General features: G+C 35.1%; 8 protein-coding genes across 17 annotated transcripts in view; 3 read left to right on the forward strand and 5 right to left on the reverse strand.

Annotated features, from left to right (window-relative positions):
* Positions 1 to 12,743: 12,743 nt before the first annotated feature.
* On the forward strand, positions 12,744 to 21,691 carry LOC104887131 (hypothetical protein). 2 transcript variants are annotated; one of them, XM_010671727.4, is made up of 8 exons: positions 12,744 to 13,405; positions 18,799 to 18,946; positions 19,057 to 19,207; positions 19,406 to 19,531; positions 19,636 to 19,716; positions 20,289 to 20,481; positions 20,570 to 20,840; positions 21,140 to 21,691. In XM_010671727.4, exons 1-8 carry the CDS (start codon positions 13,205 to 13,207, stop codon positions 21,403 to 21,405), a joined length of 1,437 nt encoding a protein of 478 aa, XP_010670029.2. In that variant the 5' UTR covers positions 12,744 to 13,204; the 3' UTR covers positions 21,406 to 21,691. The 2 variants fall into 2 exon arrangements, with proteins under 2 accessions (XP_010670029.2, XP_048494166.1); XM_048638209.2 differs by having other exon boundaries at positions 13,223 to 13,405; positions 18,777 to 18,946.
* A 5,780-nt stretch (positions 21,692 to 27,471) lies between these two features.
* On the reverse strand, positions 27,472 to 32,273 carry LOC104887130 (uncharacterized). Its single transcript, XM_010671726.4, has 2 exons — positions 30,971 to 32,273; positions 27,472 to 28,226 (listed from the first exon to the last, which is right to left on the reverse strand). Exons 1-2 carry the CDS (start codon positions 32,173 to 32,175, stop codon positions 28,115 to 28,117), a joined length of 1,317 nt encoding a protein of 438 aa, XP_010670028.2. The 5' UTR covers positions 32,176 to 32,273; the 3' UTR covers positions 27,472 to 28,114.
* Positions 32,274 to 55,258: 22,985 nt separating this feature from the next.
* On the forward strand, positions 55,259 to 60,919 carry LOC104887128 (uncharacterized). Of its 2 annotated transcripts, XM_010671725.4 has the most exons (9): positions 55,259 to 55,562; positions 55,871 to 55,982; positions 56,902 to 57,087; positions 57,164 to 57,275; positions 57,386 to 57,417; positions 57,532 to 57,684; positions 57,792 to 60,280; positions 60,417 to 60,488; positions 60,573 to 60,919. In XM_010671725.4, exons 2-9 carry the CDS (start codon positions 55,915 to 55,917, stop codon positions 60,617 to 60,619), a joined length of 3,159 nt encoding a protein of 1,052 aa, XP_010670027.2. In that variant the 5' UTR covers positions 55,259 to 55,562; positions 55,871 to 55,914; the 3' UTR covers positions 60,620 to 60,919. The 2 variants fall into 2 exon arrangements, with proteins under 2 accessions (XP_010670027.2, XP_048494167.1); XM_048638210.2 differs by lacking the exons at positions 55,259 to 55,562; positions 55,871 to 55,982 and having other exon boundaries at positions 56,947 to 57,087; positions 57,513 to 57,684.
* A 270-nt stretch (positions 60,920 to 61,189) lies between these two features.
* On the reverse strand, positions 61,190 to 78,985 carry LOC104887127 (histone-lysine N-methyltransferase ASHR1). Of its 4 annotated transcripts, XM_048638211.2 has the most exons (17): positions 78,718 to 78,979; positions 78,505 to 78,639; positions 77,561 to 77,644; positions 76,700 to 76,771; positions 75,001 to 75,199; positions 73,376 to 73,494; positions 71,447 to 71,818; positions 71,208 to 71,342; positions 69,620 to 69,757; positions 68,829 to 68,984; positions 68,357 to 68,596; positions 66,468 to 66,634; positions 66,252 to 66,366; positions 65,696 to 65,776; positions 62,414 to 62,495; positions 62,136 to 62,350; positions 61,190 to 61,961 (listed from the first exon to the last, which is right to left on the reverse strand). In XM_048638211.2, exons 1-16 carry the CDS (start codon positions 78,844 to 78,846, stop codon positions 62,208 to 62,210), a joined length of 2,367 nt encoding a protein of 788 aa, XP_048494168.1. In that variant the 5' UTR covers positions 78,847 to 78,979; the 3' UTR covers positions 61,190 to 61,961; positions 62,136 to 62,207. The 4 variants fall into 4 exon arrangements, with proteins under 4 accessions (XP_048494168.1, XP_048494169.1, XP_057248427.1 ...); XM_048638212.2 differs by lacking the exon at positions 62,414 to 62,495 and having other exon boundaries at positions 62,136 to 62,360; positions 78,718 to 78,980; XM_057392444.1 differs by lacking the exons at positions 77,561 to 77,644; positions 78,505 to 78,639; positions 78,718 to 78,979 and having other exon boundaries at positions 75,001 to 75,188.
* A 5,760-nt stretch (positions 78,986 to 84,745) lies between these two features.
* On the reverse strand, positions 84,746 to 90,976 carry LOC104887195 (uncharacterized). Of its 2 annotated transcripts, none has more exons than XR_007270909.2 (10): positions 90,724 to 90,976; positions 88,179 to 88,233; positions 87,594 to 87,629; positions 87,464 to 87,508; positions 87,039 to 87,122; positions 86,626 to 86,691; positions 86,482 to 86,520; positions 86,256 to 86,355; positions 85,552 to 85,791; positions 84,746 to 85,300 (listed from the first exon to the last, which is right to left on the reverse strand). XR_007270909.2 is itself a non-coding variant. In XM_010671792.4 (10 exons), the coding sequence occupies exons 1-10, from the start codon at positions 90,963 to 90,965 to the stop codon at positions 85,289 to 85,291; spliced, it is 840 nt and encodes a 279-aa protein (XP_010670094.3). In that variant the 5' UTR covers positions 90,966 to 90,973; the 3' UTR covers positions 84,746 to 85,288. The 2 variants fall into 2 exon arrangements, 1 of the variants encoding a protein (XP_010670094.3); XM_010671792.4 differs by having other exon boundaries at positions 85,631 to 85,791; positions 90,724 to 90,973.
* A 4,879-nt stretch (positions 90,977 to 95,855) lies between these two features.
* Positions 95,856 to 114,918, reverse strand: LOC104887126 (mediator of RNA polymerase II transcription subunit 15a). 2 transcript variants are annotated; one of them, XM_010671722.3, is made up of 11 exons: positions 114,484 to 114,914; positions 110,701 to 110,812; positions 110,442 to 110,562; positions 106,419 to 107,870; positions 105,774 to 105,844; positions 103,092 to 103,166; positions 101,355 to 102,710; positions 100,927 to 101,271; positions 97,019 to 97,219; positions 96,837 to 96,925; positions 95,856 to 96,568 (listed from the first exon to the last, which is right to left on the reverse strand). In XM_010671722.3, exons 1-11 carry the CDS (start codon positions 114,594 to 114,596, stop codon positions 96,361 to 96,363), a joined length of 4,143 nt encoding a protein of 1,380 aa, XP_010670024.2. In that variant the 5' UTR covers positions 114,597 to 114,914; the 3' UTR covers positions 95,856 to 96,360. The 2 variants fall into 2 exon arrangements, with proteins under 2 accessions (XP_010670024.2, XP_048494171.1); XM_048638214.2 differs by lacking the exons at positions 95,856 to 96,568; positions 96,837 to 96,925 and adding an exon at positions 100,174 to 100,226 and having other exon boundaries at positions 97,079 to 97,219; positions 114,484 to 114,918.
* Positions 114,919 to 122,942: 8,024 nt separating this feature from the next.
* LOC104887125 (kinetochore protein NUF2 homolog) lies at positions 122,943 to 136,922 on the forward strand. Its single transcript, XM_010671721.4, has 11 exons — positions 122,943 to 123,210; positions 123,315 to 123,533; positions 126,321 to 126,411; positions 126,492 to 126,671; positions 127,373 to 127,462; positions 128,610 to 128,717; positions 130,735 to 130,788; positions 134,770 to 134,884; positions 134,954 to 135,111; positions 135,208 to 135,303; positions 136,629 to 136,922. Exons 1-11 carry the CDS (start codon positions 123,050 to 123,052, stop codon positions 136,704 to 136,706), a joined length of 1,350 nt encoding a protein of 449 aa, XP_010670023.2. The 5' UTR covers positions 122,943 to 123,049; the 3' UTR covers positions 136,707 to 136,922.
* Positions 136,923 to 139,492: 2,570 nt separating this feature from the next.
* The window catches only part of LOC104887124 (hypothetical protein), a 14,569-nt gene continuing 9,882 nt past the window's right edge, over positions 139,493 to 144,179 (reverse strand). For 2 of the 3 annotated variants that reach the window (XM_048638218.2, XM_048638217.2), the window contains exon 7: positions 139,493 to 140,425. In XM_048638218.2, the coding sequence (XP_048494175.1) occupies positions 139,880 to 140,425 (546 nt within the window). In that variant the 3' untranslated portion in view covers positions 139,493 to 139,879. The remainder of the gene's footprint in view (positions 140,426 to 144,179) is intronic. The other variant, XM_010671720.4, reaches the window with a different exon arrangement.

Consider the following 144,179-nt stretch of genomic DNA (forward strand, 5'->3'; position numbering starts at 1 on the left):
GAAAGCCATGACACGCTCACCATGTACTCCAACTCCTAATGTCCAACTCTAGACGTGCACTAGTTTAAAGTCTATGACTATCCAAGTTACACTTTACGTGATTTACAATTTATTACTTGTTATGACACAACACACAAGTAACACATAAATATCAAATCAAACATTCACATCTGAACTTCTCTTTTATCTTAGGATTTAATAAGTGATCACGCAACTTACAATCCAATGTTATTTTCTTTTAATTCCAATCCTTTCTTACTTTGTTGAACCTAGCTAACAATCAAACTTACCTTTTAAAGGCATAACTTGTCAACCTACCAAATAAGACCCACAGTCCTCATAGAGTAGTGAAAATAATAATATAAGGGAACACATGAATAAATATGATTCAATCTCAATAATATATTAGTTCTCCCATGTGAATTAATAAATAAAGTCCCCATACACATGCTTGCATCAATAATTCCATACAAACATGACAATCTTTAACTCGTAATAAATCTCATAATTAACATGCTTGCACACAGGCATAAAACATGTAAAACCCAATCATACTAGAAATCACATATGAACTTATAAAGTTCCTATACATGATACTACAACTTTTTCCTTCTTAAATCATGATACTATATCAAAATAGCACATATGTATGTACGTACCTTGTGTAAACTAGTTGATAGGCCACCTTTAATTCCTTCAAAGTCACCTACTGAGTATTCTCCGCCTAAAATAATCAGTATAAACTAAAATCAATATTCTAAATAAAATACAGCAACTTTAAAATATTTAAAATCCCCTTTAAACATATTCAAAAGTTGTTTTTAACTATCAAAACTTCAATTACTTTTAATTCCTAGTATAGTACCACCATACTAGTAATTAAGATTCTTAAAACTCCATTAATAAAGCCTTTTCTAAAATTCCAACAACTTTTAAAATTATAAAACTCTCGTTAAACATTTATAAACATGATTAAATTTATAATTTAAAACAATCTCATAGTTCATAACACTAGTAGAATAAATATTATTTGCTGCGCTGATATTGCTGCGGTTTTACCTATACGCAGCAATATAACAAGCCAAAAAAATAAAAAAAAATTGAAAAGGACAATATTGTTGCGGTTCCCGCCAAAAACCGCAGCAATATTGTTCAACGGGTCAATTTTGAAAAGCATGTGGGGCCACAGCGACTAATATTGCTGCGGTTTCCACGTAGGACCGCAGCAATATAATAAAAAAAATATTTTTTTAATATATTGTTGCGGTCCTACGTGGCAACCGCAGCAATATTAGCTGGCAGCCAAAAAAAAAAAGGGGGGAGGGTTTTAATTTTACGACTCTCACAGCAGTTCTCTCCCTCACTCACAGTACTCGCTCTCTCACACTCTCGACTCTCTCTCCTCCGGCGAATTCGTTCTTCCGGCGACTTCTGCAACAACTTTCCGGCGATTCGCTCCGCTTCTCTCCTTCGTTTTCCGGCGATTATCTGTTTTTCGGCGAGTTCGGTTTGCTCCGCTTCTCTCCTTCGTTGCTCCAAGAATTCGATCCTCCACTTCTATTCACCGGCGCCACTTCAAATTTCCGGCGCTTCTCCTCTGAATTTCCGGTGCTTCTCCCTCAATTTCTGGTGTTCCTCGCCGTTTTGTCATCTTAGGTTAGTTTTTTTGTAAATTTTTCTTAATTAGTGTTTTAATAGATGTTTGACTTAAATTGTAGTTTAAAATGATTATTATAAAGTATATATATGCTTAGTTATATGATATGATACTATGATTTTCTAATAATTAACACCCTAAAAATCCATGATTTCATGATTAAAACTTCAATAATCTAAAAATAATAAACAAATCTGAAATTTTATTCTTTTAATATATAATATATATGAATCAATATTATTCATTAAAACAGTAAATTAAAGTCAATAATCATGATTAGTATTAAATTAAAGCATAAAAACATAGTCTTTAATGGAAACTTGAGGAAGAAGAAAAGAAATCAACCAACAATCAAAGAATTCAAGAAGAAGGACGAAAGGCGCCGAAAATCAGGAGCACACAGCAGCAAATCGACGCACAAGATTTGTGGTTTTGAAGGTTTTGTGACGTTTCTTATCAAAGAAGAAACATTACTTGAAGAAGAAGAAAGAATTTGAAATATAGAGAAAGAAAACCGTGAGGAGAAAGAGAATAAAGAGGGCCGAAATTCTTGATGAGTGTGAGGAGAGAGAAAATAAATCTTTGTGCAGGGTAAAATAATTGGGTATTAAGATATTTATAAGGAGGCTTCCTTTTGGGCTTAGAAAAAGGAAATTGGGCTCCATTAAAGTTTGATGATGAATAAGATAAATGAATTAGAACTCCTAATATTAATATAACTCCTTTTTCCTCATCTATTTAGGATTTTGGGTTCCTCAAGCCCAGTTAGACTTCTTTTCCAAATCAAATTGGTATTTCAAACATTTATCAAAGCATGCCTAAATAAAATATTTTTAACTTTCTTAAATCCTTAAAATAATTTCTTTTGACTTTTAAAATAGTCACCCTTCTTTAAATAATTCGACCGTTTAAAACTAAATTATGTTTGAATATAAATATATAAATACTAAAATATATTTATAAAATCCTTTAAAATTATATATGGGGGATTACAAGGATAGCAAGTCACCTTATAGTGCGCAACTTTTTTTTTCTTTTACAAAATAAACTGACACAATGTATAGTATTATACTTGTATTATTGAATATTATTTTATTATTCGTATTACTATTAACAAGACTATTAGATATATTAGTGGTGAAAGTTGTGTATAGACAAGTATTATAAATAATATATTTTATTTGTTAGATTGTTTATCATAAGAGATAATTAATAATTTATTTTTTTAAATGACATATTTTAATAATTATTATTGCATAATAGATTTTGAGGGGTAGTATTTACGTTAGGGGTAATATGTATGTTATAGCTCATCAATTTTTTTCTAATTAATAATGTCAAATAAGTTTCGATTAGGTCCGAATTCCGATAAGGCATAATAAGTTTCAATCAGGTCCAATAAGGTCTAATAAGTTTCAATCAAGTCCAATAAGGTCTAATAAGTTTCAATCCGGTCCAATAAGGTCTAATAAGTTCCAATCAGATCAAATAAGTTGAATCAAGTCGAATCAGGTCTAATAAGTTCAGTTTAGGTCCAATAAGTTCAATGCAGGTCTAAGAAGTTCAGTTCAGATGAGTTCAGGGTTATTCGTGTGAAGGGAACGCACCCCTAATTGGAACTCATTGGACCTGATTAGACCTAGGGTGCGTTGCTTTCACCTTATTGGACTTGAACTTATCTGAACTGAACTTATTGGACCTCAACTGAACTTATTAGACCTGATTGGACCTAATTCAACTTATTGGACCTAATTGAACCTTAATGAAACTTATTGGACCTGATTGAAACTTATTGACCTGATTGGAACTTATTAGACCTTATTGGACCTGATTGAAACTTATTAGACCTTATTGGACCTAATTGGAACTTATTTGACCTTATTAGACAAAATTATTGATGAGTTATAAGATAAATATTACCCCTAACGTAAATACTACCCCTCTAAATTTATTATGAAATAATAATTATTAAAATTGACCCTTTAAAAAATATTTATTATTAATTATCTCTTGCAATAAACAATTGAACAAAAAAAAAATACTATTTATATACTTTCCTATCTAAACTTTCACCACTAATATATCTAATAGTCTTGTTAATATATAGTAATATGAATAATAAAATAATAGACAATAATACAAGTATAATACTATACATTGTGCTACTTTAATTCAAAAAATTGAATAATAACATAATCAGCTAATAGTAATATGAATAATAAAATAACAGACAATAATACAAATATTTAATAAAATAATAGATAATAATACAATTATAATATGATGATTTAATCATTATTGTTGTACTTTAATTAAAATTCTAATAATAACATAATCAACTAATAGTGATATGAATAATAAAATAATGGACAATAATACAAATATTTATTGATCATTGACTATTTGGACCTTATTGAAACTGATTAGACCTAATTGGAACTTATTGGACCTTATTAAACCTGGTTGGAACTTATTGCACCTGATTGGAACTTATTAGACTTGATTGGAACTTATTTTATCCTGATTGGACCTGATTGAAACTTATCTGAACTTATTGGACCTGAAACTTAATTTATTAAGGTGAAGAGAACACACTCCTTATTGGAACTTATGTTATTGCACCTGATTGGACTTTATTGGAACTTATTATACCCGATTGAAATTTATTAGACCTGATTGGAACTTATTGCCCTGATTGAAACTTATCTGAACTAAACTGAACTTATTGGACCCGAAACTTAATTTATTAAGGTGAGGAGAATGCACCCTAGGTCTAATCATGTCCAATAAATTCCAATAAGGTCCAAATAGTCAATGATTAATAAACATTTATATTATTGTCTATGATTTTATTATTCATATTACTATTAGTTGATTATGTTATTATTAGAATTTTAATTAAAGTACCACAATGTATAGTATTATACTTGTATTATTGTCTATTTCTTATTATTCATATTACTATTAGCTAATTATATTATTATTTAAAAATATTATAATCTTGGTCAAATAAGGTTAACAATAATAATCATCATAATATAAGATAACATACTTGCCTATCAAAAAAAAAAAATCATCATAATTACAATATTTTGTAATTCGTCTTTAAATAACTAGAGATAACATGTTATCGTAACTAATAACAATAAAAGATATAAAATTTGTCAATTGATATATAGCTTCATTATCATCACCGAAGTATCTTTCTTCATCTTCTACATCCTCCTCTTTAATCAGCACATTTTCTTCACCAACATCCAACCATTTTTCATCTGCAATTTTTGCCCGAGTAATCTCCATATTCTTTGTTCTCGTCTTGTCAGTCAAATTTAAATCAACTCTTGGTTCCATGGTTTCAACTACTTATGAAACTGAAATACCTAAATCATTTTAACGAATAAAATTATGTAGCGTGCATGTTGCCACGATGATAGCCAACTGGTAAGCATCATCCATCTTCGCATCACTCTTAGAAACTTCCATCTATTTTTTATTACACCAAAAATTCTTTCAACAGTACCACGTAATGAAGAATGTCGATAATTAAAATGCTCCAAATTTTCCTTTGGTAGAGGACATTTTCAAATTCAGGAGTATGAACTCTCAAACCTTTCTCTTGATATGGACTCAAATACCTAGTAGAATTTGGATATCGGAGTCAACCAAATAATATTTTTCGGTTAGTGCAAAAAAAACTTAATTTATAATCGTAGTTAAATATCCGGAGTTCTACTACTTTACTCATAAAACAGAAGTGGAGTGAGAGATAAATTTTTCCGTACGTGGCAATTTCTCACTTGATAGCAATAAATGTTAATCAACTTTTGGTTTTCTACTAGTGCTTTATGAAATCAAAACAAGACTATTATATATATTAGTGGTGAAAGTTGTGTATAGGCAAGTGTATAAATAATATTTTTTTTGTTAAATTGTTTATCATAAGAGATAATTAATAATAATAATTTTTTTAAAGGACAAATTTTAATAATTATTATTTCATAATAAATTTAGAGGGGTAGTATTTACGTTAGGGGTAATATTTATGTTATAACTCATTAATTTTTTTTTTCTAATAAGGTCAAATAAGTTCCAATTAGGTCCAATAAGGTATAGTAATAAGTTTCAATCAGGTGCAATAAGGTCTAATAAGTTTCAATCAGGTGCAATAAGGTCTAATAAGTTTCAATCAGGTCTAATAAAGTCTAATAAGTTCCAATCAGGTCAATAAGTTTCAATCAGGTCTAATAAGTTCCAATAAGGTTCAAACTTCAATCAGGTCCTATAAGTTGAAACAGGTCCAATTCGGTCTAATAAGTTCAGGTCAGGTCTAATAAGTTTAGTTCAGATAAGTTCAGGGTTATACAGGTGAAGAGAACGCACCCTTAATTAAGACTGTTTGGGTTGGCTGCGTCAGGCACATCAATGTGCGCCTTCCACGTAGGATTGCGCCTCGCGCAGGGCTTGCGTGAGGCGCACACCTCTCTTCGTCTATAAATACTCCTGATAACTGAATCAAGCACGTCTTTTCATTATTATTTTACGAATACAAAAATCCTTACGGATACACTTCGACTCTCAAATACTCAAACACTCAAATACTTTCAAAACTTTCAATCATTTCTTAATCACACTGCATTCCTGATTCCACGATTCCTCCGCCAAAAGATCGTTGCGCTCTTCAATCTAAACCGCATAGGTATAATCTTGAGAATCCTTAAATAAATTAATTATTTTTATATTGAGATTACTAACTATTCCTTTCATGATGTAGATCTTTAGTATAAAATCGTCCTACTGTATATTCTAATCCTTCCTTCTTTTTTTATTTATATTTATATATTACTAGTTTTGAAGCCCGTGCGTTGCACGGGTTATTGTTTATTTTATTTATGCAATTTTTTTTTGTTAACATTGTTGATTTTTTATTTGTGCAAAATGAGATTTTTCAACACAATTGCTATATAATTTCTCCATTCTTGTTCTATTACAAAAATTACTACTTTGAGTAGTTTCATCTATTCAAATCACTTCAATTTTGGGGAAAAAACAACTATAGTTGACAACATCGCCTTTACTTTATGTTAATAAAACATCATTAGTTATTCAAATTACCTCATAAAGTTGCGTTTACTTTATTAACGATTTTACTTATCCCCTACTCTAGTTTAACCATCTAACTACCCTTTTTTATTGTCTTACAAATTAAACAATGCTGAAAATCACTGTTGCAGTAGAAAAAGACATAAAAAATATTTGTCGTTATACTTTAATCTCTAGATTTGTTATTGTGATATATAAATTTTATATTTTTAATGTTCATTTGAATATTATAGCTAAGTTTATTATTATATAGTATCCCAATAATTGGTATGACTAACAATAGCTAACATATTTTTAACATGAAAAATATTTGAGTGATACTTTAAGAAAGTAGAGGGTAAAAATTTAATAGATGCAGGACATAAAGAATAGAGAAGTAATATGAGTGTCTGTCACAATTTCAACCTTTAATTATTAGCACATAAACACTAACGCATATAGAATAAAAGATGGGAAAGCAAAAAAGAAGATCATAATGATGGTATAATGAATGAATTAAATTAAATATAAAACTAACCTCTATTAATAATCAAAAATACTATTTAAGAGAAAGAATATATTCATCAATCATGATCATATCAAGACTTATCAAACTTCCCCTTTCTTTTTCTGTGATATGCGACCTCAAATAGTGTAGAAACTCGAACCTTGATTTCCCAATAAGTTTTAGTAGAATTAAATTCATTGAGAAAAGAATAAGATCTGACATATAGATATATGAAAAATAAAAAAGCATAAATAATTATTTATACAACAAATATTCGAGGGATAAAATAATTAGTCAATTGCATAATACCTCTGTGATGTCGTTGACAAATTTTCATTTGATTCTAGAATGTTATCATGGTATGCTATAGGTCCAAAACTATATGTTTGTATTTTTTTTATCTTTATATAACTCAATTTTTAAAAGTATGATTTTGAAAAGCATAACTGCTATTGTTACATATAATACACTATTTTTATAGTTAATTTTATATGTATTTAAAATAAATAATACGTAATTGTTTATCTAAATAAATATATTTTCATAAGTTGTAAAATTATATTGTATATAAAAATTATTTCGAAACATATTTCAAACACTCTCGATGGTAAAAAAATATAATGTCGCAAATTATGTAGCAAAAGCTATATTCAATTTACATAGCTTATCTATAACACCTTATATGTATTTAAATTTCTATGTGTAACTCTATTTTTGTAAAAGAGTTCTAGTTATCCAAAACTCCTTTTATATATTTCAATATATGTAGGACTCTATTTTTAAAATAACATTAATGACATGACAATCCTACGTGGTGCTCTCTTTCATAAGTTACAAAATCATTTGTAAATGGATCTTATTTCGGAGCATATTTCGAGCACTATCCAATGAAACAAAAATTATAATATTCCGAATTACGAAGCAAAAGTTATACACAATTTACATAATATAATAATTTCGATTGTTCATGCAAAATCAAACTCTAATTTTAGCTTATCTTAATTTTAGCTTATCTAGAACTCCTTGTGTGTATTTAAATCTATGTATAATTCTATTTTTGTAAAAAAAAATAAAAATAAAATATGATGACATGGCCATCCTACGTGGCGTGCTTTATGCTCTCGAAAAGTTCCTCCTATATATATATATATATATATATATATATATATATATATATTATCATACTTGCCTGATTGTTACATGCATATTATATGATTGTCCAGCGTTATTGCTTTTATCACCCACATGTTATTTTTGCTAATCAAGACCTAAAGAATTGTTTGAGCTAATTTAGATTAATTTGGACAACCTATTAGGTTCCATGTAATATTGATGGCCTAAATAACATATCACTAAAATTAGTCTTTTATGTGTTTCCTGAACCAATATAGACTACATTATTTTTAGGGTTTATAATAATATTATATGATTATTCTTTGGCATAATATTTGTAATGAATCAATTTTCAGTAAAGGTCAACAATGGGCAATATGGTTCCTGAATGTATTGTACCCTCACCCCCGAACGCACTTTGGTTCACTTTGACCATTTATGGAGTCATCATGGAGAAATTTACATTGGATAATTTGTCCCTACGATTTTTCCAAATCCAATTAGGTTTGTGATTCTTCATAAACAAGAATTATTGGCGACTTCTTTCAAAATAATTATCAATAAAATCTTAACAATGGGTTAGTCAAATATAATACGCGCTCATCCCGCATAGGCGAAATAAAAAACACGCCTACAACTGGTATTGCCATTGCCGTTTACTATGTGTGGCAGGGGAGCAATAGTTGTTTTTTTTTTAAATTAACATTAATTCATTGATTCAAAGTCATACGACATCTACAATAAAAGTCAAAACTAAACAAATACATATCAAATGAAATAAATACAATTCTAATGTGATAAAACCACGATCGTTGAGTAGATCTAACACTTCTGAAAACCCTTGTTCTTCACATCGCTGTCTGATGCAACCTTCTGCAAGGGAGTCTGTCGATCTTTTGTAGTTTTGAAGTAGAACCGTATTCAATTCAAGTGATTGTAAACGAAGTCTTGACATCTGATGCAACTCCGCACAAATTTCGATCAACAACTCAACATCTTGAAATACACAAAAACCCAAAAACAAATTCTCTAAACTCTCACATGGAGAGAGATAAAACCCAATATATGGGTAGACATAACCCAATATATGGATAGAAAAACTCTCCATTAGAGAGAGACTGAGATTTATTGAAAACATAAACATAAAAAGCTAGTAATAAAACGAGAAAAGGGGCTTACCACCGCCCAAAAAGGTGGTGGTAGCCCCTAATAATTTGAAAATTAGGGTTTTGTGGGAGAGGAGAGAGAAGAGAGAAAAAGGAGAGAGGAGGCAGTGGTAGCAATAGTTGTTATTAGTTATAATGTATTCCTAATATACCTTATTTATATATTTATTTATTTATTGATGACAAGGACAAACAAACCCTAATATACCTTATGTTATTAAGCAAGTTAGGGAATTAGTGAGGATCATACTTGAACTGTATTGCCCAAGAAAATCACTAGAGGTGATTTAGTGATTATAATTGGATTTTGAATTTGTAAGAATGCATTTTGCACTTTAGGGTGAATACCTCCTTTGTTTGCTATGGTCCAATCTAGTTGGTTTGTAGCTGTCTTTGGATGGTTTAGGTTGTAACTTTGTTTTAAGTAATAAAATCTTGTTATTTTTAAAAAAAAAGTAACCTCAAGTTAGGAGATCAAATCTCATACCATATACATGAAGTAAACACTCAAAGTGATAGCACCATATGGCATATTTTCTTGTTTAAGAACACCTTTAAATATATTAGTAAAGATTGGGGTTCCCAATTCTAAGGGCAATAAGTTACACATATAATTTTATGTGAACATTGTTGGAAATCAGAAGTCATGGCAAAGAAATTTTAAAAAACTAAGTGTCACACAAAATAATCTATTGGAAACAACTAAATATGAAAGATATTACTAATAAAAATGAGGATGAATTATTTTTTAAGCTCCAATGAGTTGGTAGTTTCAAAACTTCACCCAAAATACAACATTGTCTTTGAGGCTATTAGGGCTTAAGAATACAACATTGTCTTTTATATGGGGCCAGAAACAACCTAAAAACAAAAGGATTTAGTGCATGCTGTAAAGTTCGGGCTTGCTTATGAGCTTTTCTTTCGTGTTCTCTGTTAGTCGAACATGATCTACAAGTAGAGCACAATCCATGTTTTGGACCGTTCTTGACGCTTCTTCTATTACTTCTTTCATTAGTTCTCTTGATCTGGCATTCTCAGCTAAGGGCTTAATGGGATAATGACCGATCGCACATCAATTTTCTTCTCCTTTGCCATGTAGTCCCTATACATTTTAGAAATTGAGCAAACATTATAAGGCAAATGTTAGATGAAATTAAATATTCTCTAAAAATGCTTCTTTAAAGCTGCATTGCATGTTTATGCATAAAATGAATATACCATACATCATTTTCAAATTATTGGCCCGAGATCGACACGAGCACGGGGGAAAATCACGCTGATATCAATTCAAAAAGCAAGAATATACAACTCAAAGAGAGCCCGTGGATACGATATGTGCATCTGGACGTGAGGAGCCCCCTCTTTTGACAATTTGGCACGAGCCGACACAAAATGATTTTTTCTTGTCCCGTTCTAAGTTCGGCCAGATGACCTTAAGACTCGCAAGCCTGACATATGGCTCGACGGACTTAACCCTACACAATTCTAGTGGCAATAATGTTGTTGGTCACACATATAATATATAGTAGTCCCTTAGAAATTGGCTTTAGAAAAATGGATGACCAAAGTGATGATAAGTTAGATGATACCCAAGCAACGACGTTGGTTTGACAACAAATACTACTTAAGGAGGTAATATAGTGGTAATATAGGGTGTTGAAATATTACTAAATTTACTTATCATTTGTAAACTATCTTTGAAGTTGTACTATGATAACTACGAAACTTTCGACAGACTCACATTATTCAAATAATATTAGTTTTTCATTTAATTTACTTTGGACATGTTCGGCAACAAGAGTTGTGGTAGTAGCTTTTAGCGGTTAAAGTAGATGGTAGCTGTTAGTGGTTGGTGTGTAGCCGTTAGCTGTCCAAGTAACGATGTAAAATATTGATGTTCGGTAAAAGAAGCTGTCAAAATAGCTGTTTACAAATAATTAATTAGAAAATCAATCAAAACTTTAACATATAATTTATGCACCACTAAGGGTGTGTTCGGCACAAGCTCTTTAAGTAGCTTTTAGTGTCTTGACTTGGTCAAAACACTAATTAGAAAAAATAAGAGTGTTTGGCAAGGTAGTGGTGTAAGTAGTTTTTAGTGGTACAAGTAGTGTTTTAGTAGTGTTTGTCAAAAGCTACAATTTGTAGCTTTTTGGTAGCACTTGATGTATAGATTATATGTTAAAGTTTTATTTGAATTTTTAACTAGTTATTGTTAAACAGCTACTTGACAGCTTTTTTTACCAAACATCAATATTTTACACTGCTACTTGAACAGCTAACAACTAACAGTTACACACCAACCACTAACAGCTACCAGCACAACTAACAGCTACCAGCACAACTAACAGCTACTCTCACAGCTAAAAGCTACCACCACAACTACTGTTGCCGAACACGCCCTTTGACAAGAGAGACATTGTTGTCACCATAACTTATCAGATTTAAACTTATTATACTTAATCAAATACAACCAATCTTTATTTCACCTTATATTTAAACTTGATAAAATGTGATATCTTCCTACTAATAAAAAAAGCCACCCAAAATATCTCTATTATATAAGCCAAGGGAGGAGGTGTGGTGTCCTCTTTTGAAGTGACTAAAATACCCTTAATGATCTAATTAATGGAATGAAAAAAATTACAAAAGCAAATCATTTAAAAATTCTCATTCCAACTTGCCATTTAAAACAAGTTTAAAATGGTATATGCATCAAATACTTCAATCAAAAATTAAATGACCAAAATATTTATACCTTATTAAAAAAGATGACATACATAACGTGCACATGAAAAGTCTGAACGTTCACTACCCTTGATACTCTTTAATTCAGTAAAACCAACTCATTATTTTTGTTCTTTCTGTTTAATATTCATTCACAAAAAATTAATGTTAACAATCACTCACAACCTTTTTATTTTTTTACAGTAGCAAATTAATGTATCTAAATTCATCTAACTGTTGAATTTTTCATATTTAAGTTTAATCATAAATAAAGTACGAATGGAGTATCTAATAGAATAACAAATTTTAAAATTAACGCACGCATCGCGTGCATACGAAGGCTAGTACTAACATAGTAATAGAGGATTACATGCAAGTTGTCTCTAAAATTTCAAAACTCACATAGAAAAAAGTTTGAAATCCCTTTGAAAACAAGCACAACACAAGGTGAAACTTTTTGGAGTAGTCAAAGAGGGAAATGTTAATGTACAACTCAATTTCACCCCCCAAAATTCAAAAACCACATCTACACTACACATCTCTCTGTAATTAACCTTACCATCATCTCTCTCTCTCTCTCCCTAAAAACTTTTCTTCTCTTCTTCCCCCACAATCCCCCACTGCTGTCTTCTTCATCGTGCAGAGAGAGAGAGGAGAGAGAAAGAAGGGGACGCAACTCTCCTTCTTCACTGCAACTCAAATACAACTTCAACAAGAGAGAGAAAGAAAAAACAGTGGGAGAGAAATTAAGCCCTAGATCCTGTTTGAAGGATTTTTACTGGGTTTTAAAAAAAACTCATTCTTTTTTTCTCTCTCTCTCTAAATCGCTTGAAAACCCTTTAAAATTGAACTCAAATGGTCTTCAATTTGATGCCCAATTTGAGTTTTTAGTTGAAAATTTGTAGATTTTGTTTGTTTGTTTTTCAAATTGTAGAGAGAGAAAGTGTAGAGAAAATGGACGGGAGGAGAATATCGGCAAGCCCTAGACCTTGTAGCGTTCGACGCGTTGTGGCGAAGAAGCGGCCCCGAGGTGGAGGCGTTGATGGGTTTGTAAACAGCGTAAGGAAGCTTCAGAGGAGAGAGATTTGCTCTAAACGTGATCGTTCTTTTAGTATGAGTGATGCTCAAGAACGATTTCGTAACATTCGATTGCAGGTTAGGGTTTTTTTTGCTGTTGTTTTCCCCCCAATTTAGGGATGGTTTGCTGTCTCATTTGTTGGTATATGTGTTTAAGCTTGTTAACATACTGAAACCCTAATTATTGTTTTGTTTAGGGTAGTTCACCTAAGTTTGCAACTAGGGTTTGAGAATACTTAATTTATTTACTGTTTTAGGGTTCGTGAAGTTGTCTTGGTTTTTTGGGTTATGGTTTTAGTGGATCAGTTGAATATCTACTCTGGGTTTTGATGTTGGGCGTTTACATTTTCAATTTGGTACTCGCAGTGTATGGTATTCTAGGAAGGAAGATAATTGTGGTTAGATGAAATGAGAAAGTGGATCGTGAATGAATTGGTAGATAGTTTCTGTTAAAGATTGCACTCGGCATTCTTCGAAGTCTTCAGCTTGTTGTCTATGATGTTGAATCCTTTAATGGGCAGGTTGATATTGTTTTGGGTTGAGCAAATATAAGATATTAGAAAGGCAATACATGTGTGCAGTTCACTTTTGTCGAAATTGCATTGTGGGTTGTTGTAGATTATGATTGAGCTGAGAAGAAGTAAATATCAGGCAGGAAACCTTGTGGTGGTTGAAATAAATCCGAAATTCAGCATTTTTCTCTTTCTTAAAAAGGATGATACTTGTGTTAATTAATGTGGACTTTTGAGAGAAAATGGCTTTTTCTTTTGATTCGGCTATGCTAGATATTCTTGTAGCAAATAGGTAAGAAAAGGAAGATTGCTGGATGGTTCACTGAATTATGTGGTGATAATTCTACTGGAGGGATCTATTTAGCCCCTTTTTCATGGATGTATTTAGCAGTATACTCTTTTGATAGCCTTTAAGAACATGAGATAAAGACATAAGGTGAGGTGGAATAGTAACTTATGGGGGTGTATCTTCGTTCATGGTAGGTTGAAAGGGCTATTGAAAAAACTGCAGTGCAAAGTGTCAAAGAGTGTGATAATTTTAAACTTAATTCTAGCAGACGACACATGTGGCAACTGGCAATAGACTCCTGATTCGATTTATTTTATCTAAAATCATCTCTGCCTTCATTTGAGTGGAGATAATCAATAATGTCTGTGAATACTTAAACATGAATTACTAGATACTTAGTAGTTTTGTGCACGTACCAATTTTACTTAATTTTAAAATCTCTGTATGATGTGGTACATATGCAGCTTAGTTTTCAAATGCGCTCTTAACGTCTCTCTCTTTTTACTTATTTTTTCTTTAAAATCTCTGTATGATGTGGTATATATCCAGCTTTAAGACAGCAAGTAGCAGAGAATAGAGTTTCCAAATGCATTCTCAATGTGTGTCTTCTTTTCCCCTCCCTTTCCTTTTCTTACCTTTCTCTATTTTGTTGGGGAATATGGCATAAGTAGCGAAGAGGGAGTAGAGTTTGGCCGTGGGGTTTGCGTATGTGAAGAATGCTAAGACGTTGTGTTGAGCGGATAGGCGATGTGGTGTGCCAATTATTTAATGTTTTCAAGCACTTCTTCATGTAGATGAAGCATTATGAAGGTGGTAACCTATAAAGCTTGGAGACATTTACCCTCAGCATTTCACCAATCAGAAAATTCACTTTCTCTAGATGCAGAAAGAGGTACAAAATGTCCCAAAAATGCTAGGCTGTGATTTATAAGTTATGGCATCTAAAACGTCAAGAAAGCTGCAGTGGGTGAGATGCTGACAACACGTCTCTCCAATAACTTTCAGATGAATTGCTTAATATTGAAAACCCTACCATCAATTGAAGTTAATGGTGATTGGAATGGGTTGTCGTCATCAAACTTTGCGATACCCCATGGCAGATTACCCAAGGTCACTTAACAGACCACTAGAATTATTAGCTGAAGCATCGATTGAGTGAAACTTAGATGATTCCTCGAGTTTTGTAATCAATGAGTTTTGTGGTGATTGATCAATCCTTTTTAATGATGATGAAGCGAGATGGTCGAAGAACATCTAGATCCCTGAGATGAAAAGGTAGGAGGTAGGATTGGGGGAGAGAGCCATGTGGACAAGGGCATAATTCATTAACTTGTGCTGTTAGTATAAATTATAAATACTAATTCATTAGTATATATATATTTTGAAATATCTTCTTTGTAAAGTAAAATTGAAAATCTATAGAAATTATATTGTAAGAAAAAAAACTTTGTTAGAATTCATCAATTTTTTTTTAAAAGAATCTAATTTTGATATCTTCTAACATTTTAAGTCACATATCCTTAGCTAGTGGGAAACTGACCTATGTATTAGGTGTACTAAAAGTAAGAAATGGATCACTTAGGGATTTGAGACTATGCTATGAGCTTCAAGATTACAACGGGATCTTGGTATCTTTACTGTTATGAGGTTATGATGAATTTACTTCGGACGTTGTACCCCGCCTATCACAAATATTTTCACATGATCTTTAACAATGTTGTTGATCATTTTATACTGAGTACTAATCAAGGAGGAGGAGCTTTGGTAACCACATTCGTCCTTATTCTTTAGTAGGTCTTCTTTTCTCTAAGCACGAAGAAAAAAAAATTCCTTTTTGGTTTACTACTTTTTAGATTTTTTTTCTTTACATTTTCTTTTCTAAATCTTGTCTCAGCTTCCTTGCTAGATAGTTGGGTCATTAAAGGTAAATGTACGGGGAGGCTATTTTGATGCAGCTAGAAACTTAACGTCATGATTTCAATTGTTTGGAGCATGGAAATATCTTTAAATGGAATGCACTATCTTAATCCTTGTTTGTGTTTAGTAAAAAAGTTGGTTTGGGAATATGGCCTTTGAACATTCAGCTTCTTAGTTGGGACTCGGGATGACATTTTTCAAGAAGTTAGAGTGCACAAAGTGCTATTGTTTGGGAAGTAAAAGGATCGCTATCAAATTTACTGAAGTGTGCAATGGTAATTAAGGGCCTGCTTGTCAAGAGTCAAGACTAACTTTTACGCTGGAGGTGATGATTAAAATTCTAGCTAATCTCTGGTGTTACACTTCTCACGCTTATTGATGATGCACTGTTGTCAGTTTCTCTGTTAAACCAATATCAGGGATGTATTAACATTAATCCATTATTGACCTTGCCTATGCTGTTATGCATATAGTTGGTGTATTTATGCACTGTCACTATTCCCGTTTGAACGCGTCACACTATCCCACTATTGATGTGGCGTGTTGCATTTGCTTTTGTGGAGCTTCTATGGTTTGTTTGAAGTGGAAGATTATTCAAGTTTATGTGCCTAGCAATTTAAGGTCTCAATTTTGTGTAAAAGAAAAATGTGTGTTTACCAAGGAGATGTAGTTCTTTTAAGATGAGGAATCAGTTGATCTATCTTTGTGTTTTTTGTCCTTGGTGCTTTCTCTCTGACACTAGACTTTAGTTAACATCTGTTTGGACGTTGCTTTAAAGTACCAAGGATGAAATATTAGGAATGTGAATCAATGAGTGTCAAAGGTTATATCTTTGGTGTTCCAGGTTGCAGCTCATATGTAATGATATGATCCAGCCCATTTTTGGGTAAAATCTTCATGTTAAGCACTTCTAAGTCTCTTGTGGAATAATTCATGTATACTTTGACTTAGGGTTTTTTTGTTGAGTGACAAAAATCTTGATTTTGTGAGAAATTAAGAATGGCTTGTTTCTTTAGATTAGAAAATACAGATATGGGATAATGCAATTGGTGAACCCACCATCTTCACCATGAGTGATATACGGAGTTGTGAACATGATCAGTTTTGTCAAGGTTCCTTTATTTCAGAGTTCAGATCTTGACTGTCAGAGTTCATTGTTCCAGTTCACATTCTCTAGCTTTCAGTTTTCTTCTGGATTTGATCTTGGCAGAGATCACATAGATTTTATTCCTGTGGATGGCTTTGGCAGATTCTGACCAGAGTCTTGTTTCACTGAGTAAAATTATACTTTGTTTGTTCTATATTAATTGCTACATTCTCCGAACTTGGAAGTTTTACATTATCTGCGACATTAGCTGATTTGCTAATGAGCTCTTTGTATCTATTTCCTCATCACATTGGTCTCTTATCTTTCTTCATCTTTCAACTCTTCACACGGCCCTTAAAGTATGTGTCATACCGATATGTTGCAATTAATATGTGTCGTACATACATGTTGCAATTAGTATGGAAAGGAAGAAGTATAAGAAAATGAGTGGAGCAAAAAAGTTGCACGCACTCTTCAACTCCTTGCTTCCAGACCAGAAACGTTTAGCTTGTTGGGTTGGCTCAGTTGGCTTACAAGATCTTCTCTATCAAATATTGTGATTCTCATTCCTCAGTTAGTGTTCCTAGTCCTTATCATTTTAGGGTTAATGGTGCCTCTGAATTAAGCAGCCAGCTGGCTGGGTCTTATGGTATTTCATTGCTTGCAAATAAAGTAGTTGCTCCTTGCATTATATGCCTTCTTCAGGGATATGGCCCTTGAGGAAGAAATTCTTTGTACTTTTGGCCAAGGCTGTGATTTCTGTTTCCTTTTGTTGTTCCTATCTGGAATCAGGGAGGAAACACCAATGCATCTTAAAAAATGGGCAATAATTCATTTTTTTTTTTTTTAAAAAAATACAAATTCTAGTCCTTTCATTTACTCTATGTTAAGCAACCAATGAGACAAAAGGTTTAGGGGTAAAAGAGTAAAAAAGACTACTAAATAATGTGAATACATTTGTTGTAACTTAAAACCAATGGGGAATTTAAGTCATAAAATTACACTATATATGGAAAGATTCAAAATAGGAACAACATATTGAAATTTTCTAGTGGAGAATACAAGAACAACAAAAGAAAACGGGCGGAGTACTTTTTTGTGAAAGTTATATACTGATGAAAAATTTGATCTTAGCTTATAAGCTAGTGCTGATATGGGACTTTGCTGCTTTCTTATGAAAGATAGGTTTGTTAGCCAATCTGAGAAGTTGGAGAATGCTTGTCTATTTTATTTTGGAAATATTTACCAATCTGTCAGTGATTATCAAACACATCTAGCTAAATTAGCATTGTTAGCTACTGTAAGTCAAGTTGAAGTGCAGTGATACAAGCTGTTATACAAGAGGATTAAATCTCAAGTTTTTAAATTTAGGGATTATCCTTGCTGAGAAATTCGTTCCTGTTCTGATTTTATGGTCAGTTTGAATTTACTGTGGAAGCCAAAATTTGGTTGATGTCTATGTTCTTGCTAGGGTATTTAAGTGTCCTTATGAACAAGTACATGTCTGTTTATATTTTACTACCTTTACTTGCATATGTGATTTATAACGTATGGCCACTAAATTACAAGTGCTTCAGCCAAGTCATGGCTTTCCCTCTCCTCTTCTCAAGATTTTTAAGTTATCAGTTTTTTTTTATATTCCAGCTTCCTTCTTTGTTTGCCACAGGAAGAGTATGATACACATGATCCGAAAGGACACTGCCCCACAATATTGCCTTTTCTCAGAAAGAGATCAAAAATTATTGAAATTGTAGCAGCGCATGACATTGTCTTTGCTCTTGCACAGTCTGGCATCTGTGCAGCATTTAGTCGAGGTGAGTGACTGGAATTATGTGGTAGTGTCTGCAGATGCAGCTAATCTAGTCATTCAATTTTATGCTTGGTGGTCAAAATGGACTCAGATATGAAGTATTTGTGGTTGCAGAAACCAATCAGAGGATATGCTTTCTGAATGTCAGCCCAGACGAAGTCATAAGAAGTTTATTCTACAACAAAAATAATGATTCTCTTATCACAGTTTCAGTATACGCTTCTGACAATTTCAGTTCCTTGAAGTGCAGAACGACAAGGATTGAGTGCGTAAACTCTGCAACTTCTTAGATCTCTTTCTGACGTTGAGGGTTTTTGTGATGAATTAAGAGTTTAGACAATATGCTTAAGAAAATAAAGTGTAGCATCATCCCCATTTCCCACTCCCTTTTTCCCTGTCAGAAGCCTGTATCAGCATGTTCTCCTGATTTCTTCATGATATATTGCTTGCTGATATTGTCTAGATACATAAAGAGAGGAAAACCAGATGCTGGATTTGCTCTTTTTGAGTCTGAGTCACTGAAGTGGCCTGGTTTTGTAGAGTTTGATGATGTAAATGGAAAGGTGCTCACGTATTCTGCTCAGGACAGGTAGTGTGTGGCAATCGGTATTTTGTAGCTGAATCTATGTGCTTTTTGTTATTGTCCTTTCGTTCATTGTGAATTATGGCCTGATACGTGTTGAACATATTCAGTGTTTACAAGGTATTCGATTTGAAGAACTACACAATGCTCTATTCCATTTCTGACAAAGATGTTCAAGAGATAAAGATCAGGTGATTGCTCTTATTCCTTTTTTTTTGCCATGCTAATATCTTATATTTGCAATTTTCTGGCCTGGTTGCCCTTCATCTTAGGACTTTGACTCTGTTTTGTAAGGTATCAGTCTGTGTTTGTCATTATTGTTAATGGACCCATCTAGTAGTCTAGTCCTTTTGTTGCTTTTCCTGACAAACTCCATATCAAATTTTGTTCCCTGGATGCTATAAAGTGTTTGTAGCTCCACTGACATGCTCACCTGATGTTGGTGAACGTGGAATGAGCTTTTTAATTAGTTTGGGTTGTGTCCATGTGGTTATGATGATGCATCGGGCGAGGGGTTATTGGGGCGCATTGACTCATATCATTTTTTTAAGCAACCAGTTTAATTTTGTTCTTTGAAGGGAAAAAATGTAATCTGCTTGAATAGCCTATTGTAAGCATGATCTCCCATGTAATTCTATATACCATGTCTATGATGTTGGATTTACTATGTTTCTAGCATGTTGGTATCATTCTGCATGTGTAGTTATGTTATGACAGTCGGTGATTTATTAGTTGATTGTCTTTTTTCTTTTCCCGTAAACAGCCCGGGGATAATGCTACTGATATATACCAAAAGTACTGGCCATGTTCCGCTGAAAATACTTTCCATTGAGGATGGTACGGTTCTGAAATCATTCCAGCATCTCATTAATCGGAGTAAAAAGGTGGACTTCATTGAACAGTTCAACGAGAAGCTTCTCGTCAAGCAAGAAAATGAAAATCTCCAGATTCTGGATGTAAAATCTCACTTTATTTTTCTTGTCAAGATTTTGTTGAATAGTTTCCATAAGACTATTGCTAATTGCATGTTACCCCAATGTACAGGTTCGCAACTCAGAGTTGACTCAAGTCAGTAAAACCGACTTTATGACCCCGTCTGCTTTTATCTTTCTCTACGAAAACCAGTTATTCTTGACTTTTAGGAACAGAACAGTGGCTGTTTGGAACTTCCGTGGTGAGCTTGTCACGTCCTTTGAGGACCACCTTTTGTGGCATCCTGACTGCAACACAAACAATATATATATTACAAGTGACCAAGATCTTATTATCTCATATTGCAAGGCAGATTCTGATGATCCGATGTCAGAAGGAATCGGTAAAATTTCTAATTTTTGATCAGTTGGTTTTGTACAGAACTTGAAATTTTTTTGTAGAATATTGCATTTTACTGTTCTATCTTGATAAACAAGCTGCGAAATGAACTTACCAGCTGCTTAACTGTTGAATGTACTTTTCGCTGGTTGCTTCACAGACACTTATGGATTGATCCACAAGTTCATATAAGTGCAGATGCTGTCCGTGGTTTCCTTAGAATAGTGCTTTAAAGTTTGTTCTTGTAATTGGAATATGTAGGTGTCTTGATATTCTCTAATGGTAGTTTTATCCATCATGCAGCTGGTTCTATAAATGTGAGTAATATCTTGACGGGAAAATGCCTCGCCAAAATAAGAGCAGATAACTGCTCAAATTTGGAAGAGGATTGCAGTTGCAGTAACAGTAACAGTAGTGGTAGTGCTTCAAAGAAGCGGGTAAAAGCTTCAAGGATTCGTAGCACGCCTGCAGAGGCTTTGGAAGATATTACAGCTCTCTTTTACGATGAAGAGCGCAATGAGATATATACTGGAAACAGGCATGGCCTTGTTCATGTATGGTCCAACTAATGGTTGTATCTTCTTTTCTTCTTCGCCTTCGAAATTGAAGGTTGTTCTTTGGGGACCCGAGTCTTGTATGTGTCAATTTAATGTTTCCCTGGACTTGTACGATTAAATGTCTGTACACCAGTGCTTTTTTTTGTTTTTGTTTTTGTTTTTGTGAGTGGTCTAGAGCTTATGCTTCTACTTTAACTCTTCCTGAAGCATGAGGTACAAAGATGTAAACCCGTCTAATGTAGTTGTAACTAATCGGTAAGTTCATTCGTATGAAGTTCCAGCACTACTTTTATGTCAATTTTATTAGTGATCGTTTAGTGAAATTGGAGCTGAGTTGTTACCGAAAGTTTCGTGTAGGATTGATAGTTGCTCTTTATTTGGTTGAATGTGGAAACATTTTGATTTTATTTTATTTTTGACTAGGTAAGAAAGATAATTTGGGAGACTCTTTATTCGAGGGGAACTCTTGCATTGGTTATAAGGATAGAAGCAAGTGAAGAATTATTAGGGGTAGCAATAAAAGATGAGGGAGGTCATGTAACTAATTGATCAACTTTAGCTATTCAATTAGTTGCATGATGTGATGCTTGAAAAATATGGGTGAGCTATCAACTATAGAACTTGTTAGGTAGAAGTTTGATATTTTTCGTGATATTAGCTATTTGCTATGGAGTAGCTCAAAGATCTTTGAATGCGCTCATGGCAAGAAGGGTATTGTCTTCAATTACGATATTTTTCCTGTTATGTTGAATGGTAAGGAGTAAGCCATGGTGAAGATTGCAAGCAGGGCCGTTCTTGAATATTATTGGGGCTGGGACAATATATGAAAAAAAGGCTCCTAACACATAATAAATTTAATAAGATATGTATATTTATAGGATAAAAACTAATTGAGAATTGACTAACTCATGTTTTATCAGCAATTGTTTCTTCAAAAAAAAAACTTTTTCATTTTATATGATTAATATATATCTAATATTCACTCCGTCCTACAAAGACATGGGTCACGTAATTTAAGGAATAAGTTCTATTGTGGTTACCAAATGTTATTTTTATTAAAAAATGGAAATTTTGTTAATAAATACTACACTTCGGGTCCTTTTTTGAAATAAATACCTAGTTGTCTTAAATTTAATATAAATACCAACTTTCTATCATTTCTTTTGGGATCACTATCACTTAATAGATTTTCGCAAAACCATTATTTTTGCCCCGTTAGTGTCATGTGAAATTACTTTCTACCTTCCATTAATCTCCTCCACCACCACCACCAAAACCCCACGAAATTCACTACCCTTGCGATCCCTTCTCTCTCCTAACCACCATTCAAGGTGGTGGTGGTTTTGTAGTTGGTTAGTATTGTGGGACGCGTCGTTTTTTTGGTGGGTGGGTGGTGGTGGTCTTCTAGTTGGTTAGGGTGGTGAGGTAGGATGATTTTTGCATGGTAAGAGGTGGTGGTGGTTTTGTAGGTGGCTATGGTTGTAGGTGGGGGTGGTGGTGGTTTTGTAGGTGGTTATGGTTGTGGGTGGGGTGGTGGTGGTAGCAACAGTGGTAAGCATGGTGTTGCATGTGGTGGTGGTGGTGGTGATGGTGGTAGGGGAACGGGAAATCGTCATTTCACGTGTCACTACTCACTAACGTAGCAAAACTAACGTATTTTTGCAATATTCTGTCAAGTGGTAGTGATTCCAAAAAAAAATTAGTCAACCACATGGTATTTATTTAAAATTTCAGACAACCTCAGTATTTATTTCAAAAAAGTGCCCTAAGTATGATATTTATTAACAAATTTTCTTTAAAAAATAGATGTGATAGGAGTTGATGGGTATTTTTTATTGAGAAAGAGAGAAATCCCATAATAATAGGGACCATGCCAAAAATAATAGTGTTTAAAACTGAAATGGAACGAACAAAAAACAAAAGCGTTCTAACTATTGTGTGATGAAGTAGCCCTTAATAAATTAGATAAACTAATAACTGACGAATAAAATCAAAATATCGAAATATAGAATATATTTTATCACCCAACGCCTATAAAGAATATTAAAAATCTAAGTATAGGCTTTAGGTTGTACACATTATTTTTAACAATTTACAATTTTAAGGTATATAAGGTATAAAATCATACTAACAGAAAAATGAAATAATATAATATAGTGGTATAAAGGAAAATCAAGAAGCAAGTTAGAGTTACTGTAAAAAGAAAAGGAAAGTAACAACTAACAGAGGAGAACAACTTTGCCAATTGTAAAAAAAAAAAAAAAAAGAAAAAAAAAACAAAAAAGAGAGAATTGCAATAACAGGTATTCGAACCCTTGAAGTCAAGCATTCTCACATTCCCAAATAAAAAACAAACAACTAAGTGTCAATCAATCAATGTCATACATTTACCTAGTGAAATGGAAATTAAGTGTCTTTGCAGGGAATATGAATAAATTCTTGTTAGGATTATGAGCTCAAATAATGGTCTTTAATGGTTTTCAGACATTTATGGAGTAGAGGAACCAAGTTCAAAAAAGCTATTGTCCCTCTACAGATTGTATCTTGAATTTCATCCCCTAATCTCCATAGTGGTTTGGTGGTCCTTGCATCTGATACTAATCTAACCTGGAAATAATGGCTAGAGTTTAGGGATGCTTTTATTTGTTAGTTTCCTCTTTATTATTAGCTTCCTAGTTCTTTTTTGTTTTCTTCATATTACAAAGATATTGTACTTGATACTAGGGAGGTGGTTTTATTTTTATGAAGTGAATTTATGATGCTGTTGTTTCTTGATTCCAGGCCACTGATTGCTTGCAATATTGCTCTTTATTTTATTTTTTGACATCAAGTGAACTTGCATAGACGAAAGACAAAGGAAGAAATAAAGAAACATAAAATTAAAGTAGTCCAGGTAGATCCATACAATGCCGTCCACACCTTCGAGCTAGCTGTTGTGCCGCAACCACCTGTGTACGCAATACCTTGATCACTTGGCATGACGTTAGTTGTTTGGCTAATGTACAAATCCGATCCATGGTCCAGTGTATGCTAATATCCATAGGTTCTTCGAAAGCAACAGTTGCACAAGTACCTGGGAATCGGTTAAAATCTTTACCTACGTAGGATATTGTTTCGTAGCCCAGGAGATCGCTCGAAGACAAGCCATTGATGTCGTATTCCAAAATGAACTTGCTATTTTCCTGGCCATTTGGTCACGGATAGGATGTTGAAGTTGAAATCTGACAAGATGATGATTTGCTCTACGCATGTACCAATTTTTTAATTCAACCTACTTCGAACCTATGTTTTGCCCCCAATCTGTAAATAAAAATTGTTTGTATTTTGTAAATGAAGATAGAGGTTGTATTTGCTTCCCACTGCGCCAAGACAAACACAATTGAGCATGATTTGGCAATCCTTCTTATTTGTCATGGAACAGGATTTCAGCTGGTGGATAATATGTGGTTAGCCTTGTGATTTATCTAGAAAGAAACTTATTTGTGTAAATTCAAATATTTGGTTATTGTTGTAATTTAAAATGGATGGAAGGGGTACATTTCGAATCCAAATGTTTGGTTCTTGGCATTTTGGCTGCTATGTGAGAAATATTATTATGCTTATTTTTATGAATAATTTATGAATTTAAATTCATTGAAAAGGTGTACAGATAAATTCTATGCAGCTCGTAGCTTGTGGAGTTGGACCTGGCAGCTGGCAGCTTGTGTTGCTGCTTGCTGCTAGCTTGTTACATTATCATATATGAGTAACAGATCCGGTCATGTGATGTCAACCGGATCAGTTTAAATCCATTGTACGAATTGACAATTAGCGCCATGTAAACTTAATGATCCGGTTTGATAAGAAAACCGGATTAGTTAGTGGTCACCTGTGCCGACCCGATCCGGACCAAAATTGGATATGTAAGCCCGAGTTTTGACCGGATCCAATGGGCTTTTCATCCACTGGTGCTTCTAAGACTTGTTTCAGTTGTCTAATAAAAGAGTCTTGCTGCAACTCCTGATACAAAGAATCCCAGTTGATGTAACAAGAAGTAGCCATGGCACTAAGCTCCATTAAAAGCTTCATCTGCTTCATTTTTTCTAGTTTTCGGATATCCGGTCCGGTCCCAAATTTCGAATGTCCGATCGGTTTCGAAATGTTCCGGAGTTCGGATCGTATCTTTTCCGACCCGAAATTTTCAAATATCCAAAATGAACACCCCTAGCAGGTAATAATGCCTCCACTTTAACACAGCCAACACAATGCCACAATGGTCATCAATACCTTCTCATAAATTGACTTCAACCTTGCTCTACTTCCCAAGACCTTGCTGAAAAAGGCAATTGGATGGCCATACTGGGTTAACACAACCCCTACTCGAAACCCAAACCCAGAGGCATCGGTCTCTACTATAAAAGAAAAGGAGAAGTCTAACATCTTCAATATTAGAGCTTGTGTCATAGCAGCCTTAAGAATCTCAAAGGCAGTGGTGGGTTCTAAGGACCATCCATAATTATCTTTCTTCAATTGCGCAGTGAGAGAGAGTGCTATCTATGCATACCCCTTAAAAAATTTCATCTAGTAACCTGTTACACCTAAAAACCCCTCAAGTCTTTGAGGTTTTTAGGCACTAGCCACTTAAGAATAGCCTCAATTTTGCTGACATCCACGGCCACACTCTTACAAGAGATGACATGGCCTAAGTGTGCCACTTCATGCTTTCCAAACTCGCACTTTTTCCAAATTAGCATACAACTAATGCTGCTTCAAGACTTCTAAAACTTGTTGTACATGGAATAGGTGTTGCTCCTTGGTTTGACTGTGAAGTGTGAACCGAGATATCATAAAAGAAAGTCAGCACGAACTTTCTTAAAAATGGTTTGAACACTTCATTCATAAGGGTTTGAAAGGTTTCAGGTGCGCTAGTGAACCCAAAGCGCATCACCAATCATTCATAATGCCCTTCATGAGTTCTAAAGGTTGTTATGGGAATATCCTACTCCTTCATTTGAATCTGATGATATCCAGATTTGAGGTCTAGCTTAGTGAACAAGGATACCACACTTGGACTTGTTTATTATAGGTTTTGGGATGTAAGGGAAATAGTGTATTTTTTTGGGGGAGTAATAGTGCATATCTAAATGCAATTTTTTGCGAGAAATAAAATTTGAAAACAATGTTGACTCATTAAAATAAAATATGTGCAGGGCACATTCCTCACATCTCTTATGTTTCAACCTCAATTCTCTCCATTTCTCGACTGTGGCCAAATATTTTCTAGCATTGACTTCATCAGTATAGATTGGATAATGAAGAGAAATGAAGTTAAAACATAATAGATGTGTGCACATGGTAGTTTTTAATGTTTCAACATTGGAAAAATATGTGTCAAGATTCCTATCAATGTCTTTTAAAGGTCTTTTTTTGCCATTCTTTTTAAAAGATGATTTATCGCAAAAACTTGTATTTATAATGTCATTTCTAACAAATTTTTTAGTAATATTTATGTAATGTTTTGGGTTGATTTTCAAGGACTTCAAAAATATAATACCCTCCTATTTTGTTCACAAAGGTCCTAGAAGTATTTTGTGTCTTCTTCCCATAATCACAATGGCTTTATAAATAGTGTTAGGTAGGGTACGTAGACCCTCCTATCTAAAATAGTGTCGTAGGGGTCCTAAACCCTCCAGCTCATGAAATTACAATCACGCTCTTATTTGGTGGAGCATTAGTTGAAATTTCCGAATTGCAGGTTGATCTAAGACCCTCCACAATTTCACTTCAAATTGCAGGTTGATCCTAGACCCTTCACAACTTCACATAAAGAGACAAAATCCTAAAACCTCCTAGCATACCATAAATCTCAAATCTCGTATAAGATCGTCTTCCCATGCTTTACAATAAGACTTTGAATAACTTGTTCTAAAGGATCACTTATGGTACAAATAACCTCTTTAAGGTGATAAATAATCTAAAAGTGACACATTTAACTCATCGAATGACCCTTTTAACTTACGAAGTAACTTAATGAACAAAGTAAATTACACTTACACTAAATTTATGGTAATGAGGTCTTGTACAAGACTTACTACAGTATATTATGTAAATTTGACAAACGAAACAACAAAACAAATATTAGAGCCAGTGTGAAGCCCAGTTTAGGCAAATGCTTCGCATGCAATTTATTTCTACACATAAATCCTGATCGTTGGAAACAGTCGGTGTCTAAGTAAGATTTGAGAGTGAGAACCATTCCAAGCTCCAAAGATTTTCAGCTTGGCAGTCAGTATCTCCAATAGATCAGAAATCAAGTACAAACAGCTTCTAATAACCTTCCGCGCTAGAAAGCCAATCAAAAAGAATCAGCAACGAGCACAAAATTCAGCAACTAAATATGGTATACTCACATTTGTGAATTGTACAATGAAAGACGATCTTGTGTTTCCCCGTAAATTATGAAGATTTATGTTGCACTTTCACAGTATCCCCAACAGATCAGAAAGTATGTAGAAACCACGTCTAAAACTTTATGCACTATAAAGCCAATCAAAAAAGAATCGGCAACGAGCACAAAATTCAGCACCTAAATACTGTATATTCACTTGTGAATTGTACAACGAAAGACGATCTTGTGTTTCCCTGTGAGTTATGAAGATTTATGTTGCACTTTCACAAATACTTCCTAAAAAGGAGGGATAACAAAAGATGACTCCTTATAAAATTTCTAGGTCAACTTGTACTACTGCTCCCAGTCCTTCAGTTTCCGGCTTCCTTTGGGTTTTGCAATTGGTTTGTTCATCCCTGCCATTTTTGCATTGTACTTTGCCCGAAGAGGATCATTGTATGTCCACCTGCACAGTAACCAATATCGACATCAACACAAAGTGCCAAAATGTTTGATATAATATCACACACATTACCACATTGCACGAAAGGGGGTCGGGTTAAAAACAGAAGTAAATCGATATATCAAACAACGCAACACCAGCAAAAACATTAAAACTATTCATCCATGTAAGAGTAACCAAGTAATAATGATGGTCCTCGCACAATAGCATTAAGGCTTTCAATAATCAAGTTAACCTGAACTCTGTTACGGTTAATCCTCACCTAAGAGAGACATGAATGATCAGATAATGGTAAATGAAAAACTAGTTTACCTTCTACCCCTCTTGATTACTTAACCTAAAAGGTCACAAGAAGAACCGAATCCATTTGCAAAATGAAGGTTTGTGAAATCAAGCTCCAAGAAGAAGGGACGGGAAAAGCTTTTCCCCAAATATTTTTTTCATCTAAAAGTGCTATGAAGAATTTACATTTTCCATGGAAGCTGAATTCATGCTAAGTGCCAACTTACCCAAAGAAGGTATGCACTTCTACCAAATTGCCTCAGAAATTACCACTCAACATTCATATGGAGCAAGATTGCAAGAACGCCAAAAATGATCAAGATAAATCTAGGCCAACCAAACAAGGTAGTGCGATAAATAAGAAGCAATATGGTGCAAGAAAATTCACTCTCAATAGTTGCAATCATCAATCAGCCCTTTCAAACTTGGGTCACGAATCACGATGACATGACCCACACACAGATGCAGGGATCAGATATGAGAGGGACTAAACAGACAAATCTCCTGAATCTCCCTTGCACATTTCAGGAACAGTAAATCTCAACTTGATATAAACAGACAGATCTCCTGAATCTTCCTTGCACATTTCAGGAACAACAAATCTCAACTTGATACAGAAATAATCATTTTCTTCCCTAGCTTTACTGTCAACAATCCCATATTTGAGCAGCAAGTACTTGGACAAACAGATTTTGCATTACCTTTCCAGCCTGATCTAGACCAGCATATAGAAATATAGCAAATAACTTATCTTTTTTCCTCCTTAACTATACTTTTGACTGCCCTAGATCTGAACATAAAGCACTTGGAAACAGATTTAGCATCATCTTTCAGTCTGATTACACTAACACGCAGGATGTATTCCCGGATCTGATCTTTTGCATTCCTTTATCCTCTGTTTGCGAAGGGAGATTTACAAAAGATAATGCAAGAAAATCTGGATTCTTGCAAGCTCTCAAGAAACCTAGATACTTTATAAAAGACTAAAACTTTGGCATCAATTTATATGTTGCTATAAATTCCAAGCTCCCTTCAAGTATGGCCTTCACTAGTTACGGAGTATATAGACAGCAAACTTTGGGAAGAAGGATAAAAAATTGTAGGATTTCTGAAAGCCTTCATATTAAGAAATCCTTCTCTCTAAATGCGTAGATAAATCACCAAATTGTACTCCTTAATGCATATCTTGCAAAGTCTAAAAGAAGCTTTTCTATCTTGGTCCTATTAAACGCTGAGGCTGCACAAATTAACTGATATCTTGTGGGCCGTGGCACATAGCTCATGCTAACTGCTAAGCACTTCACAAGTAGGTTTCTCAGAATATCTGAACTACTTATCTAGCATCTGACAGAACACATAAGAACTGTGCAGATATAGAAATAAGAAACTGGGATTAGAATATGGATTCCCTTGTAGAACTGCCATTGTTATCCAGAAATACTGGACTAGCAATATCAAAATGTTATCCAGAAATACTGTATCAAAAGTAAAATCTCATTTTGACATGCAGTAAAAAAGAAACACGCATGATGATCTAAAATACAGGTAACACTACAAGATCTGCCATATCTATATCTTAGGAAATAGCCCTAGCGCCTAAGCAAGTTCATACACAAACTCCACAGCGCACTGTAATCCATAAAGTAGCCGAAATGACAGAAAAAGTGCATATAGCTAACAGTACAAGATGTGCCCTAATCTATACCTTAGGAAATAGCCCTAAGCAAGATCATTAAGAAACTCCAGGGCCGATTATAATCCCTAAAGTAGGCAAAGTGACAGAAGTTTAGCAAGGATGGAATAGAATACAAAGTGGTATATCTATGACAGTGAAATTGTTAGTGATATAGGGCTTTATCCCGTAAATTCCAATAAAAATATTCAAAGATGGAATCGTCAATGTGATGTTAGGTTATCCTATTCCATTGAACCCAAGAAAAGGACTATATCACACACAAGCAGAAAACTCTCAACAATAGACGAGCTTTAACTTTAATGATCTACATTCTTGCCTTCACATGTCAAACAACGTTCAAGTAAGCTTACTCTCGGGCTAGGAAACAACACTTTGCCACTTACAATAAGCTCAACCAATTTAAAATGTTCTTCACCCAATTAAAAACCCTAAACAAGAGCCTTTACACTCAACCTCCAACTCTCCCCCCTCATCTCAAACAGCTATTATAGAACAAACTACAAAGCCTATCCCAAGAGTATAATTTGCCACCATTTTAACCTTGTAAATAAAGCTTGCTAATTACTATCAACAACCCAATCCCCCTCCCCCCAACACACACACAATCACACAAGACACACCTCTTCCTCCAATAACTGTTAATTCTACGGAAAACAAAAAAGACTTGAACAAGTATATCGACAAGACAATCACAAAAGAATGAAACATAAGTTATCAATTAAACAAACCAAACATGAGAAAAGAAAGCGAAAGAGAGAGAGGAACATACGGGTTGTTCCAATCAGTAGTATCTTCATTAACAAGGTGAGTCCATTTAGTCCTGCCACTCCTTCCAAAGTGTTTAACCTGCATAACCTTAGGCAAAATGGTCTTATCAAGCTTATCCTCCCCAGTGGGAGCCGAAAAATCACGCTCGAAAATGCCATCACTTCCCACAGTGCCAGCCCTATCATCAGAATCAGACTGAAAGAAAGCACCCTTATGATAATACTTCTGCATAAACCTCCACTTCTGCTTAGACGCGGCGGAGTTATTCTTAGGATTCTTCCTCTCCCACTCCCTCCTCTCTTCCTCAGTCATATTCCTAACCCTCTCAATCTCCTCCTTCTCCTTCACCATGGCATCCCTATCCTCTCTATCTCGCTTAATCCTGGCTATCTCCCTCGCCTTCCAACTCTCATACTCCTCAGCTTCATTCACCTCATCATCAGTATCAACATCAGCAACATCCGCTTCCGCTTCCAGATTCTTCTGAATCTCCTCAGCTTCTCTAATCTTCTCCACTACAATCTGCCTCGTCTCGACTTTCCGTTCCTCCAACCTCCGCTTCACTGCCTCCTCCAATGCTTGCTCCTCAGCTTCCAATCTCTCCCTCTCCGCAATCGTTTCTCTCTCTTGTTTCGGCACGAATATTGGCTTCGCCATTGCTCTACGATTCATCTCTTCCTCCTCAGAATCCGTTTCATACTCCGATTCTTCTTCCTCCTCTTCTTCATCCTCCGCTTCTTCATCTTCTTCCTCAATTGGCGCTAATTGTCTCTCCTCCTCTTGTCTCCTCTGCAACAATCTCTCTCTTATCTTCCTCCTCTTCTCCTCCAACGCATCCTCATCTTCTTCCTCCGCAGCAGCTTCTTCTGCGCGATTTTCTTCCTCTACCGTCGACACAATCTCCGCCTGCCGAATCCTCCGGTGATCGGCGCGAATTTCCTCCCGATTTTCAGCGCGATTCTCCGCCAATCGTCGAAGACGAGGATCATCGGCGCGACCAAATGAAGAATCATTATTCGACGGAAACGCTTCTTCTAGGGTTTGTCGACGAGAAGAAGTGCGAAGATCGGCGTCTTCTTCAGCTTCGTCGGCCCATTCTGGAGCTTTTCCTGGCCAGTATCGCTTGACTTTGGTTTGACCAATCTTACCTCGAAGCTTCTCTCTAATGGCGATAATGGCGTCGCTGACACCTGCGGTCACCGACATGGTTGGTGATTTGCGATGTGAGAGATAATTAGGGTTTTCTTATGATTTGACGATTGATTTGGGGGAAATTCGGTGAAGGAAAATTGGATTGACGTGTTTATGTCCATTGTACTTTGAGAGATGGACTTTTTTTTTATTTGTTTTTGTTATGGCCCAATATATTCAGTTGGTCTTTATCCCAATAATAGATATGTGCATGTGTTACTTATGGCCCAATATTACTTGTCTTGTCTTCTTTAATTTTAAGGTTCTTTTTCCAAGATTTTTTTTTCTTGAATTCAAGTAGTTCGATATATAATAATGTGTTATACAATATTACAGTTTTAGGAAAAGGTTAGACAAGAAGAAAATCTACTAAATGGCTTTGTTTGGAGAATCATTTTAGTTATCTGAAATGATAAATTGCTAACATATTTTAGGTGTTAAAATGATTAGTAGTTTTTGAGTAGTAGCTAAAATAAAATTTTAGGTGGTTAAAATGACTTAAATGGTAAGTTCAAAAATTTTACTTTTCCAATCGAGTAACTGAAATTTTGAAAAATCTTTGTAAAATTTTGATAACAACTAAATTTGTCAAAATAATTTATTATCTTAAGCAACTAATTTTGCCAAACAATTAAACTAATCAACTAACTGACCAGTTCTACCACCTTATCAATTTCAGTTAACTTATTAGTTTCATTTTATTTTCAACTAGTATTGCCAGACAATAGATGAAACTTTGGTAGGTAGAGATAGGCATGGGTCGGCCCAGCTCATTGTCTGATATGTAGGTTGTGGGCCTACCATGGTCAAGAAATTTTATTCCAAACCCGTTCCAGTACAAGCCCACCTATATGGCATGTGAGCCAGCTCGCGCGCCGAATGTCCTTTTTCTATTTTTTAGTCTAAAACTGACAAGAATACAAAAAAAAATAACATAAAACACGGGCCACCCACGACTCGCGGGTCGAACGTCCTTTTTTTTATTTTTTAGTCTAAAACTGACAAGAATCCAAAAAATAAACATAAAACACGTCCCCACCCACCATTTTTCCAAGCCCATGAACAGGTTAGGCCCATGTCTAGGTCTATTGTAAGGATGGGAGTGGCGTGTTTAAATTTGATTTTATTTTTTTTCCCTTAATGTTGTCAAAAAAAATTTGAGGTTTAATGATATATATTGTACAAGGTAGAATTACTTCAAGAAATGGTGTAAATTAAACAAGGGAATTATTTGGACAAAAAAAACTAAAACATATGGTATACTTCATTTGCTCAATTGTATTTGTAATATTTGTTCTTTTATAATATCCAGTGCATTCCTTTGTCCATTTGTTATGATTTATTCGTAAAGACAAATAATATAAGTCATGTATAATCTTGTTTGGTTTGTGTTGACATAAAATCAAAATCTCAGGTTTTTATAATTTTTAATAGATGATTGAGGATATAAGAGATCAAACTTGTTTATTGGGAAGCGTAAATTTAGATGTTGCAATCAAAATAGAATGGAGGGAGATGACATAAAATCCCTAAAACGAAAAAATGAGGATTGTTGATAGAATAAGGATACATGGCACACCATTCGTTGCCAAACACCCAACAATGATTATTTCAATTGGGTTAAGTAAAGTTATAGATGTACACATACTCACCTACTCTGCTTAGGATCCACAAATTTGTTATATACACAATGCATAATTAGGATATACACATATGTAAAAGTATCGGGGTGAGATGGACATGCTCGTGAATATGTTTGACAAGTACTCTGATTTTGCGTCTCATATCTTGTCTCATATATCAATTTTTATCTTAGATTTTATTTCGGGTTTTGGGTCTCAAATATGATCTTAGATTTTTGGCTTTGACTATTAGATTCTAGGCTTGGGGTCTCTAATTTTGGTCTTCGAGGGGAGGGTTATATCTCACTTACTAACCTAATTAACTGATTGATTAACAACAGTGGCTGAAATTAAAAACTCGTTCTCTTCTTAACAATGACAACCTCCAATTATCAGTGCCAAATGTAGAAAATGTTAACATAATAATCCTCACTGAATATTTGGCTATTATAGAATCTTAACTCTAGTGGCCAAAACTTCCAAAATTTTGGCAAACTTTTGCATGATTATGAGCAACTTCAAAGTTCTGAAACCAAAAATCTATCAAAATCACTAGCAATCAGATCTAGCTCAGAATTTGCATAATCTGTCACGTAAATCACTTTTTTTTATAGCTTCAAAGTTTACTTAAGATGTCGATTTTCGAAGAAATGAAGCTAGTCCTTTTGTACAGACACATCAACCTAAGATGATGAGTTATATATGTCCATGCTTCAATGTTGAGATATTAGGGATTCGATAAAAGGAGAAAAGAAAAGGTAAATTGCTTATTTTATCTTCGAATTTGGCTTTCGAATATAAAATATAAATTTCAGGTTTCATATTTAGATTCGACATATAAAAATACGAGCCTCACATAATACCTCCTCCAATCATATAACATATCATTTTTTATCAAATATGTAATTAAAACCTTTTTAGATATACAAAATTTATAATCACGGTATACATAAAATATGATTAGAATATGCACATAAATCAAACATCAATCTCACCAAAAGAAAAAAAAAACATAAACTAAACATCAATTTGTTTCCTAACTAAATTTTTTAAGTCTTAGAATGACCCATTTGCATGCAATGATGCAATACGATGTGAATTTTCTAATAGGTCTAGGTAATACGTCCAAGATGATGTGATTATAAATACTAATAATTGCTACATTATTTTGTGATTGCCTTGTTCTACAAGGACACGATACAGTAGTACTGACAAGTGACAATCATACATCAAATTCCTTTGAATTACTTTGGGTTTTGTTAAAGTTTGAGATGTGACAAACACCACGATGATGCATTGATATTACTAGTAGTATAACGCTCGGGGATATTGTCGGCCAGGCGACTACTCGTGTCCCTATTTTTTCAGAAAATAAAACCAATTTAGTAAAGGTTTTGAGTGTGTGTTAGTCTATTAGAAGTAACATATTATATTATAACTTATTATGTAATAATATTTTTATATATGAAAAGTAATATAACTATTTCATGTTATTATAATACTTTTTATGTCATTATTGGTGTATTTTATATTATTTTGAAACTGTTTAATGTCTTTTGCAAATCTCATCCATGTCATTATTGATATGTTTTATATCATTAGTACATTTTTATATCACTTTTCAACAAACTTGTATCATTTTCCCCACTTCGTTATTTTTTTCAACTCTTTATATACATTATCATTATTAAGAGAAATGATATCATTATCCACTTTTATGTTATCTTTCAGCACACTTGTATAATTTTCCTTATTTCATTACTTACTATTTTCCAACTATTTCATGTCATTTTTAATCTGTTTCATGTAATTTTTTAATATGTTTCATGTCACTATTAGTATGTTCTACATCATTATTTTGAGTTTTATTCCATGACATTTTAAAATCCACTTTCACACTTTCTCCTTTAACCACATGTGAACCCCAATCTCACCCCATGTTTTCTATCTCCTCCTCCATCAACAATCACTCCCACCACCCTTTACCACCAATTGACCCACCTACCCTAACACCACTTGACCCTATCACCACCTTCGCACTGTGGACCCCGCCACCTCCGCCAATAGCAAAGTCATTCTCGTTCTCCTTGGATCTTGTGAAGGCAGAAAAAATCGAATTAGTGGAAAAAAGAAAAGAAAAATTGAAGAAGCAATTGAACTTTGAGTGAAAAGTGAAAATGAAATTGACCAAAAAAAAGAGAAAAAAAAAACAATATCATGTTTCTACATGTTCAAATTTCCATTTACGATTCATCATACGATTTTTTTTGTGCATATACATTTGAAAAAAAGAACAAACGATATAAAAAGTTCAAAGAATAACAGTATTACCATAAAATAATTCCAATTTTATTAACATCCTCTTTCACTATTTCAGGCCTAGAAACCTCTCATTGAATAGACATGACACCACCATCCTTCATCTCCTTGTTGTCTCTTTCTCCTTCACCTTTTTCCCGTTCGACGGCAGCAATTAAGATGATGTCATATTCGCTCCATCCGTCATACGAGAATCCAATAAATTCTATAAGGTTTTAAATGCTCGAATTTGAATTTTTGTGAGAATTTTTTAACTACACTTATACTCCCTCCGTTTCATTTTAATAGTTACACTTTGATATTTTATACTATTCTCACTTTGACCATCATTTGTGATTTATACGCGGATGAAAATATAGTCATGTGGGATCTTGTTAGATTCATCATAACATGTATTTTATTAATATGTACTTTTTATAATTTTTACAAATACAAAACTAAAGATATATGTCCTCAAAGTTTTACATTGACTATGTAGATTAAAATGATACGGAGGAGTATGTGATCAGACTCACTATTCTCCTATATCATATTTAGGTTTCTTATTGCGAGATAGAGTATCTAACAATTCTCATCTTTAGATGATAAAAAGAATCACACACTATTCTGCACTTCTAAAACCAGAGATGGGAAATAAAATGTAAATATATACTTTATACGTACAAACTATCAATTTGATAATCCATTCATCATTGTTTGTTGTTTCACTTATTTTTGTATTCTTAAATGCATATGTTTCATTGTTAATATTTTTAGATTTTAAAAATTACACACGGGAAAATAATCATGAAAGAAAGGAAGACTTAAAATGAAAAAATGACACATAATCCTTCAATAATAACATAGAACCTCTGAAATATGACACATAATCCTTGAATAATGAGAATAAAAAGTCAAAATATGTATATAACTTTTTCTTTATAGTCAAAATACACTTAAAAGTCAAAATATATGTTCTTTAAAAAATTACAACAGTTTTATTTTCACACTTCTTAATATGCAAACTTTCTTGATTGATAATCTAATATCTTAATTATTATTAGTAAAATAATAAAATTTTGTGTTTTAAATTAACATGAAGAAATATTACTAACATTTTATAGAATATCATTTGTATTTATAATATAGTAAGTTTAATTATTTTTCTTAAAGATATGGTAAGATTGAAACAGTTACATGTGCACATAGTTAATTTAATGTATATAGTTTAAGCAAATAATTAATTAAAGGTGGTAATCGAGTAATTCAACTTAGCTTTGGTTTCTGTTTATTCGTAATATAAAGGTCATAATAAAATGTTGAATTTATTGATCGATTTATAAATTGGTTCAAGACTATTTGAGTTAGATCATATTCATATCTACTATCAATTAATCGAATAATAGTCATAATAACATTTTGTCCGATTAAGCTGACTTAATTTTGATTCGGATTTTAATTGGTCATATTTATTGTAAGAGAAATCCACATGTGAGTTTGGTTGGCTACTTCGTCTATTGCTAATGGGTTTGAGGATGGTTCTCACTAGAATTGTATATATACATGGTCATACTTTTCTCTGACAATGATTCTGCATGTAGCTAGGCTGACCTTGTTAAAATTGGTCATATTATTATTATTTATTTTTAAATTTAGATTAAGTAATTTGTATCGTATCATATTTTGCTACGATTATGAAAAAGTAACTTGATCGTTTTATCGAAAATTTGGATGAGTGGCAAAAGAATGGGTTGATATGTGTTGGTCGAAATTCTAAGACAGAGCAGCCTCGACCGGTTCGTACTTGTATGAGTTTATTAAAAAAAACTTAACCACCCTTTTACATGCATATTTTTTTTAAAAAAAATTGGTAAGAAAAACTCTTCTAGGCTACCCTCGCACAGGGCCCCCATTCATAGGCCCATTACAAGTCAGACACCCCCAATCACCTCCCCCCTTAAATTCCAAGCAAATGCTTGGGGGTAGGAATTGAACCCTAAAACCTTACTAGGAAAGATGGAAAAACTCACCACTTGAGCCAACCTCAATTCCTATCCTTTTACATTTTTTTTTGGGTAGGTAAGAAGAAGTGGTCCGAACCCCGCTCGGGTCTTAATAGGCCAACCACTTGAGAGTAAGGGTTGGTAAGGGCAATCCCTACCCTCAAAGCGTATTTAGTGGGGAACTGGGGATTGAACCCCCAACCTTAAGATTGGAAGGGTACTCTCCTTACTACTAGATCAAGTACTACTTGATATTCCTATCCTTTTACATGCAGATAGCTATAGAAATTTTGTCATGAATAGATCTTGTATGAATGCCAAAGTCTTAAATACAGTTGGCCTTGGCCATACCAAATTGTTGCACATATTCCACATTGATATCTACATATCAAAGTTTGTTGCACACTTGCATTACACCTCACTTTGGTCCCCCTTGTGACGTCTTTGTTACCAATCAAAACACAGAAAGCAATTTCAACTTAGCCAATCTATACCTTAGAAGACAGAAGACATTGATGAACAATTCCCTTTATATTTCATTCAATGGACCACTTTGAATAATTACATCTTAGACTTTAGTTTTGATATGGATGGGTGTTATATTAGCCGGTGACATGTGGGTGGTCTGCCAAAAACAGGGAAAAGTTGGAGAAAAGGAGGGTTGCTATAAAGGTATAGACTATAGAGATTAGAGGGTATATGCTTACTTGGAACTTATAAGCACAAAAGAGGACCATAGAATGAGTGGAAGAGTAACTTGCATTATTAGATTCTAAAATGTAGTGTGTTACTTAAGCTTGGAATTCACCAAAAGTTAAAAATCACATGGTTGGCGGTGGAGTGTTTATGGTAAAAATAAAGTGGCAAACAACCTTTTTTTTTGTTTCTTCTCTTTCCTTTAAAACTACTAATGTAGTAATGTATTAGTTTTTAAGATTTTGCCAATTGTTGCTTCCTTAAAGATGAAGGGTTCAACATAGTTTCTAATCATTTAGAGTGGGTCTTCTATGTAACTACAAGCCATTAGGCATTTGCCACGCATTGGTGTTTGAGGGTTTTGAATATATTGAGGTAATTTGGCCAAATATTTTTTATATCTCATGTTTAGTTAATTAGTTAAAGTGTAGTTAAATGGAATTGTTCTTTCTAATTGATGTTAGAAATTTTTAAAATCTTTTTTTGCCTCTTTTTGAATGGAGATGGAGAAACTATTATTAATAAAAGCGTCATACGACATCTATAATAATAACAACATTTTAATATAAAAGATAATCTAAACCACTAATTGATTTTAGATGACTCGACATCGTTAAAACATGATGTAACGGTAACCTGAAATCTGACCCTCATCTTGATATTCTTGATTTTAAGTCATTTAGTACAATTTTTCATATCTTTAAATCGACGCTTCACCAGTTTCACAAATATTCAAGATGAAACTTCCAAATCTATATCTATGAATCCAGACACAAAAAACAAACAAAAAAAAATAGAAATATTCCCTCCATGAAGGAGGTGAGTACAAAACCCACAATGGAAAAAAAGCCATCACACAGATGGGACTTATTGAAACTAGAAACCTAGCGAAATAAGAACAAAGAAAGAAAGAAAAAAGAAAGGAAAGAGGAAGAGGGCACGACGGCCAACAGCGAGGCAACAACTGTCAAGCCCTCCACCACTTGGGATTTTTGCTCGAGTTTTGCTTTCCTCTAGAGGAAGGTTACGTACAAAAATTTTAGAACATATAAGAATATTTTTATTTCTGATATGACATACAAGGACTTAAATTAATGATGTTATACCCTATACTCCTATAATTGGTAAATTGTAAGTTGATATACACATATTTATACTTCTTTTTAGTTGTACTAGATCAGAGAATTTGGCATGCTTAATAGTGCGTAGATATGAGCATGACTATCTTCAATCATTTATTCGTGAAAATAATAGAAGGTAAGAATTTGAAATTTTATATTGAGACGAACTTATCGAGATTCCTACATGACTATTATATTTTAGTACTTCTTCCTTTTTCATTTACTTGCAACATTATTCATTTAAAAGTTGCATATTACTTGTAAAAATATTTTTGGCAATATATCCTCTCTTATTCTCATATATCACATGTTTTTCTAAATCTATTAGTATCTTTCCTATCTCCTATATTCTTCTGGCATGCTCTAATGTTCAAAGTAATTAAAAAAAACAGTTGAAGTACAAGATAGTCAGAGTGAGACATGAATAGAATCAAAAGTCAATATATTTCCAAAAAAAACAAAGGAAGTATAGTGAATGTGAGGGTAAGTGAACCCTCAGAATCATTCATAGTATGAGATAATGCTATAGAGATATTTAAATAAAAACAAAAGCATGACAAACAAAAGAGATAAAAGAGAGTAGGCAGTTAAAAAAGGGTGAAATCGTCTAGTTAAAGTAAGGATTTATTATTATTTTTTTAACTTTTTTTCAACATTATTTCGTGCATTACCACCTTAGATTACTTAACTTGCTAAATAGACACCACTTTAAGTTGTATTCCGGTGCATTTTAAGACTTAGTAAGACCCGCTTGCTGGAAGTTTTGAGAACTCCCTTCCACCTTGCCTCTCCCCTATTTCTCTTTATAACCCAAAATCAACCCACTTTTTTTCCTAATTTATGTGATCTTTAAAATTTTCTCTTATGCAAATCTTAAATTAAAGTATGGTTCACATTTTGCATTTAGATTCGAACCTAAATAGGGAAAAGTTGTGATTTATTGGAGTTGCTAATATGTATGATTTGAGACTAGATGTTGCTAGACTAAAAGCTACTAATTGGGGTGATGGAATAGGAAATATTCTTTGATATATTTTTCTTGTGTAATTATGTAAAGATAGAATTCTATATGATTTAGGATTGTGTACCTATATATTTGTTTAATGAGAATATCCCAAGATAGGGAGAATCACATAATTTTACATGGTATCAAGAGCCTAATCTTTTCCCCTCTCTAAACCCTAAATTTTTCACCTCCTACACTCTTCATCATGGGTGATGCTGCTTTCCCCTTTGTTACCTCTGACGCCACGCCCAACACTCCTTCCCTTGCACCTTCTCCTCCTTCCTTTCACCCTGCTTTTGTTGTAACCAATATCCAGAACTCCATTCCTATGATTCTTGATCAAGAAGAGAGCCACTATGCGGCTTGGGTCGAATATTTCAAAATCCATGTTTGCGCATATAACGCCCTTGATCATCTCAATGCATCAGTTCCTCACCCACCCGAGATTGGCCTTATCACTTGGACTCGCTTGGATGCCATAGTTAAGCAATGGATCTATGATACTATTTACAAGGACCCTGCTCATACCATTATGAAGCCGGGAGCCACGATGGGCGAACTATGGCTACGCTTGGAAGAGATTTAATATGAAAACAAAAATACTAGAGCCATGTATCTAGAGGAACAGTTCACTGCCACCCGTCTTGAGAATTTCCCAACGATGTTGAGTATTGTAAGCAAATTAAACTGCTTGTCGATCAACTTGCTATTGTTGTTAATACTATTTCAGAAAAAAGATGGTCCTTCAACTCGTCTATGGCCTTCCCAAAGGTGAGTATGACACCCTAGCCACCTTGATCCTACAATTAAACCCACTCCCTTCCTTCAACCATGCCCGTTCACAACTATTACTTTAAGAAACCCGCCGAGCCAAATAAGATGAACATACCGAAACGACTTTGCTCGCCACTCAAGCTTCCTCCAATGGGGGCGGCAACACTTGGTAATTTTCCAGCCACCAACCCCATCGTGGTGGCAGTCATCAGAGGGGCGGCAAAAATCAGGGTCATGGTCGTGATGGTTAGCGCATGAGGTAAAGGTCATGGCAGGGGTAGACTGTAACACCCCAAATTACTCGCTTTTAAATAAATAATTTAGTAAATAATATTTGAGTAATTTAGGAGTATTACCGTCACGTGACTAGGACGCTTTCGGCAACCAACTACTAACTAAGCAAAATAACTTGCAGCGGAAGACTTTAACCAAAAATAATAATACTTCTTAATTAATAAAAGTAAATATTGTCTCAATACTCAAAATAAATGAAATACTCTAATCTAGGTGAAGATCCCCTTCCTAGTATGCTCCCATGCACATCCAAAATTCACCTGCAAAACTGCTTATCAAAAAGGTAAACAGGGCAAAGCCAAATAGGAAAAAGGAAATACGCGTCAGTATAAAACTGAGTACGAAATGTACTAAATAAGTAACACAATTGTTATTTCGTAACAATTCTTCGTTTCGAAAACTCCATCATCAATAATTCAAGAATAACGCTTTAAGAATTAACTATTTTCAAACACTTAATAATAATTCAATAATAACTTTTTAAGAACAAACTCTTTCCAAACACTTGAATAATAATTCAAGAATAACCTTTTAAGAACAAACTCTTTCCAAACACTTGAATAATAATTCAAGAATAACCTTTTAAGAACAAACTCTTTCCAAACACTTGAATAATAATTCAAGAATAACCTTTTAAGAACAAACTCTTTCCAAACAACTTGGATTAAAAATAATCCTGAAAACAATTCCTCTTCTTATCTCCCCTTCTATTGCTAAGTGTGCACACCCCCCAAGCTAGTCATCCCATCACGGAGCTATATCAAGGGATAACTATAATTACCAACAAGTGGACTTTGAATCTCTTGATATTAATCAAGCGGAAATAATATATATGACTTGTAAGTCATGAATAAACCTCCTTTCCCCATAAATAACTTTTTGAACATTCAAAGTTCATAAAAACCAATCAACCTTTTCTTGTAAAAGTAATTTAATTTTCCAAAAAGGATAACATAACTTCTATATAAAAATGATGATAAAATCATTCGTTTTTTTCACTTCCAAGAGTGAATAATAAAATATTATAACCATTTCAAACCAAATTTCTAAACCAATCTGTTATTTCCCTAGGAACACTACAAGAGGGGGGGTGAATTGTAAGTGTAGAAATAAACGTAACTTTCTGCGGAAATTAAAACTTAAACGAATAAACAAGCTAAAGGAACACAAGGGATTTTTACGAGGAAAAACTTCTTGGGCCCAACAAGAAGAAACAACCTCGACCACTAGGGATTTTAAACTCAACTCTTTCACTAATTAGGCCAAACAACTTTGTTACAACCTAATTCTAACTCGAGCCACACCTTGAGTTCCTAAACTCAAGTTCCTGAGCCACTGTTCCCTTAACAGTAGTTCCTCTCAACTTCACTCGAAGTTATCTCACTCATACAAGCTTCACTCAAAGCTTCTCTCTTACAGAACTTCACTCAAAGTTCCCTTACCCCAAAACCAAAATACAATTGATCGAAATAAGCTTAGTGGAATTAGAGTAAGAAAGCAAAGAACAAATGGCTATTATGAGAGAATGAAGGCACTGACACTTAATTAGTTAAACTCACTTAATTACTTAGTCAGACACACTTTGGAACTCATTTAGACTTCAATATTTATAGTGATAATCACAAAGAACGTGGGAGTAAAACTCGATTACATGTTAAGTCCATTAACCCATGATTTTCCTTCCCCTAAGGAACACGTTTCTCATCATGTCCCATGATCCCATGATCTCAATATGAACGTGGATATATTTTAGCCACAACTCCTAAGTAATAGGAGTTCCTTGAGCTTTATCCGAAAATCAGTTAGTTATAAAAACAATTTATCATTTAAAACTGAATTTTTAATCTTTAAGAAAATAATATCTTTTAAAAAATTCTTTATAAAACCGGATAATTATTTTCTTAATTTTCCGAAAAAACAAATCTTTTCCTTAAACAGATTTTCTATTTAAAACTGATTTTATCATTAAATTGATTTAATTTAGATAAAACTAATTTCCTATTATTTAGGCATGACTTACTCAACTTCATAATTGTACCGTTATACTTTTGCATGCCTAAGTCTAGTTCCTTTTATAAACCAAGTTCCTTTAACAGATTCGTTTAGTGCCACTTAGTTTGTTCCTTAGAAAGGAACAAACTCTCATTCTCAAATAAAACTGTCACTGTTCCTTAACATCAATTATTTATGCTAATGCTTGGACCTCTCCTATATTAAGCAAAACAGGTCATAAATGCTATCTTTTTCTTTGATGATTATACTCATTTTACTTGGGTTTTTTCTCTAAAATATAGATCTCAAGTGTTCTCCACTTTCCTTCAATTTCGTAGCTATGTTAAAACCCAATTTGAACGTGAAGTTAAAACTTTTCAGTGTGATAATGGTCGTGAGTTTGATAATGCTCATTTCCATAACTTTAGTGCTTAACATGGTCTCATATTTCATTTTTCTTGCCCATACACATCTTCTCAAAATGGCAAAGCCGAACGAATGATACACACCATTAAGAATATCATTCGCACTCTCATCCATGCTCATATTCCTCCATCCTTTTGGGATCATGCTCTCGATATGGCCGCCTATCTTATCAATATCCTCCCCATAGCCACTCTTCAAAATCGCACACCCATGGCAACTATATTTCTCAAGACTCCTTCTTATGATCTCATTCGAGTTTTTGGATGCCTATGCTATCCTAATCTCTCCTCCACCACCTGACACAAACTTGCTCCACGTTATACCATGTGTGTTTTGAGGTTTTCCTACTAGTCATCGTAAATAAAAATGGTATGATATCTCTTCTCACAAAATCATCATTTCTCGTCACATTATTTTTCTGGAGAACGAATTCCCTTTCCTTAATCTAGCCTCATTTCAAGAAAATGATTGCAATTTCCTCCAAGAAACTGATCCACATCCTTTTCTTCCTCAAATCCTCGCGCATGCCCCAACTGACCCGCGGCCTCTTCTCCTCAAATGGGCCAGCCCACACCTCAGCCTACCCGTGCTACTCATCTTTATTTGGGCCCAACACCTAACTCCTCCCCACGCTGCTCTCTTGTGTCGCCCAGGTCTTCCCTACAAGCCCACAACCTTCCTTTTTAGGCCCAAACGCTCCCCCTTCTCTCAGCCTTCTCCTGCCATCTGTTTTGGGCCCGACTCCCCCAGCCCAGCGACTCATTTACCATCCCTCACATATCAGCCCACCCAGCAGCGCATGGCTACTCGCGCCAGCAACATCATCTTCAAACCCAAAACCATTTTCACCCTCACTGCCCAAACCCCCTCCCTTGTCCGTATCCCCCTTCCAAAAAATCTCAAACTTGCCTTCCTAGACCTAAATTGAAATATGGTTATGACTGACGAGTATAATGCTTTTATTGCTCAATATACTTGGGATCTTGTATCGCATCATTCTGCAGGGGGTGAATATTATTCGATGTATGTGGTTATTTAAACATAAGTATAGGGAGAATGGTTCTTTGGAGCATCATAAGGCTCAGCTTATTGTTAATGGCAAGTCACAACAGGTTGGCATTGATTGTGATGAAACTTTTAGCCTGATTGTTAAACCTACCACAATTCGCACTATTCTTAGTATTAGCCGATTCATCAATTGTATGTTAAAAATGCATTTCTTCATGGGCACCTTCAAGAAACAATTTACATGCATCAACGTCCTGGTTTTGTCAATCGTGCTACTCCGGATTATGTCTGTCTTCTTCAAAAATCTCTATATGGCCTTAAACAGGCACCCCGGGCTTGGTATCAGCGATTTGCCTCTTATCTTCAGTAGATTGGTTTTATCTATTTCTTAGAGTGATAATTCTCTCTTCATCTATCGTCATGGCCCTGACACAACTTACTTATTACTCTATGTGGATGACATTGTTCTCACAGCTTTTCTATATCACCTAAATCCACTTTGATTGCACTTCTTCAGTCAGAATTCTCTACGACTGATTTGGGTAAGTTGAGTTACTTTTTTGGGGATTTCTATCACTTGCACACCTCAGAGTATGTTCTTATGTCAGAAAAAGTATGCTGAAGAAATTGTTCACAGAGCTAAGATGTCAAATTTCAATCCCATTGTTAGTCCTGTTGACTCAAAATCTAAACTTGGCGCTGATGATGGTGCTACTGTTCTTGATCCTTCATTATATTGCAGTCTTGCCAAGGAATTACAGTACCTCACATTCACCCGACCACATATTGCTTATATGATTTAACAATGTTGCTTATTTATGCATGATCCTCGCGAACCCCATTTTGATCCTATGAAGCGCATCATCCACTATGTTAAGTATACCGTTGATCACGGCCTACATCTCTATCCATCTTCACCAGACCACTTGATTACCTACACGGACGCCGATTGGGGCGGCTGCCCAGATACTCGTAAGCTTATCTCATTGTCTTCCAAAAGCCATGCTACACTATCTCGCTCTAAAGTTGAAGCTGAATATCGCGGCGTTGCTAATGTTGTCGCTGAGACATGTTGGGTTCGCAATCTTCTCACTGAGCTCCATTATCCTCTTCGTAAGGTCACTCTTGTTTATTGTGATAATGTATCTGTCATTTATCTCTCTAGCAATCCTATTCAACATCAACGCACCAAACATGTTGAGTTGGACATTCACTTTGTTCGCAAAAAGGTTGCTTTGGGTCATGTTCGAGTTCTACATATTCCTTCAGCATATCAGTATGCTGACATTTTCACAAAAGGTCTTCTGCGACAACTCTTGGACTTCAGATCCATTCTAAGCGTTCGCCCTCCTCCCGCTTCAACTGCCGGGGGGGGGGGGGGTTGAATGTGTGATAGAATAAGAAATATTTTTTGATGTATTTTTCTTGTGTAATTATGTAAAGATAGAATTCTCTATGATTTAGGATTGTATGCCTAAATATATTATTTAATGAGAATATCCCAAGATAGGGAGAATTACATAAATTCTACGTGGGGCTTATTTCATTTTTTGTTTAATTTGAAATATTAGGGATAAATTAACAAAATCACTATTATCCCGAGCTCTTTAATTGTTTTTATTGACATTTTTGTTTCACCTTTCATTCATCTACTCAAACTAATTCACCTTATATGCATGTAAATTCTGGTCATTTGTTGTTTTTGCCTAATTTGAGTTTGAAAACAACATTGGTATTTGCACAAGTCCCTACTTACTCCCTTCATTTATTTTTAATTGCTACATTGTGTTTTGCACAAGATTTTAGATAATGTCACTTTTAAACTTTTTGGAGGGTACTTTTGGGCCCATTTAATATAAAATAAGGGGAAAAAGTGAAGAAATAGTATTTTTTGGTAGAAAAAGTAAAAAAAAATATTATTACTTTTTGGTGGGCGAAGTACTCCCAACAAGAAAAGGTTAAACTATATAGCAAATAAAAATAAATAACTATTTAAGGAAAATGTAGCAATTTAAAAAAAACGATGGAATGCTGCAAAAGTTTGGCTAAAGCAAGAGACAAAATTGACACTTAAGAAAGAGATTGAGTAGGTGAATACGTGAAGTAGAGGAGCCATAGTGAGAAAATCTATGTAAATTTATGATTATGAGTAAGGGTGTTCATAAAAAATTGAAACCGAAAAATCGGTCTAAATGGGTGATACCGATAAAAAGAATATTTTAACGGTCAATGTTACCGAATCGATAAAAAGTAATGGTTAACCGGTACTAGAGATGGCAATGGATCTTGGATCCGTCCCAGATCCGTGGATCCAGATCTGTTTTGAAGGATCTTGATCTTAGCATTTTGGACCCTGCGGATCTGGGTCGGATCCGGGGCCCACAAAAAAAATACGGATCTGGATCTTATGGAGAGGATCCAGATCCGACCCGTAGATTCGTTTTTGTAGTTTGAATATTTTAATTTTTAATCAGTAACTTAAGGCTACTGTTCATCTCATTCTCATACAAGATTGAATATTTTAAATGTTGGGATGTTGTTATACTGTAGTTTGGTGAATGTTATAATAATTATATCATATAGTGATAAAATATTGGCAATTGTTTGTACAACTTTTTGGGGAAACAGTCAGATCCAGATCCAGAGCCAGATCCTAGAACCGTGGATCTAGTAGATCCGGATCTGGGTATTGCCTTTTGAGATCCGTAGGATCCGGTCCGAATCTGGGTCCAGGCTCGAAAAAGGATCCGGATCTGGCACCACCAAGAACCGATCCAGATCCGGTCTGTTGCCATCGCTAACCGGTACGGTTAAAATTATGATTTTTTAAGTGAACGGTTAACTGAAACAATGAAATTTTTTTTTCCAATTTAAATATTGTAAAACATGTCCAATTACATTAATTCTAATATTTATTACTAAGTTAAACAATTAGAGGAAGTATGTGATTATTTGGAAACTCTTATACTACTATAAACACTATAATTAGGAAATGGAGTGAATTCATAGTGTTAGTTATATTTTATAGTGGATTTATCATCCACTTGATAATGAATTTTATATTAGAGTATATATAATATTAAAATATATGCACAAGAAAAATAAAAAATATGTATGTACATTAAGTAAAATATAATAGTGTAACTTAAATACCGGTTAATGTTTAACCTGTACCAAAAATACGATTAACCGCTTAAGCGTTAACCGGTCTAGACGGTTGCGATTTGGTTAACCACCCATGAACACCCCTATTTATGAGATGATATTACATGTAGTCTTGTAGATTGGTGAAGATAAATTGAAGAGAGTGAAAATAAGACAGAAAATTAGTTAGGGAAAAGGAAAAGAGAAATCGGGGAGCGAGAAGGTTGAAAATGATGGAAACAATACATTTGAAAAGTTGGCTCTACTAGGTCTTAATATCCACCTAAAACAAGTTAAGGTGGTTTTTTTAGTAAATTAAAATAACATAAGATTATAAAATTTAAAGAATAACTCAAGAATCATTCATCTTAGAACTTTATATTTGAAGAAAGGATAGAGTAAACATGTCGAATAGGTCAGGCGGGCGGGTTTCAAGTTCAGTAAATACGAATCGGATGTATGGATCATATCAAATATGGGTTCAGTTATACGGGTTGTGAGTCGGGTTAGGGTCGAAATATAGGTCAACGTCTCCTTTATATTAACTTTTTATTTTTTCATATAAAATGATTATTTTTTATTTATATAGCTATTATTTCATTTTTAATATGGTATAACAATCATATTAGATAAATATCTATAATTTAAACCAACAAATTTGATAAAATTTAGATCAATAATAATACTATAAATGATGTTGTATCATAGCAAATCCAATTAAGATACTGAATTTGATGCGAAAGTAGACACTTGTTTCATGTGTGTGTATATATTATTAATTTTGATTATCCGTTAGTTATATTATTTAAAATAGTATGCTTCCTGCGTTTTGTTTTAAATGAAACGTTTGCTTTTTCACGCAGCCCAACGCGCTTCTTTAATCATTAATATCTTTAGTTATGAACACGTAAAAAATATAAAAAAGCTATAATTTGATAGCATGTATCGAGATGAATCTAACAAGATCCCACTTGACTATGTTTTTCTTTATATAAAGCAATAAATTGGAGTCAAAATTGATCAATGAATAGTATTATTTCACCCAATTTTTCATTAAAACAGAACATAGGAAGTATTTAAATGTAAAAATATTACTTTGTAAAATTTTGTTTAAATTTTGGATCAATCGGGTTCAACCCTAACCTTAATGTGAAATATTTGGATTAAACGAGCTCGAGTCGAAGAATCTTATTCAAAACTCAAATCGGATTATCGAATCAGGTTTTTTTTAAAAGTTTAATCAGCTACCTTTTATCATAACAATGATGATTTTGTAAAAAAAAGTTTCACATTTCAATAAAAGTTTAATTTGAAATTGAATCCGATGGTTATGTAGCTATTTAAAAGTATTGATATTCCACTATGTAAATTCACATGTGCCATCTTCGGAATGATTTATGTTTGATTTTGAACAATTAGAGTGGGAAGGCAGCATAATGAAAAGGCAAAGTGGGGGAAGAAAAACAATAAGAGCATATATGGACAAATAACAAATCAACTAGAATCACTTTTTTTTTTCTTTTTCAAAAAATGATAGTAGTATATAGTAGCTTGGTAGCTGGGAACTTTTTATTTATTATAATTTGTTTAAAGAGACGTAGATGGGAACTCTGATATGAATGTATAATGCATATGAATTATGATTAAGATTTCAAGATGCACCGACTCCTTTGTAGTCCACTCCTACCAAGTATCAACCTCTCACACAATGACAAAAAAAAACTTGTATTTTCCTATAGATTTTAGATTTGATAAGTTACATACTAAGAACATATTTTGTCTACTCCCTCCAATTGTCAACAAGTATAGCTCTTGTTAAATTGGCATGAGTTAGAAATTACTTTTATGAGTTATAAGTCTCACTTAGATTCTGTTTTGTGGATTTATTTTTAGTTGAGCTCATTTCATACACTCTCTTATGTTCAGTTCATTTTAGTTCACTTTCTTGTAGTTCAGTTCTCTAAAAGAACGAGGTGGTATGCTAAAATTAGTTTCCTTTACCTTTCTTTTTTTGATATTGGCTAAAAGAAACAAATCTAAGCAGGTGTAACTGTAGAGTAACAAATTAAGTTCTCTCAGTAAATCTTTGCCACATTATGCGCCTGAAGAGCATTAATGATTACCACATTACAAACATTACAAGATGCAACCAGTGAGAGTAGACCTTAGTGCCTAAATTTACTCGATAGTCTAGAGAACTTCAATAGATCCCTAGGTGAGCGTGAAAGAGGTAAACAAAGTGTCGATCTTAGGATAAAAAAAATCTAGAGGTTATGCAATAGTAATTGTTAGTCGAGTACAAACACTTGAGCAACTACAAGAGGGGGGTGAATTGTAGTTGGGGAGATTTTCTATTTTTTTGCGGAAATAAAAATTCTTTATCTTAGAAAGAGATAAATGCATAAACTTGAAAGAGATAATAACACGGGAATTTTTACAAGGAAAACTTCCTAGGCCCAATAGGAAGAAAAACCTTGACCACGAGGGATTTTGACTCAATTCTCTTTAATAAACTTTAGGCCAAAAGACTCTCTTTTGTACAACCTAAACTTGGACCTTCTCTGTTCCTTTAGGAACTTGTTCCCAGTCACCTTGTTCCCCCTGAACAAGTGACTTTCTCTCTTGACTTCACTAGAAGTCTTTCTTTCTCTCACTTTTCTTTCTCTTTCACTTTTTCTCGAAATGATTACAGATTTTGTCACACAACCTAATCTCTAATACAGTGTATAATAATGAAAGAAGAGATAGAACCGAAAAACACTTTCACTCAAAATATTACAATAAAATTCTGAAAGCTTAATCTTAAGTTTGTTACACACAACTATTTGTAGATAACAATTTTTCCCATGATCTTCTCCACGAACATAGTGGAGCTGAATTTCAGCCTCACTTCTTCCACGTTCTAGCTGTTGGCAAATCAGTTGGGAGCTATGCGATGGTTCCGAAACTTCAGCCATTATCACACGCCTTTGAAGTAGGCGTGCTGTTGTGGGTTGTTGTAGTTCCTAAAATCTAGGAACTACTTCAACAACCCTCCTTTTTAGGTGCTGCCAGTTTGTACCTTCGAAAGCTTCTCATCAAATAACCGTTTTAATTTGCTGCGCACAAACTAACTTCCAAGAGCATTATGGAATCACATAATTTCACAATATTTACGTCCATAATATAAATCATTTGTAACAAACACAAATAAAGTTAACAACTTAATTTTTGATTAACCTCCTAATCAATTCTCCATAAGTTATTAAACATAATATTTGTGATATTAAATAATAATAAACCTAAGAAAAAAATAACAAACCTAAATTATAATGTAAATAAAACAAAAACAACTAAACCTAATAACATGAAATAAAAGAGATAAATCTAATAACACACGAAATAAAAGAAACTAAGTTAAGCAAAGATAATCTTTTATCATCATCAAAATAGTGAAACAACAGTAATTTTTCAGGTGGATGAAAGAAGCCTAGGTGTTTGGTTACTAGCGCTTGTAAATAGGTGGTGTTTTATTAGTATTGCGAAAATTTACATTAAATAAAAACCGAAATTACAACCAAACATGAAAAAATAGGTCATGTTGTTCCTACGCTTTATCAATTTGTCGAAAAATCATAGTGGGTATTGTTAGGGGAGTTTATGGGTGGTTAACCATCCCGAAATAACATTTCACTTCGGTAATCAAAAGTTTTTCGGTTCGCTCTTTTTTGCGAACTGTAACCGTCTAGACCGGTTAACCGTTTTTTCGGTATGAGTTTTCGGTTAACCATTAACTGTTATTTAAGTTACACTATTATGTTTTACTTAATGTACATATATATTTTCAATTTTTTTGTGCATATATTTTAATACTATATATACTTTAATATAAAATGTATTATAAAGTGGATAATAAATTCATTAGAAAACATAACTAACACTAAGAATTCACCCCATTTTCTAATTATAGTGTTTATATTAGTAATAGAGTTTTCAAATAATTACATACTTCCTCTAATTGTTGTAATTTAGCAACAAATATTACAATTAATGTAATTGTTTGAAAATGTTTTACAGCAATTAAATAGAGAAAAAAATATCTTGGTATTTCGGCTAACCGTTCATTCAAATATTATAACCGTAACCATAGCGTTTAACCGTTACATTTATCGATTCGGTAACCGTTTGTTAAAACTTTTTTTGTCGGTACGGTAACCAACCATTTAGACTGATTTGTTTTGGCATTTCGGTACGATTTCTCGATTTTTATGAATACCCTTAGGTATTGTGTCAATATTTTGAAAGATAGCATTGTTATATAGTTATATGAGTTCCAAAGCCTCCAAAGTATTGCTGAAAAGTAGGTGAAATACTACCTCTGTTTTTTTTTTTTTACTTGCTACATTGTTGTGGTACTATTTTCAAGATGTTATTTAACTCTTAATATCTCTTATTTCGTTTATGTAAAAATTATAAAATTTTGATATTATGAATCTACACGTCGAGACGAATCTAACAAGAACACAAATGACTATATTTAATACTTTTACATATAAACTAATCAAAATAATCGGTAAAAGTTAGTGGCTTCGTTCCCAAAGCAACAATGTAGCAAGTAAAAAATCGGAGAGAGTAATATGTTTTTTTAATTGCTACATATCCTTAGATGGTTGTTTCTTTTAAGTGATACATTGTTTAAACCTTTCGTATTCAGGGTATTTGGTCCACCAAAAAGTAATACTATTATATTTTTTTCTCTTTTTTCACCAAAAGTACTATTTTTTCATTTTCCCCATTATTTTATATTAAATAGGTCAAAAAGTACCCTTCATAAAACCTGAAAATGACACTGCCAAAACTCTTGTGCATAATACAATGTAGCAATTATAAAGAAATAGAGGGAAAACTATTGACGCCATCCTCGATATGATAAAGGAGGTTACAATGTTGAATAGTAAAATATTTAAAAGTATTAGTGTAATATTGTATGTACACAGGATAGAAAGTAATCATATTCGTATTAGGTCTAGATTATAACCCTATGTGTGTGTGTGTGTGTGTGTGTGTGTGTGTGTGTGTGTTGTGTGTGTGTGTGTGTGTGTGTGTGTGTGTGTGTGTGTGTGTGTGTGTGAGAGTGATGACTGGGTTAACCTAATCAGGCTAGCACAGTTATTCTCCACACTTGTACATGGTATCAGAGCCTAGGTTAACCTAACTTTTTTGTTCTCCTCCATGTTTTCTTCCTTCGGCCTTCCGTCCACCACTATGGACGTTGTTGTTGCCTCGTCATCCACGTCGCAGCCCACGCGTGACTCCCTTGCTTCGACAAGTATGCTGGCCTCCATGACTTATGCTACTGGGTTCACCACCACCCAGCCCACCGTATCCGCCTCCCTCTTTGGCGCGTCTCAGCCACAGGTCACGGCGCAAGTCAGCACCCTCAACGTGTGTCACCCCGTTTTCCACCGAGTTTCCACCACCCGATTTTGCAGCCCTCTTATATGGGTGCTTCCCATAGTTTCGACCGCTACTAGTGTTTCGTCGCCGGCTTTTAGCCTCGCATAGTTGTCTGTGCCTAATTTCACTAATCTGGTAACCATTACTCTCTCTTCTCTTGAAGATTATATTTCATAGAAAACACAAATTACTTGCTTGCTTCTTTCCCATCAATTGCTTGGTATAGTCGATGACTATTTTTCGTATGTTTTAAGCCGGTTTTGCAAAGACTATATATAGGGTTTTAATAATTTCTGATTGGATCATCTTATTTTCTTCGTTTTTTTAGGTTTAAACACTTAGTTTTTCTCTCTAGTTTTTTGTTAACTCTTTGCTTGGGAAGATTATAAAGATCATCGATTTCACTTCAATTGTTCTAATCATTCGGTATTTTTTCTACTTGATCTGTTTAGATAAATTATTCTATATATTTTCATTATGTTTATTGTGTCCTTCAATATCATGAGTGAGTAGTCTTTTTCTAGGGTTTAGTGAGAAAAGTCATCTTTATACCTATTTAGTTATGGTTTAAAAGGTTTTCGATGTTTGGATTGAATTAGAGTTAGTTCTTATTATTCTGTTATAATTGTTTAATTCATGAAATTGTGTAATATAATGGGTTATAATTAATTTAGCTAATAAGAGTTAGAATTGAAATATCGTACTCATTAGAGGCTTGTTACAATTGGTAGATCTGATTATGTTGAACGATCATAAAAAGATATATCATAAAGATAACCCAAAATATTGTAAAATTGTAAAATTTCATATAAAAATGATATATGAAATGCAAAAAGAAAAAATCACAAGAATATATATTACTGCTAAATAACTAATAAAAATTGAGATTTTTTTATTTGAATATTAACTAAAATAAATTATGCAAAAAGATAACCAAGTCGGCTCAATACCCAAACCATAACCAATTTTTTATTCCTTGAATTCGATCACCAGATTAGACCGACTCAAGTTTCAGTTTGAAACTATAGGAACCGATTCCAACCAAATTCGAGACCAATTATAAATGTTTCAATCAAGTATCCAGTCCTTATCCCTAAATTCTTGCAAAATTCAAGTCCTTATTACTACATTTAACTCACTATTTATTAGTCTCACTGTTATAATTTTTTTAAAAAAACATCACTTATCCGTAAAAAAACAATAAAAAATCATTATCGTACCAAGTTTCCATGTTAATAAAACATCTACTCTCTCTCTTCACTCTCCAGTCTATACAGTGTTTGCTGGTCTGTTCGTCATCTAGCACCAATTTCAGATACCCAACTCTTCACTTTCTCTCTCCTCTCTTCCCCACCACTTTCTTTTAAAATTACTCTTTACTCTTCTCCTTTGTAAATTTTTTAAACAACCACAAAATCCAACCTTTAATTATTAAATAAACTAAAATAAAAACACTGTACTACATTTTTAGTAGTAAAACCAAACAAAACCACATGTACTTGAGCTCTCCCACAAGATCTGTACTCCCTCATCTTCTCTTAACCTTGGAGTTTTTCTGACAAACTTCTCCAGCAAAACCCAGGTTTTCTTTTTTCCTCCTTTTATATTAATGTACCCTAAAATGTTTTATCTGTTTTTTTTTATAATAAAGTTTAGTTTTTTTGGGTTCATAAATGATTTTAGCAAAATACCCTGCTTTGATTTTGAATTATTAGCAGCATTTCCTTTCTGGGTATTTGTGTTTTGCTAGATCTGGGTTTTAATTGATCTTAAATTAGGTTCTTTGAAGTTCATCTTTGAGCTGCTGTTGTTGCTAATTTTGGAGTGTTATGGGTGAAAAAAAGCAAAGTTTTTGAGAATAACTGGTTGATTACTTTATACCCATTTCAGGTTTTGAGGCGTTGAAATCTGAAGTTTTGGTGAATCATTTAAAAATGGAGTCTGAAATTGCAGCTGATGCATTACTAGATTATGTTACATTTCAAATTTTGCCAGAAAACAGGTCAGATTTTCTGCCCCCACTTCTTATGTTAATTGTTTGTTTAGTTGTTTTAAAGCTTTTGCATATGCTTAATTGGGTTTGTTTAATTAGTGTTTTTCATTTCAATATTTGTTTTTTGGGGTTGTAATGATATGGTTCAAGATTCTGGGTAGTGGGGTCATTGAGTTTTAGAATAGTTATTCTTTTGGGTCTTCTTCAAGCTTTATGATCTGGAATTCAAACTGTCAATCAAATGTTTGTCTTTGGTTTGATTTCTAAATATGGAAAAATCTGTTGTTGCACAAGAATGGTTTATGTGTCGGCAGTTGACCCTGTTCTTTTATTCAAGTGACATCTTTCTATTCTTGTGAATCTCAATCTGAATTGGGTGCAAGGGTACAAGCAAATTCTACTTGAATCTTAGCAATCTGCAAGCTAAAAAGTTCTCATTCAATGTTTCCGAACTGCGAAAGCGATTTTCAATTTCAATAGTGTAGGATGTTGTGAGTTTGATGGTACAAAGTGTGCACATGAGTCATGAGTTTTATTCATACATCTAGATCTTGTCATCTGCTTCAATGGTGAACAGGGAGGATATTTTCTACTGTTTCTTCATGCCATTTCTTCACTCTTAAGTCTTAAGTGTGATGTCATTAACTTGACACATTTTGGTGCTTTTTTTATTATCTTTTTGATCCGATGTTGACTTGCACATCTGAAATTCCGGGTCAGATGATTGACTTTTACATTTTATATTTGATATAAATGATCATAATCATGAAGTAGAATATACAATTATGTATGTCATCATCTACTTACTGTTTAGCTTTTACGGCTCGTTCAATGTAAGATGTTTGTAGCAGAGGGTTTTGCATGTTGTAAATCTAAGCTCTAACTAGAAGTATCTGAATATAAAAAAAAACCATTTCTTTCATTTCAGATATGGCGCATGCATATGTAGTGAGGAGAAAGAGGAAATGGTTGGGGATGGTCCTCTTGAGCAGCTCTTGGAACATGTACCCTACATAAAGGATCAAATCGTTAAAGGATCCTGTGATAACTTCAAATTAGAGTTACCCAATCCCACTGGTGACAACGGATGGTTCACAAAAGCCACGTTAACGAGGTCTTGATCTATGGAGTTGTTTTTTTTCTCTTACTCTTTACTGAGGGCTTTGTTTAAGTAACTTATGCGCGTGCAGGTTTCTTCATGTGATTGGTTCCCCAGATGCACTTAATAAGTCAATTGCTGTCAGTAACGAGATGTCCCAGCTGGAGGAAACGAGAAAGTTTCATCTTTCATTACATACCCAGGTATATGATATGTCACAACTCACTCCTTCAGATTTTCCCTTTTGGTATCACTTGATTCTGATACTAACTTGCTGCAAACGGCAAAATGGATGTGTGCTGGTTGGCTACAGGGCGATAGGAGTGCGTCATCAGATAACTCAAAGTAATTAGTCTCAATTTCTAGTTTCTTTTAATAATATATCTTTCCTCATTTGAGTCTTTGGACATTTCGCTTGGAGCACATTCACTGAACCATAGGTGTGAATGCAACTGCTAGGGATGAGTTAGTTCGGGCGATGGACTCCAGAATTGCAGCGTTGACAGAAGAACTGGTTTCAAATTTCAACGTAGCAGCTGGAGCTGCATTCTCCACTCGTGAGATGATTGATCTCCAAGGATTTTGTCAACACTTTGGTGATGTAGATGTCAGGTATATAGCATTAACCTATTTGTAGGTTCTATTTTTTGCCTCTACAATGTAGATTAATACAAATATCTGATTTCCTTTTTACTTTGTTTATAACCGTGTATGTTCAGAAATTTACTGTTGAAGTTGTCAGAAAGGAGTCCTAAAGGTCAGACCATTGTCTCTGAGAACAAAAAGAAGTCTCCTGTACCATTTGTGTCAAAAAGTGACTTTGTAAACAAGATTAGTGGAAATATCCATATATCGGGACAATCAAATTCACTGAAACCTGTACAATACAATGCATCGCCAGCAAAAGCTGCTGAGATTGAGAGGCAAAGCTCGGCAGGAAGTGATGACTCATCCTTCTCAAGTGAGGATGATCAGCCATCTGCTGTTGAAAGAAGCCGAACTCTTGTAAGATCCGCTTCTCCACGGCGATCTGCATCTCCAATGCGAAAGATCCAAATAGGTAGGTCGGGATCTCGTCGGACTCCTGCCCTTACTATTAAAAGCCTTCCACATTTTCCTGCCAGAGAGAGAATTTCGTCTTACAGGGATTCAGGCAATGATGGTACATCGGAAGAGCATGGGGAACCTAACAAAAAGACAGAGATCAATGTGACTAGGATGAGTGTCCAAGATGCTATCAGTCTGTTTGAAAGCAGACAGCGAGATCAAACAGTTGAGAGTCAGAAAAAGTCTGCAATGGATAATTCTACAAACACAAACAAGGCGGTGTTAAGGAGATGGAGTTCTGGGATGAGCGAGTCTCAAAAGTCCATGACTCAGAACACAATGGAGTATACAACTTCAGAGAATAATGCTGAAGAAGAGGATGCTCAAAGAAGGGAAGAAATAAATCTGGATACATTTCCTCCCGAAATTCAGGAGTTGGAGGAGACTATGAAAGTTAATATGGAATTAGAGGAAAGCAAAAGTATTGCAGTAAACCCAAGTGAAGATGAGGGTCCATTGAGTCAGACGGAGGAGACGTGTGAAAAATTAGATTCTGCTGAATGGAACAGAAAAAAAGAAGAAGAATTGAACAAGATGCTGATGAAATTTGCAGAGTATAATAACCTCAGCAATCAAAAGAACACAGAGCCCGATAACAACAAAATCCGTGTTCCTAGCTTGGGGCAAAGTGTTGGACTTAATGGTCACCGAAAGGAGAAGAAAGATGAAAAACTGACCGGGGAGAAGTCTGGAAAGAGAGTAGAAAAACAGTCTGGCATCAAAACAAAGCAAAGAGTTCCAGATAAGCCTAAGCCAGAAAATTCTTCTGCTAGGGCTACTGATATAGGAAAGAAACTCCCTGCAAGCAGAACTCCAAATATCAACAAAAATGCGCCCGTCTCTTTGAACTCCAAAAAGGAATCACCGAAACCGGTTGTGCAGAAGAAGGTCCCATCTAAATATTCTCCCCTGCCTGCCACTAGGAAATCATGGCCATCAACACCTTCCCCAAGAACCACAGGGGCTTTGCCAACTAAAAGTCCAACAGTAACACCCTCTTCAGTTACATCAGTATCTCGTCAAAAATCTCAATCTGTAACACCTCGTCAGAAACCCCAATCACCTGTGCCAGTTTCACGGCCTATCCCCAAGTTAGAAAAACCCCAGCCACAGCAGAAAGATTTTAAAAAGCAACAGCTTGATACGAAAAAGAATTTGAAGAAAGTGGATGACAGTAAAACCAGCGCGGTGCCGAAACGTGGTAAAACATCAAAGATAAAACCATCGGTGGTTCCTGAAAAGGCTGCTGCTGCTGCTGCTGTGAGTCCAGCAAAAGCAGTTGTTCGTAAGAAGGTGACAAAGAAGAGTAGTGTGGTACCACTTGAGGTGAAGTCATCTGTTCGCAAGGTCTCAGAAAAAAGCCCCGCAAGAAGTCCTGCTAGTCAAAAGAGAGAGATCCCTCAAGTGGATGAAACTTTGAGCAAATCTGAAGATCCTGTTAATGATGAAGAGAATGTTGAGACTGTTACTTCAGATACAATTCATTTGGTAATGCCTCAAGAATTGGAAACCCAGAATGATCATCTTGAACTAAAAGGAGAATCAGAAACTAAAAATCCTGAAAATGGTGATGGAACAGAGTTTTCCTTTGAAGCCCCTGCTCAAGGTGATGGTGAGAGAATATTGGAGTCGCCAGCAAAGATTCAGATTCAGCTGGCACAAGAGTCACTAATATCACCAGCTGCTTGGGTGGAAAGCGATCCGCAAGACACAACTGTTCCAATTGGTAACAGCTCCGACTCATCTTTGGCAAATCTTGATGAAGTGCCCTTACCTGGAACGAGAGTACGTCATTCACTATCGCAGATGCTACTAGAAGAAACCAGTGAACCTGATATAATTGAGTGGGGAAATGCTGAACATCCGCCTTCCATGGTTTATCAGAAAGATGCTCCGAAAGGCTTTAAGAGACTTCTGAAGTTTGCTCGAAAGAATAAAGAAACTAATGGAGCTACTTGGGCAAGCCCGTATACTTCTGAAGGAGAGGATGATGGCGATGAATATAGAAACCTTGGTAAGAGAAACTCAGACAATTTGCTGAAGGTTGCTCTTCATTCAAACTATGCAGAAGGTTTTCTGTCTGATTCTGAACCGCAATCTGGTACGTCTGCTTCTCTTCACTTAGATTATTTCCCAGTTTAAACTATAACAGCTTACGTTTGACAACATAGCCCAGCATTTTTCCGTTTCATGAAAACTTCACTGTTAGAAATGACAAATATTGTTCTTGTATGTAGCACGATCGAACGCAAGCAACAGCTCTGCTAGAAGTTCAAATAAGTTCCAAGATGGCCACGCATCTTCTAAAGGTCAGTATTATACTAAAAACAGTCGCTTCTTTCTGAAACTGCCTAACATTTTTTTAGTAATTTGTGTCTACTGTTATTTTTCAGGTGCACGATCTTTCTTCTCTCTGTCAGCATTCCGCGGCAAAAATTGAGACTGCCTTGTGAACGTCAGGGAGATGCCTAATTTTTGGGATAATAATTCATTGTGTGGTTTGCTCCCTTTTGTATGCTAAATATTTTCCTTGTGCAGTTTATTAATTTGTATCAAGCAATGCAGTGTAATGTTATTATTCAATGGCATTCTTCGGTGATCTGGATGATCCAGAATGTATATGTAAAATGTAGAGTGAGCAACAAGAGAGATCTTCTAGGACATAGAACAGGCTGTGTAGAGATTACATGTTTCCAGTTCAGAAATACTACTTACATTACATAGTTTACCCTTATTGATATTTCTAAGCTCCTCGCTGTTTGCTTTATAGCCAAATACTCTATTGCCTTGTATGCAAAGTAACATGAATATTTAACACGTGACAGGTTGTATTCTTCTGTGATAGAGAACACAATGAACCAAAAAAGGTCCCCGGCATAATATTACAGTACAATGCTAACAATAGAAAGATGAAGATTCTCAAGTGATATTATCCTTCCACAATATGAGCAAACCAAAATGTCCTGACTGTCCATCCAAACATCATAGACAGTTAAGTTTACACGATACGTAATGAAAAGTGCATTTTTTAACAGAAGATATTTTACATGTGTATTTGATATTACATCACTAAGCCACTAGATAGAATAGCTAAACATAAGTTCACTCGAGAATTAAACTGTTAATTAAAAGATACCAGAAGAACTCCTTCAGCAAATGAAGCATGGAGTACAAAACCCAAAAAGATCAATGCAAAACAGCAGGTTTGCATATTTACAAACTGAATCTGGTGAAAAAATTGTTTAAATCCTGCATCTCCAGCTATTAAATATTAAGCCAACTACTGGAGCAGCTACTCGATGCAGATCTTGTTGCAAACCAAAAGCACACCAACCGTTGCCATGAACGCTAGCATACTTGGGATATCGACTATTATAACCTCACACCAAAGATATACCAGAAGCATGATAAGCCCGACCAGATCACAACAAATTCTAATGTAAGCGAAGTTATCCCCTCTGACAGCACACCAGAAAGGCAGAAACTGAATGCCAAAGAAGCATAGGAAGTTCTCAGATCTGACATGGCCCTGCTGCAAAGCTTGAAATCATAATGCAGGTCAAGGATGTTAAGGTGTATCAGTGTATGTGGCTTTGGTGTAGCTCAACTGACCACCTAGGCAAACTGTCAACTTTTTGGGAAGTTTGGCTGTCAGACAGTGACAATCTATCATCATACCACGAGGTCCTTAGTTAACATTGATCATGTTTGTGCCCCAATGCTTGACAGTTAATAGTGGGGCTTCTGTTCACACATTCATGACAGGGCTTCCAATGTGCAGACTGTACAACAATAGAAGAAACCGGATTACATGATAGATAATGAAAAAACACTTGTGCCAAACCAATCGTATTCCACCTCCCCTCTTGAAAAATGTCCCAACGAGTCCATCCAAACATCAGACGGTTAAGTTTGCAAAACTAGTTGCTTTGTATAAAAAGGACCGGGTAGCATACCTGCATGATTTACATGAAGTAGAAGTATCATGATCTGCCTCCATCGGTGAGGTTTGCATATAAGTAGGAGTATCACGTTCTGCTTCTATCAGTGAGCTTGTGAACTTCCCTTTTGAGGTTTTGCAGATATGGAAACATTAACTCAGCATGCCTCCCATAATAGTTTGAGAATATGGTATCCATCTGATTTACAGTATCTGCAGCAGCAGCATTACCTAACGCTAGCTGAAGAGACGAAAGCTTTATGAGATTTACAGTATCTGCAGCAGCAGCATTACCTAACGCTAGCTGAAGAGACGAAAGCTTTATGAGCTCATTCCCTAGAGCAATGTGACCAGGACTGTAAAGCTTCTTAAGAATCTGCTGGCAGCAAAGCATTGAGGTTTAGGCTGTATTAAAGTCAGGAGCAGCGGTGATTGAGCAAAACTTACACAATAAGTTTGAGTTCAGAAGATCTTCAGAACAGTGGAGGGAAATGAATACTCCCTCTATTAACAAATGTGGTCCCGTTGGAACTAATTTATGTCAGTTAAAGTGTCAAACTTTGCATAGTTTGACACACAGAAGTCAAACCCAAACTACTATTTGTGGATGGAGAGCATAGTCATACACCACGAATTGTGGAGAAGAGACACAACAAAACACTTGATTTTTCGTTCGTTCCAATTCTTTTTTTTCTCCTCTATGGTCCAAGACTCAGCCTTTACTTTGCATACAATGTGGAAAAAAATTTCCTACGACACAATACTTCACGAGGCATTTGGAAAATTTTCAGTTGCTTAATTTTTTTAGTCTTAAAAATGGAAAAGACAGACATGCATTCAATCGGCAGTCGTACATAGATGACCATATAATGGAAGAATGTTGAGATATGCCATAATAAGTTTACTTTCAAGGAAAGAGTATTTGAAACTCTCTTGGTTACACTTTATTAAACCAATACCAACGTCAACATCAATTTTAGTCCTAGTCTATACCCCATGTGCAGATATGTGCTACTAGGGGTGAAAGTTCGGTGTGCGGTTTGGGTTAGGGCCTAATCCAATCCGATCCGAATAAAATTTGGATTTCATTCAATCCGAATCCAAACCAATTAGGGTTTAAATCCGATCCAATCCAATCCGAAACTTCATACTCTAGATTGGATCCGATCCGATTTTTTTAAAACTCTAGTTTTTCGATGAAATAGATTAAGCACAACAGCAGCCTAGTAGATTTAGGAAATGAAGAATTAAGTGCAGTTAGTGTTTTAGGGGAAGGATTGAAGTGCTATGTGTATTGGGCTATGGAGTAGGTTTTTTCATAATAAAAAATCAGTTAAGCACTCAAGCCCAATCCAGATACATAATACAAGGCATATTACCATTCGGTTATATTGGATTTTGGATCCAATTATCCTCAATCCGATCCGATCCGAAAATCCAATTTTTCAAAAAATCTAAATCCGAATCCAATCCGAGTTCGAATCCGATCCGAATTACTAATTCGGATTAGATTGGATTTTGGATTTTATACGAATAACTTTCACCCCTATGCGCTACCATGGCAGATTCCAAAGGAGGGGGGGAGGGAGTTAAGGTGTACATAGTTTTACCCCTGTGATGACATATTAGTTTTGATCCTTTAACACAGAAAGCAACGGCCTCAGAGGGCAAAGCCCAATTCCATTTTTGTGGGCCAAGTAGAAATGGACTTTCTGGTACTACATACAGGCTCGGCCTTAGCTTTCCAGGGGCCGGTGCACTTAATAGGACCAACCCTCCTTGCCAACTGACTTTGCAATATTTATGCTCGTCAACTTCAAGTTTATTAAAAAATGTTAGCATATCATCTCGAGGATTCAGTTAGCTACTGACTTGACCCACTTGCTAATGCTAACAAAATTAGAAATGCAAACAAGAAAGCATCCTTGATTGCAACCATGAAGAAAAGAACAAGTTCTAATTAAATGTCTGGCAAGAAACGAGAGGTAAGAAGAAAAATTCATGTTAATAAAAACAGTACGGACATTCATTTCAAACATAACTCTTTCTAATTATTGGAGAATTTAAAGAAGCCAGGCAGTCTGGCTGAAATTATTCTAAGGATGCTTTTACTCGTCCACTAATCTTAGGAGCCGCGCCAGATTCCGTCTACATCTTTTAGAGAAGAAAAACTTGTTCAATTTAGTGTTTTAGTGGGTCAACTGAGCCAGGTTCAACAGGTGGTCCAATCTACGATCAGCACTATGCAATATGCAGACATGTATCAGATGCATCATCACATTATCTCTTTGCTTGAAGTTATGCAGATGTACCTTTTATAATTAACGAGAGGATTTCCTCCCATCCCTCAAGGAAAAAAAGAAAGACAAAACACTGAGCAACTTCCATTGGGCTTTTTTGGTATTCCATGTTGTAACTGTAGTTATCCTTCCATCTATCTTCATTGACATTTGATAGTCTTCCTTTTAGATTTTATCAAAATAATTAATTTTATGCTTTGAATATTTCTTTTGACATAATTTTAAGCATAACATCAGGTATGTAAATAATTAATACATTTATTTTAATTATTGTGCTATGTGTTTTCTAATACTATGAATGCATAGTGCACATTTTTAACCTCGAGAATAATCCTTATATGAGACCATGAAAACACTTTGTTATAAACCTTTTTAACCAATATATAGTCCATTTTGGCTAAATTATAACCAATTTTTCCTAGCCGAGCCAATTTTCCAAAAGGATTATATTTTCAGGAAAAAGGATTATGATATTATGTTAAAAATGGATTAAAATTTCACTAAAATGGATTATAGTTCCCCTGTTCTCATGTGCACATATAAAAAGCGTTCTTATGTGAGATTTATTCCATATTTGGAGGACACAGAAAAACTATGATAATTTATGGTTTGAATGGGTTCCATAACGTGGGCAAGGGGAGGGCAATGAAGCATAGGAGAGGTCAATGTGAAAAGTGGGTAGAAAAAAAGGAAAGACAGATTATTCAGCAGCAAAATGTAATTTCTCCCCAAGGTTTGAAGGTACAGGTTTTTGTCAGTGAAAATAAGACCTTTTCTTCATAATGAAGGGTCGAGTTGTAATAATTCAATTTCCTGATTCAGGCATTAGAATATACCATCCATTTACATTTACTACTGGTCACACCAGGAAATGTTTTGAGAGAAACCCAAGTGGAATGAGGGTCAGACAAAGTGACATTGGATTGGAGTATTACTTCTCCGCACAAGGGAAGGGGTGAGAAGAATACATGTAATGACGTTCGTGGCATCAAATGTGCGCAACAAATTACCAAATGCCTGTCTACCAAGATATTCACAATCATTTGACAAGAATATATTCAGTTAAGTCAGAAACTGACTGGATTTGAACCATAAAAAAAAAAAAAAAAAAAAATACAGAAAACCAGATAACTATTGTCAGGCTACACATTGACCATAGATACATAGTAAAATCTGCAAGAGTATTACCTCAGACAGAAGTGGGGAATTAAGAGAAGGGAATAATGTCCAGTCAGATATGAAAAAACAGAGACATAGCATGATAAGGCAAGATTACCTCAACGGATACTGTACAGTGGTCAATTGCCTGTTGCAGCTCCCCGACTGAACAAAACGCTTCAGCTAGAATATCCTCTGCCTACATATAAATGTCATATGGATCAAGCATGACTTCAGATTCTATTCTAATTTCAGCAAGCAAAGTGCCAATTTATCAGCAAATATCCTTACTGCACAAATAAGAGTGACGGGGTGATTGGTTAAAGGGTTTCGAGAAAGGGAAAGGAAATCAAAAACCCTTGTTCCTCTTAGATGGAGTTTGGTTATTGTTTTTTTTTTTCCAATACCCTTTCCCCTTTTCCATTTTAGAATTACCCCAAACCAGTCTACTTTGGATCCCCACCCCCAAGAGTTTTCAAAAACCCCCAAACTCCTCTAGACCATTACCATTGTTGAACAACATTGACCTCCAATATAAATCACTATCCTAACCCAACCCACCAAAAGATCTACCCACCACCTCCACCGTCCCCCACCAACAAGAGTTGCCAGAAGACCCCAGCAGTGCACCCTAAACCACCGCAAGAGATGTCCCACATTAGGTTGTATCTTACCTTTGCAAGTTTCTTGTTATATGAATGAAGTGATGATTTCAGATCTTTAAGAGAACTCAAAGCATTTGAGAGGAGACCAGCATAAACCTGCTTTGAAATAACAGCTTCCTGCAAACTAAAAACTCACAACCCCAAAGATAGCAGTTCAAAAAGTGCATGTATCGTAAATTTGTTGTGTTACACACGTCATTTCCTTTTCAAATCTTAAGGTTGTACCTTCGTATATATCTATCAGATTCATCAGCAGTTACATGCAGAGACTTCAGATCATTAACGGAACCACATCTTAGGCAACATCCAGACTGAACCTCAGGGCAGTGATTACTATGTTCGAACATGAGACAAGCAATCTTCTTTATCTCATCGTTCATCAACTTATCCACCTTCAAAGAGAGGTCAAACAAAAAAAATTAGTAATTCATAGAAAAATAGTATGTAGCATGGTCCGGTAAATAGCTAATCGTAGAAAGTGATGGCAAAATTCCCTGAGAAGTGAAATTTAATATGCATTTGTAATTTCATCCATAAGATTTCAAAATTGTGTGTTCCTCTCACACATCCTTGAAAGAGGTTCCGCAAAACTGTGAACAAACTGAAACTACAGGATTTCCTACATATTTGGGCAGAATTATAAACATAATGGTTAGTTATTGGGATGATGCACAAATACTAGGTAGATCCTCTATATACCATTCTGTGTCTCACTGTATGTCATGTCCCATTATATTTGGTTGTGCCACAATGTCCACATTCGCCAAAAACATTGGCTGATTGATTTCAAGTTGGTGAACTATAAAAAGGCGAAAGGAGGTGAGACACAAGATGGAACATAGAAAGGGACATATATCCAAACTTATTTGACACTTTTTCTGTCCCCCAGTTTCCAAGAACCACCATTAGAAAGCTACAGCAAACGAATGACATCTAGAATACCAAAATTTTCGTTCCTCTTTGTATAATTAAATAGTTATCAAATGAGCAGAACAGGATATATATAGTTGAACACTGCCTCTGGTTCCTATCGAAGGATATTTTGACTCAGAGCCTGAATGGTAACAAGTTGACAATTATCCTTATTGTAATCTACAATAAAGGACACAATGAATCTGAGATAAAATATCAGATAAGTGACCTAAACTTCCATAAATCTTCAATAATACAAGATTACAGTCCATGTGCTGAGGTCATTCCTACTCCCATCCATGGTAGCATGTGTAGGTACCAATTGTAACTTGAAGCAAAAGAACATGTCCATCATAAAGCGACCACGAATTCTGACAGTCAAATTGGGTTGGTAAGTGGTACAACAACAGTGCCACATTGAGTTTTACCAAGAAGTCATAACAAGGGAGATGGTCGATCACCTCACTCCTGCAAATGGAAAACTTACATGGTAGTCCGATTCTTGAAGCTATCAACTTGTGGAAATCTGAAATACTCGACATAGAAAGACGAGTTGAAGAGCACTATAAGCTAGAAAGTACAAGCAAATCTGACATAGGTACGAGTACGACGTAGAAATCGAGGTCAGTAAGCTACAATAAATGCTGCAGTCTCTGGGGTCCTAGAGTACAACAGTCAGATGACACATAAAAGGTCCTACGTATTCCACCAAGACAGCAACTAAGTAGTACAAATCCATCTAGGGTACATTCTCGGAGGTCTAGATGCGTGCAGCCTTACCCCTAACTGATGTAGTAAAAAGTGAGGTTATTTACCCAAACATAAAGAATTTCCCGAGTTAAGATGTTTTTTAAGAAATAATAGAACAGAGAAGGATTTTTTTTCTTTTGACTAACAGAAAAAATTAGTAAATGAAAGGTTATTCCTGAGCAGACCCTAATTTCTGAGCTTGTTCCTATATTTTTTGATTAAATTCTCTCTGTCCAAATGATTGCTTTGGATATCTTTATGCAAGTCAATATGGTTCCATAACTTTAGGTTAAAATTGCAGACTATCCCAATCTGTTGCTCTTAAATCACAAACATAGCAGTAGGCGAAAACCTTTTTCTCCATTTACATGTTCTATCTCATATATATTTGTCTCATTAATTTCATTTTTCAAGAAAGGCGAAATTTAGTGTTCTACACTTTATGAACATACCTCTCGTTGATGCTTCATGCTGTGATCTTCAGCTATCACTTGTAAATTAGAGAACTTATGTTTCTCGTACTCAACCATACAGTCATCAAGAACCACACCAGAGCAATTCATTTTAGCACAGCGGAATGCATTGAAGACAAGATCTGGAAGATTAACACTATCACAACCACTACATTGACATTTAAAGGAATAATTATCTTGTAGAAATTGTTGTCGGTTTCTGTAATCCCATTGGCCCACCTGCAAACACATTAGGATGTTGCAAATGTTACAGTCAGTTATTATGAAGAGAATACTCTAAGCACAAATAAAGCAAAGAAACCCCAAGAAAGCTTCAGAGTTCAGACACAATTATTTGCAGCTAACTTCAAAAGAATCAAGAACCTTGAGTTGCTAGGACAGTCGACCAATAAACAAAGCATAATGACTACATCCAGTGTTAACATATTTCAGAGAACGAGGAATGTCGTACCTGTGGGCCATAAGACATCTCCAATGGACACCCAGTGAGCACAAATTCTGTGGCTCTTATCAGAAGTGAACGAGAAATAAAATATGCATGGATATTTGGCATGCAGGAGTGGTTAAAAAGACTGCCAGATAAGTATATTGCTTGTCCAACTCTCACCTAAGATAAAAGAACAAAAAGCAGAGCTAAATTAATATCAATTTGTCAGGTTATACATAAAATTCTACCAACTCTACAAAACAGAAGAGATGAGGGAGGACCATTATACAATAAAAATGTATATACAAAGCAGATTAATCACAGGTATTGGTTGCTCTGTTAGTCTGTTCTCTTGCCAACCTTTCCTCCTTAAGTCCCCAAATATCCCCCGTCTCCTAAATAAAGAAAAAAAAGGAAAAAGGGAATTCACAGAAAACAGTCAAATTTGCACGTGTCAAACACACTCAAGTTTGAGTATGTATTGATTAATGATCAAGACCATAAGCCTGACTTTGGACTTAGAAGCTGGAATATCTATTTTTCTGGCATGAACTCCAAGTGGAATCAAAAGATGTTGCATAAAAGAATATTTGGCACATGGAGATAAAAGGCAGGGCAATTATCTGTAGACTTGTATGCATTCCCCATCAATTACACGAACCCAAAAAAATTAATTCCTCTCCCCCCCCCCCCCTGTAATAGTTTTGGACTTGCCACAGGTATCACAAACTTTAATGTTGGAATCATATACAGAATAACATGTCTAATATAGAAGCATTATTCTCAAGACATACAAACGGGTTAAAACACCCAACCTGCTCAAGATTGCTTGTCAAAGTATCTCCAGGCAAAGACAGATTTTCTGAATGATTTACTGGATGGCACATATCAGCATATTTCATACGAACAATTGCCATGGAATTGACCTTTATTTGGGAGATAAGGATGATAACCTGCATCCACAAACAACACCAGCATTTAAAAACAGAGGTGGCACCAATTAGTATTACAAGTCTTTCTCATGGTCTGTCTGCTTTGTGATACAACTGCTACGAACTTAGACAAAGAGAAGCATGATTCAATTACAAATTGTGACCTACGTAGGTACCTACTGTTGTCTCAGTCCCATGTGAGGGCCTGACGATTCTAGAGGATTAATTTAGAGGTCACAGGTCAATAAGAAGTGCTCATGCTGTTCACAACCTGTAGACACTTCATAAATATTGCATTAGTGACTCATAGTCTTCTAACCGTTGCATCTAGCCACAACTAACTCACATTTGTCGAAACTAATGCCAAAATCAGACATTAGAAGCCCAAAAACAAGCCCAGTACTATACAACATGCTTGTAGTACACCAAATGTTAAGAGAAAGAAGATTTATGACTCGCTTATATGCATTTAGACCATTTTTGAGCTCATATGGTTCATGCATTCCATAGTTCAATTCATGCACTTTACAAAGATGGATAGCTCGTTTAGCAAGGTTTCCAAGAATATATTATGAGTTCAATTTAGATAAAAAATATGGAAGATATGAGGTTCTTTCAATTTTCAACAACTTGTGAAAAAAAGAGACACCTTATACTGTTTGGGCCATATTTCTTACTTATGCCAATTGTGCAAGGCCAATCGGATAGGAAAGTAAACATTTGGCTCTCCAGCAATATACTATAGGCCCAAACAAAGCTGTGGATCAGAAGTTATTAGTGTTCAAAGTTGACATATGAGGGTAGGCCTGATCCTTCATTTCTTTAAGGCAGCAGGCTTGAATCCTGGGATGACCATTTGTGCGACCCCTTAAACCCTTATATTCTCCTCTTTCCAAATACTATAAAGTTACCCCTCACCTCCATACCTTATACAGATCATCGTTTGTATCTCTCTGAACTCTACAATTCTCACACAAACCCTATGAAACTCTCTAAAGGCGATATATCACTTAATCTTTAATCCTTCTTTTCTTTATATATCACTTTATTTGATTATCACAGTTTGCGATATACAAGCACTTGAAAGATGTTGGCTATGTTTTTATGAGAGTTGTAAGATAAATTGGCGTCACTGTCCATTATAGTAAAAGGATGTTTCCATTTGTGAAGTCTAAAAATTTCTTCTCCACCCTTCGTTCCCTTTCCTTAACAGGAGTTAAGTCCATGAAGGTTACCTGGTGAGTGGTGATAACATGAAATTCGATAACAATACTAAAAGGTGTTAATGCTAAATTTTAGTGAGACATATATGTTTCTCATAATTCTAGCTAAATTCAAAATTAAATAACCAAGCAACCGCATGATACTTGTACAGATTTATATGCATATGCATAATTTTTTTGCAGCTTCAGTCTTTTTTTTGGCGAGGGAGAGGGGGGGGGGGGTCCTCCAAGGAAGGAAAGAGACAAACCTTTGCAAAAATAGCTCCACGCAGCTCTAATCCAGTTCTAGACGAAGAGTGAAGACAGTAAAGTAGCACGATTGAGTATACATGCAACTCCACTTTGCTTTCTGGAGGGAGATGTACATAGTTATGAGAAAGATCCTGTTCAAAAGATGAGATGCCATCACATGCCATACCCTTTCTTGTGCAAATTTAATAAGTATGAACAAAAGCCAAAGACCTATATACCCAAGTCACATACATACCAAATCTTTCGAATTCTCTTTTAGTTCCAGCAACTTCACTAAAATACGACCAGCCAATACCACTTCAGTTGGCAACACAACAGGCCAATTCACACCATGACATTCATGTCCATGTTCAGTGAAGAACTCCACGCCTGAATCCAAATGACTTTCTAAAGTCACCTTTGATAAATACTTTTGAAGTTCACCAGAAAGAATATGTTCAGTTTCTTTGTTTGATAAATAACTCCTAGAAACCTGTCCTCCAGCCTGTAGTTGGCAATGCTCAGAGCAGTACAATGATATTGAACATGATGTACAGGGAACACTGTCTTGTGGTAGTTCATTAAAACAGAAATGACAATGTGTATCGCGGAAGCTCTTTGATATGATCTGCAAAATGCTTTAGCATATTAGATAGTCCCATTATAGTACGAAAAAGCATTAGAAAATCAATTAAGAAAAACACTTTCCCCAAACCATGTACACAGCTTTCCTAATGTATACATATACAAACTAGTACCTGTTCTGGAGGGGACATACTTAAATATTCAGTAAACTAAGTGCTCGTCTCATAATGTACGAATAAGCATACACATCTCAGTATAGTTTTGTTTTTATTAATTCTTTTGTTATCTCATTGCTCCACAATTGTGGATTCTTTACATTTCTTCAGCTCGTCTCATAATAATCATTCATCACATGACTTTTATACCAGTATGAGAACAATCCCTTGGTAAGTGTCGAGAAAGAACTTTTATTTCCCTTCGTAAAGAGCTCTTCCAGGAATAATGTACCTAAATTTTTTTTGTAACAAAAGGGAACGGAGAAAAAAACATTTAAATATTTTCATTTTTACCTATCAAGATTTAGGCTTCTAGCATAAGAAATTCAAAGTAAATACTTTATTTCATACATTTCGGACAGTCACTTCAACTTTCACCCTACTCTCTGCCTCTTGAAGCATTCTATGGTTTACAAAGAGAGCTGAACAAAAACTGAAAGGAAGCAAAAAGCTGGACAATAGAGATATGACATTTTTTGTGTTTTCAGCAATGATACTAAAAGAGAAATAAAGTAACATGAATGTTTACTCTCCCCCCAAATGCCTGTAAATTATTGAAGGGGTGAGGCTGCTTAGTGCATACATTCAACCAATTCCCTTTCTCTTACCCTGTTCAAAGCAGGATCTTCGTTAGAAAAAATCCAGACCTGGATCCAAATGACTTTCTAAAGATGCAATGAGTCCTTGTTGATGAAGCATGTCATGATTGTGCTACAAAAATGTAACGTGCAACTGATGTCATGATTGTGCTACAAAAATGTAACGTGCAACTGATGACTTCAATACTTTAATCATGCGCAAGTCTCCAACTGCATGTTATGTTCATTGTTTGTTGTTGCTAGAGAAAAAGCTAATTGTGGTTTAATATTTGTTGATAAACTTGCACTTTTGTTAAAATCAGTAGGCAGCTCACCTAAATGGAAACAAGTTATATGACAAGACAAGCTCAGCGTATACGTATGGTAATGCCATTATCTTACATTCTTACTTAAACAGAAAATCAGACAAAATGAGGAGCTTAGGTTGCCTGGGGACACTAATTAGGATCTCATATTAGAATGATTTTGAATATGATTAATACTATCTCACAATTCTTGAGTTGTTTGATGCCATTTGAGCTTCTTTAGTGTTAAAAAAAAGCTCAACCAATTACACACGGGTTGGTTTGATTTTATTGTATTTTTGTGGCACATTTAATGATAGCGTATGTGATTACAAATGAATTAGAACATAACCTTAAAAAAATAGATGAATATATTGTGAATGGACTGACAGTGCTCAATATAACTAAAGAGGAATTTACAAGAGATGGAAGTAATGGATTAGATAACCTACAGAAAGGAAGCTTAATAGGATCTAGAAACAACAGATAGAGAATTCCTTACCGCAGCATAAGCCTCTTCCTTGTGAAGTAAAGAAGCTGGAGGCATATCACATAATGACGCCATACCCCTACCTTTAGTTGGAGTAGATACACACTGCAGCTTTCCTTGAGGTAGCTCGTCTATGGAAAAAGGAGGTCAAATAACTCAAAAGGTAGCAGAGTAGCCAACTTGATAAGAGAATAAACAAGCTAGTTTGAAGTTTCCATAATCACACCAGAATATAAGAGAAGCAAAAACTCAAGCACAATATCGGTGACCCAAACAAAGTATGTTCTACGGCTTCCGCTATATAGTTCATCTTATTTAAAAACAAATTGTTTATTTCAATTAAAATCAAATCAGATTATCTCATTTCAGAATACTTATCGAGCTATCTCACAATTCGATGGACAAAATCTTCCTTGTTATTGGAGTTGTTACAATAACGGCTGGAACAATCATCATTACCATCTGCAGATTTCTAGAGAAGTTCAAATTATATCATATCACCTTATATAAGGTAACTAGAAATAGGTTTAATACAATCCATAATTTTAAAGAGAAAAGAAATAAAATTTACTCTCTGAAATCCATTTGACTGGCCATGTTTAACTTAGACAGCTCAAAGAAGTGACTATTTTCAGAAGGAGGGGATCCTTCTTTCCTAAGAGTCCACTCAACGATTTTATTTTTCCTCCCGAAATTCCCCATTATAATAAGGAGACCCAAAACACCCCTAGATATACCAAACAAACTTTTTAAAAGGGGGGGGGGGGGTAAGGGATATCCTCTCCCAAAGTTCCCCTAGTGGAGATTGAACCCTGAACCTAAAGGTTGGAAGGTGTTCTGCTTTCCACTAGGTCAAGCTTAGCTTATTGTAAACAAAGGCGAAATTACTTACTACCTTTTACATGGCATTTATAGATATGTCTAGCTAATTGCATAATATGATTATAAACCATAACAATCTTTAATTAGCGCAGGTTGGGAGTGCATAAGTAAGACATCTGGATCATTGGTTAAAATATTTACTTTAAGCTGCAAATCCTTTTGCCTTTTCAATTAACCCACTCCACGGCTCTGTACTTTTATTAATAATGTGTCAGCCGGTTTGACCACTTCTCTAGGGCTTTAGACCATCTAGTTTAGCCAAAAACAGGTTGGTCTAACTGGTATTTTCTGCGCCAGTAGGATGCAGACATAATGTTAGATCTGAGTTATTAGTTCATACATCAGACAGCTGATGTCATCCAGTTTTTCAAACTGCCGCAGATTGCTATTTAGCTCAAAGCAGCCATGGCCGCACACAGTAGACCGGCCTTCATATACAGAGATGCTTTTGCAAGTGATCAGCATCAATTTAACAGATGGAAGTCAGCCATTTAAATTGAGATTATTAAGTAAATAATGCAGGAAAGTCTAAGTCATGGAGATAAAGTAAAATAGCAAATGTAGTTGCTATCATATCAGACAGGGGTGAAATTCTTTACTAGATACTTCTGACGAAAATTGGTGATGTTGTTTTCACTCCCACAAATTTCTTCTAGTTTGCATCATTCTGTAATCTAATTTCAGTAATACTGGCAATTAAGAGTGTCAAGAGTAAAACAAACACATAAAAATGTAGATGGCAATAAATGCCTCACCAATTACAAGCTGCTCTTTCCCAGTGAGCTCTCGAAAGGAACTTTCAGTCTTCTTCCGTTCTGCTATTAACTTTAGATCATTTTCTATCTGTCTCTTTCCACCGCAAGTTCCTTCAAAGTCTAAGGCTACCTTTAGATCGCAAATTGCATCTTCGTAATTTAACAAAGAAGTATTGACCTTGCCTCTTCTGTACCAAGCCTACAGTATATTCAGATACAACTATAATAACTAAATACAGCCGAGTCCATTTTCGTTAGCACCTTCAAGTCTCATGTGTATGGGTAAGCAAAACCAATAAAAAGAAAAAGGAAAAAACACAAATACAATTCCAGAAATGGTACAAGAAGTTCCTTTTATTGGTTAGAGAGCAAAGTGGATCATAGTATAGCACCGTAGTTTGATACCACAAAGAGAAAGAAATGTACATTATTGCGATCAATTTCTTCTCATACACTTAGTCTGACTAAATGATGTTGAGCTTTTAGATTGTTAAAATCTAAAGATAATACTATTGCAAAAACCTTGTACTTATTATTTTTAAGGAACCTACTGTACAGTGTACAATATTGGAAGACTAGTGTGAGAGTTCCAAACAAATAATTTAACGACATTGAAAGATTAAAAGGTTGGGGGCAAACTGCAACAATCACTTAATAAGTACCCTGCAGTAAGTACAGTCTGCAGAGGTCAAAGAGTACACAATCTTACCCCCTTCTAATCCAGAAGAGGTGATTTTGAAGAGGCCCGCAATGGGTATGAATTAAAAAGAGAAGAGAGCCAAAAGAGCAGTAGTCATCTGGGGAATTTGGATTAAATCATGGGAGAGCTCTTAATTGCTGTGCCAACTCATGGTATACTTTCAAGCACATGTCAATACATGAAAGATCCAACAAATACTTAAATAGAAAGATCCTAAACAAAATATTAAGAACACTTTCTCCAATTATGCTTTTGCCCATTAATTTTAAGATTAAAATAGTGAGGTTCACTAAACCAATACACCACCCATACTATCATAAGTGACTATAGATCTTCAGGGGAGTTGCAAGAAGCACTAAGTTTATAAAAAAAGTGCTCCTCCACCCAGCGCCCACCTCCCAAAAGCGAACATTATAGTCATGCCACTGCTACATTTGAAATTCTGCTTTCTTTGCAATTATACATAGTATTTTCTTATGCATGTTCAGATTATTACAAGATGAGGTTTATATTCTATTTCAAGGGGACCAGACTCAAGGTTTAGCTCATTGGGATTCAGACATTCGATAAGAATGCATCTCATTCATAACATATTCTCTTGTTTCAAAATTAAGTTAAACTGCCAACCCTATAGTATAAGATCTTCCTAGCACCAATTAGCACCAACAAGTTCCAATGCAAGAAATATCTCTCTTTTGGACCATACTCCATGAATTATAGTTCGTGATTTGCATCAAACAGTGCACAGACAGAAATTCGAGGAAGTAACAAAGAACCTCGTAAGAATTCTTTTAAAATACACTCTAATTAAATTAATCAGTGAATGGCAATTCATTATCACAATTCTGAAAAAACGGTAGAGGCAATAAAAAGTGCAAAATTATACATGATGAGCCTTCATATAATGCTTCACTGCTCGTAAGACGAGAAGAAACAAGTTTCAAGTGAGAGAGAACTATAAAGACAAAGAGACAGTAGAACAAAGGTAATAAATCTGACCTTTGCATATCTTGGACTAATTGAGAGGGCCCGGCTGCAGTCTCGTAGGGACTCCACCAACAGATTCATTTTCTGGAGATACGATGCAAATGAGCACTTATGTCGATTGCTGGATTGACTATATGTTCAAAGAAATGAAATTGTACTATTCCTAAAAGGAAAAGAAAAGAAAAACTAACACAAGCAAAAAAATTCAGTCTTATCCCCACCAGGTTATGAAATTACATTGACCTTTCTCTATCAGGTGATTAAGACAATCCTTCTCCCACTTTGATTTACAGTAATAAGTGGTTGAGTTCTAACTATTTCCCTTGACCTCCAACAGAAGAAGATCAAATGGAGTAGCTACCAGCAAAATAGACAAGTCTTTAATTAGTTTAATACGTTCCATGTAGAGCAAACCTTTCATCCAAGAATGGGATATTAAAAAAAAGAATCCCTGTTGGGTGTGGAGATTTTAAACTACTTAGTCACCATTCTTCATTGCTGATACACTAACACAAAGCACAGCTTTAGTATACGGTTTGAGCACACCATATCAGAAAATGAACAACTTTGATCATTATTTCGCTCTATATTTTAGCAAAATTTTCAAATGATAACGTTAGGACAGCACATATTGCAGCAAACTAATGGCTAAAAGCTAAAATTAGCTAGTTTTGACTATCAAAGTCAAATGTGGCGTATCAAGCAGGCAGCAGTTATCAGGTAGCATTTAATCTTTGAATTCCTGAACTCACATTACAGGCTACTTGAAACATATGCCATGACCTACATTGAACCTAACCTCAAAGGAACTGCCAGAGCTCTCATTTCTCATGAAACAATAATTATCTAGGAACAATATTTAATCAAACTCACATGAAAAGAAGAAGCCCGGTTCACGTACAAGGTTGCAACCAACTTGTTGTCATTGTCAACATCCATCGGAGCAACACGGAGAGCCTATCATCACATTAAACAAGATAAAACTAAAAAATCACATTAAAAACAAAAAACAGAAGCAATTAAGGGGAATAAAATTGTTAACCTTTTCACTTAAAGAACTTCTCCGGTTCTCCCTACAACACAGGATTTTTTTAAGGGAAGAATATGTGAACTTCATTATAATTTACCTTTCTTACACAAATATCTCAGTTTGATTTTTGAAAGAACATACCACTACATGTCAACTTTACAAATTTACCTTAACAGGAAGATATTATTGTCCACTTTGTATTCTATTATGCTTTCACAATGTCGTTGTTTATCCTTGTTTAACAAGAGATACTAATGGTCAATATTCGACCTTGGAAAACTATGTCACTATACAGAAGAAATATCACTTTGGTTTATACCAATACCTAAACTAAAATGCTGACGCTCAAAGTTAGGCGTTGGAAGCAGTGAAAAATCAAATGCTGCAAATAAAAAAAAAATTGGGAAACAATTCTCAAACTAAAAATGTTACAGAAAACAACTCAAATCAATGAGTTCATCCATCATATACCCGGGTCTAGGTGTATTTAGGCTCTGCACTTATGGACTCTTTAGTTCGACAAATTCAATTTAGTTTAGTTCAAACATATTCAGTTCAATTAGTTTGCTCTCACAATTTTACTTCAGTTCAATTCATACAAACTAAGTTAGTTGTTCAGTCCAAAAGAACATAACCTTACACCATGATACATCCCACCACGTTCTCATATATCATTTGCTCTACACACAGAGTACACGAGTAAAAAATTATAAGCGAGTATACGCGTACATAGTATACCCGGGTGTATAATGTAAATTGAACAAATTTAAACCCAAAAAATTAGTACCTGAGAATAGAAACGCGTAGCCTGGGAATAATCACAAGAAGAAAAACAAGCATTTCCTTTGAACTTCAACTCTAAAGCATCCTCTTTGTTCTTGGCGCAAAGACCCAGTTGAGGATTAGTCAAGTCCTGCAACATCTGAAACATTTGGAAGCAAAAAGTGTAAAAATTGCAGGCACTAGAGAAAAATTAAGAGAGAAGAATAAAGCTTCTTACTGAGTGAAAGAGGGGTGATTCAGCGAAGAATTCATGGAGGGAAGAAGATGTTGAAGCAAGATCTTCTGCAGTACTTTGTTTTATTTCCCCCTTAATCTTCAACGGAATTATTGACTTCAGTTTTTCCATAGGTTGCGCGCTGTCTCTCTCGTTCTCTTTCTCACGCACTGTTTCTTAACAGTCAGTCAGTCAGTATTCACTAAGACCAGCTCCAGCGGTTGGTTTTCTGTCCCAGCTTGCAATTTTCTAATACTTGGGGCTACTACCTGTATTGTTGGAGGAAAATTGCACTTGTTGCTTTGGCAAGCAAAGTAGCTTCATAAAGCTACTTGCTTTGCTCAAGTCTTTGTGGGCTCCACTTAACTTTTCACACTCAACTTTAATGTTTCATTTCGTTTTCCAACGGTAATGTTGAGCAATATACTAATTTGTGGAGCTGTAAATTTATTTGCAACGGTAAATATTATGCTACAGTAATGCAACGTAATTTTTTTTTTTCAAATATTAGTCTATAGATAGGAGTAACAATATTGTAAAAAAATATACCCACAAAATTTCTATAATCTCTTTCTCTCATATATAATTTATGTAAAAAAGAATATACCCACAAATGGATGATTATTCTCAAGATCCATATAATCAATATTATCCTTATTTAGAAAATTTTCAAAATTTAGAAAATCAAACATCCCAAAATCCAACCCAAAATAATCAAAATGCCCAAAACATACCGATTCTCCCAATTTTCCGATCCTACTATGATCCAAATCAAGCGATTCCCCCCGACGCTCCAATGTATTACCATCCATCCTATTATTACCAGCCTAGGCCAAGTAATCGTCCAACTACGCCTATGTACTACTCTCGTCCTCCTTTCCCTCATAATCATATGTGGTTCATGAAAGTTCAAGAAGAGAGAGTATTGGAGCTTATACCATGCACCAAGACTCTCTAATTTCAGGAGCGACTATCGATATTGATGAAGAAGAAGAGGTTGTAGAGGTTTAGAAGAACACTGGTGGCGGAGGAAGAGGCAATAATGGTAGAGGTAGAGGGAGAAACAGAGGAAGAGGGGTTGGAGGAACAAAATTCAAGTGGAGCCACGAACAAGATCAAGATTTATGTAAAAGCTGGTTGACAATTTCAAATGATTCTGTTGTAGGAACTGATCAGTCGTGTATGTAATCCCCCACAATTTTAAAGAATTTTCATAAATATATTAAAGTATTTATGTAGTTATATTTAAATCCAAATGAGTTTGGAAAATGATTTGACTTTTAAAAAGGGTTGACTACTTTAAAAGTCAACTAAAAATATTTTTCATAGCTTAATAAAATTTGTAATGTTTTAATTAAGCATGTTTTAATAAGAGTTTTAATTATTAAAATCGTATTTGAAAAGGAAGCTTAATGGAATCGAAAGCCCAAAAGTGATAAGAAGGGAAAGGGTTATTTGATGACTAAAGTCCTAATGAGCCCATCTTATTAGTCATCAAAGTTTCATTTATTAAAATCTCTTTTCCTAAGCCCAAAAGGAAAAGCCTCTATTTAAATATCCTAAAAACCCAAATTTTACCCTATACACTCTATTTCTCTCCCCTCTTTCCACGTGATCTCTCTCTCACTCGGCGCTCTTTCTCTCTCTTCTTCTTTGTGTGCGGCGTTCTTCGTTTCTTCTCAAAAAAATTGTTTCTTCTTCTTCAAGTAACGTTTCTTGTTGAACAAGAAACGTCACAAACCTTTTCAAGAACCAAGTTATTGCTGCCGCCGGTCCCTTTTTGCTGCCACTGCTGTCCGGCGCCCTTCCTTCTCCATTGTTGTGGTTGTTATTCTTTTCTTCCTCTCTAAGATTCTATTAAAGTAATAGTTTTTATATTATTTTATTATTAATTAGCATATTTATGATTTAAATTATTGTTTTATATGCCTAAAAATATTTCGGCTATCATATGTATTAGTATAATAAATTCCAGATTTTATATGTTAAGATTATTTCAGTTTTTATTATGAAATAATTTATAGTTTTTAGGGTACTTAATCACTAGAAACTATATTTATAAAGTATAAATCATGAGATTTGGTTAGTACATAATTTTATATGTATTAAATATATTTTCAGAAGATTTATAAAATTTGATAAGTGCTGTAATTTTAGAAAATACGTATTTTAAGGGTTTTAAATGATTTTTAATCACTAGAATAGTTGTACTATACTAGGGATTAAAAATAACGAAAGTTTGATACGTAAAAACGATTTTAAAACACGTTTAAGGGGGTTTTGATATTTTAAAGTTGCTGTAAATTTTTAGTACGAGATATTTATTTCATTATTTTAATTTTCAGGCGGAGATTTCGTAGTAGGAGACTTTTAGAGCGTAAAAGTGGCCTACATATTTGTTTATACAAGGTACGTACATTGTCTAGCTACGTGCTATATGATTTAGAAGCATGATCTAAGAATGTTTTATTTTATTAGTATCATGTATAGGACTCTATTTGTTCATATATATGATTTACTGGAATTGTTTTACATGTTATTTGTCTGTGTGCTACATGTAAACTAGAAGTATTTATGATTTTAAATGTTTGTATGGAAGTTTGATGCAAGCAGAATAAGTCAAGTTCATTTATTAATTCGTGAGTGAATTAATGTAAGTGATTGAATCATGTTTTACATGGATTCTTGAGTATTATTATTATCTTATAAGAACCGTGGATCTTATTTGGTAAGTACAAGTTATACCTATATAAAGGTAAAGTTCATTGTTGGCTAGGTTCAACAAGTAAGTTGGTAAAGTATAAAAAGAAGTTAAAGGAGTCTTGATTGATAAGTTGTGAACACTTGTTAATCCAAAGATTAAAAGGAATTTTGTTATGATTGTGTGACTATTAGTTATGTGTTATTTGCTTGGTTGGTGTCAACACAAGCAATAAAATATATTCAACGTAAAGTGAAACGAGAATAGGTTATAGACTTTAGACTGGTGCACGTCTAGAGTTGGACACTAAGGGTTGGAGTACATGGTGGTAGCCCATGGCTTTTCTAGGATTGGATTGATCACCATTCCTCATTAGTTTAAAGGTTCCTCTATGTCGCAGGTCATTTTGGAATATGTGTAGCTCCCGTATTTCCTATTTTCAGGTTGAGACAACTCGTCCAATAACTATTCCATTTAAAGAAAGAAATAAAGTTTAGAGTCTAGTTGAGTAATAGTTGTCTGCAGATTATTATATGTTTTATTATTATTTATCCCTGCAAGTTATATTTTTGTAGTATCATGTTTAGGGTTATGTATGTCTGATATGTAGTACTCAGCTTTGCTGATTACGTGCTTGTTGTGTTTGTGATCATGACTTTGCCTATTGATCCTGTGGTGATCCTTCGGGGGAGCAGAGTTGAAACGGCTTTGACATTACAGGTTCGAAGATGCATCTCATTGGGAATCTGGAATGGAGAGACTATTTTATTACTAGTAGCATTTAACTTGTTTTCGTAGGAACTTATGTTTCAGACAATAGTTTTAAGTTGGTGTGTTTTAGTTTCTGACATTGTTTTTGGTTTCATAAGTTTTAATAAAGTTGTTTTAAGAAGTTGTTTTCCGCTGCAAAATTCTGAGTAAGCCGAAACGTTATCACACGGGCGATAATGTCTGGGTAATTCTCTAAGGTTTATTATAAAAGTATTTTCTAGAAAGAGAGAATTATCTGGGTGTTACAAATTGGTATTGGGAGCTTTAGGTTAGTTTAAGACTTATAGGCGCCTAACTAACTAACTAGCTTATTAAGTGACTTTAGCTTATTAAGTAACCTAGCTTATTAGTTATTTGAAGGAAACCTTAGTATTGCTCCTACGTTTTCATTTCGAAAAGTTGAACATGAATATTTGTTTGGCAGGAAATTTTTTTCTTTTTGTATACACCGAAATTTTTTTTCGGAAATTGTTGGTTCGAATTTTTTTTTTTATTCGAAATTATTTCTAGAAACTTAAGTAATGTTATTTATAAAAGTGTCTGCATAATTTTTCATGCCTTTAAGGTTTATAGTATTGCATTGTGAGAATGGGTAGTATAAGAAGGGCATATAGGATAGAAATATTATATTCTTGCATCAGAAAGTTAGTTCAGCATCATTATTATTTTTCTTCCCTGCAAATCTGCATATTATCATTTCTTTCTGTAATGATGCATTATTATTATACTTCCCTGCTATTGATGCATGAATATTTTTTTTTCTTCCATGCTAACTGTTTATAATTCTTGCCTGCAAAGTGTATATTTACATGCCTTTGTTTTTGTTTACCTCTTGTTATTTGTGGGAACACGTTAGAAAGAGTGCTAAACCTTCTGGTTTATTGTGTTGTAGCTCTACGAATATGACTGCTAATCTAGGCAATTATTTTAACCCCATCGTTCTGACTGACGATGAAGCCGACGACTTTAGTGCACCAATTGACCATAGAGAGTATGAAGACATGCATTGGACAATGCGTTGTATTTTGAGGAAAGAATTTGCTAGGGATGATGAAGTCATCATAGAAATGGATTGTGCTAGAGGTACTACTAGGGAGGATATTTATGATGCATGTTTCAGGTATGAAACTGAACCTGAAGAGGACGAAGACACCATACCTATTAGAAGGTCTAAGATTCAGAGAAAGTTCATCGATTACTATGAGGATGAAGAAGAGGATGAAGCTAGTGATGAAACCTTCATACCTGAGCAATATAAGGAAGACAAGGATAAGGATGGCAATGTAGTGCCATAGGTTACATATATACTTATATACTTTCTTTTTATCTCTATTATATAAGGGAAGGGGGAGCAATGGTGTCCTCTTTTGAAATGCCTATTTTGCCCCCTTCCCTTTCTAAATTACAAAAGGAATGTCAAAATCAAAAATCAACACTCAAAGAAAACTACCGAAAATTAATTTACAACACTCACTTAAAAGAAGAAACTTTACAAATCACCCATACAATTGAGAAAATCACGCAAATCACTCAAATAATCAGAAAACTTTATTAAAACTTAAAATTAACATACAAACTAAAACTAGCTAATAACCTAGAACGTCAATACATACAAAAACATTTACAAAAATTTACTTACAAATCACTATTCTCAAGAACCATTCACAATTAATGGTGGGTCATGATAAAAAATAGAGGTGTATTTGTGGTGAGAATCAGAATTTAGAAGTTAGACAAGGAATTTTTTTATTTTTTATTTTTTTATAGTGTTTCCTATATATAATGAAACTTTTACATATATTTAATTTGTACCTATTTTTTTCTATCATATAATAGCGATTAATTATCAAGGTAAAAAGATTTATGTAAAATATCATTCAAGAATTAAAGTACAACATATCTCTATTATATAAGGGAAGGGGGAAGTTATGGTGTCCCCGAATGAAGAGACTATGTTACTCCCTTTCCATTCTAAATTACAAAGTCACTTACAAATCAAAGGGGGCTTCAAACAAAAATATCAAAAATATAATTATAACAATCACTCACAAGTCAACTAAAATCATAAAATTGCATAATTTACGTTATGCAAATCACTAAAATGAGGAAACTTTATAAAACTTATAAATTCACTTACAAACTACAACATATGAAAAAATTGACTTGAAATCAAAGTGCCTACTTTCTTTACAATTTATGAAGTATTGTACTTAATTCAAAAATCAACTAAAAAATTATAATATTAGAAATCATAAATAAATTCAATAAAATTTCTATTTTGTTCATAGAATTAACTTTGAAAAGTAAAAAAAAAAAAAAAAAAAAAACAAACAAAAAAAATGGTGAAAGACTTAAGTGACAGAAACTAAACCAATCAAATTTTGCAACTAAAAACAATTATACTTTGTATGTCTAATGTTCAAATTTTGACTCTTATGCCGAAGAAAATCGAGTTTCTGTTTTGAAAAAAAATTTAAGCACGCATCGCGTGCAAAAAATTCTAGTATCTATTACTAAAGGTGAATCAAGTAACAAATTCACCTAACGACTAATGCCATATATGAATAATATGAAAATTAAGGAGAAATATCAACAGTTGTAAGAGATACAAAGATACATAAAATGTTCCCAAATCCCAAGTAACTAACATTGTGTGAGGATCAAGGACCTAATGATTGTAAGACCCTCCTTCCATCCCTATAACAGGGGTTCGATCCTCATCCTTGACAAATAAATTATCCTTACCCTAAAACTGAAGAAATGAAAAAGGATCTAACATTGTGTAATGTGTATTATAGTGACTAAGAATCACTATACTAAGAGATAGGAGTAATAAAAGTTCCGACCATCTTTTGACCTACTACATATGTGACATAAGACCTTCAAAAGAATTGAAGCCCTATGTGCTTTGCCCAGAATTGAAGCCTACTTGTAATTACTCGGTTCCGAGGCCCGAGGGCTTCAGAAAAGTTGAGAGCCAAAAGAACCCTGAACTGACTGCTAGTTCTGCTGCTGACTTAGTTACTTGTTAAATGTCAATATAGCAAGAGTTCACTACAGCAACCAAGTCATATGTGGGTGCAAGTTTGATGTTAAAAGCTGCTACTGTTTAACCTGCATTAGCATTACAACATAGTGTCATAGTTACAATTAGCTTAAGAAATGTGTAAATCTTAATAAGATTAAATCCCTCAAAAACTAGGATATTGCGATACATGAGATCGTTAGTTGAATTCCCACAGAAAAAGTTGGAAAAAGTGTATAATTCCCAGCTATCAGCAATAATATTTGACAAAATAAAGACATGTATTGGAAGTTTTTTTAAATTTTTGTCATAGCTTATTTGTAATATTTAGGCACTTCACCTTAGAGATGAACAGGGAAACCTGTTCAGCGGAAAGAGGGGAAGAACTAGGCAAGGCAAACTGGTTATTAATCTCATACCAGTTCAAGCTGTTTTATAGCTTCAATGGCAGTTGAAGCTGCAAGCTCCGCTCGTTCAGATATAGTGTCAAAGTCTCCTTGAGCAATTGCTTCTTTAGGAAAAATGGCATCTGACAATACTACTGCCGATGCTCCTCGAGTGATGAATTCTGCTACTAGACCTTCAACATGTTTGGGAAAATAACAATCAAACACAATGGCAAGAAGATAAGAAAACTACGAGCAACAAGACGTCACATAATTTTCTAAAACACACCCGCCCAATTCCACTACCAACTTTTCTACTTCATCCTTTTTTAAAAACACCAAATAATAGTAACTTATCTAGGATCTCGGGAGAAAATCCCAACACAGCATATGAACATTAGCATTTGTTGTCAAATAAGCAATGAGCAATGAGCACGAACTGTGACAGCCAGACAGGAAGCATAATGTCATAGGACCATCCCAACCAAAAGCTTAAGATGATGGTTGGAGTCCCAAGATTGGTGTTATATGTTATCACAAAACTATCATGTTCTAATTCAAGTTTTAGTTTCAAATGCTGCATAAAAAGAGCATCTTCTTATCTCTGCAGAACATTAAAGCAGCAATAAGATAATATAGCTTAATTTTAGCTGGTTACCCAATTTAATTCCTTGAGAAGCAACCATTGGGATGTGATGAAAAGGCTTCTTAAGTGCTGACATATACTCAACACCACCTAGTGCAGAGACGGGATAAACCTAATCACGTCAAGAACACAGCATAGGTTATGTGACTGTCCGGCCTCAATCATTATTAATGAATATATTAAGAATGACAGGGATACCACATTTTCAAATTTGAAGAAGAAATCTGATAAATCCCACCTTTACAAGCTTTGCACCAGCATGATAAGCAGACAATATCTGCAAATAAAAAAGAAAAGAATCATATTTGAAGTGTGCGTGTTAGGAATTAGGAAGAACTGTTAGGGAACAAATGGAGACAGGAAAAGAGGAATGAAACATTACTTCTGTTGGAGTCATGACACCAGGTATGTATAACACTTCATGATCTTGGACGTCAGCAAGTACATCCTGAAGATAGAGGTCAGCTGATTTTACCTCAAGAAATAATTCCTATTAACCCTTTTTTGTAGAAAAAAAGATGAAAACAAATTTATACAATCATGTATCGACTTCAACTTTTACAGGCTACGAGTCTACTGCAGACCAAAAAGGTAAATAAGTCACGAACAGGTTAAAGTACAAAAACAAAAAGGTAAATAAGTTACAAACAGATTGAAGTACAATGTACATAAAGTGATGATCTCTTACTGGCAAAAGATTAAGGTTGATCAAAGAAACAAGAAAGTACAGACCACAGTAGCTTCATGAAATGTCTTCTAGCTAGAAAAAAAGCACTAAGATTTTCCAAGGAATACCTTGATCATTGCAGGACTCATGAGGAACTTAGCACCAACCTTCATTGCAATTCTAGCATCTTGAGTATTTAGAACGGTTCCTACCTAAAACACAGACTAATTACAATTATTACACAGCTTACCTGTCATAAGTCTATCATTAAGAAGATAATTATCTTGCATATAAAGAGTCCCCAAAAGTCTATTAGAATTCACTTTGTTAATCAGTATTTCCTGAAACGCAACCCAAAGAGAACATTGACATTTCGATTAGAAACATGACATGCACATGGTAAAAGTTAATATAAGTCGAGTCAATCAATGTCTAATGCTTACATGTCAATTTATAAAGGCTTCTCGATTGCATCATACAGAAACATCCTAAAAGAAATTGATGAAGGAGGCTGAAAGAAACGAAACAAGTTATCAAGGAAAGATAATCTTACTCCTAAAGTCATAGTCGGATTTTCCAGCACAAGCTGGTGCAAAACCTACAATATAGAGGCAAGAGCAATGAGAATGAAGGCAATTGGCAAGCAAAACTAAAGACTGCCAGAAGCAATTCAACAGAACAACCTCAAACACACCTGGAGTGGACATCACAACCTCCAACTACAACATCAGGAAAAGAAACGTGTCAGAAAAGCAAGAAGTTACTGAGGACAAAAGTCATAGTGTAGTTCAGTAAAGGGAGATGAGAGTCCGAAGCATTTGGAATAGTCTAGTTATCAGGCTCAAATAAAGTAAGCATTAGCAGAAAAGCAAAATAAGTAGTCAGACAGTCTTTCAGTTTATACAGGAAATCACCCACTTCTTGCTCCGTGAGAGAAACTTTTATAGGAAGGCATTCTGTGCAAAATTGAAGAATGCATTTGATGCATTAAGAAACCACAAGTGATAAACAGGAGGAAATGCTGAAAGCAAATTTCCAGAAAATCACATGGGAAACTGTTTTCTTTATAATTCCCCCTCAAGCATGTAAGAGGATTAGATAGGAACTCAAGACATATGTAAACCAAGGACAGCAAGCAAAGTATGTTCATGCATGTAGTAAGCCGTTAAAATAATTTCTGAACATAATGACATACCTATGTCCATTAGGAAAAAAAAAGTCACTTAGCAATATAATTTAACTTCTAAGCCAAAAGCAAAAGCACTCACAACTTTGATGCCACCACGTAGTGCAGCTCGTGCAGCCCCAAGCGCTAGCTCTGCACTAATATATTGAATAAGTATAAGCCTCCATTTTATGCTAGAGGGATTTATCAAATATCAGCTCAGTCTAAAGAAGGGCCTTCACAATTGAAGAGCAAATATTTTATAAGTGAACTTCTTAAACTCTACTTAGTGTTACTTAATTAGTGATGAAAAAATGGGTAAATTTACTACCTAATGTTGTTAAATGAGCCCAAAAGTATACGACTTGAATGTAACTATCCCCCCTTTCGGCCTTTTCAGATCACAGTATATGGATTTAGCGAATTAGTGAACACTGACTCTTGTACATCCAAAGAAAGACAAAATGGGACAAGATACTTGGTATCCAATCGTTCTCATTGCATTATCTCATACTAATGTTTCATTTGGGGGAAGCGAAAAATGAAGAAAATAACACATTTTCCCTATTGATCATGCCTAAGGTACGATCAAAGACGCAAAGAAAAGTGTGCACACATCAGAAATCTTTCAAGACTTGAACTCCCTAAACTAATGCCTTTGCCAAGAAACTCAGCTGTCTTCACCATTCCTCGTCAAAAAGCTACTTAAATTTGATAATGACCGTGAACAATAACCAATCTACATTTATGCAATTTGAAGCTTCGCCATTATCCATACAAGATATACCACCAATTAGCTAAGGGCTAGGCTGCATATTATGAAATAGTTTTTAGTTTTCTATCATAGATGAGAAGGGAACATTTAAGGGAAAGAATGGAGCAGAAAGAGGTATAAGTTGATTGGTTCTGGAGCACAATGATTTCAGCCAACTCTTCTAAACAAGAATGCAAATCCCTTAAGACTAGTATTCCTAATTCAAATATATGCATATGTTTTTAAGAAAAATGGCGCCTAATATACTAGTCTTTAAACTTGACAAGTAATTACAGCAGTGATATCTATAAGAAAAAATTATAGCACAAATATGATTAGACAATATGGAATGAGAAAATATACTTAGTAAAGTGGTCAAATCATATAGAATGGAGGGTATTAAAAGTCACCTTACACTCAAGTCCCAAAGGGTGCAAATGCAAGTGCAACTATTTTGGATGTGATGCTTCACAATTTTGGCAGAGTGCTGATTGTGGTTGGTTATAAGTTTATAATTAACACAATTTATTTTATATATACAAACGTTTGTCAAAAAATTAATTCGTCATAAAATTACTTCTGTGATTTCTTCCAAGAACTGGTGGAGTTCTTTGAACACAACAATTGGACTGTCTGCTCTGCTCAGTATATTACATATTCAATATTGAAATTCTTACGGCCAGTTGGTAGGCGAGAATAAATAATGGTAGTAGAGACGATGCATGACAATGTATACACGTCACATTACATTTCTATTATTCTAGTAGAATTGTCCAATGTATACATAAGTCGTGTCGATTAACAAAAGTAAAATTAGCTTGCAACAAAATTTGAACCCGTAACCTCTTGCTATTATACATGACACAACTAGCCTTCATATGCACGCGATGCGTGCGTTAATTTCAAAATTTGTTATTCTATTAGATACTTCATTCGTACTTTATTTATGATTAAACTTAAATGTAAAAAATTCAACAGTTAGATGAATTTAGATATATTAATTCGCTAATGTAAAAAAATAAAAAGATTGTGAGTTATTGTTAACATTAATTTTTTGTGAATGAATATTGAACAGAAAAAACAAAAATAATGAGTTGGTTTAACTGAATTAAAGAGTATCAAAGGTAGTGAATGTTTAGACTTTTCATGTGCACGTTATGTATGCCATCTTTTTTTTATAAGGTATAAATATTTTGTCCATTTAATTTTTGATTGAAGTATTTGATGCATATACTATTTTAAACTTGTTTTAAATGGCAAGTTGGAATGAGAATTTTTAAATGATTTGCTTTTGTAATTTTTTTCATTCTATTAATTAGATCATTAAGGGTATTTTAGTCAATTCAAAAGAGGACACCACACCTCCTCCCTTGGCTTATATAATAGAGATTACTATCTCAATCAACTTTTAATTATGATTTAAGTGTCCACATTATTATATTTGTACCTTTCAAATGTTGAGTTTTCCAATATATTTTAGTGGGAATGCAAAAAAGATGCATATAAGTTCGGAAACATAATATCAACCCGGATCAACGCCCAAACCCAAATACTAGTTTATTCTATTAATTTGTGAGACCATGCTGCTTTTATTCACAAATTTTCATACCACCCATACTTTAAAGTGGTAATAAACAGTAACGAACATGTACGTAGACAAAGATAATAGTGGGGGCCAGTGGATGGACGACCATAACCACGAACATATGAAATGGAGATAGAATTTAATTCTACAATTTCCAGAATTAGAGTTTACAAACACAATAATTCCCAGGAAACTACTTATAATAATAAGCACTAGCCTTCTTTGCACGCGATGCGTGCATGAATTATTTTAGCGATTATTATAGATGGCAAAATAATAAAAGAGTGAAAAAAGCATTATAAGAAGTACCTAGGAGCACGAAGGCAAGCTATGACACCAGAGGTATGGATGTCAGAAAGGGTTTTAATAAGTGGAGAAGAGAGAGAATTGCATGAAGATGAAGCTTTGATTTGAGATGAAGATTTTTTTGGTGAAAGAGATGAAGATTTTGATGGATGTGATTGTGAACTCCCAAACTTGGGATTGGGAGGACAAAAACATAGCCCAATACTGCCTGCTGCCATCATATCCACTCTACTTTTGGAACTCATATCTTCTACTACCGTTATGTACTTTATTAAATAAATTGGTTGAAAAGAGAGAGTATGTAGATTGGTTATTGTTCACGGTACTTAGAGCAATTTCAATGGTTAGCTAAAACAATACTTGGTTAAAGATGCCACATTATTTTCCTTAGCTAACTCTATCTTTAGCCAACCTCCCTTTAGTGGTTTAGCTAAATTATTTTGTTGCTTAGGTAGGTCCCACAATCACTTTTTCCTTTTATTTAATATATAAAATATCATTTATTGAGAAGCTATTTGTTGGGTGGGACCCAACATTTTGGCTAAGCCAATTTGCTCTATAAAGCCAATTTGCTTAGCAAAGCAAAACTCCATTTTGTGCTCCAATGGTTAAGCAACTTGCTAAGTATTTTGCAAAATTGCTAGCAAGTCCTTTTTTTGCACCATTGGAGTTGCTCTTAAACCGTTATGTACTTTATAATAATAAGAGAGAGTATGTACTTATTAAATGCTTAGAAGATTTTTTTTAATAAAAAATATTTAAAATATAAGATCTTCTAAAAATTCGAAAAAAGTTAAAAAGAAAGAATAATTAAGATTTAGGAATGAATTTTGAATATTTTAAAATTTTAACATAAAAATATCATAAAAGAACAAGTGTGTATTCTTTCTGTTTTGTAATACTTTTCTCACTTTTCCGTTTATAATAGTATATTATAGAGTTCTTCCAATTTCTAATTTATTTTATATTTGATAAGTATATAATAATTTAATATTTGCATATAACTCACAAGTTATCCGTAATATGACGCTTTCTCTCCTTCCAAAAAGTAATCCTCCAATCCATTACCAATACTTTGTAAGAGCATCTACAATGGGTGGGTTGGTCTTAATTGGTCTTTGAGTTTTTTTTTTCTCTCTCCTTTCCTCCTTCTTACCCCTCACAAATCACATCCCACTAAAACTCCAACCAACTCATCTTTTTTTTGTCACAATGGTTTGGTTGGTCTTACTTGATTTTTCTATTTCTCTCTCCTACTTTTACCAAACTCCACCACTTACAATGTTTATTTTTTGATATGAAATAGATGATTTAAATTAATAAAAGCTAATTAGATTACGTTAAATTAATTACGAGCTAATTAGCTTACGTTAAATTAATTACGATAAATTAAATTATGTTACAAGCTAATTAGCTAATTAGCTTACGTTAAATTAAATTAGCGTTAACTTGAGATTATAGTAAATATGTGTTAATTAGCTTACTTTAAATTAAATTACGTTAACTTGGCATTATAAATTAAAAAAAACGAACATATTACATAAGATAGATAATTTAAAAAACACAAATACATGAAATTTGATACATAAACATAGATAATTTAAAACACAAATACATTCTAGAAGAGGAGTAGGTAGGAGAGAGTAATTAGAAAAAAATATATTAGGAAGAGGTGTGGTAAAATATAGTGTAATTTGGGCTCAATTTATAGATAAAATTTTTTTATAGTCGTTATTGTAATTTTTTTTATTTTAACCTGGTTTTTTTTTTATTAACGTTACAAAATTTGTAATGTTAAAAAATTACCGCTGAAAAGAGGGAGGAAGAAATAAATTGGTTTGCTGCTCAAACCACGCTTACGTGGCAGCAACTGATTTGTTGGCAGCAAACCAGCTGCTGTGGACCTAAATCCCTGCTGCTACTTTCCGTGTGGCGCCACCTCCAACATTTCCTTTCTGAAACTAAAGCGTGGCATCATCTCACGCATCATCATCTCCAGCATTTCCTTTTTTTAAAAAAAAAAATTGGGCCCAGTTTTTTTGTCACTTGTCATTTTCTCCCTCATCCCAAGCACGCCATCCGAGGTGTTGTTGGTTTGGAATTCTAGGCCAACCAGCTCCAAGGACCAAGTTCCCCAACGGTAAAACCAATTAAATCTAGTTTTACTATTTGCTAAACCAATTAAGACTCACTCATTGAATATGCTCTAATAGTCATTGGCCATTGCTTTGTGCATGCACTGTAAATGGAAATAACATTATGAAATAGAAGGAATATATGACTAAAAAAGTTAAGTATGCTCTACATCATATTCTTGAGTGTATAATGTAAATGTTGAATGAATTCTATTCATGCCTAAAAACATTCTCATTTTCTCTTGCATTTCAAATTGGTACATGGAAGCATGAGCCATGAAGTTAATTAGTCTTTTACTCTTTTCATTGTATTTACTATTTATCAATGTATTGACATGTTCTTTCCATTATTCAACTTGTATTTAAGCTTAATGAACTTTTCTCGATCATTTGCATGTTCTTTTCACACTACTAATGTTATTATTTAGAGCATATAGAGAACCTACAGAAAACAACATAATATGACTTACATTATGATTTCGAGCATAGGATTTATACGTTGTCTTTTTTATATAAGACACGATACCAACAAATATACCCGTTTTTCAATTTCAAAATGCATCAATTTTAAATAAGTAATTATTTTTCATAAACTCGACACAAAATTGTTGAAAGAACTAAACGTATCAAATCTAAATAGAAATATTCAAGCCAAATTGCAAATGAATAAATCAAAATGCAGAACAAAAATTCTATGACTGCCCCTTTTTTTTTTTACAACGGGAAAAATTTTCATTAAGTAAAAAACGGAAATACAGCATAATGCTAATACAACCAAACAGAAACAAAGAAACTAAACTGAGTGTTACTCGCTCTTCCATAACAATTACAATAACAGAAATAACATAAACTTGGATAAAACTGCTCGATCTGGAGGTCGATGTTGTTAGATAATTGTAATGAAGTTCTTCTGCTGGTGGATGACGAACACCAGAAACCTGATGAAAGGCATGTGAGGAGTGAACTGATTTCACAATCGGGGCAACAAAGTAACCACGAGATTAGGAACTCGCAACAGGACCAATCCCAGTGACCTGTTGTTTCAAGGGATTCTTGGATCAGGAGTCCCGTAAGAGTCACATTCCCGTGTATATTTCAAGCTGAATGGGTATTTCAAGCTTCTCCTTTGAGGAAAAGCTCCAATGAGTTGACGCACTCTAAACCCAATTAACAAATTGGGGAGTCGCCTTCAAATATCGTTTTGTCAAGGCAATGATTGATAAAATCATTACCAAGCGAGATTGAAATCGAACCATAGTTAGATTCAAACAACCATCCGATTTTCAAAATCAGAGAAAGCAAACCCCAACCATAAAACCTCTTGCCATTCAAACCCTAACCAATCAAATAAACTAGACCTAACATCAATTAACAAAAGTATCAAGCAAATTGAGTAGACAACTAACAAAGTCATACTAACACACCCAAGAATTAAACAACGAAACGAGAGATGCACTTCCAACAAAGCACTAGGGGAAGAGGAAGAGACATATAAACACAAGGGAAAGGGAAGGATAGACTCAACACTAACCGGGGAAGGGGAAGGGGAAGCCCAAACCTATAGCTACGTGACACTAACCAGGGAGGGGGAGGGGAAGCCCAAACTAAGAATGACGAACCACTAAACATGGGGAGGTTGTAGGGGAGGCCCAAAACACAACACCCGGGGGAGGGGGTAGGGAGGCCCTAGACGCGACACCCAGGGAAGGGATTTGAGAGGCCCAAAAACACGACACCAAGGGGATGGGTTGGGAGGCCCAAAATATGACACTAGGGGGAGGGGGATGGGTAGCCCAAACCGGAACCATAGCACGAGTGGGGAGGGGGGAAACCAACAACGGGAAGAAATGTGGTTGAAAACACGGAAGAGAAAAACGATAAGAAGTGCGTCCAGGGAGCGACGGGGGAAGAAACTAACGGCTAAAGGGGCTAGGCTCCCCGGCGACGAGGCTGGGATGCCAACCCTCGGCGAGCATAGAGAGGTGGGGAGCTGGGAGGTTTTAGGGTTAGGGTTTTGAGAGGATATCAGAGAGAGAGAGGGGTTGTAGTCCAAAAGATATATTTGGTTCCTAATAATGCAAATTGCCAACATGACTATCCTTTTAACAAGCACATTGAACAGCTTATCGATAATTGTTAGAGCCAAGACCTTTTTGGTATAGTTAATTTCCCTAGACTATTTGCTTTATCTATAAATGTCGCCGAGAGCAACTAAGTAGTTCTCATTCAAAGATATCTCAAAGCATGTTGTAATATGCTATATGTTCTCATATGCTATGTCTACCGCGAGACTACCAAAAGTTGTTCCAAATATTAATGCCATCAACATGAACTTTTTCCAACAATAATGTGCGCAAAAGCCAACCAATCCATATAGTCGCGTAAGATAAAGATTGTAGACGGAATAGCAAAAGGTTCTAAGACACTCCACGGAACCGATGTCGTAAAGCCATCTCTCCTAGCTAAACTCAAATCGAATGTTATCTTCAATGACAATAAATAATGGACATACTAAGTATCTTAGACATCAATATTTTTTCGAAGACAAGCCACCCGAACCAAAAGACCCTTTCATTTGGGCAAAAAAATTACTCCAAATTCATCCCTTGAAAGAGGCTTAAGGTGGAAAGTTGATACAGGCATGTCTTTTTAATTTGACAAATTGGTGTACCGAAACAAGTCTAGAACCAAACCAAATTCTCATTATCAATCTGACAGTGGATCAACTTATTACGTATAGTCAAATACACTTGGGATGACCAATTCTCCAATTGAACCATTCGGAAATTCTCAAAGACAAGATGAGCAAGTGGCGAACCGCAAACTGCTCCAACTCTTCTTCCAATATTCTTTTAGCTTGGAGAGAAGTTGAAAGAGAGTAATACAGCCACAGGCCACAGCAAACAGCAGGGTATTCATGAACTCCCACAGCAAAATTCACTCAGGCGGGAAATTCAACTTTAGAAAAAAAGGGAGATAGACGCATCAGTAAACTCCAGATACGAAATCATATAACAGATTCATTGATATCTTCTATAAACCAGGTTATTCATTACATTCATACAAAAGTAGCATTGTAACAATTGACTACATCCTTAACCCTCCCTTACATAAAGATAAGGCTACTGTAAAGCAGAATCTGCAAGATAATTAATCACAATCTAACTTGATTCGAAGAAGGCCAGGGTAAACATGTCTTATTTCCAACATTTTCAGATATGGAAACCTCTCAAAGGAGTTGGAAGAGAAACCCAATGCTAAAGTAACGAGACTCAAAATCAGGTCTTCCAGCACTCTAGTCTGAGGTTTTGGATAGTGAGAAGACATCCAGATAATTACAACATATGAACAGTATTAGACCACTCACAGAGGATGTGTTGTACACGATTTATTCACAGACTTCACGCTTCAGCCCATGTCTCCGGTAGCAAGATGACTTTCAATTTTCGAGTTCAGGACATCAAAATACTACCTGGAGCATGAAATTAGAAGGTATCAATGAAGATCAAGCAGCGCTTAAACAATTTTCCCAAGTACCATATTTCGAGCTGAAGGTCCCTCCACCATTCTGCTGTGCATAATCGCAAATGACAGCACGAGCACAATCATCCCAAGTCCTTGCTATATCCTTAAGAGACATTGGCTGTGAAAGACTTCGAAGAGATATGCTAAACCTTGACTTCGCCTTCACCGAGAGATCTTCATACTCATTACTGCAGAACAGCAATGGAATATATACCATAGTTACGCTCCCCAGAAAGCTTTTGCAGAAAAATTGTGTTTGCTGTCTAACTCAAAATGCTTAAGCAAACTTCTTAATGGTGAATGAAGTTGAGTTTGAAGAACAAAGGGATATTGTTATTAAGACGAAATGATTTGGTGATTCTATTTTTTATATATACCAACTTATTTAGTCCTTATCAAGAGAAGTAGAGAGGAGAATAAACAGAATAAAGAAGGTTCAGATCTGTTAAAGCTCACCTGACATCAACTGGCAACTTGTCCAACAAAATGGGAGAACAATTTGGATAATTTACAGGAACAAGCAGCCTCAATGGCTGAATTGGCGACTGTAGAGAAAAGGCAGCATAAGAAATAAAGAGAGAAAGATATATAATTCCACAATAAATGATATTTATTACAAACAGGTGAAAAATACTCACCATCTGGGCTGATGTGTAGTGCGATTTCAAGTTTGGACTCAGAGATATGGCACTAAAAGAGCACTTGACAATAGTTCCTTCACGACCCTCGGAAGCTGATGCTGCCACAGATGGATCCAAATCTTCATCACTGACATCAACAACAATATCTATAAGACGCTCATTTATTTCTCTGATTTCTTCCAACAGGGCGTGATTAACCTGCAAAAAGGACATAAGACATCTTAACTATAGCAAGTTCAACTTTAACTCTTATCTTTTTCAAGGAAGAAGCCAAAGCAAATCTTCATATCAAGTCATACAGTAAAATCTTTTAGTTTGCAGTGTAAAGTAATCGTAGAAACTCATAACACTAACAGGTTTCACTTTTATCTAAGATTAGAACAAATTACTCATTTAAACTCAAAAAAAGTTGTAGAAAGGGGGAAAGGAGGACTTTATATTCCCTTCATCTTCAAACATAACAGGTGCCCTTCAAAGGTTTTTTGAGCTCACTTGTTTAGCAAGGTTTCGTGACCTCAACCCCAGCTCAATCAATTGACAAATGAAAGCCTAAACACCATTGTTATTGGAATCAGGATCCGGATCGTAGGATCGTGCTATCCTACGATCCAATTTTAGCAAAACGATCCGGATCCCAAGCAGAATCGCTGGCCGTGGGATTGCCACAGGATCGGACGGGATCGTATAGGATTGGTAGATCCTACTTTTCACTTAGTTTGTTGCGAGATCGATCAGGATCGTATAGGACCGTAACAGGATCAGTTAGGATTGGACAATCCTACTCTTTTACTTGTTAAAATGATCCCAATAGCAACTAACGTTTTCTCTAAGCCCAAAAAATGATAACCTAACTTAAAAAGCACAAAATTTATTTTTTAATCTAATCTCTCTCACTCTTACGAAGCTTATATAGCCTTTAGAACATCAATATTATGTGAGAAAAACTAGGTTTATCATTCATGTTCTCTGAAAGATGTGTATTTACTCATTTAGTAACATTTTTGCTCTTTGCAGTTTTGAGCTCCTTTTTGCAGTCTTCTAGGATCCCACTGAGCTGAAAGACATGAGACATAGATAACAAATCGTTTAGATCCGGACCGGGCTCTCGAAAGCTCATGTGACCGGAGGTGAGAAGATATGGGCTAGAAAAGCGCATGTTAATAATCACCGCGGGGCCCTTATGCCCCGAGTGCTCAGCTTCGCTCCAGAAGTGGAACTAACTGGAAGGTCAGTATGGGAAGCCTCTACGGCTACCTTGTAACAGGAGTGAAGAATGACCCGACCCGGCCACAAGAAAACAGGCAGAGTGGCAGGGCAATGGTATTAGACGTTAAGGAGAGAGAAGTGAGTGGGTCTCGATGAGAGCCCAGGCGAGTCTCGTGTGTGATAGTCTAACCTGGATTAAGGATCTAGTTCCCTTCCAACCAGGTCTGGGGTAGGGTTCCAAACCTGCCCTATCCCTTAAAGCACCCAGGCAAGTTTCGTGTGTGATAGTCTAACCTGGGTGCTTGGCTCCTACGCAATTTTATCAATTCAATCTTATCCCCCTATCGATCCAAAGTAGGATCCCAATCCTGACAACAATGCTAAACACACCAAAATTCAGAACACGCTTTTAATATTATTTAAGAACATAAGCTTGATATTTCAGAACATGTATATATGTATATGTATTGATTATATTCTCATTTTCTACAAAAGATATGTTTGTGTTCTAAATTTTAAAGTGTTCTCATATAAGTATGTGCTCTCACATAAGGGGGTATTCTCATAGGGTCCCAATAACGGCCCTCACCTGCCCTAGTTGTTAAAGGGTCAGACCCAACATATTTTAGCAGGGGCAAGCTAATAATGAGTTCAGGCTGGGGCGGGCTTCTGACAGGCCTTTGAGCTCCCTTGTAATTGGTAGTATGTCTTCCAGCCAACTCTCTTTGTCAATCTCACTTCATCATCTATGATAATTATCAATATCGAGATCTGGCGGCTGAGATATGAAACCAAGTATTGTGTCAGAGGGGGGAGAGAAAGGGAGGGAGGGAGAGAGAGAGAGTGTGTGTGTTATGTTCTATTAAATTATATAATTGGTGAAAGATCATGAAGGACGGAAATGATGTTGGAATATCAGAGGAGAGAGAGAGACACTCATATATTTCGATTGAATAAATGAGATCATCCTTGATTGGTTACTAAATCTAGAGCATCAAATTATGTTGTTGGGAATTGATTATTGATGCACTGCATATTACCATCATGAGAATTGAATACTGATATCCATCGAGAATTTTAAGCTCATCATTAGATCATGCACTATGTACTCAATTACTTATGTAGTATATCAATTGAGTATTGACTTGACCCTTGACCTGCCGCGGCCATTTATCAGATTCTCCACACCTTCCCACCCCGACCTGCTTGAGTCTAAACACGACCCTCCCCGGGGCCAGCCCAATAAACAGGTTTACTATCAAATACCATTGCCTAACACAATCCACTATCTACAATTAGAAAAAAAACTTTGTGGTGATCCACAATCTACAATTTAAAAAAAAAAAACCACTACCAACTACAAAAATGAAATAAAGAACTGAAATAGAACTCTCCTAAACTTTTAAGTACTATATTATGGAACGAAGGGAGTAATTGTTAATTTAACTTACAGAACTTTGACTTTATTAGATCCACGAAAAGTGTATGCGCTCCAAATTAGCATTTATTCAGTTTATAGTTACAACCTTTTTCAGATTATTGACCAACTCCCAGTATCTACTTCTATGGCTAGTTGATGGTAACAAAATTTGATCAAGTAGAAAATATGACATCAATGTTTTGATTTAGAAGATTTTGCTACCATCAACTAGCCACAATTGTTGAAGTTGATATGAGGAGTTTAATAGCCATTTTGGGGCTTAATAACTCGTTCATTTTTCAGCAATTTACAAAATCTAAATTCTGTAATTCAAATAGACAATTATACTTTGGTGTTTGTGTACCTGTGTTAGAGTTAGGTTGATTGTTGTTTCAGCTTCATTATTTCTTTAATTATCGATTTTTAATTTGAAGTTAAACTTTCTTATATTCTTTTGCCTAATATCCTTTTCTCTACGACTGATATCATTTTTTATTGTGTTAGGTAATGGTATATGGAAAAATACCATCATTTCGGCCAAAGTGATCCCTAGCAAGCCTTAATCCAGAAGTACAAGGCCTGTAGGAAATATGATGACAACCTGAGTTACCAGTGATGATATAAAGAACCTCCTAAGAAACTTGTCAGAATTAAACTATTAAAACTATCCAGAACATATATATATACAGTTCCCAAAACTACAGGGTGATAGCATGCATACATAGTAGCTGATGACGAATATATTATAACATACAACACTGGCAGGGTTCGGACTTCAGAGAACCGATATCCACAGGGTAGACATTCCTTAAACATTCTAGTCTGAAAAGTTAGAAGAAACTTACGCATTTTGAAAACTAAGGGTATACTCCACCCCAGACCTTAAAACTCTAGAAACAATATCATTTTCCTTCAAAAAATATCCCACTCTATCCATCCTCTAAAATTTGACTCTTTTTTCTCTGGAATGTCCCAAAATACTTGTCAAAATTGTTATGCTGAAATAATTGAGCATATAGATTTTACCTGGAGTGAATGGTGATTGGTTGAAAGGAAAGAGAATATTGAGAAACAATATAATAAATGATGTTTACCTAATTTTTTTGATCTCCCAAAGTATGACAAGTAAACGAGGATGGAGTATAATACTATGAAGATATATAAGAAAATTTTCATTGATACCCCCAAAGATAACATGTCTCCGTAAGTGGAATAAGCAGAAGGCACATCATATGAAGTACCTTCAAAAATTGAAAACCAGCAATGTAACACACAATACCTCAGTTCTGGCCTTCTTGATGCTAGATGTTGCAGTTGACTCTAGCTCAGATGTCTCAGAACCAGCAAGCTGTTTGAAACTATCATTTATGCTACCAACGCCTGCTGCAACATTTAATGGCATTGCACTGGTGTATCTGCGCATTCTTTTCGTTCCAGTACTTCCATCTTGCGTTAGAAAATTTCTAGCTTGCAAGCGGCACTTTGTCATGGCAACCAAATCCTCACCAACTGTAGCTCTAGAACCATTACCAGGAGCTGATCCTGCAATACGGTCAATCATGCTGACAACAGAGCCAATGTCACAGACGGATGCATTTAAGGCTGTTGGTGATATTGACTTTACCTAAAAACAGAGAGATAGTAGAGCATTATCGGCAAATGTATAATATTAACTTCTCGATGGTGTAGAATACACATGGTACTTACTGCTTTCAGCAAGCGATCAAGTGGTTGCTCCGTTAAACTGGATTTTCCAGAAACAACTGTGGAGCTGTTACCATGAGTGCCATCAGGCCCTGCACACTCGAACAAAGGAGATGGTGATATCCCAGGAGTACCAATTGAAAGAGACTGCGATGCAGCAGGTGCACCACTTTGCTGATTTCCAACATTTACGGCATTTGAGAGGGAGGAAACAGCAGATTTCTCAACATCACCAGGCATAGGAGACGGCGCCAAGGGAGTTGAAGGAGACGGAACAAAGGGTGAGTTTGCTGATTGCAAAGGTGTCCCGCCTTTGGGGGCAGATTGATGCAGATTTTGCTGGTCAATTTGCGGAGAATGCTGGTTAATTTGCGGCGATGCTGACTGAAGCAACTGAGGGGAAGAAACAGGGAAAGATGCCCCAGGCTTCAACTGCTGATGTGCGAAGCGCTGGGCCGATGAGAGATGTTGCGGAAAAGCACCTGATCTAAGACCTAAATTCTGTCTCATCTTTTCATTTACATCATTTTGATGAACTTGAGACATCTGATGAGCTGGAATTTGTGAAGCTTGTTGCTGCTTTGCTTGATGGTGTAACTGCTGCTGATGCAGCAGTTGCTGCTTTTGCATCAACTGCTGTTGAATATGCCTATTCTGGAGTTGCTGCTTTAACTGTTGGTTTTGCATAATCTGCTGCTCCTGCTGCTGTTTTAAATGTTGATTTTGGAGCATATTTGAATTTGAATGATGAGCATTGATGTTCGGCTGTAACATACTAACCCCGCTTTGTGGTTGCAAAGAAGTGATGTTTGCCTGCTGAGAAACACTAACAGAATTATGCTGTAAAGATGCCCCTGCAACTTGCTGCATTGAGCTAGGTCCACTTCCCTGTCCAGACTCTAAATTGGAATTGGTCTGTAATGAATTTGCAATATTTTGCTGCGAAGAAGTGATAGCAGATAAAGATGGGACAGAACCATGCTGCAAGCTTGGCACATTGCTCTGGTGCATTGTAGCCATAGAACCTTGCAAATTCATCGACTGCAACTGTGGGTTAACACCAACATCATGTGATTGTGCTTGAGAAATTTGAGAATGAGGCTGTTGTGCTTGTTGCATTGATTGCAGTTGAGAAGGCAAAATTTGCCCTGGTTGCATGGAAGGAGCAGGCCTCCTGGGCCTCTGTGAAGTAAGTAACGAAATGATCTGCTTCTCAAACGACGGTAATTTTTCTCTGTGAGTAGGTAAAATATTGTTTTTTGTTATCTGTAAAAACTGCATTAACTTCTCCAACATATTTTTAAATATTCTGAGCTTCTCAAGTTGGTCCTTATTTGGCTGCTGAGGAACCGATTCATGCTGTTACATGTTTAAAGAATAGTGTTAGAATAATAAAAATATACACCAGCTAATAGATAGTTCTCGCTCTCCATCGGAAATTAACAACAATGCTAGGTCAGCAACTCTACTGTCAAAGAATGCAAGCAAGCAATTATGCTCAAAGTGCACTCAGCACTAGTTTCCACTAGTTTTACATCGAATAGAAACAAGTACATTGACTCTTAACAATATGGGCTACTCAAATCTAGTGCTTATTCTATAGATAATAAGGATATTGCCCCCTTTTTTTGGGTCAAGTATATTTCCCAGGTTTCACATGATCAAAAGGACACGTAAAGCAATAAGTTAGCAGAAACAATAAGGAAGACATGATTAGTCATCATATATAAAAGCTAATACCTGCTGCAGTTTGTAAGAGATTTTTTGGTACATCTCATTAAGATCTGCAAAGTACATGTCCTTCATACTTTTAATCTGTCAAACATCACCAAAAAAGGCAATCATCAGCATGGTTTCAGCCACCATCCAGAGGCAGTGGTTGCAAAATAAAGCAAGCAATGAACTCAGACCAACAATGAAGATTTTCTACATCAAGAAGCAACAGAGTCATCATTGATGTGGCTCACATTAACACCTAAACGAAGAGTAGAAAGCACCAAGCCAGTTAACACAATCCAATAATGTAAGCTAGAAAATACCGATTACACAACCATCAAAAAAATTACAAAACCATAGATCAAAAATCTGACGGCTAATAAAGACAGTGCCTGCGTCCAACATTTCACAGCCTTCCAAATGCTGCCTGAATCCAAAATGAAGTTCCTTGTTGGGATTTCCCAGAAAGGAGTTCAATTTTTGTTTGAAAATTAACAAAATCAGATTTCCTCCATCCCTCTTTAGTTTTTACTTGCATCATATGGATTGGGACTTCGGCACACATTTTCAGGAAGAGATTAGAAAAGGTAAACGAACAAATTTATTAAAATAACTTAAAAACTAGTATGAGGGAAGAGGCTTAAATTGTTAAGATTTTATTAAAAAAATTATGTTGTGTGTTTACCTTCCCTAATAGCATTAGAATGCGTACCCAAGTAACCTAACTCACACTTCCTCTGTTTCTTTTTACTTGCAACCAAGAGGTTTGCACGGTATTTAAGAAACAAGGGAGAGAGAACGTTGAAAAGGACATTGAGATTTCAGCCTATATAATCAACAAAGCTAATTCAGCAAAAAAGAAAAAAAAAATATCCTTTCCAGGCTCCCATTCCCTCTTCCCTATCATATACTACCATCACCACCACCAGCCCAGCCTGGCCAAGCTGCACCACCAACAACAACAACAAAGCAGTCTTGGCCTAGCCGCACACCACCACCCCAGCTCATCCTAGACAGACACACCACCACTGTCAAGAGCCCATCTCAGCTGCACCACCAGCCCAACCCAACCAGTCAAAATTATTTACTTTCTTATCAATTCCACCATATTTTTCTAGTTCTTTAGTAGGTGAAAAACCAAAGAATAATGGGAAAAAATGAATTACGAGTTGGATTAAAGTCTGAAGATAAACAAAAAAGTTTATCACCATTCATCACCACCAACAACGAAGCACAGTCTGGCCTACCCACATCATCATCACCGCTAACCTAGCACACAGACGCGCCACCACCTTCACGAGCCTAGCCGCACCACTAATCCCACCCAACCAGTCGAAATTCTTCTTTTCTTCTCAATTCCACCCACCTTTTCCAGTTTTTCTAGTAGGTGAAAACCGAAGAACAATCGGGAAAATAGAATTATGAGTTGAATTAAATTGAAGTTTCATTTCAAAAGAAAGGTTTATCAATCCCCCAACTAAAACTCTCGTCTTTATTTCTCTCTCTTGTTCAGCCATAGATGAAAATTTACTAGAATTGCAGAAACAATTTGAATCTGCCATGGGGTGGTGCGGCTGGGATTTAGATGGTCTCTCTGTCATCTCTTCTCCAAAAAATTGCACTATTTTGCCATGAAAGCAAAGATATGAAGCCCTAGACAATCGTGTACATACGAGGGACCGAGGGAGGATTTAAATAGCGAAATTCGACCATGAAAGTTCTAGATCCAGAGCTTTCACAGTCGAATTCTGCAATGAAGAGTTTACCAATGCTGAGAAGCTTGAGCAAGTTGTAGATGATAGCCACCAGAGAAGAGAGAAAAGACAGGCCAGAAAAAAATGAGGGGGTGTGGTGGAGAGGAGAAAGATGCCGGAAAAGTGAAGGGGCAAGAAATGTCGGGTGGGAGGGGGTGGCGATGGTGGTGGTAATGGTTGGCGTTGTAGAAGAGACTCCATTTGGTGTAGATAGGGGTCGAGGAAGGTGCAAAGGGAGTAGAAATCAGGAGGGGGTGAATTATGGGTTGCTAATAATCCATCTATTTTTAAATAATGCTCCACTTTGACTTTTGCGTTATTCATAAAGTTTACTCCGATCACATTTTTTATAGGTGTATAAAGACCAATGTTAGCAGACAAGGTATTGTTGAATTTGTCTGAAAATATTCAACATATCAATTTTTTTCATAACTTTCTACTAATGAAAAATTAGAAAATCAATGATCAAAGTTGTACATTGACAAGTATGCAAATCAAAACCGAGCATCTATTTAAAAGCGAAGGGAGTAGTAAAGATTAGTTAGTTACATAAGGGTACATTTGATATGCGTCTATCGAAAAGTTGCTATTTTAAGCTTGGTTTTCCTTAAAAGGAAAGTCTTGCAAGTAAAAAGAAACCGAAGAAGTATGATGCGAAGTATAAAAATTAAAAAAGAAATAAAAGGAACTATAATGGTGTCATTAGGAGTTATACATGCATTTTCATAAAGGAAATTATGTGAAGCGCAAAGAGATACTCACATGGGAATTTTCGAAATTTGTGCAAAGTTAGGAACAATCATGTTTTGGGACCTAAGGACCATAGCACACCAATTGACTACAGCACTAGTCTGGATCAGCCTTTGGCATATAGCCCATACAACACAATTTTGAACGCCAAAACTTAAAACTCAAACTAAGCTGAAGATCAGCACGATAGGTAAACTGTTACCTTTTGATAGACCTCTTCTTGCCAGTCACCAGCATTCACACCACCAGTCTGAGCAGTGGAATCCAAAGAAGCTAATCATAAGGCATTCATGTTAGCTAGATTAAAATTACTCTAGAGTCTAACAAGTGAGAGATGATGACAGATGAGAGCAATTGCATTAACAACGAAACAGGTATATTGTTTGATGAGAAGAAAAGCAAAATGGCACCCATGGTATGTCTAAAAGCAAACATCAAATGGATGATAAAGATATGCTTGCACAAACCATTGAGGTAGACAGCTAATGCCAATGAGAAGATTTAGCGAAAGCAATTAATACAAAGTAAGAATGCCCAAATGTGCAATGGATCCTATGCGCCTATGGGCACCACATCAAACAAGATGAAACAACCAAAATTTAGGTGGAAATTAAGTATTATACTAGATTCTATCCTTCCAAATTCCAATAAGGGGAGCAACTTGGAGTATCAATGTTGAACATACATAGAATACAGAAGAATAGCACACTAGCTTCAGCAGGATACAAAACATAATCCCTGAAAGCATACTTAACACTTAACGTGCACAAAAGCATGAAGATAGCCTATGCCCTACAGTAGAGAAAGAGCAAAGTTCACCCAGAAAAATAGGTAGGAAAACACATACAAGATGGTGCCTCTGGAGGGGCTCTTTGTGATTGGAACAACTGCTTTTGCTGATCCAGTATGCTTTGCTGCTGAAGCAATGGATTTGGATTTTGCATCCGAGGCTGCATATTTGGTTGAACGGAATTTGTTTGCTGCTGCATACCTAATTGCTGTTGTAATTGGGCTGGCTGAGATTGAAGCTGTGACAACAATTGCTGCTGTGACTGCGACTGTGGCTGCGCCTGCTGCCCACCCCCTTGCATTAAAGAAGCATTTTGGTTCTGTTGCGGAACTGGAGCTTTGGGTTGTTGCATCATGTGTACCGAGTGTTGGTTTGTCTGCATGTTATTGTTCCCCGATTGAGTTCCCATCAATTGCTGTTGTGGGAGTCCTCCAACATGACTTTGATTACCTAACTGCTGCTGATGCATGTTTGAAAGATTATTTTGTTGACCGATCATGTGCTGCTGTTGCATGTTTTGGTGACTTTGTTGCTGTTGTGATGGCAAGTTTGGAAGATTGTTCTGCTGCCCTAACAGCCTCTGTTGCTGTTGCTGTTGCTGCTGTTGATGTTGCTGTTGCTGCTGTTGTTGCTGCTGCTGTTGTTGCTGTTGCTGCTGCTGCTGCATATCTGAGATATTACTCTGGTGACCACTCAGTTGATTTTGTTGCAAGTTTGCAGCATTTTGTTGCTGCCCTATTAATTGCTGCTGCTGTGCCTGCGATGACATCATCGACTGCTGGGGTAATTGTGTTTGCTGTTGCTGGATAATGGAGTTCTGCTGCGACTGTTGTTGCGATTGTTGCTGCTGCCTGAGCACTGATTGTTGATGCTGCTGATGAACAGACTGAGATGGCTGTTGAATAGAAGACTGTTGGTTTTGCTGTAACCCTGAAATCATAGAAGGCTGCATAACGGATGATGTCTGCATGATAGGTTGTTGATTAGCCTGTAAGACGTTTTGCTGAGGCTGTGATGGTGGTTGCTGTTGCTGTAACGGTGTCTGCATAATTGGTTGTTGGATATTTCCCTGCTGTAACTTTTGCTTTAACATCTGATGCTGCATCTGTTGCTGATACATGTATTGCTGAGTATTTTGGGACTGCTGTTGCTGCTGGGTACCAACCTGTTGAGTATGTTGTCTTCCTTGAAGTTGCCTCTGAGCATTTGTGAACATACTGGAAGCAACTCCCTGGTTCATTGTATTTCCCATTGAGTTTTGTGAGATCCCAGAAATATTCTGCATGTTGGTATTCTGAGGACCATTTGCCATGGGATTTTGTGCCAACCCACTTACAGTTGGCAAAGAATTTGGCAAACTGGCAGTAGTTTGCATGCCTGAAGATGCTATGTTGTTTTGCATGTTCTGAGCTATAAGCTGCTGCCGAGCTTGAGACTGGTTAGATACCATCTGAAGGGGAACAGATTGACTCTGGTTCTGCACTTGGGACTGCATACTTTGAGAAGGTACTGAGAGAAAAGGCAAAAGTGAAAACGTGACTGGGGTAAGATATAAAGTTCATTGTTCACTTACAAAGAAACCAGAACCTCAAAAGACAGCAACAATCACAGAAGAGAATAAGAGGTCCCTCGACTAATTATATTAAGGATAATGGTATTCACAGTCCTTTTTTTCATCTCTTTTCTTTTCAACTTTTCCTGTAATGGGATTTACAGCCCACAAACACTGAATTTGCAAGTTATTGTCTTACTAAAAAGTGACTAACTTAAGTGATTACCTTAACGACAACAGTGATAGGAAGTGCATACATAATATGATATATAACAATTAAACCGTCCATTACTGTCCAGATAACTCTGCAGACCATTAAATCAACCAGGATATAAAATACCACCAAAGTTACTAGCATTGCTGGCAGTTGCCCAGAATTTGTACAAGATAAGCTCCACAATAAGGAATTATTAAGCAATGTCTATTTGAGAAACAAAAGCTAAAAGGGTAATACAAGAAAGAGATGTAGAACAAATACAATATCCTATCCATGAAGTATGTGAAACCAACAGGATCAGGTAAACGAAAATCTGCAACAGGTTATTACAGATCTAATGAGACAAGACCATAGAGAAGGAAAGACGTCTTCCTCATACATTTTTATATATTATTCAATTGAATAACAAAAGCACATCATATTGTGAGCGAGAAGAAAAGTTAATAGCACAGGTAGGTGAAAACTCATATTAAAAAAAAAAAAAAAGAAGCTTGACTTAGGAACTCTAATTTGACTGTAACTATAACATGCTCATGATAAGCCACAAGAATTATCATCCTGACCAGGAATATTGCGATGGATGAATGATTCACCTCAAAAGCAGCACAACAAGCGAAAGACTTCTCCAATGGATATGCAATGAACCTTTGGAATATAGCTTGTATAGAGCATAGTAATTGGACTTGAATAGTCATAGAACCATTATTTTTCTGCATCCTCTGTGGTGAGAATGGAGAGAAGCAAAGATATTATTTTCTCTTTTCTTCTAAGAGATAATAAGATGAACTGGCCTAGGGTGGGTTGATATGGGTAGTGCACTATAATTCGGTTAGAAGTTAGCTTGGGAAATAAGTTAGAGAGTTAGTGAGCAAAGCAATGCTATAAATTCAATATATTAGGCAAAGGCAAATTATGTTGAAAATTGCTGAGAGTTTAGTTTGGAATTGGGGAGATAATAAGCCTCTCGAAACAGTGTTCCTTCTATCGCAATTCGCAGAACACCTCAGATCACTGAACGGGTACGGGAATGCAATTCGCTGGTTGGGAGAATTTGGATAGCGGGAGGTGGTATGGATTTTGGGAACATAATACGTGCTAATATATATCTTGGATAGTTGGATCCATAATATAAAAAATATATATTATCTGGTAAAAATTACAAAGGGGGGGGGGGTAACTTTTTGTAATGTTTTATTTTACATTTCCTAAACTGATTGAGGAAAATAAAATAAAAAGAAACAGAAACAGAAAAACAATATTTTCTCTTAGGTGACTTACGAAATAAAGAGTTATTTTTCTTGCATTTATTATGCTTTATTCCTTAAGTTCCACAAAGAGGAGATGAAAAGTTAAAAAGTGTTGATCTATTACAGACAAAAGTGGGAGAGTCCAGACTCCCGAGAGAGAAAGAGTTGTTCAGGCTTACAGGTTGTATTGGGTATTCATGTGGATGCCAAGTGCCCATTTCCCTTCTCACCCCAAATAATTAAAAAAGAAAAAGAATGACTAACTATCTACTTCACTACTTTTTTCTTATAAACATTCTCTTTCTACTCTACTTCCCCCTCTTCTCTATGATGGCCAAAGGATTGGCCGACGAGTGATATCCTGACCACAAAATTATATCGTTGCCCTCGACTAAACATCCTGCGCAAAAGTCCCAAAATCTCCATATAAGAAATCACACAACTCATCCCCAATTTATAGATCTAGGGTTTTCTACTCAAACCCTAGATCTCATATTGGATGGTATGAAGCAATTACCTGTATCATAGCTTCTCATCCACAAACAAAAAGTGTCGGTCAGGTATTTGGAACGCCAATTTTGCCTATTTAGCTCGCATAACCAACAATTTGATACGCAGCCAAATCGCATTTCAGAATGGATGAACTGAAACATGATTCGTGGGAGGTAGGGGGGAATTAGGTAGCACTGTCTCGAAAGCTTGCAGTCGTCCTTAATTTTACTGTTCTTTTAGAAATTATCAATCAAATTTCATCATATTTCCATAATCAATTTGTTAAATTCACTCCAAGCAACGTCGGTTCATTACAAACAATAGGATATTACTCGACAAGACAATAAGGACCTTCGCTCTAATTTGAAAGGTAAAAACAATAAAGACGCTAACTCTAAATGAACAAAAATATTATTGAGCAAAGAAAAAAATACTAACTTGCAAAACATAGGTAAAGACCTAAATTACAGTGTTTGGCACATGAAAAGCATATATAAAAGTGATATACATAACACAATCTACACTTCTAACAAACTGTACGCAGAAGGAGCAGCACTACTAGTTATAAGTACCTGGATCCTGCGAATTTCTACTCATACCAGCCGAGTTAGAAGGCATAGCATTAGGGAGTGTATTCTGAGATTTTGACTCCATTGTAAGCATCTTTAATGATATCTTCCGCAGATAATCAGACTGACATCAAAGTACAATAGCACATAAGAAACAGAGCGTCAATAACAAATAGTTGATAATGTCTATAATATGATGACCAAACTGATGCAGTGACGCGCCTAAACTATCAAGATTAATGTATAAGCAAATGCAGGATACCTGGTTCGTAGCAGCACTATATATCTTTTCTTCAAATCTTATAGCAATCTGCTTGAGTTCTTGCAGCCCTTCTTGACCAGAAAAAGGGAGATGTCTCTTCAAAGTTTCCATTCTACAATTTGAAAAAATATATAATTAACAGCATCATTGATCATACCCATATCTTTGTTATATATAAACAGGAAACGAAGTCACAAAAAGCAGCCTTCAGCTCATCAACCCAACCATACAACTATTCCCAAATCATCAAAACATACACCACCTTTGACTGTCCCCCCTCTTCAACTGATGATGAATTACATTAAGAGGCAATATTAGCAGTATATTAACTCAAACATTTGGAGGTAGCTGCCACTATAGCATCAAGAAACTATCATTCCATGTTCAAGTCGACTAATCAGCAACCAACTAATCATCCCATTTTTCCAGGTATTACGACATGAAGTTTCCCTCAATACAACAATAACAACAACAAAGCCTTAGTCTTAAAATGATTTGGGGTTAGATAACATGAACCATCATAAGGAACCGCCACTCAAGAGTTAAACAAGAGAAGCAAAGGAATAAGTTAAAGAGAGTAAACAAATAAAAAAGAGAAAGTGAAAGTGAGGGCGACAAGAGAAAACATAAATCAATAAAACGAGGGTGGGGTGGTGTAAGGTGGAAACTATAATATGAAGACAAAAATATAAAATTTGTGAATGTCATATACAAGTGGGATAAGACTATAAGAGGTGATGTAGAGAGGGGGAAGGGAAGGAAAAACCAAATGCAAAGGTCTGAAACAAACCTGAAGAAAGGGAATAAATAAAATATGCAAAGGGAGAAAAGTTAGCAAAACACGAGTAAAGTCAAATGAATCAAAAAAGAAAAATGTTAGTCAAGCATGTCATTTACGTAAATTCTCTCTCTCTCCACTCCTTATCCAACGCCAAGTTTTCCACAATTCCAAATAGACTCATATAACTCTCAACCACCTCATCCAAGTTTTCTTGTGTTACCTTTAACAATATCATCACTTTGCTACTCTTCCGGTCTCCTAACTTATGCATCACTTGGTACCCATCTTACGTGGCTAAACCAACTAAGGCGATTCTCTCGCACATTAGTCTCCTAACTTATGCATCACTTGGTATCCATCTTACATGGCCAAACCAACTTAGGCGATTCTCTCGCACATTATCCTCAATAGGTGTAAGCCCTACTTTCTTCCTAAATAATCTGACTTCCCAAATGATTCTTTCTTGTATAGCCACACATCCAACGTAGCATACGCGTCTTTGCCACATTCATCTTATGAAAGTAACAATGTTTCGCAATCCAATGTGGTAGAAAATTGGGGCATGTCGGGGTCACATAGAAACCTCGTGCCACTATTCCACTTAAACCGACCTCCACTCATTCCATGAGCCACATCTCCATACAATTCCCTATTCTTCAGATAATAGATCCCTTGATAGTGAAAAAATCAAAACCTTAGACAACCTTCTCATCTAAGGTGATCTCCCCTACATCGGTGCTTCTAACCCCACTAAACTTACCTTCCAAATATTTTGTCTTACTTATGCTAAGCCTAAAACCTCGAGATTACAAAGTTTGTCTCAACAATTCCAACTTACTTTCCACACCTTCTTTCGCCTTATTAATCAACACAATATTAGCTCCGAACTATGTTATGTGGACTCATATAGGAGTGTCGAGTATAGGTACGGATCTGAGTGTCCGGTAAGGCGGTACGGCACTTCTAAAAAATCAGGACACGGGACTCTGTTCGAAATTTGGACACGGGTACCGGTACGCGAAATTAATATCTTATAATATAAAATTTAATAATAAATCCAATAATTTAAATCTACATAATAAAAAGGAAGAGAGAGACATGAGAATAAAAAAGAAAACTGAAAAAGCAAAAAATTGAACCTTGTTTTTTGAGTCCCCCCACGTGACTACACCCCCTTTTTTCTTTTACAAAACAACCCCGCCAACCATGAAGCCAGAAGTAACAAAAGACAAACTCATTTGAGAAACCCTAACGGGTAGCCACCATGCAACCACCATGAAAGCCACCAGAAGCTTCTCACAACACCACGAAACCACCATGAATCTACTCGCCTCTCAATGACGACTTAAAGCCTTAAGTATTTGTCCTCTTCCATCTACATTTAGTGCTTCAATTTTCAGATGTAAAGTTACAAACCCTAGATCTAAGTAACCTAAATATGACGTTTTTCAAGAGTTTCCTTCTTCTCTTCTCTTCTATTCTCTTCTCTTCTTATCATTCGAACTCTAGGGTATGAGAATCTAGGGTTGGCCATGTCCGAGTGATACTTGTCGAATCTGACACAGATTTCGCACCGGTGTCGGTGTCGTACTGACACCGGTACTTGGCAAAATTAGCCAAGTCCGGGTAACAGAGGCTGCGAATATCATGCACTATAGTACATAGTCTTGAATTTACCTTATAGATTCGTCCATGAATATGGCAAAGAGAAAAGAGCTAAGAGAACCCTTCTATCTTCTCAACATCGGTCAGCACACTTGTGCTAGCTCCCTCATAATGGCATTAATAGTTTCAATATACTAGCCTCAATATCTACCAAAAAAGACAATAGGATACTCTTCATACCTTTACATCTATTATAAGCATGTTTGATTTGATGTCTAATACTGGTGGGAATTTGGAAAGCTGAGTGATTTCACCCATGACATCGAGTGGAAAGTGTATCCCTAATATGGGATTTATGTTATGGTTCAGCTAGGGCATTGTTGTGTTGGGCCCTTGTGCAAAAGCTTGATAATTTTAGGTTAAGAGACTTCTTCCTAGGACTTACAAAATATCTTACTTGGACTTTTCATTTTTATCTTTAAGTACCACTATTAAGGGACTTCTCTTCCCTCTATGACTCACACGCTATGTTACTTGGACAGTTGGACTCTTCAAATTTATCTTTTAGTACCAATATTAAGAGAGGGAGAAAGATCAAAGTTATGCAATTTACTCTCTAAGAGACAAAACTACACTCCGCACAAGTTCGGCTATTGATTTAATTCTCGTTCTTGATTGATATAACTAAAAGACTTCTCAAAGATGCAATTGCCAATAAGTTCTAGATAAATCCTTCAATTATATTCCACAAGAGGCAGTCCATAAGCCTGAACAATAATCGAAGTCACTAGTGCCACTAAATAAATGCCACTTACCACGCACGAATAGCAGTAAAGATTTATTCTTCTTCATAATCCTATTGCATCCTCCTACAAATATAACTATCCATATTTCCAGAAGAGATTAGACAAACAGCCCATCCCATTTCCAGTAATATTCTGATATTCAGAACATGAAAATCCTTGGTTTTCTTTTCCATAAGTATATGTTCCCACCCAAAGATTTGATCTTTCATTGGTGCATAAGCTTATAAAAAGAGTCAAAACTCAATTCTCAGATTATAAAACTCTTTTACTACCAACAATACGAAAGCCCCATCGAGCTTTGCCCAATTCAGAACCATTCTGTACAAATTTTGTTCAAATCATAAAAAGATAAAGTAGTATATCGGAACCAAAAAACATCACTATCATAATATGACTACAATCAGGTCATATGTTAGATTTTCATATACTACTTTTTTAAATGATTTAGGCATTTCTCATCACTCAAAGACCAGAAATCAAGAACAATTAAAATTAGAAAAAGTGAGAGAATTCTTCAGAATCATATATTGCACAAATTCAACAAATTCGCAGAAAAAATAAAAAAAAAATCGACATAAATAATGAACTCACATCTTATTGACAATCCTTTGGCGAGATTCAGGTTGAAGTTGGCTTCGCCAATCGCCACCATCCATCGGAGGTGGCGCTTCAGTTTGAGTAGGTCTCCAATTGTTGGAATCCATTGCAAAATAAGTACGTCAGCTGTGGACTAATTAATCTGTTGAATAAGTAATTTCAGCTTTCTCGAATTTGATGAGCTGAAAGCCCTAAAAATGGAAGAAGGGAGAGCTGATAATTCATGAAATTGGTAAAATTTAGGAGAGAGAAAACCCTAAAACATGGAGAAGATGAAGATGAAGATGAAAGATGAAGAATCGAGGTGGGGAGGCCGATGTTGTGTAAAGAAAGAGAGAAGGTGGATTGCTGATTCAAAATGTAGTATTTGTCTTTGGAAAGACATGCAAAGTCTTCCAATTGGTTACGGAAGCTGAGTAAGACCTTTCTTTCTTTTACTTCCTTTGGTTGTTTTTTTACATGTATTATATAGGGATGGACATGAGTTCACGACTCTACTCAGAATTCTATTGGAGTTTTGACCTCGTCCTAATTTAAGAATTTGGATTGGGTCTAATTTTTCAAAACCCTAAGGGTTCAGGTTTGAGTCTATGTGAAAATTTTAGAGTATGGATTTTTATTATAGTTGATTGAAACCTTATTTAGTCCAACCTCTAGATTTTAGATAATTTATCATTTTTATTTAAATCTTGATATTCTTAAACAGTAAATTAAGTAAACATTTGTTAGCCCTAAAACTTCACAGAGCCGACTCGAGAAAGAGGAGAACCATTTTTCGATGCTTCCTAAAAAACCTCATCATCGATAGTCCTCCACTACACAGGTCACCTGTGTGCCACAAAAGATTTTTTTTTTTTTGTATTCAACTACTCAAGTTTTCATTAGTTACATTTCTAGAGTATGGATCTACTTTTGAAGTTACAGGGACTTTCAAATTCTTTGATTTTTTTTGGTAAACAAAGCCAATTCTTTGATTTAGATTATGCTCGCTTTAGTGCTTTATTGATGGTCGATATTACGAGAGTCGATAATAGCTTTAGGATGATAATTCTTCAAGAAACTTGATTTATACAAAAACTTCGCAAAAAAAAAGGAAAAAAGCTCCAACCTTGGATCCGATATACCCAAAGGGTATGGGTTTTAGGTCCAATTTTTCCAAACCCTTACATTGCTGGTCAAATAAAAAAAAATTGGTTTTGGGTGAGGCCCGACCTTTCACATCCCTAATCATATGGGCGCAAGGACCAAGGAGATAATAGACAAAAAAAAACATGCTAGAAAAGAGAAAGAAAAATAAATTGTCAAAAATAAACTTCATACAAGTAATAAAAATTTGCTAAAAAAAAAGGGAAACTATGTAAGTAAAAAAAAGGATGTATTATTTTTTACTATGGCGTGCACTTCAGGATACCATATCCTATCCAAAAATATGGGAATCTGATATTCGGATCGGCAAAAGCGATTTGAATATGAGCCGAAAAATCCGAATATCTATATTTTCCGGGCCAAATCGATCGAATATCCTATATGGAGCCTTTGAAAACAAATTCTAAACCAAATCGACACTTAATTAATCTTTCTCCAATTTTATCTGATCTGAATCCAATCTCATAATTAATTAACTATTGATCATTTCAGTAGAATTAAAAAATAAGTAAATATTGATTTTTTGAATTATCCAAATTCTTTAAAACTCAAGCGCTTCTAAATATTTGTTTTTTTTTATTTCTTATCCAAATTATCCGAAACATAAAAAAATGAAACGGATGTCCGATATTTCGGATTTTATCGACAATTAAAAGATCGGCTTGTTTGTATCATATTTTTTTTTTGCATATACCACTACTTTGGACAAGGTTTTTATTAACGTGTTGCTATTTATCGTCCTATTACTCCTTGCTATCGTATTAATATATATTTTTATACTTTAATCTGTAATCCCCCACAATTTTAAAGAATTTTCATAAATATATTAAAGTATTTATGTGGTTATATTTAAATCCAAATGAGTTTGGAAAATGATTTGACTTTTAAAAAGGGTTGACTATTTTAAAAGTCAACTAAAAATATTTTTCATAGCTTAATAAAATTTGTAAATTTAATTAAGCATGTTTTAATAAGATTTTAATTATTAAAAGCATATTTGAAAAGAAAGCTTAATGGAATCGAAAGCCCAAAAGTAATAAAAAGGGAAAGGATTATTTGATGACTAAAGTCCTAATAAGCCCATCTTATTAGTCATCAAAGTTTTAATTATTGAAATCTCTTTTCCTAAGCCCAAAAGGATTAGCCTATTTAAATATCCTAAAAACCCAAATATTTTACCCTACACTCTACTTTCTCTCTCCTCCCTTGCACGTGATTTTTCTTCCCCTCTCACCCGCCGACTTTTTCTCTCTCTTCTTCCCTTTGTGCGTGATTTTCATATTTTCTCTCAAAAGCTTGTTTCTTCTTCGCTAAGTAATGTTTCTTGTTGAACAAGAAACGTCACAAATCTTTTCAAGAATCACAGTAGTGCTGCCGCCGCCCCCTTGCTGCTGTCACAGCCTGCCGGCGCCCTTCCTTCCTCTTGTTTTGGTTGTTTTTCTTTTCTTCTTCTCTAAGATTCCATTAAAGTATTAGTTTTTATATTATTTTATTGTTTATTAACATGTTTATGATTTAAATTATTATTTTATATGGAAAATATATTTCGGTTGTCATATATGTAAAAATAATAAATGTCATATTTATTATTTTCAGTTTTTATTATGAAAGATATAGTTTTTAGGGTTTTTGATCACTAGAAACTGTATATTTAAAGTATAAATATGAGTTTTGGTTAGAATATGATTTTATATGTATTAAATATATTTTCCGAAGATTTATAAATTTTTATAAGTGCTGGAATTTCAGAAAGTATGTATTTTAAGGGTTTTTAAATGATTTTTAATCACTAGAATAGTTGTACTATACTAGGGATTAAAAATAACGAAAGTTTAATACATAAAAACGATTTTAAAGACGTTTAAAAGGGTTTGGGACGTTTTTAAAGTTGCTGTAAATTTTTAGTTCAAAGTATTTATTTTATTATTTTATTTTCTAGGCGGAGAATTCATAGTAGGAGACTTTTAGAGCGAAAAGTGGCCTACCGATTCGTTTACACAAGGTACGTACATAGTCTACGTGCTATATGATTTAGAAACATGCATTAGGGATGTTTTATTTATTAGTATCATGTATAGGACTCTGTTGTTCGTATATATGATTACTGGAATTGTTTTACATGTTATTTTGTCTATGTGCTACATGTAAACTAGAAGTATTTATGAGTATGTTTGTATGGAAGTTCGATGCAAGCAGATAAGTCTAGTTCATGTATTAATTCGTGAGTGAATTAATGTAAGTAGGTTGAATCATGTGTTACATAGATTCATGAGTATTTATTTATCTTGTAAGAACCGTGGATCTTATTTGGTAAATATGAGTTATACCTATATAAAGGTACAATTTACTGTTGGCTAGGTTCAACAGGCAAGTTAGTAAAGAATAAAAGAAGTTAAAGGAGTCTTGAATGATAAGTTGTGAACACTTGTTAATTCTAAGATAAAAAGGAGTTTTGGTGATGTTTATGTGTTATTAGTTATGTATGTTATGTGCTTGGTTGGTGTCAACACAAGTATTAAAATGAATGCAACGTAAAGTGAAACGAGAGTATGTTATAGACTTTAGACTGGTGCACGTCTAGAGTTGGACACTAAGGGTTGGGATACATAGTCCGCCGTGATATGTATTTTCCTAGGATTGGATTGATCACCTTTCCTTTTTAGTTCAAAGGTTCCTCGATATCGCAGGTCAATTGGAATATGTGGTAGCTCCCATATCTCCTACTTCAGTATAGACAACTCGTCCCATAACTATTCCATTTAAAGAAAAAATAAAAGTTTAGAGTCTAGTTCAGTAGGAGTCGTCTGCAGATTGTTATATGTTTATTATTATCTATTCCTGCAAGTTATGTTTTTGTAGTATCATGTTTAGGGTTATGTATGTCTGATATGTAGTACTCAGCTTTGCTGATTACGTGCTTGTCTGTGTTTGTGATCATGGCTTTGCCTATTGATCCTGTGGTGATCCTTCGGGGGAGCAGAGTCAAGACAGCATTGACATTCCAGGTTCGAAGATGCATATCATTGGGGAATCTGGAATGGAGAGGCTCTTGTGACATTAGTTTTATTTAAGTTGTTTTCTAGAAGTTTATATTTTCAGACAATAGTTTAAGCTGGTGTGTTTAATTCTGACATTGTCATTTGGTTTCATAAAGTTTTAATAAAGTTGATTTTTAATAAGTTTTCCGCTGCAAAATTCTGAGTAAGCCGAAACGTTATCACACGGGCGATAATGCGTGGGTAATTCTCTAAGGTTTATTATAAAGTTATTTATAGAAAAAGAGAATTATCGGGGTGTTACATAATCTTATTCTTTTTATCTGTATTTCCCTTCACTCGTTTTCTCATCCTTACCTTCCCTATTCCATTGTTAGGTTCTCTATTCCTTGGTAACCTTCCTGACCCCTTTATTGACGTGAGTTAAGGTTGTCGTCGTTTGGAAAACACCGCTTGAAACGTCTAACTTTATTTCAAGTTACAAATAAACGAAAAATTCATTGTCTTTAGATAGAAAAGGTACAACAGGGTGACCAAATATTGGAAAAAAAATCCAGATGTTTTAAAATTTGGGAAGAAGAGCAACAAAGTGGTGGTTTTTTTTCGTTTTAAACGAGAAAGAAGAGCTAAAGGGAAATGAGGAAAATGGTGGAGAAAGGGAAGTAGTGAGAGAAATGTCGAAATGATGAGAGGGAAAGAGACTAAAGTATAGGAATGTACACAATAGTAAATAAATATAGGGAAAATTTGTAGTCGTTAGACAGCTACATTAAAAGCTACTCCCTCCATCCCATAATATAAGTCATGTTTCTTTATCAGGTGTCCTAAAATATAAGTCTTATTTCTATTTTCAATTATAAATTATGTCATAAGACCCTCATAAGATTAAATAAAAATCCTAAAAAGTCCTCACTATTTACTCTCCCAATGCACCCACTATTAATGACAAAATGAGATCTTTTATCTCAAACCACTCACGACCACCTCATTAAGTTTCCATTAAGGTTGTAATGAAATTTGGTTTGTCCATGTCTAAAGTTGTAATCTGTGTGCCTATTGTTTTAAGCATTTCATTGGTTAATTAAAGTTTAAATAATTTCATTGGTCAACTTTTTTATGGGTGGATTGCTCTTTTATTTGCTTAGCACCATTAGCTTTCCATCACCAACAGCAAGAGGCTGTTGAGATTCCTCCCACAATAAACGCTTCCCCCATTGAATGTTCAGCTTTTGTTTTTTTTTTTTCAAAAGGAAAAAATCATTATAAATGTTTCCAAGATAAAATGAATCTATTTATCAAGATTCTACTTACCTTAATTCTCGCGTAAAAACAGAATCAAAACTTATATTATGGGACGGAGGGAGTATTCCACTAACTACTAGTTACATTCAACTAGCCGCTAATCCCAATAGTTACAATTAGGTCTTGTTTGGTTGACAAAATAAATCATGGGAAGTGCAAATTTCTAGGAAGTAAAAATATATGAAGTTGTTTGGTTGACAAAACCATGGGACTTTGCACTTCCTAGGAAGTTCTATTTCCTCCAAAATGGAGGAAGTTACTTACCTAGGTCCCCCTGGGTAAGTAGAGTTTCCCATAAGAATATCTACTTCCCATTATCAACCAAACACAATTTTACACTTCCTAGGAATTTCAAATACATGAAAAAAATAACTTCCTAGGAAATATGACTTCCTATATACAACCAAACAATACCTTATTGTAGCATTATTGTAATCCCCCACATTTTTAAAGGATTTTCATAAATATATTAAAGTATTTATGTAATTATATTTAAATCCAAATGAGTTTGGAAAATGATTTGACTTTTAAAAAGGGTTGACTATTTTTAAAAGTCAACTAAAAATATTTTATAGCTTAATAAAATTGAAATGTTTTAATTAAGCATGTCTTAATAAAAGCTTTAAGCATTAAAAATATTTATTTAAAAGAAAGTTTAATGGAATCGAAACTCCTAAAAGGATAAAAAGGAAAAGAGTCCTATTGATGATTAAAGTCCTAAGTTGATCATCTTTTAGTCATCAATAAATTTTAAATCTTATCTCTTTTCCTAAATTCTAATCTTATCTCTTTTCCTAAACCAAAAGGATTAGTCTTTTGTAAATATCCTAAAACCCAATTATTTTATCCAACCCAATTATTTTCTTCATAACCACGTCCTTCATACTTCTTCCCCCTATCGACATTTTCTCTCCCTCTCTCTTTGTGCGTGAGTTTTATTCTCTCAAAAATGTTTCTTCTTCGCTAAGTAACGTTTCTTGTTGAACAAGAAACGTCACAATTTCTTGAAGCCGAAAACTGCCGCCCCACCTGTGCTGCTGTCACCGCCGTCGGCGCTCCTTCCTCCTTTTGTTTTGGTTGTTTTTCTTTACTTCTCCTTTAAGATTCCATTAAAGTCCTAATTTTTATTGTTATTTTATTACTATTTACATGATTATGATTTGAATTATTATTTATTATGAAGAATTAGTTTCGGTTTCATATGTATAAAAGAAAAAAAATTTCAGATTTATTATTTTTAGTTTTAATCATGAAATATGGTTTTTAGGGTTTTAAATCACTAGAAACGTATATTTAAAGTATGAATATGAATTTTGATTGGAATACGATTTTTATATGCATTTAAAATATTTTCAGAAGGTTTAGAAAATTTTATAAATGCTGGAAATTCAGAAAGTTAGTATTTTAAGGTTTTTAATGATTTTTAATCACTAGAATAGTTGTACTATACTAGGGATTAAAAATAACGAGAGTTTAAATTATAAAAACGATTTTTAAAGACGTTTAAAAGGGTTTGGGACGTTTTAAAGTTGCTGTATTTTTTTTAGTTCAAGTATTTACTTGATTATTTTATTGTTGTAGGCGGAGAATTTATAGTAGGGGACTTTTAGAACATAAAAGTGGCCTACCGTTGCGTTTATACAAGGTACGTACATAGTCTACGTGCTATATGGTTAGAAACATGCTTAGGGATGTTTTTATTTTGTAGTCATGTATAGGACCTTGTTGTTCATATATATGATTTACTGAAATTGCTTTACATGTTACTTGCCTGTGGCTACATGTAAACTAAGAATATGTATGAGTATGATTGTTTGTATGGAAGTTTGATGCAAGCAGTAAGTTTAGTTTGGTATTAATTCGTGAGTGAATTAATGTAAGTAAGTTGGAATCATGTGTTACATAGATTCTTTGAGATTATTTATTTATCTTATAAGAACCGTGGATCTTATTTGGTAATATGAGTTATACCTATATAAAGGTACATTTACTGTTGGCTAGGTTCAACAGGCAAGTTAGTAAAGAATAAAAGAAGTTAAAGGAGTCTTGAATGATAAGTTGTGAACACTTGTTAATTCTAAGATAAAAAGGAGTTTTGTGATGTTTATGTGTTATTAGTTATGTATGTTATGTGCTTGGTTGGTGTCAACACAAGTATAAAATGAATGCAACGTAAAGTGAAACGAGATAGGTTATAGACTTTAGACTGGTGCACGTCTAGAGTTGGACACTAAGGGTTGGGATACATAGTCCGCCGTGATATGTATTTTCCTAGGATTGGATTGATCACCTTTCCTTTTTAGTTCAAAGGTTCCTCGATATCGCAGGTCAATTGGAATATGTGGTAGCTCCCATATCTCCTACTTCAGTATAGACAACTCGTCCCATAACTATTCCATTTAAAGAAGAAATAAAAGTTTAGAGTCTAGTTCAGTAAGAGTCATCTGCAGTTTGTTGTATGCTTATTATTATTTATGCTGTAGTATCATGTTTAGGATTATTTATGCCTGATATGTAGTACTCAGCTTTGCTGATTACGTGTGTGTTTGTGTGTGTGATCATGGCTTTGCCTATTGATCCTGTGATGATCCTTCTGGTGAGCAGAGTCAGTATTGCATTGACATTACAGGTTTGCAGATGCATTGCATTGGGAATCTGGAATGGAGAGGCTTATACTTAGTATAGTTTGAAGTTTTTTCGTAGGGACATCTTTACTAAGTTTGAGGTTTTAGTTGGTGTGCTTTAGTTTTGAAACAGTTGTCATTTATTTCATAAGTTTAATAAAGTTGATTTTATTTTAGTAATTGTTTTCCGCTGCAAAATTCTGAGTAAGCCGAAACGTTTTCACACGGGCGATAATGCCTGAGTAATTCTCTAGATTCGTTATAAAAGTATTTTCTAGAAAGAGAGAATTATCGGGGTGTTACAATTATAGCTATTGAAATCGCTAATTTCACCGGAAAGGTCCCTTTTTCAAAAAAAATATTTAAAAGCAGTGTGGCGGGAGATAATCCGAATTTATCGACAAATGGCCCAATTCTGTGCGACGAAGTGTTCTGAGTTCTAAAACACATCTTCTACTCACAAAGCTTTTCTGAAACGAGCAAACATCAACAATGTCAGTTTACTCACTCCCAGTTCTATCTCGCTTAGAAATCGTCGGCATTTTAGCCGAATATCAAATAATCAATCTCTCTGAAACCGATCTCACAAACCCTACCCCTAATTTCGTCTTCAATTTATACACTTCTCTCTTACTCCATCTCGATTCTCTCCAGTTAAATTTTCTCTCTCTTACTTACAATTGTAATTATAACTCTAATGCTAATTTCTAACCCTAAATTTTCTCTTCAATTGATTTCTATTGCTTAATTTTTGCAGGGAAGATCCTAGTCAGGTTGATTTCGCATCGTTGGAGCGATTCGAGAATCCTGATATGCATGTTGATGCAATTAGGGCTACTAATTTGTATGGCAAAATTAAGGATGTTTTGCTCGCTATTGAGTGCCCTATTAGTTTTACTTTCCATGATTTGGTTCGGCCCGACCCAAATCGTACTATCAAGTTTATATCTGCCATTATCAACTTCTTCCTTCACAAGTGAGTTTCTTTGTTTTGCTCAATTTGCTCGATTAATTCTTCTTACTCGCTTTCCAAGGGTGGAAAATTTGGTTGAAAGCTTTGTCTGATCTTTCCTACATGTGGTCATGGACCTCATACGCTGTATCCTTCTTCTGTTTGTTTTTCATATAGTTTACTTACAAATCTATGTTATTTGCAAATGCAACTTTGATTATGTTTAGGCTAACTTTAAGTATTTAATGTGTGAAATTTAATTAGCTTTAGGGTAACTTTGATCAGATATAGGGTAACTTTGGCTAGTTTTACGACTATTTTATATATTTTATGGGTACATTGATTAAATATAGGGAACTGTGATTATTGTTAGGGTAACATTAACCAACTTAAGAGTAAGTGAGTAACTTTAAATATTTTTAGGTAACTTAATTCATTTTAGTGAGTGTCTTACTATAAAAGGTTCACTTTGGTTAATTTGAGGGTAACTTTGATCAACCCACTGGTAACTTTCATTGACTTAGGATAATTATAGTTCACTAGGGTCACTTTAATTGTTACAAGGGTAACTTTGATATCATGGGAATGAATTTTGTTCAATAGGGTTTTAACTTGGTTAATATAAGGGTAACTTTGATTAGTTTGAAGATAACTTGTATTTAATAAAGTTAAGGGTAAGTTTGATTATAGTAAGAATACATTTTGTTTACTAGGGTCGCTTATCACTTTAATTATGTTAAGGATAAGTGTTCTAAGTAAAGGGTAATTTCTATAAATTTAGGGTAACTATAAATAATTTGAGGGTGTTTTTGACTAATGGTAACATTGATTAACGGTAAGGTGATTTTGACTTTGTTAAGGGTAATTTTTCGATAGTTGTAGGGTAAATCTTAATTAATTTTAGGGCCACTTTGGGTAATTTACAGTGACTTTGACAATTTATGGGTAACTACATCATATGATGAGTTCTGACCTACTTTGCACAATTTTTTTAGGTTTAGTTTGTTTGGAAATGTTTGTGTTACTTAAATTTGATTTGTTCAAGTGTATAAGGATCACTTCGATTAAGTTAAGGGTAATTTAATTAAGCTAAGGGTAAATCTGGGTAATTTGAGGGTATTTTTGATTAATTATGACATTGATTATCTTTAAGGTAACTTTGATTATTTTTAGGGTAACTTTAGATAGTCGTAAGTTAACTTTAGTTAATTTTAGGGAGATTTTGGCCAATTTTACAGTAGCATTATTAATTTTAATGGAAACTTTTGTTAGCTCCTGTGTAACTTTGACTAATTTTAAAAGTTTGGTTAAAAGTAGGGTAACTATAAGGTCTACAACTAATTCTAGAGTAACATTGACTAAAGGTGTTACAAAGCTAGTCATATAAGCCAACATTCTAGAAGAAAATCGACTTATGTTAGTAGATTGAACTGATAACATATCAAACCCATGGTCACCGCATATCCATAAGGTAGTACGACATTACCGGCCACTAAGCCGTTATGGGTGTAATAAGAAACTTTGGAGAAAGCGCTTATCTCTATTGTATAAGGGAAGGGGGGGAGCAATGGTACCCCTCTTTTGAAATGCCTATTTTGCCCCCCTTCCCATTCTAAATTACAAATTCGCTTACAAATCAAAGGGGGCTTCAAACAAAAATACCAAAAATATAATTATAACAATGACTCTCAAGTCACAAGTTAACTAAATAAATAAAATTGCATAATTTATGTTATGCAAATCACTAAAATGAGGAAACTTTATAAAAACTTAAAAATTCACATACAAACTACAACCTATGAAAAAATTGACTTGAAATAAAAGTGTCCACTTTCTTTACAATTTATGAAGTATTGTACTTAATTCAAAAATCAACTAAAAAGTTATAATATTAGAAATCACAAATAAATTCAATAAAATTTCTATTTTGTTCATAGAATTTAACTTTGAAAAGTAAAAAAAAAAAACAAAAAGAATGGTGAGAGACTTAAGTGACAGAAACTAAGCCAATCAAAATTTGCAACTAAAAACAATTATACTTTGTATGTCTAATGTTCAAATTTTGATTCTTATGCCGAAGAAAATTGAGTTTCTGTTTCGAAAAAAATTCAAGCTTGCATCGCGTGCAAAAAATTCTAGTAATCACTTAAACAAAGCGAGGTAGCCCATTCACTTGCCGCGCATTAGCACTAATGTGCACCTTGTGCACGCAATTTTGACTGTTGTGTAATTGGCTGAAAATAAGTTTGTGGAAGTGGTGCTACTCATGCTTCAATATATCCGGTCTTTTAGATTTGCACCGTTGGGACTTGTACGTTATTCAATAACTAACTTTTCCATATCTATTGCTCATATTTATAAATAAAAGGTTATGATGTAATATGTTGTTGGGATAGTTTCAATGTATATTCTCATAATATCAACTTTTTTTTCTTTTTACTAATTGAATATTAAAGATATTAATGGTCAAAGTAATGTATTAGACAATGTAAAAGTTAATATGTTCCAATTATAAAAGAACGGAGGAAATATGTTTTTTGTTTTTGCATCAATGGAAAAGTGTGAAGTACTTCACAAAAAATGGAGGTTTGCTTTCCTAGTTTTGCTTTGCATGATCAGCCGACAACCAAACATGTCGCACTTCATAGGAAATGAAACTACATGCAAAAAACACTATCCTAAGAATTATCTATGACTTCATTGTTTTGTCTTCTCAATAAGTGATCAATATTATGTAATTGCTTAATTGAGATGTATTTGATGTGCTGACATGAGATTTCATCTGTGTATATTGTTCTGCCAATGGGACAGGGATTCAAAATTGAGTATGCTTAGACCATATGCAGAGGAACTTAGTGTACTAGAAGAGGAACGCAAGCAGCAGGAGGCTAAAAATCTACAGGTAACTTGCTTAATATCCAAGGAAAGGTTGAAACATGTTAGTGAGATGATGGCTTTGACTGCTAGCAATACCTAATGCAGTTCAAAGAAGAAATTGCAGCCCTCAATGAAGCAAGAGAAAGGGAGAAGCCTCTGGTACTAGAAGCTGAAGCTAAGGTAAAGGAGAAGCAGCAAACACTTGATGACCTTAACAGCTTTCAGTTGAACTTGAGGAAGGAGCGTCAAGTGATGAAGGAGAAGGCCCAAGAGATGCAAAGCAATGTAAGAACTTTACCTTGTTAGTTTCCTTCTTATTTTAACTTCCATGTCATACAGTGTTTTTTTAACTTTTCGATTGAGGCATCTTAATTTTTTTCTTTCTACTTTATTCATTCTTTTTGGTGTAATGGTGCACCCGTATCTGAAATATCTTTGGTATTATTATTAGTTCAAGCTATTGGTTTTCCTTTCACGCAAGTATGCTTTCCTTTATTGTGCCCCCCTTTTGCCGTTTCTACGTGAGGGAAGCCTACTATAGCTCTATTGCAATTCTATCATCATGGGTTCTCAATTCTCATTGAACATCGCATTCAGACACATAAAACTGGCAAAATGAGAGCAGGCTTTTATTTATAAATTTGCACCAGCATATGGTCTGGACTGTCAGATATTAGGAACATTTGGCGAGCAATGAGCAACTATGATTTCTAATATAACATGCGCAGTCAGCAGTGCATCATCTAGTGCTGGAGTTATGGACATTAAATAAAATTATCAGTAAGGGAAGCGCTTTCTTATTTGAAATTTACAGCATCGAGTGCTTTAGTGTTACAATACTTATCATACTCTCGACACATGATCAAAAGTAGTTTCATAGATTCGTAATCTAGAAACAATATGTTCTTGGTATAACTGACTTCTTTTATTTTTATTTTTCTGAGGTTCTTTGACTCACTGCTTATAGATTTATCTTCATCCTCAAGGTTTCCAGATCAGAGTTGGAACTCATTCAAGCTACACAAGAAAATGCTTATTTGCGTTCCAAAATTGTGCAATCACCAGACAAGCTCCAGGTATAACATTCAGCTATAAAGCTGCGCATGGTTTGATTATTTAAGTGTATTGTTGCTACTTTAGGCACAGTTGGTTGTTTAACTCATACATACTGTTATTTTGGACTAAGGAAGAATCTCTATATGTTACGGCTAAACATATAGTTAGGTGCTCTGCGTGGCTTTCAAAAATGATCTTTGTGAGTAGTACTCCGGCAAAACTTTGTGAAAATTCACTTTTCTTGAAATTAAGATCCGATCTTGAAGAGCTATTAAGGTTTTACTTAGTTAAGAAGCTAGGTAAGAAAGATTGAGAGAACTATTTTGGACAAATTACCTTTGCTACCCTTCACCAACCCACCATATTGAGGGCAAAACGGTCATTTTCTATCTCAGGACTCCATCACCTTTAGTTGAAATAATCAAACACATTAAGTGTAGTTAGGAACACTTTATAGATCATGAGAATAGTTCTTAAACCGTCAATTATAATTTCACATGAGCCCCCTCAAACATTCCATGAATTAAATACTTTTTAAACCTTGACAGCTTGGGCTTCTCGCATACCAATATACCACTCTCCCAAACCTTAAAAGTCCTCACTAAATTTAATCACACGATCTTCTATATCTACTATCATGTAATTGAGTCCTTAAGTTCTATTCCCAAGCAACTCAAATTCGAGGGCTATTACATAGTTTGTTAAGATTACGTTGAAGAGGAAAATAGTTGGTTTGTTAAAGGAGAGCAGGGAAAAAGAGATTGATAAATGCTTTAAAAGAGAGAAGAGGGCCCAGAATTTAATTATTATTGTAGTTTCTTTAGCTCCTGGGAGTGAATTAAGCCACTTGAAACTTCAAATTCTTGATAAACCTATCGTTTGTTCTTAGTAAATCTAAATAAATATCAAAAATCTCTTTCTACTTCCATCACTTCTTGCTTTAAATATGCTAGTTCATAAGAGCCACTTGGAAGTATTTGTATATCTCTTTTATCCTCTCTTGTGCCTTTACCTTCTATTAGGTTTCAAGGCAAAGTGGTGCGGGGAAGATGTCCAGGGGTGTTTTATCTTAGTAGCATCTGTCTTCTCTATTGTTCGCGAACTTAATCATGTTCTATATTTCTGAAACTCATAGATCTAATACTTGTCTGTTCGTTACAATATTAGAGGGCCTTAGAAGAGAAGAAAGTAGTTCAAATAGAGGCAAAGGATTCCGAAAGGCTGGCATTCAGATGTTTTCAAGAAAAGACTACAGTTATGGAGGTTTATACAAAGGTATGACTCAGGCCTAATTTTATTTGTGGTACTTGATTGTTCATCATGCATTGGGCAGCAAACCATATTTGTACATGCATCTTTGCTTGGATATACTCAATTTTTACATGTATCTAATGATTTTATCGAGTAATAAATGTTATCCTTACATGTTATGTCAAGCTTTTGGTTATTGTCATCTGCTGGTCTAGGTGGCTTTGTATTTTGTATCTGGATGCACTACAATGTGCCTGTTTGTTGGTTATATGTATTGTCAAGCTATAAGTAAATTGTATCGCATACAGAAAATTATAGAAGGTTATGAGGAATGGCAGTGACTACACTTATTTATATATCCAGTGACTACACTTATTTTATATATCCAGTGACTTGTTGGTCTATTAGGCAAGGTTTTCCTTTCCGGGGATGCATTTGTCAGTGCTCGAAAAGGCTATTTTAAGTTGTATACAACTCTTCTATCATCATCATATCAACACCTCTTCATTCTCTATCTAATCCTCAATACTTTAGGTTTTGTGTTGCCCCCCTCTGTATACGGCTACTAAATGTTTTGTTATTTCTACTTCTATCACCATTCTTAATATGTATGCCAAACCCAAAGGTGAAAAACAGTAGCAGGTAATAAAATTGTTCAAATAGAACTATTGTTTAGTAGTTTGTATTTTAAATAAAAAAATTATACATAAGGACCTAAATATATTTTGTCTTATGTAGTATTGAAGGTCACTAGTTACAATTCTAAGGCGTGATAGGGTAATTTTCATTTGACAAGCAAATTCACTTAGTAAGAGGCTCCTCTAAATAGCATTTTGGTAAGAATAGTTTACTAATCTGCTATTAATCAAACACCACTAGTTGTAGCCAACTTATACTATAATATGGAATTTTCACCAAATATCCATGAGTTTTCAATTTATTGACCATATACTCTTCAGGTTTCTCACATTCACCGTATACCCCTCTTTTCACAAATATATTAGATTCCCTAAATGACTAACAAAGTTAACGTTCTTTAGCCTATTAACTCTAAATTGTCTTTTTCCATGGCTTTCTCCCTCCTCTCTTTCCTCATCCTTAACTTTCTCCTCCCCCATCCTCACATTCTCTCCACTACCAAAAGTCACAGAAAAGTCGCTGGAGAACATTGGTGGTGTAAATGCCTAAATGGAGGTTGAAGATGACATTGGTCTGATGAAGATAAGTTAATTGGTCAACAACTTAATTAGGGTTAATGGAAGAGAGAAGGAAGATTTGGAGTTAATTAGTTACTAATGATCTGACGGAGCAAATGTCCATTTGACTATAAAGTATAAAGGCATATGGTACATTTGTGAAAGAGTTAGGGGTACATGGTCGATTCGGAAACCATTGAGGTTATGATGAATAAGTCGAAAACTCAGGGTTGTTTAGTGAAATAACCGATTATTCTAAGTTGAATCTATTTCATTGCTCGTAATATACACTTGACAGAACACCCCATATATTTTAACTTAGAGAGTTAGAAGTTGATTAGCGAACTAAGATGTGCAGAAAACAGTATGTTTCGGATATTAGCTATTTATTTTTTGTAAGTCCAATTTAGGGGTTTCGGAGTTTGATCATAATCATGGATTTTGTGCAAAGTTGGTCTCTTGAGTCCTGCTATTGAATGTAATTTTGATGTCTTTGTCAGTCCAATTTATATTTTCTGGAATTTCAATATTTGTTGTAATACATAGTATGTTAAAGGATTTTGTTTCTCTGAAAATAATCATCAAATTGAATCCTGATTGAATCTATAATGAAACTCCTGTAGGTTCCTATTGTAGTAGTGAATTAGTGATATTAAAGATGTAAGGTCGTGGGTTGTCTTTAGTGGTCAAATGCTCCAAGAATAAAGAAATTTCAATTCCAAAATATAACTAAAATTTGTTTCTCCATGCAATGATTATTATGAAGTTGGGCTGCTATAAATCATGGATGTTGAGATTCTTAATAAAAGCTATTTACATGCTTTTCCATGTACTGGTAATTTCAGGCTTCGCAGAAAATGACAAAGCAGTTGGCTCAGATGCATGCAATACAAGAACAGGTTACATTTCTTTTATCAATCTTGTATATCAATTTGTTTTAGAATCTAAAGAAGGAAAGAGGTGCTAGGGATCCTAGAGCCTAGGTATAAGCTGAGGGGGTGTTTAATTTAAGGGTATTAGGAAAGGGTAAGGAAATCAACTTACTCAATTTCCTTACTTGCTGTTTGTTTGATCAATTCAATGATTCCCTTTACCCTACCCTTACCCCAAACTTCTCTACATCCATTACCCACCCTACCCCAAGGTTTCACTTAACTTTTCCTTGAAACACTATTGACCACATCCTTGACCACTCCACCGCGCTTGACCCAACCACTAATACCAACCACTGTCAGCGCCGCCACCATAACCACCAGCACCGTCCCATGCCAACTCTCAACACCACCCCCACGTCAACCACCTGCCAGAGATCCCCCACCCCGAACACCCATCCCCACTCGAAAACCCACCATAACACCCGTAAATCCACCTCCGATATTCCACCCCCGAAAACCAGCCATTACTCACAAAAAGAACCAACCATGACCCATGAAAAAACAACCACCGGAGCAAGTAGATCTAAGAAATAGAGCGAAAATGTTCATCCACCGCCACCCAACCACCTATAAACACCACCACATCAGCAGCGAAGGAGATAAAAGGAGAGAGAGAGAGAGAAAACAAGTCTCGATGAGCAGCGAAAGAAGGGAAGGGGCCAGGGGCAGCAACGTTGAAAGAAGGAGAAGGGGGTGGGGGAAGCGCGCAGAAAGAAGGGGAAGGCGAGGGGGAGCCGGCGCCGAAAGAAGGGGAAGGTGGTGGGGTGGTAGCAAGGTGATTCAATTTGGTAGTAAAAGTGTGGTGGTGGTGGTGGAGAGCTGGTGATGTATTAAGGTTTCCCTTAGATATCTTGAAATAAACAACATAGTAAATCTAAGGGTTTGACTTTCCATTCTCCTTATTTCCCTTTCTTAATCCCTTTCCCTTTCCCCTTTGTGAACCAAATTCCCCAAGTGTTTAAGTTGCAAGTGCTGTGAAGTCAGACATGCTTATATCAAATAAATTCTACTTAAAATACAATAATAGTTTCAAGCATTAGTTTAAGTCCCTCCATTCCTAGTTATTTTTTGAATATTTGAAAACAAAGAGATAATTAATAATGTGTTTGGGATAATAATTTTGAATAAAATATCCATCTATAGTTGATTTCAATTATTGGATATGTGCTAGTGTATTGAAGTAATGTAAAGGGCATTATAAAAAATGGTAGACATATACAATAAGTATGGCTGTTTGATTCATTTCTCAGGAAAGGAATGGAACCAGAAAGGGATAGGGAATGAAAGTAACTTTCTGCAATGTATTTAGTTTAGCTTACGAAAGTCCCCAATTCCTCCACAACCCATCTAAGCCTCCAATTCTTTCATGACCCAGCATAAGCCCCCAATCATGGTAACCTATACCAGGTGTGGCACCAAGGATACTTTGGGAAGATCACTGTAATACTGTTTGAAGGAGAATTAAGTCCCATAATTTTTTTAGGATGAGAAAGTGACGTTGGAACAAGTTTAAGGAGTGTGCTTCCGAGATGGTGTCCCGGTTGATAGAAATTAGGTTATAAAAATTCTTTTTGCTTATATACTTTCTCACTTACGAAGTAGAGAAGGACATCCAGAGAATTGTATTTTATTTAATTTTTAAGGTTAGTTTTTGGCCTCTCAAATGCCTTGATTATCTGTTACAACCTTCCATTGAACTACAATCAAATTTGTCCCTTATTTTCTCTACAACTTCATATTATTTTCTTATTCAGCTTGCTTACTGTTTTTGCTGCATTTGCTAGTCCTATTCATGACACTCCATTTCCCCAAAATACTCAGTGGGTTATCCTCTCCGTTGCATCCACCTAAGGCTACCCCATCCCCTAGTTGCCATTTATCTGAGCTAGCCACAACTCCAGCCAAGTGTTGCCATCTACCACTACCATACAAGCTAGCCACCTGATCTTCCATCAGATGCACAACTCATAATCTATCACCACCTATCTCTATCTTTTCCAACCATCACTATCTCCACCAACTTTCAAGGACCACTGCTGCCTTCCATTTTTTACTTGTATGGATCTCGACTTTGATCTCTCGTTTAAGTGGTTGAATTGGGCCATTCAGGGCCAGTTACAATCTCACCTTCAGAACTGGTTGTTTAGACCATCTTTTTTGTCAGAGGAGTCCGTCAGCCTCTCCTCTTATCAAGGCAAGTCTTCTCGCTCTCCTTCTTCTCAAGGAGTATTCTTCGTCACCCTTTTTCCTTGGTGGTGTTCATTTTGAGCAATGGTAGGTTGAGGTAGTTTTGTTATTGAGCTGTGAATCTTTTTCTAATTTTTTATGGATGTCTCGTACGTCAAAAATTTGGTGCAAGCTCTAGTGTGGTGGTGGATGACCTGGTTGGAATAGGGGCATGCTGGTGGTTATGGTTCATGGATGACACAATTGAAGCAGGCATATGGCTGACTGAAGTTTCAGTTAGTAGTTATGGCTCATGGGTGGCGGTGTGACGGAGCATCATTGAGGTGAATGGTGCTGCATACCTAGGTGTGGGCATTTGGACTGCTGTGGGTTACATTGGTGGCTAAATTCGGTGGTGCTGCTGTAATTTAGGCGGTGAAGGGGTTGATCATGGTGGCTTTGGGTGTTGATGGGATACCAATGCTGGGAATAGGTGGTGGTGGTGCTGGAGTGTGGTCAATGAGGGTTGTAGAGGGGAATGAGGGAATTTAAGTCCTTAGGGAGTGGTGTGGAATCAAGATCGAGGTGTTAAGGGAAAACAAAAATGAAAAGGGAGGGAGATTGGCAAAAAAAAAGGAAAAAGAAAAAAACACTTTACTGAGCATCACTGGGGAAACAAGGGTATTCATTGCCTTTCCCTTTCTAGATTTTTATGTACTTACTTGGGAAAACTCCATAGGACGGAATATTATTATGGGGATGTAAGGAGTGGAGATTTATGTATTTTAGGAAAAATTGATTTTAATAATCCCTTTTGATCAGTTCGCTGAATTTAATCCCACCTTTTGATTATTTTAGAATAATCCCAAATTTGGGCGATACCTTCTCAAAATAATCCGAACTCTTATTTTTGTTGCATACAATAGACCCAAAACGGATTAGGGATGGCAAAAAAAAAAGAGTTCGGATTATTTTGAGAAGCTATCCTCCAAAGTTGGGATTACTCTATAATAATCAAAACATGGGATTAATTTTATCGAACCGTCCAAAGGTTGGATTATGAGAATAAACTTTTCCTATAAAGAGCCTTAAGTATTGCAAAAATTACATTTAGTAAATCATAATGACATGACATATAAAAAAAGACACTTTGGCTTCTTTATCTGCTTAAAAGTAGAAAGGATCATCTTGGGAATTGCAAGGAGTTAAGAGATTCCACATTATAAGAGCTATGAGAGTCACTAAAAGTTTTACATTTAGTGTATCACTGGCGTGTGTCTGAATTCGAGGGCTCATCATAATAGCATGCCATGTAAATATGGAACATAAGAAATTTAGATTTCATGATTTTTTTATATGCATATATATTAAAAGAGACATTATTCCAAATAGGTGTCCAAAGTGTATGGAAGTGCCCTGTATGAGGTAGACAACCTCTGAGCATTTCGACTCACACAAGTCTGCACAATATTTCAACTGTGATTACCCTTTATATTGTATATGTTTATTAGTGGTGGAGCAGTTACTGTTTGTTACCTTCATTTATCATTGACTATATAATATGTATATATAACATTGTAAGATAACAAACAGAAATATAACTGGGAAAAAAGATGGAGCCTTAGTGTTTCATGTATCACAACTTTGAATTGGCAACCTGGTGTTCATCTGTGCGCACTATGAACATCAATTTTAAAATACATCAGTGATGCAAGAGAAACATCTATGTAGTTCACAGATTAAATTTATTGTTTAACGAAAAGTTGGATATCTTGGCAGGTCAATTCTTCCAAATCTGTCGAAAAGGATGTTAAGCAACTGAAGGTTAAGTTGAGTGATGAAACAATGCTGGAGAAATCACTTGAAGTCAAAGTAGTAGAATGTCAGGCGAAAGGTAGCTCTCTTATGAGATTTTGAGCTTCTGACACTGCTTTAGCTGCGACTTATTCTGTGCTTATCACAGCTGAACAGTCGGATGAACAGAAAAAACTGTTGGAGAAGGAGGCAAAGCTGAGGCACGAGCAGGACACAAATGGTTTAGACAATGTTAAGTTGGAGGCAGAACTATGGAGACATGATCTGGAAACAAGGGGAAGGAAGGTTGAAGCCGTGGTAGCAGAGGTACTCTTGAATATTTATGTCTCGTGGGATCTACTATTGCTGTAATTGGCATTTACATATCCAGTTGCTTACTGTGTTAGTGTGTTTAACTTCTAGCTTGATGCTATAAATGCAAAGATCAAGTCAACGAAGGATGTTGCAGCTGCAACACAAGAAGAATTGCTGAAAAAAGCTGAAGAGATGATAAATGAGGTATATATTTAAGTGGGTCTGGTCTGTGTCCTTTTGCCTGGGTAACATATTATACTATTTAATATCTACATAATTTCGAAAATTATCTTTTCCTTCATTCAAGATTTTTTTATTGAAAATTGGAATTTCTTTCCTGTGAATCGGTTTTTCATGATACTTCATGTTGATGCTTTTGTTTTTATTGTTGTGACTTTTGTGTTTGAATTGCTTACTAGCCTCCTTGGAGTGAAGTGTGAAGATACTCTGTGATTTAGTATTGCATATTTTCAACTGATCTGGATAACGGCAGGATCTTTACAAGTCTATGTTTAAAAGATTGAAGCTATAAGAACAATGATTGGCTCTTAATATAAAAAACTGGTGTCCTGATAAGTTTAGGTGAAAAAGATTTGCTCGCAACTCCTAAAGCTAAGGGTGGTTCGAAGTAAAATAGATTAGTCAGTTTCTCATAATTAATACAAGTTTCTTGTAGTTTAATCTCCCAAAAAAGTCTTCCAAACAACACAATACATTAGCTTTTGTGCACCAACCTTTGCCCCCACCTTTCTTTTTTCCATATGTAATATAGAATTAGATTACAAAGACACCAAGGGGGTGACCCTATTTACAAAAGGAGTGCTAATGACAAAAAGCTCTACTCCTCATGCTATCATGTAGCATTTTATCTGCAAAATCTCAAGGAAAGTCAAGTGACGCTCAGTTGTCAATACTTAAAACATAAAACTTGAAAGCTTCACTTGAGGAAACTATCCGTTGGTTTCATTCCTTCCAAACGCACCACCAAAATGCCAACATAATCATCATCCATCATTTGTCCCTTGGCAAGCCACCTTTTCTCGTCCTCCTTTCCATTAACAAGAGCATCTTTCACAAAACAAGGGTGTCTAATATTTGATATCGTGAACTGAGTTCCAAACCAGATTAAAAATAACTATCTTTAAAAATGTTTGATTGAAAGTTGTAGATGTTCTGTACGCTTAGCCGATGTTGTTACTTTGACACTTCGACATGGGGTGAACACTTTGAAACTTCACTTTTGGCTAAATTCACAGAAATTTTTTCATGAAGTTGTTGAGTTGGACACTAGACCTATACTCATATCTAGAGGGATACTAAAGTCCCATTAACCTAGGTTGGCCACTGTTGGTTGTTCATGATCCAATGAGTACTTTCAACAAAATTGCCTCATCAACGAACTTTCATGGACGTGATTTTTATGTCTAGTATGCCTTTTAATTGTAGCTTCTTTCACAACTCAAGTTACGTCTAATGATTGCAATAAGCTAATTGGTTTGTTCTACTCTTTCTGTTCTTTTTGCATGTAGCTAAATCTGTATACAAGCTCTACCGCGCAATTGATGTCAAACATAGAGGTTCTGCAAACTACTGGGGCTGGGAATTGAGCTTGTCATTATCATCTATATGCTTTGTTAAGGTTGATTTATGTTCCCGTAAAAAAAAAAAAAAAAAGTTGATTGATGTTAGATAGGATGTGAGCAAAACATCAAGGGAAATACTTTTTATATAATTGTATCATAAATTGTTTTATGCATCGTGCTTATTTTAAATATTTACCCACCTCAACCTAATCAAAACTCTCTACTTGTGTCTTTTGAATAGCCTTTCTTTTGCTGTATATATTTTCTCCCCACTTCCTTACACCGAAACTCAAGCCGGCTACTGAAGTTTCGTAAGTTTAACCCTTCAACTTTCCTCAATAAACTCATTTAGATCAATTTCTTTTAATACTATACAATTGGTAGAGTAGGAAGACATCAACAGATAGTCTTAGACTTCTTATGAAAACAACATAGCAATGAAAAGATTATGACTTCCATTACTAATGACGCTCAAACAATCAAGCTAAAACACAAACTTCCGAATCAATTGTAGGACATTATCACACTTTTGTTGGCGTAATCTGCTAGTTTTGCTGATACAACTAATTTCCGTAACTACGCAAATGAGATAAATATCATTACAAAAAAGCACTACTATAAGGTTGCAAGTAACAATGTGAAATTAGTCAAATTAAAGCCTTTGTCCTCTATCCAGAACTATTTATCCTTTCCACGTCTTTGGTAGTAAGTGTTCAACTTAGCTAAAACCTCAATCACCATTAGCTACTCCAGGCTGATATTCAGTTAAAAATCATCCGTACAATTCGGATATAATACTTAGATTATTATCTAAAAGACTGCAACAACTTTTAAGAGTCAAAAATCATGTCCTAAAAAAAACAGGACAGGGTATCCCTTGCCGATGGGCCACCCATCTTCTCCTCCTTGATAGGCTAAGATCAGCGTCCGTTTTGCGTGGGTTCGGCCTCCTTCATGTTGTCCGCAGATCGATCCTTCACCACAGATCGATCTCATGGTGCAGGTTTTTTACGTTTGGGTATTTTGGCTGCTAAACCTTGGTTGGATTCTATCAATTTTTGGGCTTAAGGGTTAGGTTCCGGTGCCGCTATCCATGTACGATCAGGGAAGGATTTGATCTTACGTTAGGCGAGGTGTATGGCTGTGTAGTCTATTCTAAGATGGAGGATTTAATTGCTTTGGGTGTGTTCCTTTATTTTTGTGTATTTGTGTGTGATTTCAATACCCATGTGCATAAATGAATCTCTTGTTTCTATGGGTATTAATTGGTGATTTGAAGATCCAGGGTTTCATGATTTTTGCCAGAGTTGCAAAGACGGCAGATGTATGTTCACCAGATTAGTTATGCATCAACAGATAGAATGCCGAAACAGAGCCAACTCACAGAATCGTATTGCTTCAGATGAAGGGAAATTTTTTAAGGCTAATTTTTATCAAATATGTGATGTAGTCAATTATGAATGTTCATGTATGTCTGTAAGTTTTCTAAATTTGTCAGAAATTTTTATAAATGTCGTTTGGCCTTATGATTAATGAAATTCTTTTTCGAGAATATTTATAGTACACCTGGGTGTACCATGCTCATGGTACACCCAAGACTATTTTCTCAAAATGAGCAAAATAAGCGAATGAGCAAATGAGCAAAATGAACAAATGAGCAAATGAGCAAACATTTCTACTCATTTAAGAAAATGAGCAAACACTATATTACAAAATGAACAAAATAAGCAAATGAGTAAATGAGCAAAATGCCCATATGAGCAAATTTGGTGTCAAATGAGCACTTGAAGTTCTAATTTATTACAAAAATACCCCTGGGTGTACCATGCTCATGGTACACCCGGGTGTACCATGAGTGAACTCTTCTTTTTCTTTCTGTAAAAAAAAAAACATCTTATCCATTTCATACTTAAACAAGTTAACAACGAAATCTTTTTAATTGACTTAACTACTCTATAGAAATTGTTGACAAACAAGGTCACAAATTCATATTGTCGAATGATTTTCATCAAGAAGCTACCAATTCTTTGAGGTAGATGTATCATTACATAGAACCCCACTCGAGGTAACCTTAATATTCTTGAGAGCTCTGGACATCCTTGCAAGACAAACAAAACTATCAACAAAAGGAACCCATGGTCTTTATTGTAGGTATCCCAAAGTAGCTTTGTTAAAGCTAGTTTTATTCCAATTTTTTATATTAAGTTCCACCCACTAGCTACTCTAGTAAGAAAGCGAGAATTCTTATCAGGTACCATGCTCCAGGTACACCTAAAAATATTTTTTTGCTTATTGCTCCTTCATAACCTCCAAATAAGCATAATCACATAATAAGTAAGTTTTAAATGAACAAATGAGAAAAAAAAAACTTTTGAATGCATCACAATACACCCAAGTGTATGATAAATGTACCCATTTCTCTTGGAACATTTTCAAGCAAGATGAAAATATGACATTTTTTCAAGCAAGATGAAAATATGACATTTTTTCGTCATTAGGCTTTTTATAAACAGTTTACAGATTTCAAATTATATTTTAGATATCTAATATAAAATGCTGATTTTTTTTTTTTTTTTTTGAGATTCTTCCCGAGCTTCTCGAGATTAGTGTCTGGTAATTAAAGTCGGTTGACAACTAGTGAAAAACTATAAGATGTTTAGTGTCTTTTGTTAATGATAAACAATTAACTTCAGGTATTTACTTCAACAAGATGAAACTAAATATCAAAAAAACAAGATGAAACTTGCAATAAGAAGTTTTCCATTCCGATCCCAACCACAATTCTGTAATTTAAGGTCAGCGCATATAGATTAGATGAACACTTAAATATATTAGATATGGAAAAATTAAATACTTCCTCCGTTTCAAATAGATACAACTCTTTCTAAAACACAGACTTTTAGGCAATTTTCGGAGAGAAGAGAGATAGAGAGAAAGAAAAATAAGGACCAATGTAATAGAAGAGAGATAGAGAGGATTTATTTCCCAAAAAGAAAGTGATGCATCTAATATGAAACACCTATTTTTCGAAAGTGTAGCTATCTATTTTGAAATGGAGAAAGTAACAAGTTAACAACTATATTCTTCCACTCTGTTTTCTGTTACAGTGAAGTAGTGAACTGAAGTGTGACAAAAAAAGACCACGGGGAGCTCAGTAGTACAAAGAGGGTGTAATGAAATGTCAGATTCCTTCACTGTTAATCCTCGTACTCTGTCTCCTCGTCGTCATCATCGTTATTTTCCCGGTACCTCCATCCATCTTCACCATTGTCACAGTCTTCTTCTGTTTCTTCACTATCTTCTTCCTCATATACCTCCTCTTTGATTGGCCATGGTTTTTTAACCACATTTAATTGAGCTGGAGAGACACCAGAGCCTTTACGTTGTGACATCTTTGACGGAGGTAATTTTATATTTGGCTTAGGCTTACTGTGTTTTAAGTTCTTTGCAATTGAGCGTTTAGAGACATACGCATCTTGGTCACTAGCTTCATCCATCTCATTGTCGACATTGCTAGGTTGTGCAGTCTTGGGAGCTTCTTCTGCATAATGACCAGGATGTTCTCTCCTCAGATGGAGGTTCAACTTATACTCGTGGATGTAAGCCTTGTCACATCCTTCATAAGGGCAAGTATAAGGCCTGTCAGAGGATGCCGAATACGCTCCAGCAGCAGCAGGCTTGGGGGTTTTTACAGGCTTCTCCACAGGAGGAGTGTATTTTGTCACTTCAGCTGAATTCTGAAACTAGCAAAATGAGAAATGTAACCGACACGAAAGCATGATATATTCATATCTCCTTCACTAAAGACAAACTAAAAAATATAAGTACCCATTTATCTAGAACCAGAGGGGCAAACTAAAATTTGGGTCCAGACAGACATAGAAGCTGCATTAGCAACCTAAACAGGCACAACTATATTCTCCTAAAAGTCCAGGAACACTTGAAAGGTTTGCATAAAAAGAATTCACAATGCCGTGGCATAATGTCAAGTGACATGTTCAATTCAATAGCACGATATAGGCACCTCAGATGCTTTGGACTACAACAAACTAATCAAAAGTTGTTTAAAAACACCACCTTCATAATTCGGAAAGTTTACTATCTATACATACATAATAAAAGGTGTTGTGATGCCAGGACATCCATCACATGGCACCTCCGTCATGCTATGAAAATCTTCCATGTCATTCTCAACATCAGCCATTTACCAAAATTAAACTAATGTAAAAAAGCTAACGACAAAGCTCGATCTTGAGACCACATTGACTAATTAAGACGACTTATCCACTAAGCTAATTAATTTTAAGTGATTATTTTTCTTGACTATAAATGTTTCTCCATTCCTTTTAACATTTCATTTTATCAATGAGCTGTCTCAATAATACTCCCTCTATTCCATATCTACCGCGACACTTTTATTTAGCATGGACCCACTATATTTTATTATCAGTCACTCTATCGCAACACTTTTATTTTAGCATGGTGCCACATCCGTCACATGAGATTCTATTAAAAAAATTGTGTTGCAAAAGACAAATAGAAAACTTTGTAGGAGTCCTCGAACCCATGACCATTTACTCTTCATGTCATTAACCAGCTACCAAGCTACAATTTTTGTTGTAACATATCTACTCCCTCTGTTCCATATCTACCGCGACACTTTTATTTCAGCATGGACCCACAATATTTTATTATCAGTCACTCTATCGCAACACTTTTATTTTAGCATGGACCCACTCGCTAGCATGGTGCCACATCCGTCACATGAGATTCTATTAAAAAAAAATGTGTTGCAAAAGACAAATAGAAAACTTTGTAGGAGCCCTCGAACCCATGACCATTTACTCTTCATGTCATTAACCAGCTACCAAGCTACAATTTTTGTTTGTAACAAGTCATCAAATTCAATTCACCAAAATGGTGAATAGCCCCCATTAAGGCATTAACTATGCTTGTTCCTAAAATTAACCCCAATACATCTCATTCTAGCAATTAATTCCCATTACCCACATCGATTGTGAAATCACACTGCAATTACATTATTAGGTGAAAATAACAACTAAAAGATATAAGATATTTTGGTATGTTTCATACAGTGATGTACGCTTATATACATGTATTTTCTCTTGTATGTAAGGCCAACAGAACTATTGAAGATCAAGTAAGAAGCATGCAACATTCAACAGGCTTTTTCTTCTTCCCCCAAAGTCCTAACCTTAGCCTAGACATTAACTTTGCTTTAACCTTTATTAGACAATCATGAACCAACATCCTGATGCAATTCATAAACCCCACTCACTCAACTATTAGTCGCTCTCATCATACCATCACCTGATTCTTCCCGGATCCAGTTCTTTTTTAGAGTTCCAAATATAGAAGTCATTAGATCAAAGGCTACGATGCTTGGACACGGGTACGTGTGTCCGGCACAGATACATACCCGAGTATAGAAGAAGACATTGTATTGGCCAGCAAAGAAGGTTCCTTGAACACCTAGACCTACCAGAAACTGCTGCATCCGTTTTCGGATCAGACCCATATTCGGTGTCAGGTCGTGCTCGACATATTCCAAGCATCACATATAAGGGTTATAGGATTCCAAATCTTGGCCTTTTGACTTGGGGAAAAATTATGAGTGAGATTCTACTTCAAAATTTTTGTGGAGAGCTCTCATGATTTGGCCTGGCTTTTAGATAGTCTCCATTAATTATCTGCAATAAAACTGAATCTTAGAAACTGAATTCATAAACTTTGGCAAGATTTCCTTAGGTCCCTCTTGGATTGGAATAAAGAAATATTTAAAGTAAAATTTATCCAAGTGTTCATATTTCCAATGAACACTGGTGCATAATACAGTATAAAATTTTCACCAAAATATGTAAGTGAGGTTTGATTTCACTATTGTATAGGTAACTGGCCTAATTGCTATACTGGGAGGTCAAGGGGGTTAATTTTACAAGCAAGTAGAGGGTAATTCGCATATTTTGCACTTATAAGTGAGTCTCTCTAATACAGGAATTGAGGACGATGATTTACTAACTTTAATCCATAAAAACATTCTCCTAGATGTTGGTTCAGCGAGGCTTTGCATGGCAATTAGTCTGGAAACACTACACTACAAAGGTGTATCTATGCTTAATTAGTAATAGCTTGGACGACAAGCAAGAGTACTGAAGCACCTATCTACACATACAAGTAACCTCTAATTAAGTCATTATAGGACTCCTGACATCCTACTTCATTTAAGATTTGGCTTACGATTCAAAATTCCACTTGTAATAGGTTTTTCTTGTTTAAGAACTCTCTTCACAATTCACATATAACTTTTCATAAAAATCACATTTGGTAATCAAACACGTACAGATTTATCACCTAAACTTATGTGTCAAAATTAGTGGGTAAACTATTATAGGAGGCCAGCAGAAGTGAGTATTTACAACAAATGTTGATAAACTCCGACTTCGGAAAAGCAACTGTGTCTAAAACAATGTGGCAAGTATGGTGCATTCATCACTACATTCATATCGTCTCTCTTACCTTCCCCTTTGGTTCAAAACGCCATTGGAGTCAACATCATGGAATATTGAGGAAAGCCTTGATTTTGGAAGAATCCCTTTGGTTTATAACTTATCGCTGTTCCTATGAAATTAAGTTACCAAAAATTACGGTTTTATATATTTTGCCTATAGATAAATTAGTGTCACCTAATCAATGATGAAGTTCAATAAGGGACTAAAGGTTGATCTCAAGCCTAAGAGGATGCCTCTTGCTAGTTCATATTAAGGACAACTACTAGACATTGAGTATCCAATCCACACTATGCCTTCCATCTGGGTCTCAAAACTATTTGCAAAATGGACAAGGAGCATGATAAAGCACATAGTACAAGGAGGATGGTGAATGCATGAAAGAAATAATACAAGGATCTTAGTTTTAAAAGGCGCTAGGCACAACGAGGTGCAAGGCACAAGGTGAAGGCGCATGCATCTTGTTCGTGAGGCGCACATTTAATTATTATTACTTTGGTTTTTAATGCTTTTATATTTTTCTGTTTTTCTACTTTATTTTTATTTTTTATGGATATTATTTTTATTTAAAAGAAACTAAAACAGACATGGGATAAAATAGAGTAAACATATTACAAAAACTGCAGCCTCCAAAAAGAAAAAGGGAAATAGAAGAATTTGGCAGTTTTTATAAAAAAAAAAAATAGTGTTAAAAGAAAGAGGAAAATATTAGTGAGAAAGAATAAAGTATTAGAGAGAAAGAAATACATGAAGAAGATCGAAGAGAGAGAAAAGGAAAGAAGAGCAGATCCAAGAAGATCAAAGAAGCAAATCGAAGAGAGAGAACAACGAACGAAGAGAAGATCAAAGAGAGAGAGAAAGAAGAGCAGATCAAAGAGAGAGAAAACCAAACCTGAAAACCTCTGCCACCGGCCACCGTTCACACATAAAGTGCCGTCGGCCACCGGAGATGGCTCGCCGACAACTTCTG

This window comes from Beta vulgaris, chromosome 2 (genome assembly GCF_026745355.1).
Source record: "Beta vulgaris subsp. vulgaris cultivar EL10 chromosome 2, EL10.2, whole genome shotgun sequence".
Classification (NCBI taxonomy): Eukaryota; Viridiplantae; Streptophyta; class Magnoliopsida; order Caryophyllales; family Amaranthaceae; genus Beta; species Beta vulgaris.

What these genes read in the sequence shown, in the direction of transcription:
- LOC104887128 (XM_010671725.4), top strand. Translation starts at nt 55,915, where the DNA reads ATGGAGTCTGAAATTGCAGCTGATGCATTACTAGATTATGTTACATTT. An exon ending in ATCTTTCATTACATACCCAG is followed by an intron (nt 57,276 to 57,385) that starts GTATATGATATG and finishes GGTTGGCTACAG; the next exon opens with GGCGATAGGAGTGCGTCATC. An exon ending in TGATTCTGAACCGCAATCTG is followed by an intron (nt 60,281 to 60,416) that starts GTACGTCTGCTT and finishes TCTTGTATGTAG; the next exon opens with CACGATCGAACGCAAGCAAC.
- LOC104887195 (XM_010671792.4), bottom strand. Translation starts at nt 90,965, where the DNA reads ATGAGTTCCAAAAGTAGAGTGGATATGATGGCAGCAGGCAGTATTGGG. An exon ending in TACGTGGTGGCATCAAAGTT is followed by an intron (nt 87,630 to 88,178) that starts GTGAGTGCTTTT and finishes CTGATGTTGTAG; the next exon opens with TTGGAGGTTGTGATGTCCAC. An exon ending in TGAGTCCTGCAATGATCAAG is followed by an intron (nt 86,692 to 87,038) that starts GTATTCCTTGGA and finishes CTCTATCTTCAG; the next exon opens with GATGTACTTGCTGACGTCCA.
- LOC104887131 (XM_010671727.4), top strand. Translation starts at nt 13,205, where the DNA reads ATGGACGGGAGGAGAATATCGGCAAGCCCTAGACCTTGTAGCGTTCGA. An exon ending in TGCAGAACGACAAGGATTGA is followed by an intron (nt 19,208 to 19,405) that starts GTGCGTAAACTC and finishes GATATTGTCTAG; the next exon opens with ATACATAAAGAGAGGAAAAC. An exon ending in TCCGATGTCAGAAGGAATCG is followed by an intron (nt 20,841 to 21,139) that starts GTAAAATTTCTA and finishes TCCATCATGCAG; the next exon opens with CTGGTTCTATAAATGTGAGT.
- LOC104887127 (XM_048638211.2), bottom strand. Translation starts at nt 78,846, where the DNA reads ATGGAAAAACTGAAGTCAATAATTCCGTTGAAGATTAAGGGGGAAATA. An exon ending in CTACGCGTTTCTATTCTCAG is followed by an intron (nt 77,645 to 78,504) that starts GTACTAATTTTT and finishes ATGTGATGATAG; the next exon opens with GCTCTCCGTGTTGCTCCGAT. An exon ending in AAGAGAATTCGAAAGATTTG is followed by an intron (nt 71,343 to 71,446) that starts GTATGTATGTGA and finishes TCTTTTGAACAG; the next exon opens with GATCTTTCTCATAACTATGT.
- LOC104887130 (XM_010671726.4), bottom strand. Translation starts at nt 32,175, where the DNA reads ATGTCGGTGACCGCAGGTGTCAGCGACGCCATTATCGCCATTAGAGAG. An exon ending in ACTACTGATTGGAACAACCC is followed by an intron (nt 28,227 to 30,970) that starts GTATGTTCCTCT and finishes GTTACTGTGCAG; the next exon opens with GTGGACATACAATGATCCTC.
- LOC104887125 (XM_010671721.4), top strand. Translation starts at nt 123,050, where the DNA reads ATGTCAGTTTACTCACTCCCAGTTCTATCTCGCTTAGAAATCGTCGGC. An exon ending in AATCACCAGACAAGCTCCAG is followed by an intron (nt 127,463 to 128,609) that starts GTATAACATTCA and finishes TTACAATATTAG; the next exon opens with AGGGCCTTAGAAGAGAAGAA. An exon ending in CTGAAGAGATGATAAATGAG is followed by an intron (nt 135,304 to 136,628) that starts GTATATATTTAA and finishes TTTTGCATGTAG; the next exon opens with CTAAATCTGTATACAAGCTC.
- LOC104887126 (XM_010671722.3), bottom strand. Translation starts at nt 114,596, where the DNA reads ATGGATTCCAACAATTGGAGACCTACTCAAACTGAAGCGCCACCTCCG. An exon ending in TCTCTTACAAACTGCAGCAG is followed by an intron (nt 102,711 to 103,091) that starts GTATTAGCTTTT and finishes AACATGTAACAG; the next exon opens with CATGAATCGGTTCCTCAGCA. An exon ending in TTGATCGCTTGCTGAAAGCA is followed by an intron (nt 101,272 to 101,354) that starts GTAAGTACCATG and finishes CTCTGTTTTTAG; the next exon opens with GTAAAGTCAATATCACCAAC.